General features: G+C 36.9%; 6 protein-coding genes and 7 pseudogenes across 6 annotated transcripts; all 13 read right to left on the bottom strand.

The window, feature by feature from the left end:
• Nucleotides 1-12,075: 12,075 nt before the first annotated feature.
• Nucleotides 12,076-13,347, bottom strand: LOC116105868 (annotated as a pseudogene).
• A 3,838-nt stretch (nucleotides 13,348-17,185) lies between these two features.
• Nucleotides 17,186-19,753, bottom strand: LOC116106085 (chalcone synthase 1-like). Its single transcript, XM_031392455.1, has 2 exons — nucleotides 19,510-19,753; nucleotides 17,186-18,137 (listed from the first exon to the last, which is right to left on the bottom strand). The coding sequence occupies exons 1-2, from the start codon at nucleotides 19,685-19,687 to the stop codon at nucleotides 17,314-17,316; spliced, it is 1,002 nt and encodes a 333-aa protein (XP_031248315.1). The 5' UTR covers nucleotides 19,688-19,753; the 3' UTR covers nucleotides 17,186-17,313.
• A 9,622-nt stretch (nucleotides 19,754-29,375) lies between these two features.
• On the bottom strand, nucleotides 29,376-31,204 carry LOC116106083 (chalcone synthase 1-like). The gene is made up of 2 exons (XM_031392450.1): nucleotides 30,975-31,204; nucleotides 29,376-30,401 (listed from the first exon to the last, which is right to left on the bottom strand). Exons 1-2 carry the CDS (start codon nucleotides 31,150-31,152, stop codon nucleotides 29,407-29,409), a joined length of 1,173 nt encoding a protein of 390 aa, XP_031248310.1. The 5' UTR covers nucleotides 31,153-31,204; the 3' UTR covers nucleotides 29,376-29,406.
• Nucleotides 31,205-33,788: 2,584 nt separating this feature from the next.
• On the bottom strand, nucleotides 33,789-36,869 carry LOC116106323 (annotated as a pseudogene).
• Nucleotides 36,870-39,868: 2,999 nt separating this feature from the next.
• Nucleotides 39,869-44,150, bottom strand: LOC116106318 (annotated as a pseudogene).
• A 19,826-nt stretch (nucleotides 44,151-63,976) lies between these two features.
• On the bottom strand, nucleotides 63,977-65,260 carry LOC116106907 (annotated as a pseudogene).
• Nucleotides 65,261-69,016: 3,756 nt separating this feature from the next.
• On the bottom strand, nucleotides 69,017-71,360 carry LOC116106917 (annotated as a pseudogene).
• A 9,330-nt stretch (nucleotides 71,361-80,690) lies between these two features.
• Nucleotides 80,691-87,925, bottom strand: LOC116106310 (annotated as a pseudogene).
• On the bottom strand, nucleotides 81,508-83,590 carry LOC116105708 (pentatricopeptide repeat-containing protein At3g42630-like). The gene is made up of 2 exons (XM_031392118.1): nucleotides 82,190-83,590; nucleotides 81,508-81,907 (listed from the first exon to the last, which is right to left on the bottom strand). The coding sequence occupies exon 1, from the start codon at nucleotides 83,585-83,587 to the stop codon at nucleotides 82,532-82,534; it is 1,056 nt and encodes a 351-aa protein (XP_031247978.1). The 5' UTR covers nucleotides 83,588-83,590; the 3' UTR covers nucleotides 81,508-81,907; nucleotides 82,190-82,531.
• A 2,540-nt stretch (nucleotides 87,926-90,465) lies between the features above and the next one.
• On the bottom strand, nucleotides 90,466-91,879 carry LOC116105700 (chalcone synthase 1-like). The gene is made up of 2 exons (XM_031392113.1): nucleotides 91,654-91,879; nucleotides 90,466-91,531 (listed from the first exon to the last, which is right to left on the bottom strand). Exons 1-2 carry the CDS (start codon nucleotides 91,829-91,831, stop codon nucleotides 90,537-90,539), a joined length of 1,173 nt encoding a protein of 390 aa, XP_031247973.1. The 5' UTR covers nucleotides 91,832-91,879; the 3' UTR covers nucleotides 90,466-90,536.
• A 23,205-nt stretch (nucleotides 91,880-115,084) lies between these two features.
• LOC116105690 lies at nucleotides 115,085-116,494 on the bottom strand (annotated as a pseudogene).
• A 3,453-nt stretch (nucleotides 116,495-119,947) lies between these two features.
• LOC116107510 (chalcone synthase 1-like) lies at nucleotides 119,948-121,859 on the bottom strand. Its single transcript, XM_031393782.1, has 2 exons — nucleotides 121,578-121,859; nucleotides 119,948-121,080 (listed from the first exon to the last, which is right to left on the bottom strand). Exons 1-2 carry the CDS (start codon nucleotides 121,753-121,755, stop codon nucleotides 120,086-120,088), a joined length of 1,173 nt encoding a protein of 390 aa, XP_031249642.1. The 5' UTR covers nucleotides 121,756-121,859; the 3' UTR covers nucleotides 119,948-120,085.
• An 8,888-nt stretch (nucleotides 121,860-130,747) lies between these two features.
• LOC116107518 (chalcone synthase 1-like) lies at nucleotides 130,748-132,173 on the bottom strand. Its single transcript, XM_031393793.1, has 2 exons — nucleotides 131,981-132,173; nucleotides 130,748-131,858 (listed from the first exon to the last, which is right to left on the bottom strand). The coding sequence occupies exons 1-2, from the start codon at nucleotides 132,156-132,158 to the stop codon at nucleotides 130,864-130,866; spliced, it is 1,173 nt and encodes a 390-aa protein (XP_031249653.1). The 5' UTR covers nucleotides 132,159-132,173; the 3' UTR covers nucleotides 130,748-130,863.
• Nucleotides 132,174-137,096: the final 4,923 nt, after the last annotated feature.

Raw genomic sequence — 137,096 nt, 5'->3', positions numbered from 1 at the left:
CATGAAATTAAATATAGGCAACAACCTTAGTAAATTTAATTACACTGTGAGATTACCAAAATACCTTTTTGTCCAAAAAGACAAAAATACTCCTTGCAGAAAATGATTCTTAAATTATTTTCTAAGTGTGTGACCCGTAGCCTCCTCATCATACCAGCAATGAGTAGTATCGCGATTAACACCAATTAATCGTCTCACTACACATAGACCAAGATTGGCCCCTAGCAAGGCATCATGGCCACTCGACAGATTCGAATTCAGCGAAATAGCTACCTATCAATGATATGGTTACTGTGCAATCAAATCATTTCATCAGTTGTTATCTCATCGAGATTGAGGTATAGAAATAATATCAATCTCAGTTATCCTTGATATCTTTGTATTCAGTTATTGGACCAATAACCAGAATAATAAATTAGATTAAGCAACAACTTAATCCCATTGTGGCCACATATTTAGTGTCATTACCATTTACTGAATTGCGCCGTGAGATAACTTCTCCTATACTCGGGAGTGATGAATCCTCTGTCGATCCACCATAGTCTTGATACACTCCTCGATGCAGCCAATCATTACCGTATTGATAGCTCTGATATAACTACATCAAACTAGTGTCAAATTACACCAATCGGTGCACAAGACGTTCCGGTGATCTCAAGTCTAAGGTTCACATGCACCACCATTCGTTAGAGGATTTGTTCCATAGACACTGAGGTTACCATCTATATGGAGTCCTTTGGTGGATTAGTCCAGTGAACTTGCCTATAGCAAGCACCTATGTGTTGCACTAGGTTGTCGGCAAACAACCTTGATAAGTGAAATCAGTCACTTCCTTTCGATAGAGTTGTTCAACACTATAATAGCCTTACCATATTATCTGTGCTCTTGGTTCAGGATAATATTGGGGCTACGGACATTTCTAGAATGGCCACGATATGTGATCACAGGGTTCTCACTATCAAGATTTGAAACACTTGATACCCTCGTCATGGTTCTATCATCCTAAGGACATATATCAATATATATAATTATGATTTACATGATATAGTAGATAATGACTTTTTATTGATTAATAAATATTATTACAAAGAGTCAATTCCACAATAATTGATTGGCTCTAGGGCACCTACTCCAACAATCTCTCACTTGCATTATAGCCAATCATTCATGCATTTAACATCAAATGACCCTAAGTGCCCATCATGCTTCTGCTTTAACAAAAGCTTCAACAGTGGGTTAGTAGATATTATGCAAATCTACACATTCTCTTTCTAATCGATCTCTTAGATCAGATTGAATCAACTACGTAAGTGTTTGGATTACTAGTGAGACTGTGATTCCTCAGCCACAACAATGGCTCCATTGTTATTGCAATAGAACTTTACTGGATCAGCAATGCTTGGAACCACATCAAGTTCAGTAATGAACTTCTTGATCCAAACCGCCTACACGGCTGCATTAAATAATGTGATATACTTAACATCAATTGTAGAATCCACTGCAGTACTTTGCTTCGAGCTCTTCCAGCTCACTACAGCTCTATTGAGACAAAAATACAAACCCAAATTGCGAACGATAATAATCTTTATCTGTTTGGAAAATAGCATTATTGTGTCCTCTTACAGTGAGCTTATCTTCCCTTCCATTATCTAAGAACATATCTTTAGTCATTTTTAGGTACTTAAGGATGTCCATTGACACTTATCCAGTGTCGCTCACTTGGATATGATTGACATCTTCTACAAGTGTTGAATGCACAAAAGACATCAATCTAAGTACATACTCACTTGGATCCGATTGATATCTACTACAAGTGTTTAATGCACATGAGATATCAGTTTGAGCATACAACATGGTAGTGCTCACTTAGATCTAATTGATATCCACTACTAGTGTTTAATGCACATGAGAAATCAATCCGAGCATACAACATGGCATTGCTCACTTGAATTTGATTGATATTCTCTACAAGTGCTTAATGCACATGAGACATCAATCTGAGCATACAAGATGGATCCAATTGTTGATGCATATGGGATCCTCTTCATTCTATCTATCTTATCATGTGGTTTAGGACACATATACTTAGAGAGATAGACGCCATATGCCATCAAAAGAAATCCCTTCTTGGATTCTTCCATATTGAATCTTTTCAGTACCTTGTCTATGTGCTTTGACTTAGGCTAAGCAACCTACCCGATCTATCACGATAGATCTTTATTCCAAAGATGTAGGTTGTTTCTCCTAAGTCCTTCATGGAGAAGCACTTGGATAACCAAGTCTTTACCCACTGCAAGTTCGGTATATCATTCCCGATCAGAAGTATTTCATCAACATACAACATTAGGAATGCCACCGCGCTCCCACTTACTTTCTTTTAAACATGTGCCTCATCTTCGTCGAATTCTTTTACGTCTTCATCGAAACGAATGTTCTAGCTCCTTAAAGCTTGCTTAAGACCATATATGGACCTCTGCAACTTGTATATCTTATTAGCTTGCTTATTAAGAATGAAACCATCGGGTTGTGCCATATACACATCCTTTTCAAGGTTTCCATTCAAGAAAACAGTTTTGACATCCATTTGTCAAATCTCATAGTCATTAGCTTGTCCATCGAGAATGAAACCATCGAGTTGTGTCATATACACATCCTCTTCAAGGTTTTCATTCAGGAAAGCCGTTTTGACATCCATTTGTCAAATTTCACTGTCATGATATACAGTAATTGCAAGCATAATTCGGATGGATTTAATCATGGCAATTGGCAAAAAAGTTTCTTCATAGTCAATACCATGAATTTTTTTGAAACCTTTAGGAACCAATCATGTCTTATAGGTATGCACCTTGCCATCCATGTTAGTCTTTTTCTTGAAGACCCATTTACACCCTATGGGTTTTACCCCTTCAGGTGAATCCACCAGAAACCATACTTAGTTCTGGTACATAGAGTCTATCTCAGATTTCATGGCTTTAAGTCATTTAACAGAATTTGGATCCGATACAGCATCATCATAGGTCCTGGATTCATTGTCATTGCAGACCAGTATGTCACCACGTTGGGTCATGAGAAAACCATATCTCGGGCTCATGATGTACTCTTCTAGACCTACGTAGCTCTTGTGTTACTTGAGGTGGTTCACTTTGATTCACAAATTATGGAGTAACTTCCTCACAATGTTCAACCACCTTTTGTCGCACATCTTTTTGTCATTCGTCTAGTGTATCTTGTGGTATTAGAACTGCATCGAATTCTACTTTTCTCTCACTAGCACTTCTTAGAAAATTCATTTTCTAAGAAGACACCAATACGAGTGACAAAAATTATGCGCTCTTCTAGATGATAGAAATAGTATCATTTGGTCTCCTCAGGATACCTCACAAATATACATTTGTAGGATTTCGGGCCTAGCTTGTCTGAAGTTAATTTCTTGACATAAGCTTCGCAACCCTAAATCCTTGTTTATATGGAGTTAGGCTTTTGCCCACTCCATTGTTCATATGGAGTCTTATCTACAGACTTTGATGGCACACGACTTAGTGTGTGAGTCGCAGTCTCTAAGGTAAAACCTCAGAATTATGTGGACAAATCATGAAAACTCATCATGGACCTAACCATTTCAAGTAGGGTCCTATTCCTCCTTTCAGACACACCATTATGCTGGGGTGTACATGGAGAGGTAAGTTTTGATACTATCCCACATTCCTTCAGGCATGTTTAACTCAACTTGCCATACTTGGCATAGTTGTTATTTTGAAAATATCTTTATTGTCTATCTTAAGAACATATTATTATGAAACAGTTCCATAAAGAATATTATTTATACTCAAGGACAACAATCCATTAGTAAAGTAATATTCTCACTTGTCCTAAGTGGACACAGAAAAATAATTTCTAGAAAATGAAGAAAGATCATAATAATACATAAGTTCCAATAAACAAGCCCTTAGGCAAAATCAGACGATAAGATCCTACAGCTAATGTAGATCACGTGCTATATTTCCAACTGATAAGTCCACCTCTCCCTCGGTGAGTAATATACTTTGCCGTAGTCCCTGGACATCAAAACAAATGTAAGTACCACATCTTGTGTCAATGACGCAAGATGTTGATAGGAGAAGTTAATCTCAAAAACGTACTTGATGAAGAAGTAACATTCTTCCTTTTTGCTAGGAAGGCCTTGCAATGTTTTCCCTAGTGGTTGGGATTCCCACAGTGAGGATAAACACCCTTCCTATCTATAACAGTTTCTTCCAACAACTTCTGAGCCCTTTCCTTCTCACTTGGGTTGGCTTCAAACAACGTCAACATTTCTGACATTTTTATGCTTGACTCAGTAGCCTTCAACATATCTAAGAGCTTAGAAAGAGTATTCTTCTTATCATCCTCAATGAAGTCATAGACAAATTGAGAGTGAAAATCTGGCAAAGACTGTAATATTAGGTCTATCGCTGAACCCTTATTAAGTTTGCATCCCAAAATCTCAAGCTTGTTCATATACTCGGTCAACTTGAGTATATGATCGCCAATTTTGGTACCTTCTTCCATCCTACATCTGAACAACGACCGAGACACCATATGCTTTTTATTTCTCTGAAGAAAATGAAGAATAGAAGCTAAGTCTATTTTCTAGCACTGCTGTTGTAGTAATGGTGTCATTGATGCAAGCATAATGTATCTTGTCATTTCTGCTTTTGCATAATGTGTATGCTTCACATATACATACCCAGTCTCATGGATAGAACTATCAACATGCTCTGGTGACAAAGCCTGCTCAATGGTGTATAATCTATCACTTGACTGAAGTATATTGTTTATACTTCTATACCAATCAATGAAATTCTCACCATTCTATTCGTTTCCCAGTTCGATGATTTTCGCAGTGATGATGGGATTATATTGCTCAAATTTTAAGTGAATCTACAAGTGCAGAATAAGTAACGGTTATTATAATGTTTACTATTATTATTTAATAAAGATTTTATTAAACAATCGCTCCCACTATTTTCCTCAAACCAATAGCCCTCACTATTAACTCAGGAAAACCCGTTGGCTTTCCTAGTGGACTGAGATCCCATCTAGCCCATTTCAAACATTTGCTTTGGCGAACAAGCCAAAATGGGTTGATTAGGTAGGCCAACAAACTTAATCCACACCAGTTGATAGCTCCCACTACCAACCTCAAATGTGAAGCAAGTCAATCACACAATCCAATGGCCTAGCCATCGTCCTTAAGTGTGATTCTCAGTATTAATAGAGTAGACACTACATGTCGCAACATACACACAACATGTGTGCTTCTCTACTATGCCTATGACATGCTTATCAACCTTCACTTTGGTGAACAAGCAAAACACGTCATTTTAAGTCGACCCATCACCATTAAGGAAAACTCCAATGAAATTTAACCTCCCACTGGTAGAAGTGTACCCTTCGCTTTGACGAACAAGGTTCCGACGAACAGTGGTTTGATTAAACCCATGGTGATGGAAGGCTTACACATGACTTAATATACTTTATTTGAGGGTTTTTATTTTACGTCTCACCATTCAACCTTAGCATGCATTCTAAGCAAAATATAAATGTGCCGATACATGCCCAACAAAAACTGTTTTCCTTGAGCCTAGAGGAATCAATGGGTCACCTAGGGGTCTTGTAATAAATATCTTGAGTCTTCAAGTACATTACAAAATACATCATACTAAATTTATAGTGAAATTAATTATACAGTAATTTTACATCAATAAATTTAGAAACCTCGATTTACATTCGAGGGGAATGAGATGAGAAGAGAATGTACATTGAGAAGGTAGGAGAAAGACCGGGCACACATACCCTATTTAAAAATTACAATTGTATATACCCAAAAATACTTTAAAACATTCACCATAGGTCCAAGGCTTATGTACCGGGCACCATGCAATTTTTACAACAAGAATTATTGCATACATTCAAAACAATCAATTTTGAATTGGGTGGGTTGATTTATAAAATTAGCCTCTTGAATTTGCAGAATTACGCATCGATATAACATTAAAAAACGCTATAGCAGCATTCACGCTGCGACTTGGTTTTTATCACGCCGCGGCACGCAGCAAGAACATGTTTGCGCCATGATGAATTTTTATTTCACCATGACGTAAAACTAGCAACTCGCGCTTTGACGACTCATTCGTACCGTGGCGTAGTTTTATTACGCAGCGGCACAATATCGCAATTTTACGATTTGGCGTGCTACTTTGTCATTTTAACGCCATGACGTAGTTTTATTATGTCGTGGCACAAATGAGTGTTGCATTTGACGACGCTTTCACGCTACGGTGAATTTTTATTTTGTTGCAGCTCAAATCACGTGGTTCCACGATCACGCTGCGTAATCATGACGTGGCAAATTTTTATTTTGCCGTGACCCAAATGTACGATTATAGTCGGTCGGCATTTTCACGCAATTACGTCATGGCAAAGTTTTATTTCGCTACAGTGTAATTACGCATTCCAACCTCATGAAACTCCACATCGTGGCACAGAAGAATTGTGTTGCGGCGCAAATCGAAGTTTCCAGAATACTGTTTATGCGCGTTTTACAAAAATTATCCAATGCGAATTCTTCAACAAATCTAACACAAGTATTAATCAATTTAAGCAATTTTAACAGATCAAAAAACCAAACATGCAATATCCAACAATCAATTCAGTTAATCAATCAAAATACTGTTAAAATATATACAATCAAGGCCTTAGGCTCTGATACCACTGTAAGTAAATCGATGGGTAGAAGCAATGGAAAATAAAAATTACTTCCCATCGATTACTCTGATTACCCCAAGATCAGGGTAAGATATGTATATATTTTACATGTTTAAATTGAAAAACAACAAAGATAACATCAATCCAGACAAAGATCAGAAATCTTATGCATGTTTGGATGCTCCTTCAAATGTCTCTGGATTTACTTTGCCACCGATTCATAGTAAAATCAAACGAATGATGATCCGCATGAAGACAATCTGAAGAACCAAATAGGGATTTGTTAGATCCACTAATTGGCTTCAAGAATCAAGCTTGAATCAAAGAAAAACTTTGATTCAATACCAAGGGAGAACGTGAGAGAAGGGAGAGAGGGCTACCTCTTTTTCAATAAAAAAATTCAATCAATTGAATGAATTTCTTTAACACACATGCACTTTTATAGTGCTAGTGCTAAAACCCTATTCCTCTGAGGAATAGGCAAGGGCTTCAACCCTAATCCACCCTTGTATCCAAACACCCTTCTTATGGTATTTTATTTTTGATTAATTATTATTATAATTAAAATCAATTAATATATTTATAAAATATATTAATATTTAATTGATAATAATAATTTATTTAAATATATGCATACATATATTTAAATATAATCTCACTAATTTAATTTTAACATGAAATTAAATATAGGAAACAATCTCAGCAAATTTAATTGCACTGTGAGATTACCAAAATATATTTTTGTCCAAAAAGATGAAAATACCCCTTGCATAAAATGATTCTTAAATTATCTTCTAAGTGTGTGACTTGTAGGCTCCTCATCATACCGGCAGTAAGTAGTATCGCGATTAACACAAATTAATCGTCTCACTACACATAGACCAAAATTGGCCCCTAGCAAGGCATCATGGCCACTCGATAGATTCGAATTCAGCGAAATAGCTACCTATCAACGATATGATTACTGTGCAATCAAATCATTTCATCATCTACTATCTCATCGAGATTGAGGTATAGAAATAGTATCAACCTCAGTTATCCTTGATATCTTTGTATTCAGTTTTTGGACCAATGACCGGAATAATAAATTAGATTGAGTAACAACTTAATCCCACTATGACCACATATTTAGTGTTATTGCCATTTACTGAATTGCGCCGTGAGATAACTTCTCCTATACTCGGGAGTGATGAATCTTTTGTCAATCCACCATAGTCTTGATACACTCCTCGATGCAGCCAATCACTACCGTATTGATAGTTCTGATAGAACTACGTGGGGCTAGTGTCAAACTACACCAATTGGTGCACAAGGCGCTCCGGTGATCTCAAGTCTAAGGATTACATGCATCACCATTCGTTAAAGGATTTGTTCCATAGACACTAGGGTTACCATCTATATGGAATCCTTTAGTGGGTCAGTCCAGTGAACTTGCCTATAGCAAGCACCCATGTGTTGCACCAGGTTTAGGCAAACAACCTTGACAAGTGAAATCAGTCACTGTCTTTCGACAGCGTCGTTCAACACTATGATAACCTTACCGTATTATCTGTGCTCTTGGTCAAGATAATACTAGGGCTATGGACATTTCTAGAATGGCCACCATATGTGATCATAGGGTTCTTACTATCAAGATTTAAAATACTTGATACCCTTGTCACGGTTCTACCATCCTAAGGATATGTATCAATATATATAACTATGATTTACATGATATAGTAGATAATGCATTTTTATTGATTAATAAACATTATTACAAAGAGTCAATTTCACAATAATTGATTGGCTGTAGGGCACCTGCTACTCCAACATTCTGGACAAGGCATCTGCCACAAGATTAGTGCTACCAGAGTAGTAATGGTTTTCAAAGTGTTGGGGATTTGTTAAACCACTTTGGTTTTGGATTACCCATTTTAACGTGTAGCGGAATATTACCAACTTGATTAAGAGATTTCCAGTTTTTATCCATAACAAACATAAGTGCAGAAAGTGAAGAACATAGCCATATACATTGGTTCGGCTAAATCCACCTTTAGCCTACATCCATGGGACCTTGTCCAGATCGAAACAATCCACTAAGTTAAAAACACATTACAAGATATAGTTCAAAGCTAATCTAAGTTACAGTAAAAAGAACTCCCTGTTCAACTTTACACTTAGCACCACACTTTGAATCCTTAATGTGTAGCAACTCCTTGGAGCTTCCTCTCGCTGGGAACACACCCGAAAACAGCTTGTAAACCGCCAAGATTCAAGCACCGACGCCACGCACCAACATCAACAAAGGAACACATTCCAGCAGTCATCAAATCTATGTTTGATATGGTGAGGTTTTAGCACAAAATGTAAAATGAACCTTGAACCTTAAGAGAAATAATACTCCGAGAAATTCAAAGTAAAATGAAATAAGAGATCAAAAGGTTAGATTAATTTACGTAAGAAAGAGTATTATATAATGAAGGATTTCTTGCTCAATAATACAATGCCACGTTAGCCGAAGAAGAGCTAACCCATGTTTGTCCAAATAAGGAAAGTATTCATTCTTTTGGTTTGGACCACAGAATAAATTGGGAAAGATAACTTTATACCCTAGGACCACTTAAGGACACATGTAAAAAAGGTCCTAAATATCAAGAGACAAAGATAAACACAATCTTTTTCTCTTTATCAGACATGCAACTCGTGTCGGGTTGCAAAGAGTCTGAAGCAAGAGTGTAAACACAGACCGTTGTGCACATACACTCGAGACGAAACGAGCCAAGACATATGTCTGACAAACTGTGGGCACTAAGAATTGATGTGCACACACACAACAGATGAGACAATAAACCTTCTCCCCCATTTGATCGTTGCCTCAACAGTTAGTTGACTGTTGCTTAATGGTCAATGGACCGTTGGCGCTTACCGTTAAGGCAACAATCCAATTTTTTTTTAATTTTTTTTAATTTCATTTTAACCCTTATATTTATTGTCAATTTCATATAAAATAAAGGGGTTATGGATATTTTTCAGGCAATTTGGGATTGGAGTTTTGGCCCGGGCCCTGGAGGAGGGCCTGGCCCTAGGACCAATCCCTCCTCCTTTGGCCTGGTCTAATTCTAGGCCTCGGCCTTATAGGACCGGTCCTTGGGAGCACCAATCCTATAACCAGTTTTTTGGGCCTGGGCCAAAATTCCCACCTCTATAATGATAACCTACATTTTCCTAAAAGGAAAACAATATCTCTTATAACTCCTATAGGTATCTTAGCACTAAGGAAAGTGGATATTGGTAGAATTAAGAGATAAATATGCTCTAGATCATATCCCAATCTAAAAGAGAAATAGTATATTTTATATACCTTACCTCAAGGACTCATTACCTAATCTGTATTCCTCGCCGATAGTGGAAATCAATTTAAAGACAATCGCTCAACAATAACCTATATAAGGAGGCATAAGCAATAAAATTCCTAAATTGAAAAGGTAGGAGACTCCAATTCATCCTATGCTATTGGCTCTTTTAATTTATTTTCTTTCCGTGTTTAAAACTTAGTAAAAACGTTATAATTTGCGTATAAAATACGTATTTATATATTTTATAAAAGCTACCGAATTATACGCGTATAATATGAATACCCGTATAATTCGTGAATTATTAGGAAAAAAAAAAATCCCTCAAAACGATGTCGTTTTAGTGGGGTTTGACACAAAATCACGAAGAAGAGAAAAGAGATTTTGTGTCAAATCCCCCAAAACGACGTCGTTTTAGTGGGGTTTGACACAAAATCTCTTTTCTCTTCTTCGTCGGTTCTGTAATGTAACTCTTTACTCTCTTCCGCGTTTTCAGCTTTTCTTCTCTAGTTGTGAGCTACCCGCGTCCTTTATGAATCTTAAGAAATTAGAAGTTGTGAGATGCGACGAAGAGACAGCCTATAACTGGGAACAATTCGAGGCCCTTCTGACAAATCTAAAGGTGAAGAAGTGAAAGAGGATCCCGACTTGAATTGGCTTCACAATTAACATTTCTGAGAAATTTTTTTTTTTTTCTTGTTATTCCATGCTTAAACAGTGAACATCGGTGAATTGTAAATTATTATGTTGGAATGATAGTAAAAATTATTATACAGAAAAAATACATGGAAAGTTTTGATGATACTCAGATGTTATGTCCATACTTGATGATAGATCTCAATGTAAGCACAGAAACCCAGAAGCAGAAACCGAAAAGAAAGAAAGAAAAAGTCAAAGAGAATTAAATAAAGTGAACGTTGGGTCCTTTGCTTCAAGGGTGGGACCGGGGGAGAGAATTTGTAAAAGAAAGAAAGAGAGAGATAATGTGAGTCAATTAAATTAATCTTAGATTAGAAGGAGAAGGTGAAGAACAATCAAAGTGTTAAAACTAAAATGATATTATCATATTTTTTAAAATATATTATTAATAATATATTGTATTAAATTTATATATATTTTTTTTTATATTCAAATTTTATAATCAGATTTTTATAAACATATTTTTTATCATTTGTCATATTATATCCATAAAATTCTCGTATTGTTTTTTTGTCATACTCGTATTTACTAATCACGGTTTAAAATTCCTAAATTTGTGTAAAAAAAAATTGAAAAATTGATGAGAGACTTCTTGTTCCAAGGATTCAATAAAGCGAACATTGTTTTCAGACCTAAAAATAAATGAGGGTTTGGAATTGGGACTGGTGTGAAAAAGAATTTGTCTTTTTGCTAAATAGTTATGGAGATTCCCTCTTAAAATAGATTCTTTATATCACGCGGTGATGAGGAGCAAAAATGTTATTCATAAAAATAAATAGGGTACTTTTATGGTTAAAATTCTTTCCTTAAAATGCTCTTGGAAAGTCATCTCAATGCAATATCCTAATATTGGAATGATCATGGGGATGGGAAGGACATTAGATTTGGGAAGATAAATGGATAGGAGAAGCCATTAGGGGTGGTGATAACCGATAAGTTTCCTCACCTTTATATGCTTTGTCCTAATATTTAAACTTTTCTATTATCTCTTGTATGGTATTCTCTACAAGTTCTCACTGCAAACCTTGAACTTCAGTTTCAAAAGGACTTTGAATGAAAGAGAAACAAGATTATTATAATTTTAAAATGTAACCAAAAGAAAAAATAAGAAAAACACAAAGGATGTATAATTAACCATGATTAAAAATAATTTATTCATAAATTGTATTCATTATTACTTTCACCACACAATACTTTTTGTTATTCCATCCATCTTTTTTCAGAAAAAGGTTAAATCAAAATAACTGGAAAAATAGAAAACTCAAGGATAACGAAAATTAAATCAAGATAAAGAATCTTAAGCGGTAGCAACACTGGGGAGGACGACTGTCTCAACAGTAAGTCCGGGCCCGATCCGAAGAGAACTCCCATTCAGACCTTCTCCTGTAGTCTTTAACCCATTTTCAATTGATTTCCTTCTCATTTCGTCCAAATAAACAAGACACAGGCGCTTGACATGTTACCATACTCGGAAAGCACATGTCTTGTGGCACCTACTTCTCTTCCTTAAGGCCCAATTTGATTTCAACTGGATCCAAAATTGCCGGACCACCGGGTGTGCAATCCAGAAAAGTGAGTTCCAATCTGAGATACCCAAAGGTTTGAATGCCTCAACCAAACTCTTCTCAATGTTCTTTGAAATAAGCCGGGAACATCTTTCAAAAGGTGAAATGTAAGCCCAACTTCACGAGAGGTCCATCATAGCCCCATCACTGTCAGGCAAAATTGTTTGAGCCGTAGAGACATTTTTCAAACATTGGCTTCTCAACTCCGGAACTGGATCAGAACCAACGATGACAGCAGCTGCACCATCACCAAACAAGGCTTGACCCACAAGACTGTCAAGGTGGGTGTCACTAGGACCACGGAAGTAACAGCAGTAATTTCTGAGCAGAACACAAGACACGGGCACCTTTGTTGTTCTCTGCTAAATCTTTGGCAAGGCGAAGACCGTGCCACCGGCGAAGCAACCTTGTTGGTACATCATGTAACGTTTAACAGACGGACGAAGGCCTAAGAGCTTGGTGAGTTGGTAGTCACACCAGGCATGTCACACCACTAGTGGTGCAAAACACCAAGTGGGTGATTTTGGATTTGGCTGACCCCATTCCTTAATAGCCTTGGTGGCGGCTTCTTTGCCTAGCTTTGGTACCTCAACCACCACCATATCTTGCCTGGCATCCAATGAAGGCGCCATGTATTCACAAACACGTGGTTTTCTTTCAAAATCTCCTCATTCAAGTACATGTATCGCTTCTTGATCATGGATTTTTCACCTGAAATATATGACAAAACAAAATCAATTGAAATAATGTTAGGGAATTTATTGTGTGTATGCAAACGTCCCAAACATACTAATAAGGAGATGATGGGTAAATGATGATGCTGATGACTTACACATGCGCTTGAATTTCTCTTTAAGCTCTGTCTTGTGCTCACTGTTGGTATACGGAAGTAATTCAGGATATGTGCTTTGATCACACAGTTGGAGAGTTGCGGTACCGATTGCCATGACAGTGGCCGGACCTTCGGCACGTTGAGCCTTGAGAACTTCGTCAACACTCACCATTTTTTTCTCTCACGTAAGCAAGGGAAAGGACAAAGTTTGTATTTGCTAAGGAAATAAAATGAGTGTTGAGTGGATTGTTGTTAGTTTGGTGAGTATTTATAGGAGGGAAGATGGCTTGGTAGCTGAATGTTAAGTGATATTTTATACAATAATTAAATCAATCACTATGCACTTGAGTTGGTGAATAACATTTGTTTAATGTGAAGAGTTCAGATTTTGATGAGATTCAACAAATATATTTGCAGGCTTGTGACTTATTCAAAGAAATACCAATATGAAAGAGGTAGATGATTGAAGGGTCAATTTAACCATAGATGCCATATGAGACCTAAAATTTAATTAACTAATTTCCCAAAATACTAGTTCAGATGATAGTTTAATTCAAAGATTGACTATTTGACTTTAATATATATGGGTAGGTAGTAATGAGTTTAGGATTTAAATTGTCTACATTCAATCGGTTGTGACTGATTTTGTTGGCTACCAACAACAATTTATTATTACTATTTTTTAAATTTTAATATTTTAAACTTATTTAAAAATAATAATTTATTAATTAAATTGATTAAAAGCGCAAGGTCAAATTAAGGATTTGATTAGACAGAATTTGTAGGTGCAGTCGTGTAGACTGTAGAGCCTAAAATTTTCAGGTCTTCATTTTTATTAATGAAAAAGAAAAACTAATTAGCAGCGGCAATTTGACCCGTAATTGCAAGAAGACAACGTGATCTTTTTATGTTCCTAAATAAAGCCATCATTTCATTGAAGATTCTTCATTCTTTAAAAAATTTGAGTTTCTGAAATATAATATTTAAAATTATTTTTTAAATAAAATAGAAATAAGTATATTTCAAATTTGCAGGATTTGCTGTTCCAACCGCTAAGGTTGTGGCGGTGGCTTCAGCAGGTTGACCATTTTTGCTCTAATGTTTAATACAAAGTCATTATTGTGGTGTTTTTATTTAACAAAGATATGAAATGGTTTTATGATATTTATAAGAAATAGATAAGATGTCATGCAATTGAATATTTCTATAAAAATATTAATTAACTGGTTTAGGGTAAGATCTATAAATCAATACTAGTTTGAGAACAGATTTATTTGATTGGAAGGTTGGTGGTACAACTGAGTTTAGAGCTGGTTTTTTGCACTTCTCTATTGTTAGAACTCAATAGAATACAACATGAATGGAAAAGAATTAGTTCTTCGAGGGAACTAGACCTCCTAAGAAGAGTGTTTTTAACAAAATCGTTCAATGCCTTTTTTTTATCGAAGTCTTGATTTATATAAACAAGAGTTACAACGTTAAAAAACAAACTTCTTACTATAAAGGAAAAAAAAATTATTATTGTTTAATTACATTATCACTTATCAAATATAAGATAATAGTCTAATTCAAAAGTTAAAAATTGAATTTGGTAATCAAGGATTTTTTAATCCCATCTAATCCCTATTAATTAGGGATTTTATTCTATCATAAACAATAAATAATAATTAATAATTAAATAAAATCCTGCAAAATATAATCTTCATTAAATCAATTCTATTTAATTTTAGCCATTTAGAATTCAAATATAGATCAAAATCTGATCTTTGGAAATAACCTTTTTGACCCCTTGCAATTTTCATAAAATTTACACTATAAAATTTCAAGTTATGGAAACTCTCACAAAAGCCCCAAAACTTTCAATTTTGTCAAACAGCCCCCTGGATGAATTAACAAGACAATTTTCCAGGGGCTGTGTGTTTTGGCCAAAAATCAACCTTCCCGATATTGGATTGAGCAAAAATTTCAACAACATGTTAGCAAAATTCAGGAAAAAAAATCATCCATAAATTTTAATTTTTATGGTTTTTATTTATCTAAATTTTTTATTTTGTTTTTTTTGTTTCCTAAATTTTTTTTAATCCTTTTTTTTTTTTAAATTTTTTTTTTTTTTGTTTTTTTTTCTTTTTTTGGTAATTTTTTTTTGTTTTTATTTTGTTTAATTAATTATTAAATTTTTTGTTATTTTTTTTTTTTTTTTTTTTTTTTTTTTTTTTTTTTTTTTTTTTTTTTTTTTTTTTTTTTTTATTTTTTTTTTGATATATATATACATGCATGTGTTATTTGTATCAAAAAAACAATTACACATATCATATATGAATATAAAAAACACGGAATACAAAATAAGACTGAGTAAGAAAAAGTTATAGACTGTTTTGATATTTCTTTCTCCTCGTTGAATCCTCAGAGTACCCCAAGTGTGGTACCTCTAAATCGATACATACAGGATCTCACGCTGATGGGAATTATCCCACTGCAATGGAATCAAAAATAACTTCTACCTTGGGACGGTAGAGAATATTGGTGGCTAGGGTTTTCTTATAATTTTTCTCTTTTAATCTTACGTATAATGAACCCTTAAGCCTCCTTTAAATAGCCACTCAATATTGGATTAGTAGGCTGTCCCTGAAATATCTTATTCTAGTTTATGTTATTCTCTGATTAATAAACTAATAACGAAACGTAGGCCCATTTGAGTGCTAACCTAATTTGAGTCCAAGTTCAATTATTAAACCCACTTATAAAGCCTCCTTATTTGGACCTAATTTCTAATTAATTAATCAACAATTTAATTAATTAATTTATCAAATTACAAAAAGTATAATTTTCTCAAACTCTTTGAAAATAGAATTCTTTCTAGAACAAGCTCGAGGATATGCGCAATTTAATTAAATATATATGACTTTAAGTAACGTAGAATAATCATTATTTTATTAATGATAAAACATTATAAAGTTTATATGTATAAATAAATATTGTCTTAAACCTTACATCTATCGTTAGTTTTAGAGCACATATACTAATTGAAAAGTCTAACTTATACGCTACTGTCCCCACCAGTTGGTGAATTTTGAAAGGTCCATAATATCTCGTTGAAAATTTCAGATTTCGCCTCCTTGATATGGATAGTTGGCGATAAGCTTGACATCATACACCTTTTTCATTCTAGATTGAGCCCACTGGACGCTTTCCTTGATCTCATTAATTGCTTTTCTCTTGCTAATTGCCTTGGTTGTCCTAGGAATATAGGTTAGAAGAGCGGGGGGGACTTCTACCATACAATATTTCAAAAGGACTTCGCTTAATTTTTGAGTGCCAACTAGTATTGTAACAATATTTCATTAATAATACTATGCTTATTCACGAGTTTTACTAACTGTCTTACTATCTTTGTTAAAATTACACATGGTATCTGTACTATGCATATAGTATCTGTACTATGCGTTATATTTACAAAGGATAGTAGAATAGTTAGTAAGATTACTCATATTTCATCCATGTGAGCCATTTGAACCACTGTTTTGGCCGACAGCTAGTAAAACAACATAGCTACATCTCTAAGGTTCTGTTGACCCCTCATTTTGTCCATCGTTTTGCGGGTGGTGGCTTAAGCTGAAGTTAAAGGATGTGCCATTCAACCTGATTAGTTCCTTCCAAAGCAAGCCTGTAAAAGTTGGATCTCATATTCCATGTAACTGAAAATTATTATCAAAGAATACTTTTGCAACTCTACAATGGTATATAAGATTTACGAGGAATTTTATAAATTAACCAAAAGAAAAGATAAAAACACATCGATTTTGATAAGTTAACCACGATTAAAATTGCAATTTCGTTATTATTCTCACCACTTTATTACTTCTTGATATTGTCATACATCTTTCAAGGGAACTAATATAAATCCAAATAACATGGAAAAACAGAAAAGTCAATGAAAATGAAAAATCAAATCAATAAATGAAATCTTTTAAGCAGTAGCAATACTGTGGAGAACGACTGTCTCAACAGTAAGTCCGGGCCCGAATCCAAAGAGAACTCCCCATTCAAGACCTTCTCCTGTGGTCTTTAATCCACTTTCAGTTGATTTCCTTCTCATTTCGTCCAAAATAAACAAGACACATGCGCTTGACATGTTACCTTACTCGGAAAGCACATGTCTTGTGGCACCTAACTTTTCTTCCTTAAGGCCCAATTTGATTTCAACTTGATCCAAAATTGCCGGACCACCAGGGTGTGCAATCCAGAAAAGTGAGTTCCAATCTGAGATACCCAAAGGCTTGAATGCCTCAACCAAACTCTTCTCAATGTTCTTTGAAATAAGCCCGGGAACATCTTTCAAAAGGTGAAATGTAAGCCCAACTTCACGGAGATGCCCATCAATAGCCCCATCGCTATCAGGCAAAATTGTTTGAGCCGTAGAGACTAATTCAAACAGGGGTTTCTCGACTCCAGGCATTGGGTCCGAGCCGACAATGACAGCAGCTGCACCATCGCCAAACAAGGCTTGACCCACAAGACTGTCAAGGTGGGTGTCACTAGGACCACGGAAAGTAACAGCAGTAATTTCGGAGCACACAACAAGGACACGAGCACCTTTGTTGTTCTCGGCCAAGTCTTTGGCAAGGCGAAGAACCGTGCCACCAGCAAAGCAGCCTTGTTGGTACATCATGTAACGTTTAACAGACGGACGAAGGCCTAAGAGCTTGGTGAGTTGGTAGTCAGCACCAGGCATGTCAACACCACTAGTGGTGCAAAACACCAAGTGGGTGATTTTGGATTTGGGCTGACCCCATTCTTTGATGGCTTTGGTGGCTGCTTCTTTGCCTAGCTTTGGGACCTCAACCACCACCATATCTTGCCTGGCATCCAATGATGGTGCCATGTATTCACAAACACTTGGGTTTTCTTTCAAAATCTCCTCAGTCAAGTACATGTATCGCTTCTTGATCATGGATTTTTCACCTGAAATATATGACAAAACAAGATCAATTGAAATGTATTGGATTCTAATTTTACTAGGTTGGTGTTATGCTGGTATCTGGAAAAGGTTAAAATAATTTTATATAAAGTAATAAGTGTAGCTGTATAGTTTCTGTCATCGTAAGTGGGCGACAATATTCTGTCCGTATGTTTTCAATTTGTTTTGAGCGAACATTGGGTTCAGGGCCGTCTCAAAAACATTTGTGACCCTAGATTATAGTTACTTTGGGGCCCTTTTAATAATATAAGCATATATTAAAAAAATTATTTCAAATTTATTTTTCTTCCTTTTTGAGAAGCAAAAATCACTAACTAAATTTTTATATTCAAATTTAGAAACCAAATCTTTTTCAATTGATAATATAGCCAAATTACCTAATCTTTCTTGTGAGGGTGAGAGGTGGACAGCGGGCTACCAGGGTTAGGTAAGTGAGGGGTTTTGGGGGAGGCTGAGGAGACGAAGATGGTAGTGTTGGGGAAGGTCAACGACATCGGATACGTGCCGAAAATGGTTGTCGCACGTGGTAAAAAATGAAAATGGGTTGCGAAAATTAGCAAAAATCGACCAAATTGGGGGTTGTCAAGGTTGGGAAAACGTTTCGGAAATGATTAAGTGATGAATCCGGTCAATTTTGATGAGAAAATTGACCGGAATCATCACTTTAACGCCAACAGCAACACTATGGCAATGTAGAGGGGTGAAAATGCAATGTTTTCATCATTTTAGGGATTGAATGGGTCTTTTGAAATTTTAGACATTTAAATAACTAGTTTAGTTAATTTAGGGGTGTGAATGGAAAATATGAAACATGGTTTTTTTGTAAATTTATATAAAAGAATTATAATGAATTCGGGCCTTTTCGGCTTTTTTGGGGTCCTTTGGACCGGTTTGGATAAAAAATTATAAACTTTTTTAGGCCTAATAGGATTTCCGTAAATATATTTAAAAAAATCTTAAAATAATTTTGAGCCAATTTTTTGGGCTTTTTTTTGGGAGGCCCTAGGCAGGTGCCTTACCTGCCTACCCCTTGGGCCGGCCCTGATTGGGTTAGATATGAGAATTATCCCTATCCAAAGTATATTAACCAAAAAAAAAAAAAAAAAAATCCTTTGCCTATTTTAGTAGATTCAACTACCTAGCTCATTTATATTATAATCTTCTCAAACAATTATTTCAGTGTATTTTGTTCTTTCTGGAAAAACTAATCATAAAATTGACCAAAAGAGATTAAAAAGGAGAGAGCCAAAAAAACCCTCAAAGATCTTATATCAATCTCTCTACTATATGCATGCAAACGTGCAAAAGCAAATTAATAAGGAAATGATGGAGAAATTATAAGGTCTGATGACTTACACATGCGTTTGAATTTCTCTTTAAGCTCTGTCTTGTGCTCACTATTGGTGATGCGGAAGTAATAATCAGCATAGGTGCTTTGATCAACACAGTTTGAAGGAGTTGCAGTTCCGATTGCCATGACGGTGGCCGGACCTTCCGCACGTTGAGCCTTGCGAACATCATCAACGCTCACCATTTTCACTTTCAGGTAAGCTAGGGAAAGGACTCAGTATTCTGTTAATTTGCTAAGGAAATTAATAAAAATGAGTGTTGTGCGTCAAATGCTGTTAATTTTGTGAGTATTTATAAGAAGGGGAGAAGGGTTGGTAGCTGAGTATTACGTAAAATTTCTCCAGTCTTGTTTGCCGTTCTCAAACTATTTTATATGTTAAGGTCATCAACGGCAACTGGATAAAAGACCTAGCAAAAGGCTTGTGACTTATCCCATTAAAATCCCAATATGAAACAGGTATATGATTCAAAGAATTGGTCAGACTCAGCCATAGATGTCAATTCCAAAATTGCATTAATTACAAGTAGTTCTTTCATAATATTAATTTATGGGTTTAAGAGAAGGTCTTCCTTGTTACAATTTGACTATTTGACTCGTAAGCAAGAAGACAACTGGATCATTTATTCATGTTTTTAAATAAACTAGTAGGATGAAGCATCACTTCATTGAAGATTCCACAGTGTATAAGAAATTTGAGTTCCTAAAATATTAATATTTTTTAGATAAAATAGTAATCTGCTGTTCCAACTGTGAAAGTTCTGGCATTGGCTTCGACAGGTTGACCTTTGAGGCATTGGCAGTGTCTTTGTGGATCTCTTTCATATATAGTTTTATATTTTAGGCTTTGTTTGTGATTGTTTTAAAATTAAATGTCATTTCTTTTATATTTTGGATTAAAAATATGTGCAGCCACATGCGCTCAATTGATTATTTTATAATATTTTTGAAGCTTTTCAAATATTGGTTGCTTCAAATTTTTGTAAGTATGTATATTTATTACGCTTATCACAATAAAGGTTGGACTGGAAACGCGTTTTTGACAGAAGAAAGGACAAGGACAGGCAGATAGTGAGTCGGGAACTGAAACGGCGTCTGATGGCGCCGTTTCAGCTTTGAAGAATGTGAATTATTCCAGAGAGACGCCCGATGGCTATGGTGAATGAAAGTGAAGAAATATGGCGGAAAAAAAAATGGAAAAATCAAAATAAATGAAAATTAGGGGAAAAGAAAAAGAATAAAAGGCTGGTGGAGCTGAATGATTTTAGTGACCGACAAGTGAACAAGGATGACTATCGTTTAGACAATTGCTGATATCATTTTGGCGACTGGTAACGAAGAATGATTGAATTTACTTACGTGATGGAGATTAAGGCCTTGTTTGGGGCTAATTGTTTTGTTCATTGTCGGATTAATTTCCCTGATACGATCTCCAGCACATTGACGGCAAATTGACGACGTGGTAGTCATATGGCATGTTGTATACATATTTTTTTATTTATTTTAATATTTTTTATTGCAATAATTTGTATAAAGATGTATGAATAGATAATGATAAAATCACATTAAGTTATTGTTGATGCAAAAATACACAAACTTGACTGATCCGATCGATCTTTGTCGGAATCAGAACTGATGTGTGCGTAACTAGCAATATGTAAATGAAAAATGTAGTAAAATGAATGGCAAGAAAGTTTTTAAAGTGGTTTGGCGAGTTGCACTCTTAAACCTATATCCACTGCCTTTGTATTTGCTGTGAGAGTTTACAATGACAATCCTAGAATAATTTGCTAACCCTTTTCTCATCATTGGAGGGGGTTTATGTACAGATTTCGTACAAAGGAAAGAGCAAAAATAAAGGGATTACAAATAAGTTTGAAATGCAACTCCGATATTCTTGCAAATGGGCACTATGATTGTGCAAAGATTGTTGTCGATCTTATCCTTTCCGAGATACTCGGGATCTGAAGTTATCTGTAAATTGGTTGAATAACTGTAAGGATTGGTCGTGACTCACTTGTGCTAGGTCGAGCTATAACTCGACGAGCTTATGTTGGGTCGGACAATTGGTAGAGTCGAGCTGATTCTGGATCGAGCTATGATCTCGCAATTCTCCAAGCTTGAAGGGAAAATCATACATAACAGTTACTTATACCAGTATAAGGTAAAAATACATAAAAAAAAAAATTATATCCAATTCTATAGAATGATCTAAACACTAATACCAACAATCAAAAACTTAATTTTACTATAGTTCCACAAAAGATTGCCAAGTCAAATATGTCTCATTGATTTTCATAAATTATTAATATAGTTTTAAATCTATAAAATATATAAAAAAAACCCATATATATATAAACACGAGCAAGGGTTTTTCAATTATTGCATCCATCCAGTTGTATCTTTGCCTTGTTAGTAAGATTGGTTCCTTTGGATTGAGGATGCTTAGACTTGGGAGGAACTTAACATGTGTCGAATTAGTGTTCTCTTGGCTCATTGCAGAGGCTAGGCGAGGTAGAGTGTCGGCCACTAAATTCTTCTCCCTTGGAATTTGATGAATTGTGCAGGATTTGAACTGTTGGATTTCACTTGCCGGAGATAGGATGTCATTATGTCCTCATTTGCTTGATATTCTTCGGTAATCTAGTGGATTACGAGCTGGGAGTCACTATAAATCTTGATGAACTCTGCCCCTATTTCCTTGGCGAGGCGAATCCCCGTGAGCAATGCCTCGTTCTCAGCCTCTTTGTTGGAGGCGGCAAACCTGAATCTGACTGCGACCTTGATCCGGTTTCTTTTGGGACTTTCGAGCAAGAGCCCAGCTCCTGCCCCCTTCTCATTTGATGACTCATCTATATACAAAGTCCACTGCCATAGACAGTCAAGCTTTGACTTCTACTGTTCGCTTTTCGCTGAGGTGCTTGCCCTTGGCGAGCTTACTTCTCCTTTTGGCTGATAGGAGAATTCTGAAATTAAGTTCGCTAATGCTTGGCCTTTTATTGCTATTCTTGGGATGTACTTGATATCATGCTGACTCATTTCCATCGTCCATTGGATCAATTTGCCCGATACTTCAGGCTTTTGCATTATCTTCCTCAATGGAAAGTTTGTCAACACATGTATGGACTGCACCTGAAAATAGGACCGTAGCTTCCTAGCGGCGATGACAAGTGCATAAGCGAGCTTCTCCATCTTGGGGTATCTTGTCTTTGTGTTGAGTAATCTCTTGCTCACATAATATATCATCTATTGCACTCTCCTTTCCTCACGTACCAGAGCCGTGTTGATCGCTAACTTAGATATTGATAAATATAGTAGCAGCGGCTCGCCCTGGACAGGCTTTGATAACAAAGGAGGTTGTCCCATATTTCTTCAATTCCTAGAAGACTTTCTCGCACTTCTCTGTCCACGTGAAACCCTTCTTCCCCTTTAGGGTCTCAAAGAATGGTAAGCACCTGTCTATGGCTCAAGAAACAAACCTGCTAAGTGCGGCCACGCGCCATATCAAGCTCTGAACCTGCCTTATGCTGGTTAGGCTTTCCATGTCTAGGAAAGCTTGGATCTTCTCTAGGTACTGATTGACCAGGAATCCCAAAAACTTTCCCGAGCTTACTCCAAAAGCACACTTTAGAGGATTCAGTTTCATTTTGTATTTTCTAAGGATGTCAAACATTTCCCCCAGGTGCACAATGTGACTTTCAGCGACCTTTGATTTGATGAGCATGTCATCGATGTACACCTCCATTGTCTTACCGATTTGTTTGGCAAACATCTTATTCACCAAACGCTGGTAAGTCACTCTAGCGTTCTTCAAGCCAAACGACATGACCCTAAACACCCATCGGTCAGTAATAAATGAGGTATGTTCTTCATCGGGCTGATACATCAGAATTTGGTTATATCCCGAGTATGAATCCATAAAGTTGAGTAGTATGTTCCTATCTGTCGCATCTACTAACTGGTCAATTTGGGACAGCAAAAAACTGTCTTTGGGACAAGCTTTATTTAAATTTGTGAAGTTGACACAAGTTTGCCACTTGCCATTCGACATTTTCACCAAGACTAGGTTGGCAAGCCAGTCTGGGTATTTCACTTCCCCGATGAAGTTGATGTTCAGACGTTTGTCAACTTCATCTTTGAGCGCTTTAGAGCGCTCTGCATCCATAGATCTTATCTTTTGTCAAATTGGTCGAGCTGTTGGGTCGATATTCAACCTATGACACATTACCTCAAAGCTGATCCCCACCATATCGCGTGTACCCATGCGAATATGTCGAGTTTTTTTTTTTTTAGAAATCCCACCAGACCGTTGGTCATTTCTCTAATCAGACTGCTACTAATCTTTAAAACACGAGTTAGGTCTTCCTTGTTGAAAGATATTTCTCGCAACTTTTCTGTTGGCCCTACTGCAGGCTCTTCTATATGGATACGAGGATCTAGTATCCTCGAGAGATCCGCATGCGGCTCAGACTCTACAATGACCATGGTTCTCGGGAGCGGCCATTTTTTGTGTAGCATTAATGGCCCAGTTGTAACATTCCCAAGATTCTTTTCTACAGCTTCTGATCGTCGCAACCCCGCTTGGAGTCGGGAACCTCATTGTTTGGCAATGCACTGAAGTGACTGCACTCAAATTATCTAGGATCGGTCTTCCGAGGATGACATTGTATATGGTCGGGCAGTCCACTGTTAAGAATTCTGCCATCACCATCATAACCTTTGGTTCTTCCCCCAAGGTCATGGGCAGGCTGATTGTTCCCTTAGGAACTAGGTTGTCCATGGTGAATCCATAGAGCGGCGATGGGTACACCCTTAAGTCTCTCTCTGTGAACCTCATTTCTTGGAAGGCTCCCAAGAAGATAATGTTCGTTGCACAGCCATTATCAACCATCACCCTTAGTACTTTGGCGTTGCCGATCATGGCTGTGATTACAATTGTATCATGATTGTGGCGAGAAGATTCTTCACACTTTGCCACTATGAATCCTATCACCTCGCTCTCTTGTAAGGGCCACTTCAACGACTTCTGTTCACAGCTTATTACTCGGGGGACGGAGTCTGTTCTAACCTCTCAAGCATATTGCTCGTGAGAGCGCCTTGAGTTCCCTGCTCTGTCGGGACCTTGTAAATCATGCCTACTAGGACTTCATTGTTGGCGTTGGTCGGGGCTTGCTAGATCTGGTTATTCTGCTCGTCAGTACTTTCGTGAGCTTGTGCCTCCTTAAAAAAATTCTTTTAAGGGACCCCTTCGGATCAGATCCTCGATGACATCTTTTAAAGCCCGACACTCATTAGTATTGTGTCGGATGTCTCGATGGTATCGATAATCTTTTTGTCGATCTATTCTACATAGGGCCCCACTCATTCTTTTTGGAGTGGGCAGTCTCTTAGCCTCAAGGGACACTTCATATATGTGAGCTATGTCGTATGTGAGGCGGTGTATTCTGCGTACCACAGAAAAATGTGCCTTTCCCCACGATTTTCTGTCTTCTACCACTTGTGGAACTTGTTCCGGTCCCGATCATTATGATCTTAGCCTCTTCGTTTATCTGATGGGCGATTTTGTTGCCTATTCGGGGCTTTTCGCAACAAACTTCTAGCTAGGGCAGCTAGTGAGCTTTCTACTCACTGATGCTTTGCAGCCATTTGGTAAAACTTTGCAAGGCTCACATGATCTTCACTTTGGAGCTCTTTCCACAGCTCCGTTTGCGGCCTTATGCCTGTGATTAGCAAAGTCTAGATTGACTCTTTGGGTGCATCCGCGACATTTGCTTGCTTTTTCTGGAACCTCGTTAAATATGAGGTCAGTGTTTCATCTCTTTCCTGATGAATGTTGCTCAAGTAGTTGAGCGGTATTGTAAACTGTCTCCTCGCATGAAATTGTTGTAGATATAGCGAGGAGAATTGTTGCCAAGAACTAATGGAGTTTGCCTTTAGTCTTTTGTACCACTTCTTGGCATCCCCAACCAATGTGACTGTAAAGTAGCAACACTTTGCTAAATTATAGACCTAGTGCAGTTCCATCAGGTCGTTAAAAGTGTTGAGGTGGTCTTTGGGATCTCCTTTCCAATCAAACTTACTTTTTGGTGCCTTGAATCCTTGGAGAAGTGGGGCTTGGTGAACTTCCTTTGTGAAGGGGGGGCTCACTATCTCTTCTGCTGCATTGTTCTGGCAGCCTCTTAGATCATCGAGCATCTTCTGTACCGATCTAAGTCTTCGTTGTGAGGATTGCCCTGGCTAGCTCTGTTAATCTTACCTTGAGCAAGTGAGTTTGCAAATTCGTTGCTTGCGAGCCCCTTCCGTTATGCACATTGATGTGTAAGGTTGAGTCATGATGGTTGGGTTGGTAGGTGTTATCAAGCTAGTCAGTGCACTGTTTACGACGTTGGTTATAATCGGAATGTCGGTCATTGCCAGATTGGCGTAAATGACTCGCCTCATGAGCTTGTGAGGTCTGAGCCTACCTTGGGCGTGGGTTAAAACCGGCACGCTAATGCTGGGGATACTGCCAGGTAGGTTAAGCGTTTTGTGGGCAACCATTACCATCATTTTCCCCCTTAGCTGTTTTCCTGGTCGCCTTCGGAGGTTAGTTTGCCTGCGGGACTTACACTCATGAGTGGGGTGTACTCTGTGACATTGGGGGTGTCGGTCGCCCCTCGATGTCAATGAACCAGACTGATCGTCGATTGAATTTTGACTTGTCGGGGTGATATTTGTGAAGCGTCGCTGGTCAAGGTCATATGAGTTGGTTACTGATTTCTCAGCTCAGTCATGTTTTGTTGCACTGTCTATGCAATCATTGTTTTGATTATTTCCACCAATTGGTCGTTCTCAGGATTTGTTGCCCCTATTCCCTGGTTATTTGTGGCCTGTTGAGTTGGCGGTACTGGTGGTCGACGCCCAACGACATCTTGTTGCACTTCTTGGTGGGTGGTTTCCATGTTGTCGTGGTTTTCGATGTTGGTTTTCGATCTTGCATGCACCATTGTGGGCTTGGAGTGATCGGGTTACTATGATTGCTTGCTGAAAATTCTGAGATTTTGGTGGAGGCTTTCCTTCTAGTGCCAAAATATTGATGCAAAAATACACTGACCTGAATGATCCGATCGACCTTTGTCGGGATTGAAACTAATGTGTGTGTGATTACGGATAACCAGCAATAGATAAATGGAAAATACAGTAAAATAAATGGCAAGAAAGTTTTTAAAGTGGTTCAGCGAGTTGCACTCTTAAGCCTATGTCCACTATTTTTGTATTTGCTGTGAGAGTTTACAATGACAATCCTAGAATAATTTGCTAACCCCTTTCTCAACATTGGAGGGGGTTTATATATAGATTTTGTACAAAGGAAAGAGCGAAAATAAAAGGATTACAAAAAAGTTTGAAATGCAACTCTAATATTATCGTGATTGGGCACTGTGCTTGCACAAAGACTGCTGTCGATCTGATCCTTTCCGAGATACTTGGGATCTGAAGTTATATGTGAATTGGTTGAACAACTGTAAGGATTGGTCGCGACTAGCTTGTGCTAGGCCGAGCTACAACTCGATGAGCTTATGTTGGGTCGGATAATTGGTAGAGTCAAGCTGATTCTAGATTGAGCTATAACCTCGCAGTTCTCCGAGCTTGAAGGAAAAATCACACACAACAGTTACTTATACCGGTATAAGGTAAAAATACATCAAACAAAATTATATGCAATTCTATAGAATGATCTAAACACTAATATCGACACTCAAAAATCAAAAACTTAATTTTGCTATAGTTCCACAAAAGATAGCCAAGTCAAATATGTCTCAATGATTTTCATAAATTACTAATATAGTTTTAAATCTATAAAATATATATATATATAAACACGAGCAAGGGTTTTTTAGTGTTTAAAAACCCGATCCAATCTGATCCGACCCGACGCGACCGATTGATCTAGTTCAACCGGGACCCGAGCCTTCTCTGGGTCGAGTTACAAATTTTCCTATTCATTAAAAACGTTAGAAATTAGGGCACCGATCCGTGACCAATTGAAGGCAAGAATGTTAGGGGTTTTGAAGAGTAAGTACCAATGAGTGGAATGGTGGCGATGGAGGTGATTTCCGGTGAATGTATCGACCAGAAATTGCAAAACTATGTCACTGGAAAAAGCCCGTTGTTGCTGATGATTGGAGAGACGAATGAGGGAGGCTGAGGGGAGTGTTTTTGTGGTGATGTGAAGTGTTGTAATTGCCGGAAACATGCTCAATTTGCTAACGCTGACGATGGTGTTTGGGGTGTTTTTGCAAGATTTCAAACTTATATGTACTTATAGAATTTTAAGGGGTATTTTTGTTAGATTTCAAACATTTAGACACCAATTTGACCCGCCAGTCAAATTAGTTAAACCTGTCAACCCACGACCCAACTACTTTATCGGGTTTTATCCTGGGTTGGTTTTTAAAACACTAGAGTTTTTAACATTTTTCTAAAATTATATTATATTCTTTGAGAGAATTATATATGTAAAGTTGTGACGTATTATTAGACGTAAATAGTCAGACGTCCCTACGTTATGCCTCTAATAATTCAGAATATGTGAGCGTTGCTTAAGAATTGTTGCACGAAATTAATTGTTTGGTGTTATTTCACAACAGAATCATTGACATAGAGAAACTTTGAAACTATACAACAAATATATAGAAATAGAACATGTATAGAGAAACTTTGAAACTATGTAAGTAAGATATAGGGTGAATAATGAATTATTATATGGCTGTGTTTGCTTACGTTTTTATTTTCACTTACTGGTTTTCATTTTCTCATGATTGATGGTTATCAGTTGTGTAGGTTGTGGGTTTTGTTATTTTCATTTATTCTTTTGTGTTTTCCAACAAATATGCTTAACACGATTTTAATTTCCAATTTTTAAAGTATTGTTTTTTTGACAAGCATATCAAACATATTTTCATTTTTTGAATATAATCGAAATAAATTATTTTAAACATTTTCAAAAAAGAAAAAATAAAAGCCAAATTAATAATAATAAAAAAAAACACATTATTAATGACTTGTTTGTTTTGGAATTAACTATTGAGTAATACTATTCAGCCCAAATACTTATTTTAAATTTTTTATCCCAAATGATATGCCATCATATATGCTTTCACATGTAATCAATTTATTTACATGCCACTTGAATATAAATTTTGGGATGACTTTTGACAAGAGTAGTATTACTGATTAACTATTACTGTTTATGTATTGTTTTATTTATCATCTAATGTTATTACATGGGTGTTTCATACAATGGCTGTAGTAAATTATAATGCATCAATTTACAATTCTAGTAACCTTGTCGCGCTGATGTGTGGGAAAAGTGAACCCCCTCAAGGTGATAAGTGAAGATGGATTGGAGAAGGTCAATGCTAACTAGGTGTGGAATGTAATTAGGCCATGTCAACACCTTTATATTTCAATCTGGAGGCCAATATTAATTGAGTAATACTGTTTAAATCTACATCTCAAATCATGTTTTATCTTATTTGAAAATTTTATGTTATTCACCAGCTCAACACTTCATTTAAATCTCAACACCATATGAAATTGCATATCAAAATTTTGAGATAATTTTGGGATGAATAATATAATTGATAATAATTTAGCACTACAATTCATTTGTCATAATTTTAAGGATACAAGGCAAGATCATAAAATTGTTTTAGTGTTTATTCCTTGAAATTAAAAATTAAGCTACCAATATATAGGTTTAAATTTTAACCAAAAGAAAGGAAAAAACACTGGCATTTTGATACCATGATGAAAATAATTCAGTCATTAAGATTACAATTTCATTATTGGTTTTAGTAGAGGGAAATAACATAGACAATAAAAAACTCAAGGATAACGAAAAATTAAATCAACAATAAAAATCTTTAAGCGGTTGCAACACTGTGGAGGACGACTGTCTCAACAGTAAGTCCGGGCCCGAATCCGAAGAGAACTCCCCATTCAAGACCTTCTCCTGTGGTCTTTAATCCACTTTCAGTTGATTTCCTTCTCATTTCGTCCAAAATAAACAAGACACAGGCGCTTGACATGTTACCGTACTCGGAAAGCACATGTCTTGTGGCACCTAACTTCTCTTCCTTAAGGCCCAATTTGATTTCAACTTGATCCAAAATTGCCGGACCACCAGGGTGTGCAATCCAGAAAAGTGAGTTCCAATCTGAGATACCCAAAGGTTTGAATGCCTCAACCAAACTCTTCTCAATGTTCTTTGAAATAAGCCCGGGAACATCTTTCAAAAGGTGAAATGTAAGCCCAACTTCACGAAGATGTCCATCAATAGCCCCATCACTGTCAGGCAAAATTGTTTGAGCCGTAGAGACTATTTCAAACATTGGCTTCTCAACTCCGGGAACTGGATCAGAACCAACGATGACAGCAGCTGCACCATCACCAAACAAGGCTTGACCCACAAGACTGTCAAGGTGGGTGTCACTAGGACCACGGAAAGTAACAGCAGTAATTTCTGAGCAGACAACAAGGACACGAGCACCTTTGTTGTTCTCTGCTAAATCTTTGGCAAGGCGAAGAACCGTGCCACCTGCTAAGCAACCTTGTTGGTACATCATGTAACGCTTAACAGAAGGACGAAGACCCAAGAGCTTGGTGAGCTGGTAGTCAGCACCAGGCATGTCAACACCACTGGTGGTGCAAAACACCAAGTGGGTGATTTTTGATTTGGGCTGACCCCATTCCTTAATAGCCTTGGTGGCTGCTTCTTTGCCTAGCTTTGGTACCTCGACCACCACCATATCTTGCCTGGCATCTAGTGAAGGTGCCATGTATTCGCAAACTTTTGGGTTTTCTTTCAAAATCTCCTCATTCAAGTACATGTATCGCTTCTTGATCATGGATTTTTCACCTGAAATATATGATAAAACAAGATCAATTGAGATAATTTTATGGAAATTATTGTACTCTCAATATCATCAAATGTGTAGCCGTTCATTTTCTGTCATAGTAAGGGGGTGACAAAAGAAGATCAATAAAAATATATTGCGTTTTAGTCTTATCAGGTTATAAATTTATGGAAATTGTTGTAGTCTCATTATCATGAGAGATCATCGTAAGTGTAGCTGTATATTCTTTTTCAACTAAGTGGGTGACAATAATCTGTACACATTTATTATATCCAAATGTTTTCACAGTAAACTCTAGAGTTTCAAGCGATGGGTTAGATATGACAGAAAAAGATTATTTTGCCTAGTTTAGTGGATCCAACAGTCTACCTCATTATTTCATTCCAATTATAATTCTTCTCAAATTATTATTTCCCAACAATCAATCTTCCTTCAATTATTTCCAAAAGAGACTTAAAAAAGAAAAAGAAACACCCTCAAAGATCTTGTATCAAACTCTCCACTATATTCACGCAGACGTAAGAAAGCAAACTAATAACAAGATGATGGATAAATTATGAAGTCTGATGACTTACACATGCGCTTGAATTTCTCTTTAAGCTCAGTCTTGTGCTCACTGTTGGTAATACGGAAGTAATAGTCAGGGTAAGTGCTTTGATCAACACAGTTGGGAGGAGTTGCTGTTCCGATAGCCATTACAGTGGCTGGACCTTCGGCACGTTGAGCCTTGAGAACTTCATCAACGGTCACCATTTTTCTCTTTCTCGTATTATATTTGCTAAGGAAATAAAATGAGTGTTTGTGTTGAATGCTGTTAGTTTGGTGAGTATTTATAAGAAGGGGAGAAGAGTTGGTAGCCGAGTATTACGTGATATTTTATCTCCAGTCTTGTTTGCCGTTTTGACACTATTTTAATTGAATGAAACATTTTTTTTTTTTTTTAATAAAGAATAATGAATTGTTGAATGACATTTGTTTGAACATTTCAGACTTCGATAAGATTCCAAGGATATATATATATATATATATATATATTCTTTTTCAATAAAAGAACAAGCACAAGTTTGGTGACTTATTCCAATAAAATCGCAAATGATAAAGAGGTAGATGTTTCAAGGGTGAATTTAAAGAATTAGTCAAACTCAACCTTATATATATGTCAGGTGAGACCTAAAATTTATTTAATTAGTAAACTAAATTCTAAAATTACATTAATTTCAGACTGGATTTCTTCGAGATGAGTATTTCATTCAAATTGGCTATTGACGGTAACGAAAAATTGGTTGGTAGTAAAGAGTTTGCGATTTAAATTGGTTACATTCAATGCACCTATTCTATCGTACTACATAAAAAATTATTTAGATTTTTTAAGATTAAAATGATTAATGGCTCCAGTCAACTTGCGGATTTGATTGGACTAAATTAGTCGGCATAGAGCCTACAAATTGGTTAGTTCTTTCATACTATTAATTTATGGGTTTAGGACAAGGTCTTCATTTCTAAATTGGCGATGATAATTTGACTCGTAACTACAAGAAGACAACGATATCTTTTTATGTTCCTAAATAAACTAGTTGGATGAAGCATAACTTCATTGAATATTCCCGGTGTATAAGAAATTTGGTGGATTTGCTGTCAGCTTCAGGAAGCATCATCAAATCAGAAATTATGGGTTAATTTCAGCACAGAAAAAAAATAATCAATAGCATCTACCAAATGCCTGTGCCTGGCGGAAAAAAAGGCCATTATTGCATAAGAAAGATCAGAAGGCAGGCAGGGTGAGTAGTCGGATTCAGTTTTCATCTCAAGTTAAAATCTCCGGGAGCTAGAGAAGTCATCTGTTTCCTACTGCGTTGTTTGTACTGGCTGAAGAACACTACACAAAGGTTCCTTGACTTTGACAATTCCTCCCGCACTGCCGATTATGGGGTTTTGTCTGATACGATTTAAATAAAGTTATACACTCTTGTAATGTTATGCTTAAAAACCATAAGTGCTGTAATCTTTCATAATAGATAAAACAAGAACATGTGGTGTGAAAGAACCTAAGGTCGCAAATATAACAGTATCATCAAAGAGATTATGCGAATGATGATGGGAACCAACATAATGCATTATTTCAAAAGGCTATAGAAATGAAAAGGGAACAGCATGGAAAAGTAGATGAAAACAAGAGATCTAACAAAGGAACTCTTTTCTTTACCAAAAGATAGTCCTATTCATCCTACTCATAACTATTCAATAAGGCAATGCATGGAAATAAAAGATAAGATCTTATTGAATGGGTATATTAAGAATTATCGGGCAACCTATTTGATAGTGTCTCAGGAATATAAAACACTTAATAAATAATGACTTATACACCAAGCAGTTTTCATTAAAAGTCTTCACAAAAAAAACTCAATTCCATAAATAATTTTTATATGCAAGAAAATTAATGATGCAACAAGGGGGGTGATATGTGTAAAGTTTCCAAGAACCGGTAAGGACTATGCGAGTGCAGGGCAAAAGCAGATTGGGGACAGTGCACTGATATGAGATTGGAATGTCAGGAGTCGCATATTGAAGATTTTTGTTAAGCATTACTTGATAGTGGAATGACTTAAAAAGCCGGTTTGATAGAAAATCACTTGATGTAAGTGTATGCACAAGATGAAATGCATTATGCTATGAATCACATATAGTGAAGCATGATGAGTTTCAAAGAGAGAATAGTCAGCGACAGACGGCGAGCAGTATGATATGATAGAATATGCCACCAGAATTGGGCAACTGGCCTCACCTCTAGCAATAGTCCACCAGCTGACGATAAAAAAATAATAACAAAACTGTTTATTAATGAGAGAAACAACACAAACTGTCTTCATTAGATGCGAAGTAAATCAGAACGAAAAATCCGTTTATCATATTCTAATAAAAAGCTAATTGAATGTGATTAAAAACAGCAAACAACCTTCACCAAAAGGATCAGATCCATCAAAACTACGTGAATCATTAATAAAATGGGCTTCGCTGCATTTCCCAAGAATCAATTTATTGAAGCAAAAGGAAAAAGAAGATAAGTGATACAATTATTGAATCGCCTAAGGTATTACCTTGGATAATATCACTGACTAAGGAAACAAAAAGAACAAACTATATAGATTTCACCACACAAAATCTCAAAACATGAACAGTCATGACAGTAATTGAAAATAAGAGCATGAAAGTTTATAGGTTTTTTACACACACCTTTGCGGTGCTAAATAGGGCCCCCATGCTTTGGGTTGAACTGGCACGCATATGAACCTAACAACTCTTGAAATTCACAGGACCCCATCAAAGGTGGGAGGAAAGAGTTTCCATTTATAAAACCTTATTATTTATTCGTTAAACAGAGTAAGAGAAATTCATATAGAACTTGTTATAGCAATTTTCAGTGACAAAACAAAAGCGTAACCACTGTCTTGAGACAAAGTAACAACATAACAAGTAATTTGTTTTGAAAGAGATAGAAAGCCAAAAACATCTGCAGAGACACGGAACAAAGATTCAAGAAATTTACAAAGAATAACCAAAAACCAGGAATTGAACTCTGCTTCCCCAAACAGGAAACTCACTGCTAAACAGAACCCATCGATTTAAAAAGTCAATTCCTTTCAAAACACAAGACAATAAAAACCAAAAGGCACCCACAACGCAGGAACCAACAAAAACAAGCAAAAATGGCAATTATCAAATCAGAAAAGCCAAAACCACGATAAGGGCAATCATTGTGTGTGAATTAACTCAAGAGTTTAAGACAATATTCCCCCGAGGTTACCAATACATTTTTCCCCTCAGGTATAAAATAACAAATTACCCCCTGACTAGAGTTTGCCGTTTTGGATATCGGTGTATTTTAACAGGCCAAAGGTAATTAAGTAATGCAGTTATATATTTGGTTAAAACCTCATCAGCCCATATTTCTTTATCCCACCGCACTCAACATACTATTTTCTTCTGCAAATTTGGTTTTCCAGTGAGTGTGGTGATGGCTGTTCGTGAAGCTGGTGTTTTTGGGTGTGGCTATGGTGCTGAACGTGCGGGACATGGCAGCATGGGTTGGGTATGGATGAAGGAATGCTATAGTCACGAGGTTGTGCTCGAATGATGTGGCAAATCCTACATTTATTTTATTATCAGTATATTCAATCAAAGGTCAGGATTTTACCACGTCATTCGGTGCACAGATTCGGTGCGTAACCTTCGAGGCGCTATCATTACGTTTATGGATTCGGTCCACTTTATTGGTTTAATTGGAAGATTGTAGGGTTTAAATAGTTCAATTCGCTAGCTGACCTATAAACGTTGAAAATCAAAACCGCACACTATTGTCAAGGGGGTATATTGTTATTTGATAGCTGAGCGGCGTGAAATTAATCAAGGAAACCTCAAGGGGAAGGTTTTAAATTCTTAAATAATGAACGGCTTAACAATTAACAGCTACAGTGGGCCAGTTGCCATTATAAGAAAGTGGTGTGTGAAAAAGAAAGAAAGACAAAGGTGACAGTGTAAAGGTTTCTCAATTTGGGGGGTTTAAAAAAATAGCCAATTGTAATATAATTACAAGTGAATGTATGTCACTGTTGAATGTTTTCTGTCTCGAATGTTATGATAGATTACAAATCTTCCGCGAAGTTCCAATTAATGGTGATTGATTGATATTAAGTGAAATATAACATGGTTATCTACAAAAGCAAAATCAATAATATGAATGAAAAAAATGGTTACCTGTAAGCAAACACAATAATACGGGCAGTTCATTTAAAGAAGTCAAAAATATTCAAATTGGGGACATAATAAGATTTAATACAATTTCACCACCTCAAAGGCTAAATTCTGGGACCAAAAAGATCAGAAAACTATCATATAAAACCTCAATTGTCTATTTGGGCTGTTAATCCAAAAAAAAAGCACAAAGGTAAATAATTCATTCAGTAAAAGAAAATTCATATACTTTCCCCACAGAATTACTTTTTGTTATTCCATACATCATTTGAGAGAAAAAATTATAGATTTAAAAATAACATGAAAAATAGAAAAAAGTCAAAAAAAAACAAATAAAGTGTAAGCGCGGTCGGAATACTGTGGAGGGGACAACTGTTCACTCAAAGTAAAGGCCAGGCCCGACTCCAAATAGAACTCCCATCTCGTGGCCCTGTCCTGTGGTCCTGAAACCATTGTTAAACTGATTTCTTCCTCATTTCACTCTATAATAAACACAAGACACATGCGCTTGACATGTACCATACTCGGGAAGCACATGTCTTGTGGCAGCTAAACTTCTTTCCTTGGGCCCAATTTGGTTCACTTGGTCCAAAATCTGGTTCGTCCACCAGGATGTGCAATCAGAAGAGGGAGTCCAGTCGAGATACCCAAAGGTTTGAATGCCTCAACTAAGTCTTCTCAATATTCTTTGAAGAAGCCCAGGAACATTCTTTCAAGGAGGTGAAATGTAAGACCAACTTCCCCCCCCCCCCCCCCCCCCCCCCGAGGATATGTAATCAATAGCCCCATCGCTGTCCAGGCAAAATTGTTGGGCTGTAGACATAATTCGAACATGGGTTCTCGACTCAAGCAGGGGTCGAACCACAATGACGCAAGGCTGCGACCATCACCAACAAGGCTTGACCTACAAGATTCAGGTGGGTGTCACTAGGACCACGGAAAGTCAGCAGTAATCTCTGAGCACACGACCTAAGACACGGGCGCCTTTGTTGTCTCAGCCAAGTCTTTGCAAGGGCGAAGACCGTGCCACCAGCAAGCACCCTTGTCGGTAAATATGTAACGCTTAAACGGAAGGACGAAGGCCTAAGAGCTGAGTCAGTTGGTAGTCGGTCCAGGCATGTCAACGCGCCTGGTGGTGCAGACACCAGTGGGTGATTTTTGGATTTGGGCTGACCCATTCTGTAAACGGCCTTAGTTGCTGTATTCTTTGACTAGCATTTGAGGCACCTCAACCACCACCCAAGACTCGTGCCTGGCAAAAACAATTATGGAAGGAGCCATGTATTCACAAACAACTAGGGTTCTCTTTCAAAATATCCTCAGTCAAGTACATGAATCGGTCTGATCAGAGATTTTCACCTGAAATATATGAAAAAGGAAGGATCAATGAAAGTTCTGAAAAACTTAGTTAATCAAATTTAGCAAAAGCGATTAAAAGGAAAAAAAAAAAAATAAAAAATGTGAAAATATGCATGCAACGTAGGAAAGAATATTAAGACGGAAATGGTAGATAACTCTAGCTCTGATAACTATAACAATGCGCTTGAACTTCTGGCTTTTTAAGCCGCAGTCTTGTGCTCACTGTTGGTAATACGAAAATCAAGTCAGGATAGGTGCTTGCTGTAAACTACAGTGGCTAGGGGTTGCCGTTCCGATAGCCATGTGGTGGCCGGACCTTCGGCACGTTGAGCCTTGAGGACTTCTTCAACGGCTGCTGCCATTTTTCTCTTTCACGTAAGCAAGGGAACGAACAGCAGTACTGAGGTGCTAAGGAAAGAAATGAGCTGTGTTGTGAGGGATCTTGCTGTTAGTGTGGTTGCGTATTAAAGGGGGAAGCTGGCGTGGTTTTAGGCGGTTGGTAGGTGAGTGTTTTATAAGGGGGAAGATGCTTGGTAGTGAAGATAAGTGATCTTTTTACATTAATAAATGAATCATTATCATTGAGTTGGTGCAATAACATTTGTCTTAATTTGAAGAATTCGATTCAACAAAATATTTTGCAGGCTTTAGACTTATTCAAATAAATACCCAATTTGAAAGAGGTGATGATTGGACGGGTCAATCATGGAATGGTCCCAGTATGCTCAACTAAGAGGGCCATTCGAGACCTAAACTTTAACATACTAAAATTCAAAAACTACATTAATTTCACGTGAATTTCTTCCTGCTTTATATCATTAAGATGTGGACATCAATACTAGAAAGTAATTAGTTCAACGATGATAGTTTTGTTTAAAGTTAGCCCTTGACTGTAATATATCATGGTAGGTAGTAAGAGTTGGAATTTAAATTGTCTACATACAAATCAACCGGTAGTGACTGATTTTTTTTTTCCACACATGCCTAAGCAGAAATTTTATTTGTATGAAGAGATTGTCTGGAAGCTTGGGTTAAGCTTACGCGCATCTCAACTTATCTTCTAAGACCCTGGAATACGACCGAGTAAAGCTCAATCTGGTTGTCTTTTATTAGGCAACCTAGGGGAACTTGAAGCAAGGACCTATGAGTAATATATCCAAGAGTCTCTATCGAATCACTCGATCACCCAGAGGTAGTTATAGTGAAGATTTTGGTAAGTTATCACCAACTAGTTTTTTCTTTCCAAAAATATTCTATAATGTACAAAAAAATATATTTAGATTTTTAAATGAGTTGCTTAAAAATCAATTAATTATTAAAATGATTAATGGGTGAGGTCAAAGGGGTAGGTGGATTAGTTCTTTTGTGTCTCAATAAAAAAGAAAAAATTGTATTGGCGTATGTTATAATTGGAGCTAGTATGCCAAAAGGAAGACTAAGGAAATGTATTCAAGGTTCCTAATAATAAACTTGTAGGATGGAAGCATCACTTCATCGCAGATTCCTCAAATTCTATAAGAATTGGAGTTTTACAAAAATTATATTAAAATGATTTTTTAAATAGTAATAGGAGAGGTATTTATAATTTGTAGGTATGCGTTTCCAACCCCAAGGTTGTGCATTGCATTCAGAGTAGGCTGCCCATTTTTATTTAACAAAAAGCATCAGATCGGTTCAGAATATATCTATAAAAATCTATGTGGATTTATTTTTTCTTAATTAATTAAACGGTTAGAGATCTTAATTGGTTGATTCAAAGATGGCGTTGATTTTTACACGAATGTGGATTCTTAGAGAATGATATATAGGTGTTTTTTAAAGCCTTATTTAGATTTCTTTCTCTGATTTTCTTTTTTCTATTATTTTTCAAATAAAAAAAGAAGTAAGGATTAAGACACTGCTACACCTACAAAAGTTTTTGGCAAAATTCAATGAAACAAAATGAAAAGGCTTGAGTGAATGTCAAAAAATTTTCGTATTATTGTATGAATAAATTTAAATGTATATATATATAATAAGTATAAAAATTAGATTTTCAGTTTTACTCTTGAGGTTAGCAGTTGTAATTACTCTTCTAAACGACATATTTTGAAATCCAAAAAAGTTAGACAAATCCAAAAATCTAGTTTTTCATAATCACTTTGAAAGTATTTGCTAAACACTCATTAAGGATTTGCTTAGAAACAAGTAATTATGGAAGAATTCGGACAACCCACTATGGCTAAATAAGTGAGAGGCTACAAAACACTCTAAAAATAGAGACTAATCGTGCAAGTAAAAACTAAATATACAAGTAGAAACACTCTAATATAGCTATGAAAATGAGAGAGAGTTAGGTTTAAGGTTGAAAATTTATCTTTTTAGGTGTAGATGAAAAATTTGGGAATAGGAACAAGGTTTTTGTCTGCACTTATTGAAATGGGGGAGTTTCAAAGGTCTTACACAAAGAAATTTATGTCATTCCTAATGGCCAATAAGAATAAACGCAAGGCCTATAAGAAATCCAATCAATTGGGACAGTTGTAAAAAGCCAAGTTGAGCATAAGAAAAATGCTACATAAAACCTAAAATCAAAGAAGAGATATCCGATCCTATCTGAATGTGTTAACATTAGAGTACAAAGAAAATTGTGTTTCTCCGATGATTTTATGCGACGCAAAACTTTACGTGAAATGCAGTGTCTTCTGATAATGGAATTTAATTGAAAAGCTTTAGGGGTCAAGGCAGACATTCTCAAGTCTAAAACAGAGCCCAATGTCCAAGTGGTACTGCAGACAGAAAGTTAACTGGATTCAACCATATGTGTTGTGTTTTTTTTCAGGGCCTTCCAAAAACAGACGATAGTGGGTTATATGATAGTTTTCAGACTCTTGTGGGGGGTTGAAATGTCAATTTTTCGACTTTTAGGAGGGGGAAATAATAGCCAATGATTGAAAATAATCATTCAATTAAATAACAATTTCATTATTACTTCTGGTATTGCCAGCATCTTTGAGTGAATTATGTTAATCCAAAATAAGATGGAAAATAGAAAAGTCAATACAATGCCAGTGTCAAGATAACAAATGGAATATTTAAGCGTATTAGCAAACGCTAATGTGAAGGAACGACTGTCTAAAGTTAAGGGCCTGTCCGAACCCGAAGAGAACACCCACTAAGACCCTCTCCTGGGTCTGAAACCATTTCAGTTGATTATTGACTTTCTCATTTGTATCATAATAAAATAAGCCAACATGCAGCTTGGACATGTTGCCATACCCAGAAAAGAACATGTCTTTGTGGCGCACGTAACTTGCTCCATAAGGGCCAAAATTTGGCTTCAACTTGGTCACAAAATTGCTGGTCCACCAGGAGGTGCGCATCACAAAGGTGAGTTCCATCTGCAGATTACCCAAAGGTTGATAATGCCCACGCAAACATTCTCAATGTTTTTTGAAATAAGCCAGGAAATGTTTCAAAGAAAGGTGAATGTAAGTCGTCAACTTCACGAAGATGTCCATCAATAGCACATCACTGTTCAGGCAAAACGTGTTGAGCCGTAGAGACTAATTCGGACATTGGCTTCTCAACTCCGGGAACTGGAATCAGAACCAACAATGGACAGCGGTGCCTCCATCACCAAACCAAGGCTTGACCCACAAGACTGTCAAGGGGGTGGCACTAGGACAACGGAAGATAACAAGCAGTAATTTCTGAGCAGGACGACAAGGACACGAGAACCGTGGTTGTTCGCAGCCAATCTTTGGCAAGGCGAAGAACCGTGGCCACAGCAAAGCACCCTTGTGGTACACATGTAACGCTTAACAGATGGACGAAGGCCTAAGAGCTTGGTGAGTGGTAGTCAGCTCCAGGCATGTCAACCACAATGGTGGTGCAAAAACACCAAGTGGGTGATTTTGGTTTGGCTGACCCATTCCGTAATAGCCTTGGTGGCGCTCTCTTTGCCTAGCTTTGGTACCTCAACCACCAGCCATATCGTGCCTGGCATCCAATGAAGGCGCCATTGTATTCACAACACTTGGGTTTCTTTCAAATCTCCTCATCAAGTACATGTATCCTTCTTGATCATGATTTTTCACACTGAACTATATGACAAAACAAAATCAATTGAAATAATGTTAGGGAGAATTTGTGTGTATGCAAACGTCCCAAAACATTTACTAAGTTAAGGAGAGATAGGTAAATTATGAGGTCTGAGACTTACACATGCGCTTGAATTTTCTCTTAAGCTCAGTCTTGTGCCACTGGTTGGTAGACGGAAGTAAAATCAGGATATAGTGGCTTGTGATCAACACAGTTGGGAGGATTGCCGGTACACGATGCCATGACAGTGCGCCGACCTTCAGCAACGTTGAGCTGAGAACTGATCGTCAACACACCATAGTTTTCTCTTTCACGTAAGCAAGGGAAAGCAGTGTATTTGCTAAGGAGTAAAGGGGTATGTTGGTGACGATGTTGTTGAGTTTGGTGAGTTATTATATAGGACCCGGAGAAGTGTTAGTTTTAGCTGGATTATGTTATTTTTTCAGTCTTTTTTTGCCCTTTATTAACAAACATTGTGCAAAGCACAAGCAACAAGCTCTCGACTTATGCAATAGATGATGAAGGGCCATTTATTGAATTTGGCAGTACTCACATGGACCACAGATGTACTACTTGACTAAATATTCCAAATTTAAGTGGAATTCTTGTTTCTTCATTTATTAAACTGGTTTAAAAACTATTAGTAAGATAATTTATTGATTCAAAAGAGTTGCATGACTTATAACGACAAACGAACGTATTATAATAAGTTGGGATTAAATGTGGCTAATAATTTTTTATATAATATTGTGGTTATATTAATTGACGAAAAAAAACAATATAAAGAGTCTTGTGCTATGTAAAAATTGGTTTATAATAATTGACTGTAATAGTTACACAAAACTAATATAAGATATTTTTAATATATTAGTATGTCACTCTATTAATTTGTATATAAGTATTATTTAAAAACGTATTTTTATCTTTGCTTTAAATTTAAATCAATTAGTTGCAAAAATTTACAGAAAACATAAAACATAAAAAGACTGTTGCCACATATAAATGCTCCATTGAGATCACTGGTAGGGAGATTAGGATATGATTTTGTGGCTATCAACAACTTAATTATAATTTTAAACTATTTATTTTAGAATAGAACTAACTAAAAGATTCATAGTTCAGGGTCAGATTAAGTATAGTTGAGGACCAAATTGCGTAGCGTCGAGCTTTAAAATTTCAAGTGAATTATTTCTTTCTTCATTTTTACATAAAAACTAGATAGTAATTGGTGGATGAACATTTGATCGAATGCAAGATGACAAACGAGAACGAGATCTTCAGTTGTTGTGGTTCCTAAATAAAACTAGTAGATGAAACTCACTTCATGTGAAATTTCCGTGTGTATAAGAAATTGTAGTTTCTAAATAGTATTTTAAATAAATAGTAAATATATTTTCAATTGGAGGGTGAAAATTTGTTGTGCCTAAACGCAGGTTGTGGCATTGAAGCTTTAGAGATGTTGACCATTTTTGCTCCAATGCTTGTACAAGTTGATGGTTACAGTTTATTGAACACGTGAAGACTTTGAATGGCTCATAAACTTTCTAAAAAAGACAAAAGAGGCATGCAATTGATATTTCTCCATAAAATACAAAGGATTCTCTGTCTTTCATCGATACTGTACTTAGCTGTTTATAACTACGTCAATAAACACAAACCATCACCCCAGCTTCTAAACCACACAAGATTTGCACAAACCATCAATTGACACAAGAAACAAGATGTTACCTAGTAGTTCATTATGCTAATTGGAGATACCTACCATCCACGTTGAGCTCCGGAAATGGAGAGCTCACGACCACTACTAAATTTCGAAACAATATCATACAATACAGAATCAAACAAACCGATATTAACTCCTCTCTATTCCCCACACAAGAACTCAAACCCGATAACTAACCTAAGAACTAGCTCCCTGGAATCCTCAAGCCACAAGTAAAACCACCCTCAGATTAACTAATAATTGGTAATCAATCTACCCAGTTACAATGATCTATAAGAAGTGAGAAAACATCATAGAACTCGAAAACCCGAATTAGAAGAGAAAAAAAGAAACCCCCAAAAGCCATGATCTCCAGCAAATGACTATATCCCCCTTTTTATACCGTGGGACACTTTTGACATGCCTCAATCGTGGATCTGTAGACACTTGGATGGACAGGATGCACAGCTTATCATCCAAACTCTGGCGTTTCACTTAACTGTAAAATGGCATCGTTTTCAGTCTTCTTCAACAATCTCCACCTTGACGACTTGAAAATAATCACAAGAGTGCAGTAGCTCTCTAACCATATCCTCATAGCTCTAGTTTATGTTTGATACTCATGGACAGTAGCTTCAAGCAGCGCTTGAATTTCGGTCTGCTTGTGATGATCTTGGCCCCAATCCGCGGAATTCACTTGACAGTGGGGACTTTCTTCAACTCAATTAACCTTTGCTGCAACAATCTCTCACAAGTGAAACCTCACTCTAATGTTGTGTCCTCTCGTGATATACTGGGTTTTACTTGATATTGTATAGAACTGCTACATCTGAGATTAAATTATAACCTTCCTTCAGTTATTTGTTTTGATATCACCCTCTGTCTAGCCACCAACCGCACTCCTTAAAAACAGATTCAGCAATGGCTATGTCCAGCCTGTTGATGAAGTTGCAACATGGGCTGCAACTTGATTCCAGACTATTGCAGTTTCCCCAGTTGTAAAATAGTAAGACGTTGTGGATTTTCTGGTGTCTGATCACCAGCAAAATTGTGAAATACAAACACACACAAGACAAGCACAGTATGTCTTACAATACTTTAACAACATTATTATGACTGTTAATGTATCTTAGAACCCATTAAAGGGCAGTCCACAATGTACATGCCAGGTTGCGACATGAACCTACTAAGAAGTGATTAGCCACAAGACAGATCAAGTCTAGTACTTCATCATTGCATTAAGTATTGAGCCAATCACATTTGAGTATAGGATATCATCATCTTTATCATTTAGATTTAGTTTAGGGCATCTGTTCTTTACTAGATGAAGTGATTGCCAAAGTGCATTTTGCAGATTTTGAGTTAACCATCCGCCAAATTTATTAACTAATTTCTGCAAATAAGCACCTTATCAGTTTTTAAGCCAGTATTTCCTATCTCTCTAGCTATCTCATCCTAATATTTTCTTGGCATTTCCCAAATCTTATAATGTCCTTTCCGAATTTAATTTCTTTTTAGATCGTTGTACCTAGGATTGGATCTACTGATTAACAAGCATATCATCAATATGCAGAAGATAAATGGGCAGCTTTTTTATCAGATGCAAAATAGATACAACTGTCATACTTGCTTTCTCTAAATCCCGGCCTAGGTTATTAAAGTTCAAACCTTGTTGTAGCACTGTCTGGGGGCTGTTTGAGGCCCATAAAGGGAACTTAGAAGCAAGCACATGGTCAGGAGCCCATAATGTCCATGACCAGGGAACTATGCAAGCAAGCCTGCCATGGTAGTTGACCCCTATGTCAGGATTGGGATATATAGGGCTAACTCTATAACTTTCCTCATCACAAATCTCCATGGAAAAAAGCTTAGGTATCATATAACTTGTTCTAACTTCTAGATTTGCGTGCAGCAATGGCTAACATTAATCTATGGTTTTGTATTTCACCACTACTGGAAAAACTCCTTGGAATTCTGTCCGTCTCTTGGGTGTGCCTTGGCAAACTAGCCTGGTCTTGTACCTCAGGTGGGTCAAATTAGAAATACTATCCTTCAATTGATAGAGCCACTTACAAACTTGGATCACTTACTGACTTGGTTCTGGGTACCAAGGTCAGGTTCTGTTACTCTAGGGCGAGTGCTCCTGCCTATTCATCTTCCCACTTTCTTTATCTTGGATTCATAGTTTCATCATAGTTTCAGGTTCTCTGTCTGCTGTGACCTCTGTACTTCTCAAGCCAAAGTAAAAAATCATTCAGCATTAAGAAAACCGCCAGGTGGCCTTACCTTTCTCTACTGGTTCGGTCCTGGCAAATTGGTACTTGTTGTGGAGGTCAGCGTTGGTTGGTGTTTTCAAAAGGTCTCCTCAAAGTGGTTTCTTTAACTGGTTGTCAGGTTCAGTTGAGATTCGGTGTTGGGTTTTCAGGTTATTTGGTGGAGTGAGGATCGATGTGTAAGTTGCTCACCGCAATTATGTACTTTCCGTGGGTAGGGTCCTGGTTTAGTGTTTTTTATGCTTCCTTATCAGTGGCAGATTCCTTTGCCAAGGGCATTCACACTCATTGAACACAACATCTCGGCTTCAATAATCTTTACCTCATGGAGCTCCCCTATCCCACAACTATATCCTTTTGTGCCTCTTGGTAACCTGAAATAAACTTGGTAACCTAGTTCAAGTTCTTCCTCCTACAATGTTGATAGGCAGCATACCCAAAAATCACTCAAAATGGCTTAAAGTCTCGTTCTTCTACAGACCAATTTCTTCGGGGACACTTCCATAATACTGTGATAGAAAGGCCTTCTATTCACAAGGGTAGCTTGATAATCTGATGCTGGGGCTAGGGTTCCCCCTAAAAGGTGTTGGAACCCCTGAGAGTAAACAAGATACACCTAAACTTTTTCTAGTAGTGGATCGGTTACGCTTTCAACTACTCCATTCTTTGGGGGGTCCTGGCTGACTGTTCTACTGTACTCCAAGATTCCTGATCTTTATAAAATGATCAAACTCAGTATTGCAGAATTCAAGACCCAATGGTCCAGTTCAAAGACGCTTTCTTTCTTTCTAATTGGTTTTTCTACGCAGGGTTTTTTCACAATCCTTAACTTGGTCAAAGCCTGGCCTTTGGTCTTGTACTGAGGAAATCGTAGAACCTTTTGCTGTGGTCATCAACAATGGATAAGAACGTACTGTTCTCCCACCATGGATTAGATTTTTCAGGTCCCAGATGTCAGATGTGTAGTACTCAAGATAGTTGTTGTGCTCGTAGTCCCTCGTTGAAAACTATCTGTGTTGTTTCTCAACACACAGTTTTCACAGAATTCTAGGTTGCTAATGGTGTCCTTCCCAAACCCCTGAGCTGCTAGAGTGTGCATACCTCTTTGACTCATGGTCCTAACCTAAGGTCCATTTTTCAGTTAGAGGTTTGTTTGGTGGGGCATCTAGAACAGTGCTGAACAAAATGGGGTGAGAATCACTACAGTATATACAAACCATTCTGTTTTCACCCTTTCGGACACCAGATGATTTCACGATCTAACACAGCGCCTATTGTAGCGTATAGGCTAACATCTGCCCATCTAAGTCTCCAAGGAGATAAGATTCCCTTCTTTAATATAAGGATTTACCTAACTTGGGTTAATGTTACAAGCTTTCCTCATTAGTGGTTCTAAGGATTACACTGACTATACCCTTCACTTTAACAGGCCGCTTCTTTCCCATAATCGACAGTTTTTGGTTCCTGAGATTCTAGTTCTGGAAACCAGTTTTTATGTGGGCTTCATATGTAAAGGAACACCTGAGTCTATGGACCGCATCTCTTGCAGTGATCAATGTATATGTCAAGACTCCGGCTCATCCCATTGGTTAATTACTACGAACGATTACTCTTAGTATTACCTGTTTATTTTTTCTTCAACCATTCAAAGCAGTGTTCTTTCTGATATTGACCGGGCGTTATTGCAAAAGAAACAAATCTTCATAGTTTTTGATTTTGTTTTATTATTCGCTCTCCCCTTCACTTGATTTCTTGTTTGTACGAATCCATCGTTGGTATTGATTCGTCTTTCCTGTTTGACTCGATTCAGGCTTCTCTTGTACAAATAGGTACCCCAGACTTTTCCTGAACCTTACAGCTCTAGTTCCGGTACTTTTAAGACAAGCAACCAATTAAATATAGACTACACTGTCCCTGAATACTGAGGCATCTCTTTTCAACTATATGAGTCTTCGATTAAGGAATATAATAGGATACTATAGACTACACTGGTGTCCCCTAATTCCTAATCAGTTTTCCTTAAGAATTAAAGTCATCTTCGCGGAAGGTTTCATCTGAGATACCTCAATTGACTTTAGAATTATCCTTTTGTATGAATAGAAGCATCCGCCTTGAAAAAAGTGAAGATTAGGTGCTCGACTGTAAAAGAACTAAAAGGTTTCGAGCTTTACCCCCATCAGGGTAGAGGATTTTTCTAGCCATCTACTTTTAGGAGTTGTCATGCAAGTCATCACTATGAGGTTGTTTACCTTCTCATTGATTTCATTTTCTTCTTCAGTTTATCTTCTGGCCATTGGTTTTTTTTGTGCTTCTCCAGGGCAACTTCTGCCTTGGTTGGTGACAGCCGTGCCTTCATTTTCTTTCAACTCCAAACATCTATCTTTCCATCATATTGACGTGTTTTAAACGTTGGTTCGACTATTTGTGTTTAAAAATTGAGTATGTTTCAAGAAAACCATACTCTGAAACCTTAGACCGAATTCGACAACTGATTCTTAAACAATTTGCTAAAACCTAACTGAATCTGTCAAAGGATTTTCTCAATAGTAAAATTTACCACTCGAACTGTAAAACTAGACTCAAGATCTGCTAAGCGGGAGACCTCATATTCGTAAAAGCCCCATATTCTAGACAAACCCTAATTTTCGAAGAACACTAAATCACCGAGTAATGCTCCAAATCGATGCCTATTGTCCTAATAGCTTGATACCAATGTTATTAACCAGTCACTAACACAAACACATCACAATATGCAAAAACCACCAATTGCACAAACCATCAACACAAGGAATCCAAAGTTTAGCGGGTTCGATTATCCTAAATTGTGGATAATCTACACCACGTTGACTCGAAAATGGGGAGCTCACGGCACTGTCTGTAGAAAAATATTATACAAAGTACATAATCAACAAACCCAAATTAACTCCATTCTATTCCCAACAAGAATCAACCGAAACCTAAGAACCTCTCCTGAATCCTCAAGCCACAAAGAGTAAACACCCACCCTCAGATTAACTAACAATTGCTAAATCAATCTCCCAAGTGATCCAAGGATCTCTTGAACGAAGTTGCAGAAAAACAATCAAGAATAAACCCGAGTAGAATGAGAAAAAACAACCACCAAAAGAAAATCTCACGCAAATAACTATTCCCCCTCTTTTTATATACCGTTGCCTTTGACAGCAGTTAGCCGTTGGATGCTTGACATCTTGGAGGGACAGGATGCGACAACTATTCGTCAAAACTCGCGTTTCACTTAACGTAAAATGACATCAGTTTTTAGTCTTCACTTCAACACTTAGCCATGATAATTTATTTGATTAAAAGATTGACTTCTGAGTTTCATGAGTTTTTTTTGGGATTATAATCTCTTTACATTAAGAGGCCAGTATCTTCTCTGAGTTTAGATTGGATAGGAACTCATGAACTAAAAGAATCAAATACGGCAAATGCGCTCCAAAACACACAACACTGCAATGGAAGAAGTTCATAAGTAAGACATAGATACTAGAAATAGTTGAAAATAGGAACAAAAAATCAAGAAAATTCAAGAGAAAAAGAAATAAGCCGGAAAAGATAGAGACTAGCAATTTTCAAGGTGGTGTACCTCCCACCAATATCCCAAAAACAAACTTCACCCTTTTCCATGGTTTTTGCCCCTTATATACACAATTGGTTCCCACACTAATATCCCTAAATCTTAGCACGTGATTATTCCGCTAACAAACTCTCCTACATCAAATCACTAAGCCACTTTCTCTTACTTCTTCATGTAAATCTTGTAATGAGATTAATATCCCCTTGAAGTGTCACCTGTCCACAAGTGAAATGAGGCCTGAAGGTTGAGCACTTCATACAATTCCCAATGTTGCTTCAAAGGAGGAAAAGACCTCATTGAATTGACCTCCTTAAAGCCATCTAAAAGTGCCGAACTGAGAGGATGGATTCCTGGTTGAACTAGAGTTTAAGTCTTTGGTGAGGAAGTTGGTAGAGGCTGGAGGAAGTGTAACTGCAAGCTGCGCTTGAGTTGGGAATGTGGAAACAGATGAATGCGGGCCAGTAGAGAAGATAACCAATATTTATAGCTACTGTCCATTTTTTTCCCAACACAAACAAAGGGTCCATAAAAATGGGGCTTAACTTTTCATTTAGTCTTTGGCCAAGGATTTGAATTTGTAAAGGCTAAAGTTTCAAAGTACATAAAATCTTGGTTGGAAACTGATGTCTCATTATCTAATCAGCATTTCCCTTTCATGTGGCCTTGAGCTATGCAAGAATTCTTTGAGCTCCTTCAGATGGAATTTCCTCTCCACATCTGCCGATATCAATCCTCTACCAAGGGAAGGTAGTCAGTAAACTTGAGCAAGATAGGTGATCTCTCCCATACAAGCTTTGAAAGGTGATCTTTAGTGGCCTATGGTAAGTAGTGTTTACCAGAATTTGGCCCAAGGAGCCATTTGGTTACTAGCCAAGGCTTGTGAGCTGCAAAAAACATCTCAAATAAGCTTCTAAGAATCATCTATTGACCACTTTCAATGGCCATGTTTGAGGTTGTTAGGATGAGCTGAATTTCATGTTGTTCTCGCTGACTTGAAGACTCGTACCAGACTTGATCATAAAAAATCTGTCTCGATCGGCATAGAAATTGATTGCGGATACCCATGCAGTTGAACAATTTCATTTAAAAAACTGCAGCGCACTTCCTTTTTAGCAAACGGCTGAGATAAGTAAATAAGTGGTTGTATTGTGGTAAATCTATCCAAGGGTAAACCACCACATAAAATCCATTGAGTTTCTCAAAACTTGGGTAGGATCGGGTAAGGGCTGTAGAAAGCCAATAGGTTTTGGGGCATAATGTTGTAGGTTGGCAGGTGGTACTTAGCTCACTTACAAACGTCCCGAACATCTTTTATGAAAAAATTCCCTTCCAAAAAGCATACCGCCACTTTTTTGTACGTCCTAAAGACCTCGAATAGTCCTCACTTCACGGTGCAATGGAACTCTTCAAGCAATTGTGTGATGACCCTTGAAGCACTTTAGGTTAGAGGACTAACCTATTATGTACAACAAGCATTCCTTTGCGAAAACCTATAATTGTGGTCTGCAGCTGGGGCTCAAATTTGTCGAGCAATATCGTCACCGGTCACAAAATATCCTCAAATACCGGTTTAGCGGTAAGTAGGGTCGCATCCATAGGAGCGAAATTTAACAACCTACCTGCAAATTTGAGCAGGCGAAATGAATTGGCAATTGAATACTTAAAGCTAAACAACCATGTAGAATAATAAAAGCTATCGACAATTGACACTAAGTGAAAATTTATAATAAAAATATTGCCGCTAAACGGTTTTTGTTTGAGTTCGAACACGAGACTCAACTCACCCAATTTTTCACCCTTACGTCCCCTAAACCTACAAGGCAAGGTAACATCCATGGAAATAGACTTTCGGGCACTACTAGGTTAATCCTATATGATCTTCTTCTCCCGATCACTTAAGTTTGATTGTGTTAAGATGATCCATGGAATGCCGACACACACTACAAGACAGTACCACTAGTTGTACATGATTACAAATACATTTGTCAACACGATCATCCATCACCAACTCACAATAAACGCAACAACAATAGAAATGAATAAATCCTGAACACACTCAATAACAATCGATCTGCATATATGTAAACAACAATATCTCATCATTTAATTATCTCAAACCACGTTCTATCATATCATTAAGTTCTATGAAGCATTTAATCACCAATGGAAAACTAGTATTCATCACAAATTTGCTCAAAACTACTAAGTATCAAAATCAAACATGAAACAAACACAATATACATTCGGGAAACACATACTACCAAATGATCCTACAACTCGGGCTCATTCAACTAGCTCGAGGCTGAGGAGGGAGAGCAGTGGAGTCAATCTCGATCTCGTCTACACTATAACAGACAACGGGAGCTCAACCGTCATGGTGGTGTCGACGAGGCTGGAGCGGTGGAAACGGAGCTGGTGGATAACGAAGATGAAGTAATCGACAGCGAGATGATGCGAAAAAAGGAGCGAAAAACAACCAACAGAACCCCAAATATGAACAGTCGTAAAATCATCGGAATACCTTAGTTTTTCAACGGGTCTTCTGGCAAATGGTGGCGGAAATGGGATTCGAATGGTACAATGGAAAGCTTAGATTATGGGGACGTTCGAATAGGTTCATGGAGAGATGGAAGGTTTTCGAAAAGTAAGTGAAATGCGGTTGGAAGCTGAAGAGGCAGGCGGCGGGGGAAGATAGAAATTTGCGGTGGTCTTTCACAGAGATGGGAGGTGTGAGGGTGTTGGAAGGTCGAAATATGGAGATTGGTGCTAAGGAAGGTTAATCGTCGCAGCAGAGATCACTAGAAAGTGGGCCCAACGACGGTTGGAAGATGAAACGTTGTCGACAAGCGCATGGAATCGCGGCGGTGAGTGTGGGATGGTGATGATTGGTGCAAAGGGAAGAGAAAACGTCGTCGGAGATCACACAAAAAAGGGAGAGGAAGAGTCCCCGCCGGCAGTGGGTACGTAGAATGGGTGAGCGCGCGTGTGCTGAATGCATTCACTTCCTTTTTAACAAAAAGTGGAAAATATCCCTTTGGTGCCTACATGATTGACAAGTAACAAAAATAACCCCTACAAATATGACAATTTACCCTATGAAGTTTACCTCTAAACACATAAATGAGACAAAATCCACTAATCAATAAAACCACAACCTAATATCAACCATAGCTTTCCAAAATCATTCCAAACATGTTAAATTCATAAGAAAATATAGGATGTGATTTTTCATGAATAAATTCAATTTTCTAATGCCCAATAGATTTCATTTTAATCGCACCATAGGGTCTCTTATCATCAAAATAGAGTCACTTTCATGACTCTAGCATGGGTCATAACAAATCTTGAATATAGATCCATATCTTAGGATCTTGTTGGGTTCACAGCTAAGTCATCATAATCCGTAAATTCAGTATTGGTATGGGCATTAAAGGTGACTCTTTCAATCTCTTGCTATGTAAGTACATTGATGGGTAGAAGCAACGGAAAAAAATTTTGCCATCAATTACTTTGATTCAAACCCAAGATCAGGGTCAGATATGTATATATTTTAAAGTTTCAATTGAAAAACAAACAAAGAAAATCACCAATCCAGACAAAGATCAGAAATTTTACGCACGGTTGGATGCTCTTCAAATGTCTCTGGATTTACTTTGCTACCGATTCATAGTAAAATGAACGAATGATGATTCGCAGAAGACATCTGAAGAACCAATAGGGATTGTTAGATCCACTAATGGCTCTAATCAACGCTTGAATCAAGAAAAACTTGATGTCAAAACCAAGGAGAACAGGAGAGAAGGGAGAGAGGGCTGCTCCTTTTTCAATAAAAAAGAATTCAATCAATGGACTGAATTCTTTACACACAGCCACTTTTTAAGCAAGTGTTAAAACCCTATTCCATAAGGATGGCAAGGCTCCAACCCTAATTCACCCTTGTATACACACCCTTCTATGGTATTTATTTTTAATTAATTATTATTGTAATTAAAATCAATTAATATATTTATTAAATATATTAATATTTAATTGATAATAATAATTAAATATAATCTCACTAATTTAATTCTAACATGAAATAAATATAGGCAACAACCTTAGTAAATTAATTACATGTGAGTACCAAAATACCTTTTGTCCAAAAAGACAAAAATACTCCTTGCAGAAAATGATTCTTAAATTATTTTCTAAGTGTGTGACCCGTAGCTCCTATCATACCAGCAATGAGTAGGATCGCGATAACACAATTAATGTCTCACTACAATAGACCAAGATTGGCCCTAGCAAGGCATCATGGCCACTCGACAGATTCGAATTCAGCGAAAGCTACCTATCAATGATATGGTACATGTGCAATCAAATAATTCATCAGTGTTATCTCATCGAGATTGAGGTATCGAATAATTCAATCTCAGTTATCCTGATATCTTTGTATCAGTTATGGACCAATAACCAGAATAAAAATAGATTAAGCAACAACTTAATCCCATTGTGGCCACATATTTAGTGTCATTACCATTACTGAATTGCGCGTGAGATAACTTCTTTCTACCGGAGTGATGAATCCTCTGTCGATCCCACCATAGTCTGATACCACTCCTCGATGCAGCCAATCATACCGTATTGATAGCTATGATATAACTACATCAAACTAGTGTCAAATTACACCAATCGGTGCACAAGACGTTCCGTGATCTCAAGTCTAAGGTTCACATGCACCACCATTCGTTAGAGGATTTTGTCCATAGACACTGAGGTTACCATCTATATGGGAGTCCTTTGGTGGATTAGTCCAGTGAACGTGCCTATAGCAAGCACTATGTGTTCACTAGGTTGTCGGCAAACAACCTTGATAAGTGAAATCAGTCACATTCTTTCGATTGAGTTGTTAACACTATAATAGCCTTACCATATCTGTGCTCTTGGTTCAGGATAAATTGGGGCTACGGACATTCTAGAAGGCCACGATATGTGATCACCAGGGTTCTCACTATCAGATTGAAACACTTGATACCCTCGTCATGGTTCTATCATCCTAAGGACATAATTCAATAATATTTATGGTTTACATGATTAGTAGAATAATGACTTTTATTGATTAATAAAAATATTAAAAAGAGTCAATTCCACAATATAATTGATTGGCTCTAGGGACCTACTCCAACAATTCTTCACTTGCATATAGCCAATCATTCATGCATTAACATCAAATGACCCTAGTGCCATCATGCTTCTGCTTTAACAAAAGCTCAAAAGTGGGTTAGTAGATATAGCAAATCTACACATTCTCTTTCTCATCGAATCTCTTAGATCAGATTGAATCAAACTCCGTAAGTGTTTGGATTACTAGTGAGACTGTGATTCTCAGCCACAACAATGGCCTCATTGTTATTGAATAGCACTTTACGGATCAGCAATGCTGGAACCACATCAAGTTCAGTAATGAACTTCTTGATCCAAACCGCCTACACGGCTGCATAAATAATGTGATATATACTTAATCATTGTAGAATCCACTGCAGTACTTATTTCGAGCCCACTCTTCCAGTCACTACAGCTCTATTGAGACAAAAAACAAACCAAAGAATTGCGAACGATAATAATCTTTATCTGTTTGGAAAAAGCATTATTGTGGCCTCTTACAGTGAGATCTTCCTTCCCATTATCAAGAACATATCTTTAGTCATTTTAGGTACTAAGGATGTCCATTGACACTTATCCAGTGTCGCTCACTTGGATATGATTGACATCTTCAAAGTGTGTGAATGCACAAAAGACACAATCTAGTACATACTCCTTGGATCCGATTGATATTACTACAAGTGGTAAGAATGCACATGATATCAGTTGAGCATACAACATGGTAGTGCTCACTTAGATCTAATTGATATCACTACTAGTGTTTAAGACACATGAGAAATCAATCCGAGCATACAACAGGCATTGTTCCTAGATTTGATTGAGATTCTCTACAAGTGCTTAATGCACATGAGACATCAATTGAGAATACAAGATGGATCCAATTGTTGATGCATATGGGATCCTCTTCGTTAATCTATCTTATCATGTGGTTTAGGACACAATAACTTAGAAGATAGACGTCCATTAGCCATCAAAGAAATCCCTTCTTGGGTGATCTTCCATATTGAATTTTTCAGTACCTTGTAATGTGCTTGACTTAGGCCAAGCAACCTACCGATCATCACGATAGATCTTTATTCCAAAGATGTGTTTTCCTAAGTCCTTCATGGAGAAGCACTTGGATAACCAAGTCTTACCCACTGCAAGTTCGGTATATCATTCCGATCAGAAGTATTACACCATACAACATTAGGAATGCCACCAGCGCTCCCACTTACTTTCTTTTAAACATGTGCCTCATCTTCGTCGAATTCTTTTACGCTTCATCGAAACGAATGTTCTAGCTCCTTAAAAGCTGCTTAAGACCAAATGGACCTCTGCAAAACTTGGATATCTATTAGCTGTTTAAGAATGAACAATCGGGTGTGCCATATACACATCCTTTCAAGGTTTCCATTCAAGAAAACAGTTTGACCATCATTGTGTCAAATCTCATAGTCATATAGCTTTGCCATCGAGAATGAAACCATCGAGTGTGGGGTTCATTAACATCCGTCTTCAGGTGTTCATTCAGAAAGCCGTTTTTGACATCCATTGGTCAAATTTCACTGTCATGATATACAGTAATTGGAAGCATAATTTTTGGAGTGATTAATCATGGCAATTGGCAAAAAAGTTTCTCATAGTCAATACCATGAATTTTTTGAAACCTAGGAACCAATCATGTCTATAGGTATGCACCTTGCCATCCATGTTTGTGTCTTTTCTTGAAGACCCATTTACACCCTATGGGTTTACCCCTTCAGGTGAATCCACCAGAAACCATACTTAGTTCGGTACATAGAGTCTATCCTCAGATATTCATGCGTAAGTCATTAACAGATTTGGATCCGATACAGCAGCATCATCAAGGTCTGGATTCATTGTCATGAGCAGACCAGTATGTCACCAGTTGGGTCATGAGAGAAACCTATCTCGGGCATGATGTACCTTATAGACTACTGAGCTTGTGGTTACTTGAGGTGGTTACATTTGATTCACCAATTATGGAGTAATCCTCACAAGGTCAACCAACCTTTTGTCGCACATCTTTTTGTCATGTCTAGTTGTATCTTGTGGTATTAGAACTGCTCGAATTATACTTTTCTCCTCACTAGCACTTCTTAGAAAATTCATTTTCTAGAAGACACCAATACGAGAGTGACAAAAATTATGCGCTCTTCGAGATGATAGAAATAGTTCATTTGGTTTCAGGATACCTCACAAATATACATTGTAGGATTTCGGGCCTAGCTTGTCTGAAGTTAAATTCTTGAAAGTGCGCAACCCAAAATCCTGTGTTATATGGATTAGGCTTTTGCCCACTCCATTGTTCATATGGAGTTTATCTACAGACTTTGATGGCACACGACCTTAGGTGGGAGTCGCAGTTCTAAGGTAAAACCTCAGAATGTATGTGGACAAATCATGAAAACTCATCCTGGACCTAACATTTCAAGTAGGTCCTATTCCTCCTTTCAGACACACATTATGCTGGGGTGTACATGGAGAGGTAAGTTTTGATACTACCCACATTCCTTCAGGCATGTTTAACTCAACTTGCCATACTTGCATAGTTGTTATTTTGAAAAAAATCTTTATTGTCATTAAGAAACAATTATTATGAAACAGTCCATAAGAATATTATTATACTCAGGACAACAATCCATTAGTAAAGTAATATTCTCACTTGTCCAAGTGGACACAGAAAATAATTTCTAGAAATAAGAAGAAAGATCATAATAATACATAAGTTCCAATAAAACAAGCCCTTAGGAAAATCAGACGATAAGATCCTACAGCTAATGTAGATCACGTGCATATTTCCAACTGAAAAGTCCACCTCTCCTCGGTGATAATATACTTTGCCGTAGTCCTGGACATCAAAAAAAATGTAAGTACCACATCTTGTGTCAATGACGCAAGAGTTAGATGTTGATAGAGAAGTTAATCTCAAAAACGTACTTGAGAAGAAGTAACATTCTCTTTTGCTAGGAAGCCGCAATGTTTTCCCTAGTGGTTGGGATTCCACAGTGAGGATAGGATAAACACCTTCCTATCTATACAGTTCTTTCTTCAACAACTTCTGAGCCCTTCTCTTCCACTTGGGTTGGCTTCAAACAACGTCAACATTTCTGACATTTTATGCCTTGACTCAGTAGCCTTCAACATATCTAAGAGCTTAGAAAGAGTATTCTTCTTATCTCCTCAATGAAGTCATAGACAAATTGAGAGTGAAATCTGGCAAGACTGTAATTAGGTCTATCGCTGAACCCTTATTCAAGTTGCATCCCAAATCTCAAGCTTGTTCATATACTCGGTCAACTTGAGTATATGACGCCAATTTGGTACCTTCTCCATCCTACATCTGAACAACGACGCGAGACACCATATGCTTTTATTTTCTCTGAAGAAAATGAAGAATAGAAGCCTAGTCTATTTTCTAGCACTGTGTGTAGTAATGGTGTCTGATGCAAGCATAATGTATCTTGTCATTTCTGCTTTTATAATGTGTATGCTCAACATATACTACCCGTCTCATGGATAGAACTATCAACATGCTTGGTGACAAAGCCTGCTCAATGGTGTATAATCTATCACTGACTGAAGTATATTGTTTATACTCTATACCTAATCAATGAAATCCACAATTCTATTGTTCCCAGTTCGAGTGATTTTTCGCCGTGACGGAGTTGAGATGGATTATTTGCTCAAATTTAAGTGAATCTACAAGTGCAGAATAGTAACGGTTATTTAATGTTTACTATTATTATTTATAAAGATTTTATTAAACAATCGCTCCCACTATTTCCTCAACCAATAGCCCTCACTATTAACTCAGGAAAAACCCGTTGGTTCCTAGTGGACTAGATCCATCTAGCCCATTTTAAAACATTTGCTTTGGCGAACAAGCCAAAATGGGTTGATAGGTAGGCCAACAAACTTAATCCACACCAGTTTGATAGCTCCACTACCAACCCAAATGTGAAGCAAGTCATCAACAATCAATGGTCTAGCATCGTCCTAAGATGTGATTACTCAGTATTATAGAGTAGACACACATGTCGCAAAATACACACAACATGTGTGCTTCTCTACTATGCTATGACATGCTTATCAACCTTCACTTGGTGAACAAGCAAAACACGTCATTTTAAGTCGACCATCACCATTAAGGAAAACTCCAATGAAATTTAACCTCCCACTGGTAGAAGTGTACCCTTCGCTTTGAGAACAAGGTTCCGACGAACAGTGGTTTGATTAAACCATGGTGATGGAAGGCTTACACATGACTTAATATACTTTATTGAGGGTTTTATTTTACGTCTCACCATTCAACCTTAGCATGCATTCTAAGCAAAATATAAATGTGCCGATACATGCCCAACAAAAACTGTTTTCCTTGAGCCTAGAGGAATCAATGGGTCACCTAGGGGTCTTGTAATAAATATCTGAGTCTTCAGTACATTACAAAATACATCATACTAAATTATAGTGAAATTAATTAACAGTAATTTTTACATCAATAAATTTAGAAACCTCGATACATTCGAGGGGAAGAGATGAGAAGAGAATGTACATTGAGAAGGTGAGAAAGACCGGGCAACATACCCTATTTAAAAAATTACAATGTATTACCAAAAATACTTTAAAAACAATCAAACATAGGTCCAAGGCTTATGTACGCCGGCACCATGCAATTTTACAACAAGAATTATTGCATACATTCAAAACAATCAATTTGAATTGGGTGGGTTGATTTATAAAATTAGCCCTTGAATTGCAGAATACGCATCGATATAAACATTAAAAAACGCTATAGCAGCATTCACGCTGCGACTTGGTTTTATCAAGCCGAGGGCCGCAGCAAGAACATGTTTGCGCCATGATGAATTTTTATTTCACCATGACGTAAAACTAGCAACTCGCGCTTTGAACGTCATTGTACCGTGGCGTTAGTTTTATTACGCAGACGGCACAATTATCGCAATTACGATTTGGCGTGCACTTTGTCATTTTAACGCTAGACGTAGTTTTATTATGTCGTGGCACAAAGGAGTGTTGCTTTGACGACGCTTTCACAGCTACGGTGAATTTTTATTTTGTTTGCAGCTCAAATCACGTGGTTCCACGATCACGCTGCGTAATCATGACGTGGCAAATTTTATTTTGCCGTGACCCAAATGTACGGATTATAGCGGTCGGCATTTTCACGCAATTACGTCATGGCAAAGTTTTATTTCGCTACATGTGTAATTACGCATTCCAACCTCATGAACTCACACGTGGCACAGAAGAATTGTGTTGCGGCGCAAATCGAAGTTTCCAGAATATGTTATGCGGGTGTTTACAAAATTATCCAATGCAGAATTCTTCAAACAAATCTAACACAAGTATTAATCAATTAAGCAATTTTAACAGTCAAAAAACCCAAACATGCAATATCCAACAATCAATTCAGTAATCAATCAAAATACTGTAAAATATATACAATCAAGGCCTTAGGCTCTGATACCACTGTAAGTAAATCGGGTGTAGAAGCAATGGAAATAAAAATTATTCCGATCGATTACTCTGATTACCCAGATCAGGGTAAGAATATGTATATATTTACATGTTTAAATGAAACAAAAACACAAAGATAACATCATCCAGACAAAGATCAAAATCGATGCATGTTTGGATGCTCCTTCAAATGTCTTGGATTTACTGTGCCACGATTCATAGTAAAATCACACGAATGATGATCCCATGAAGACAATCTGAAGAACCAAATAGGGATTGTGTAGATCCACTAATTGGCTTCAAGAATCAAGCTTGAATCAAAGAAAAACTTTGATTCAATACCAAGGGAGAACGTGAGAGAAGGGAGAGAGGGCTACCTCTTTTTCAATAAAAAAATTCAATCAATTGAATGTCTTAACACACATGCACTTTATAGTGCTAGTGCTAAAACCTATTCCTTGAGGAATAGGCAAGGGCCTAACCCTAATCCACACCCTTGTATCCAAACACCCTTCTTATGGTATTTTATTTTGATTAATTTATTATTATAATTAAAATCAATTATTATATTTATAAATTATTAATTTTAATTGATAATAAGAATTTATTTAAATATATGCATACATATATTTAAATAAATCTCACTAATTTAATTTTAACATGAAATTAATATAGGAAACAATCTCAGCAAATTATTGCACGTGAGATTACCAAAATATATTTTTGTCCAAAAAGATGAAAATACCCCTGCATAAAATGATTCTTAAATATCTTCTAAGTGTGGACTTGTAGGCTCCTCATCATACCGCAGTAAGTAGATCGCGATTAACACAAATTAATCGTCTCACTACACATAGACCAAAATTGGCCTAGCAAGGGCATCAGGCCACTCGATAGATTCGAATTCAGCGAAATAGCACCTATAACGATATGATACTGTGCAATCAAATCATTCATCATTACTATCATCATCGAGATTGAGGTATAGAAATAGTATCAACACTCAGTTATCCTTGATATCTTTGTTTCAGTTTTTGGACCAATGACCGGAATAATAAATGAGATGAGTAACAACTTAATCCACTAGCCACATATTTAGTGTTATTGCCATTATGAATTGCGCGCTGAGATAACTTCTCCTATACTGGGAGGGATGAATCTTTTGGTCAATCCACCAGAGTCTTGGATACACTCCTCGATGCAGCAATCACTACGTATTGATAGTTCTGATAGAACTACGTGGGGCTAGTGTCAAACTACACCAATTGGTGCACAAGGCGCTCCGGTGATCTCAAGTCTAAGGATTCATGCACACATTTCGTTAGGATTGTTCCATAGACACTAGGGTTACCATCTATATGGAATCCTTTAGTGGGTCAGTCCAGTGAACTTGCTATAGCAAGCACCCATGTGTTTGAACCAGGTTAGGAAACAACCTTGACAAGTGAAACGTCACTGTCTTTCGACAGCGTGTTCAACACTATGATAACCTTACCGTATTATCTGTGCTTGGTCAAGATAATACTAGGCTAGGACATTTCTAGATGGCCACCATATGTGATCATAGGGTTCTTACTATCAAGATTTAAAATACTTGATACCTTGTCACGGTTCTACCATCCTAAGGATATGTATCAATATATATAAACTATGATTTACATGATATCATGTAGATAATGCATTTTTTTGATTATAAACATTATTCAAAGAGTCAATTTCACAATAATTGTTGGCTGTAGGGCACGACTACTCCAACATTTGGACAAGGCATCTTGCCACAGATTAGTGACCAGAGAGTAAAGGTTTTCAAAGTTGTGGGTGTTGTTAAACCACTTGGTTTGGATTACCCATTTTAACGTGTAGCGGATATTACCAATTGATTAAGAGATTTCCAGTTTATCCATAACAAACATAAGTGCAGAAAGTGAAGAACATAGCCATATACATTGGTTCGGCTAAATCCACCTTTAGCCCTACATCCATGGGACCTTGTCCAGATCGAAACAATCACTAAGTTAAAAACACATTACAAATATGTGTCAAAGCTAATCTAAGTTACAGTAAAAAGAACTCCCTGTTCAACTTTACACTTAGCACCACACTTTGAATCCTTAATGTGCAGAACTCCTTGGAGCTTCCTCTCGCTGGGAAACACACCCGAAAACAGCTTGTAAACCGCCAAGATTCAAGCACCGACGCCGCACCAACATCAACAAAGGAAACCACATTCCAGCGTCAATCAATCTATGTTGATATGGGTGAGTTTTAGCACAAAATGTAAATGAACCTGAACCTTAAGAGAAATAATACTCCGAGAAATTCAAAGTAAAATGAAATAAGAGATCAAAAAAGTAGATTAATTTACGTAAGAAAGAGTATTTATAATGAAGGATTTTGCTCAATAATACAATCACGTTAGCCAAGAAGAGCTAACCATGTTTGTCCAAAATAAGGAAAGTATTCATTCTTTTGGTTTGGACCACAGAATAAATTGGGAAAGATAACTTTATACCTCGGACACTTAGGACACACAGTAAAAAAGGTCCTAAATATCAAGAGACAAAAGATAAACACAATCTTTTTCTCTTTATCAGACATGCCATCGTGTCGGGTTGCAAAGAGTCTGAAGAGAAAGAGTGTAAACACAGACCGTTGTGCATACACTCGAGACGAAACGAGCCAAGACATATGTTGACAAACTGTGGGCACTAAGAATTGATGTGCACACACACAACAGATGAGACAATAAACCTTCTCCCCCATTTGATCGTTGCCCAACAGTTAGTTGACTGTTGCTTAAGGTCAATGGACCGTTGGCGCTTACCGTTAAGGCAACAATCCAATTTTTTTTTAATTTTTTTTAATTTCTATTTAACCCTATATTTATTGTCAATTTATATAAATAAAGGGGTATGGATATTTTTCAGGCAATTTGGGATTGGAGTTTGGCCCCGGGCCCTGGAGGAGGGCTGGGCTAGGACCAATCCCTCTCCTTTGGCCTGGTCTAATTCTAGGCCTCGGCCTATAGGACGGTCCTGGGAGGGCACCAATCCTATAACCAGTTTTTTGGGCCTGGGCCAAAATTCCCCTCTATAATGATAACTACATTTTCCTAAAAGGAAAACAATATCTTCTTATAACTCCTATAGGATCTTAGCACTAAGGAAAGTGGATATGGTGAATTAGAGATAAATATGCTTCGATCATATCCAATCTAAAAGAGAAATAGTATATTTTATATTACCTTACCTCAAGGACTCACTTACCTAATCTGTATTCCTCGCCGATAGTGGAAATCAATTTAAAGACAATCGCTCAACAATAACTATATAAGGAGATAAGCAATAAAATTCCTAAATTGAAAAGGTAGGAGACTCCAATCTCTCTGCTATGGCTCTTTTAATTATTTTCTTTCCGTGTTTAAAACTTAGTAATAAACGTTATAATTTGCGGTATAAAATATTATATATTTTATAAAAGCTACCGAATTATACGCGTATAATATGAATACCCGTATAATTCGTGAAATATTAGGAAAAAAAAAAATCCCTCAAAACGATGTCTTTTTGTGGGGGTTTGACACAAATCACGAAGAAGAGAAAAGAGATTTTGTGTCAAATCCCCAAAACGACGTCGTTTAGTGGGGTTTGACACAAAATCTCTTTCTCTTCTTCGTCGGTTCTGTATGTAACTCTTTACTCTCTTCCGCGTTTCAGCTTTTCTTCTCTAGTTGTGAGCTACCCGGTCCTTTATGATCTTAAGAAATTAGAAGTTGTGAGATGCGACGAAGAGACAGCCTATAACTGGGAACAATTCGAGGCCCTTCTGACAATCTAAAGGTGAAGAAGTGAAAAGAGGATCCCGACTGAATTGTCTCACAATTAACATTTCTGAGAAATTTTTTTTTTTCTTGTTATTCCATGCTTAAACAGGAACATCGGTGAATTGTAAATTATATGTTGGAATGATAGTAAAATTAATATACAGAAAAAAATACATGGAAAGTTTTGATGATACTCAGATGTTATGTCCATACTTGAGATAGATCTCAATGTAAGCACAGAACCCAGAAGCAGAAACCGAAAGAAAGAAAGAAAAAGTCAAAGAGAATTAATAAAGTGAAACGTTGGGTCTTTGCTTCAAGGGTGGGACCGGGGGAGAGATTGGAAAGAAAGAAAGAGAGAGATAATGTGAGTCAATTAATTAATCTTAGATTAGAAGGAGAAGGTGAGAACAATCAAAGTGTTAAAACAAATGATTTATCATATTTTTTAAAATTTATTATAATAATATTATGTATTAAATTTATATATATTTTTTATATTCAAATTTTATAAGATTTTTATAAACATATTTTTTATCATTTGTCATATTTATCCATTAAAATCTGTATTGTTTTTTGTCATACTGTATTTACTAATCACGGTTTAAAATTCTAATTGTGTAAAAAAAAATTGAAAAATTGATGAGAGACTTCTTGTTCCAAGGATTCAATAAGCGAACATTGTTTTCAGACCTAAAAATAAATGAGGGTTTGGAATTGGGACTGGTGTGAAAAAGAATTTGTTTTTTGCTAAATAGTTATGGAGATCCCTCTTAAAATAGATTCTTTATATCACGCGTGATGAGGAGCAAAAATGTTATTCATAAAATAAATAGGGTACTTTTATGGTTAAATTCTTTCCTTAAAATGCTCTTGGAAAGTCATCTCAATGCAATATCCTAATATTGGAATGATCATGGGGATGGGAAGGACATTAGATTTGGAAGATAAATGGATAGGAGAAGCCATTAGGGGTGGTGATAACCGATAAGTTTCCCTCACCTTTATATGCTTTGTCCTAATATTTAAACTTTCTATTATCTCTTGTATGGTATTCCTCACAAGTTCTGCACTGCAAACCTTGAACTTCAGTTTCAAAAGGACTTGAAGAAAGAGAAACAAGATTATTATTAATTTTAAATGTAAACCAAAAGAAAAAAAAATAAAGAAAACACAAAGGATGTTCATTAATTAACCATGATTAAAAATAATTTATTCATTAAAATTGAATTCATTATTACTTTCACCACACAATTACTTTTTGTTATTCCATAAATCTTTTTTCAGAAAAAGGTTAAATCAAAAAAAACATGGGAAAATAGAAACTCAAGGATAACGAAAAATTAAATCAAGAATAAGAATCTTTAAGCGGTAGCAACACTGTGGAGGGACGACTGTCTCAACAGTAAGGCCGGGCCCGAATCCGAAGAAGAACTCCCCATTCAAGACCTTCTCCTGTAGTATCTTAACCCATTTTCAATTGATTCTTCTCATTTCGTCCAAAAAATAACAAGACAAGCGCTTGACATGTACCATACTCGGAAAGCACATGGTCTTGTGGCACCTAACTTCTCTTCCTTAAGGCCCAATTGATTTCACTTGATCCAAAATTGCCGGACCACCGGGGTGTGCAATCCAGAAAAGTGAGTTCCATCTGAGATACCCAAGGTTTGAATGCCTCAACAAAATTTCTCCAATGTTCTTTGAAATAAGCCCGGGAACATCTTTATAAAGGTGAATGTAAGCCCAACTTCACGAAGATGTCCATCAATAGCCACACTGTCAGGCAAAATTGTTTGAGCCGTAGAGACTATTTCAAAACATTGGCTTCTCAACGTGGAACGGATACGATCAGAAACCAACGAGACAGCAGCTGCACCATCACCAAACAAGGCTTGACCCACAAGACTGTCAAGGGGGTGTCACTAGGACCACGGAAAGTACAGCAGAGTATTTTCTGAGCAGACAAAAGGAACGGCACCTTTTGTTGTCTCTGCTAAATCTTTGGCAAGGCGAAGACCGTGCCACCGGCGAAGCAACCTTGTTGGTACATCATGTAACGTTAACAGGACGGACGAAGGTGGTAAAGCTTGTGAGTTGGTAGTCAGTACCAGGATGTCAACACCACTAGTGGTGCAAAACACCAAGTGGGTGGATTTTGGATTTGGCTGACCCCATTCCTTAATAGCCTTGGTGGCGGCTTCTTGCCTAGCTTGGTACCTCAACCACCACCATATCTTGCCTGGCATCATGAAGGGCCATGTATTCACAAACACTTGGGTTTTCTTTCAAAATCTCCTCATTCAAGTACATGTATCGCTTCTTGATCATGGATTTTACCTGAAATATATGACAAAACAAAATCAATTGAATAGTTAGTGAAATGTTATGGTGAATTGTGTTATTTAGTGTCCGTGCATCGCAACGTCCCAAACATTAATAAGAGATGATGGGTAAATGATGAGTCTGATGACCACACATGCGCTTGAATTTCTCTTTAAGCTTGTCTTGTGCTCACTGTTGGTATCGGAAGAATAATCAGGATATGTGCTTTGATCAACACAGTTGGGAGGAGTTGCGGTACCGATTGCCATGACAGTGCCGGACCTTCGGCACGTTGGCCTGAGAACTTCGTCAACACTCACCATTTTTCTCTTTCACGTAAGCAGGGAAAGGACAAAAGTTGTATTTGCTAAGAAATAAAATGAGTGTTGAGGGGATTGTTGTTAGTTTGTGGAGTATTATAGGAGGAGATGGCTTGGTAGGAATGTTAAGTGATATTTTATACAATAATTAATATCAATCAGCACTTGATGGTTGGTGAATAACATTTGTTTAATGTGAGAGTTCAGATTTGATGAGATTCAACAATATATTTGCAGGCTTGTGATTATTCAAAGAAATAACCAATATGAAGAGGGTAGATGATTGAAGGGTCAATTAACCATAGAGCCATTGAGAACCTAAAATTTAATTAAACTAATTCCCAAATACTAGTTCAGATGATATGTTTAATTCAAAGATTGACTATTTGACTTTAATATATGGGTAGGTAGTAATGGTTTAGGATTAAATTGTTTACAATTCAATCGGTTTGTGACTGATTTGTTGGCTCACCAACAAAAATTTATTATTACTATTTTTTAATTTTAATTTTTAAACTTATTTAAAATAATAATTTATTAATTAATTGATTAAAAGCGCAAGGTCAAATTAAGGATTTGATAGACAGAATTGTAGGTGCAGTCGTGTAGACTGTAAGAGCCTAAAATTTTCAGTTTCATTTTTATTAATGAAAAGAAAAACTAATTAGCAGCGGCAATTTGACGTAATGCAAGAAGACAACGTAGCTTTTTGTTCCTAAATAAAGCCATCATTTCATTGAAGATTCTTTCTTTAAAAAATTTGAGTTTCTGAAATTAATATTTAAATATTTTTTAATAAAAATAGAAATAAGTAATTCAAATTTGCAGGTGCTGTTCCAAAGCTAGGTGTGGCGGTGGCTAGCCGGTTGAACCATTTTTGCTCTATGTTATACAAAGTATTATTGTGTGTGTTTTTATTTACAAAGATATGAAATGGTTTTTGTTTTTAAGAAATAGATAAGATGTCATGCAATTGAATATTTCTATAAAAATATTATTAACTGTTAGGGTAAGACTCTATAAATCAAAACTAGTTGGAACACGATTTATTTGATTGGAAGGTTGGTGGTACAACGAGCACAGAGCGGTTTTTGCACTTCTCTATGTTAGACTCATGAATACAACATGATGGAAAAGAATTAGCTCCGAGGGAACTAGACTCCTAAGAAGAGTGTTTTAACAAATCGTTCAATGCCTTTTTTTATCGAAGTCTTGATATTATAAACAAGAGGTTACAACGTTTAAAAACAAACTTCTTTACTAAGGAAAAAAAAATATTATGTGTTAATTACATTATCACTTATCAAATATAAGAATAATAGTCTAATTCAAAAGTTAAAATTGAATTTGGTAATCAAGGATTTTTAATCCATCTAATCCCTATTAATTAGGGATTTTATCTATAATAAACAAAAATAATAATTATAATAAATAAAATCTGCAAATATAATCTTCATTAAATCAATTCTATGAATTTTAGCCATTAGAATCAAATATAGATCAAAATCTGATCTTTGGAAATAACCTTTTTGACCCTCTGCAATTTTCATAAAATTTACACTATAAAAATTTCAGTTATGGAACTCTCACAAAAGCCCCAAAACTTTCAATTTGTCAAACAGCCCCCTGGATGAATTAACAAGACAATTTTCAGGGGCTGTGTGTTTTGGCCAAAAATCAACCTTCCCGATATTGGATTGAGCAAAACAAATTTCAACAACATGTTAGCAAAATTCAGGAAAAAAAAATCATCCATAAATTTTAAACATAAGGGATCAAGTAACCAAAACACAGAACATGGTTCAGAGGATCCAAAAAGTCATTAAACCCTATAGCATTAAAACATCATTATCAATGGTCGATACCACTATTGGGAAACTTTGTGAGGATTCAACGAGGAGAAATAAATAGCAAAGCGTCGGTAACTTTTTCTTACTCACTCTTATTTTGTATTTGTTTTCTTTATATTCAGATATATATGTGGAATTGTTTTTGAATATATATACATGCATGTGTTATTTGTATCAAAAAAACAATTACACATATCATATATGAATATAAAAAAAAACGGAATACAAAATAAGAACTGAGTAAGAAAAAGTAAGACTGTTTTGATATTCTTTCTCCTGTTGAATCCTCAGAGTACCCCAAGTGTGGTACCTCTAAATCGATACATACAGGATCTCACGCTGATGGGAATTATCCCATGCAATGGAATCAAAAATAACTTCTACCGGGACGGTAGAGAATATTGGTGGCTAGGGTTTTCTTATAATTTTCTCTTTAATCTTACGTATAATGACCTTAAGCCTCCTTAAATAGCCACTCAATATGGATTAGTGCTGTCCGAAATATCTTATTCTAGTTTATGTTATTCTCTGATTAATAAACTAATAACGAAAGTAGGCCCATTTGAGTGCAACCTAATTTGAGTCCAAGTTCAATTATTAACACCTTATAAAGCCTCCTTATTTGGACCTAATTTCTAATTAATTAATCAACAATTTAATTAATTAATTTACAATTACAAAAAGTATATTTTCTCAAACCTTGAAAATAGAATTTTTCTAGAACAAGCTCGAGGATATGCGCAATTTAATTAAATATATATGACTTTAAGTAACGTAGAATAATCATTATTTTATTAATGATAAAACATATAAAGTTTATATGAAAATAAATATGTCTTAAACCTTACATCATCGTTAGTTTTAGAGCAACTATACTAATTGAAAAGTCTAACTTATACGCTACTGTCCCCACCAGTTGGTGAATTTTGAAGGTCCATAATATCTCTGTTGAAAATTCAGATTTGCCTCCTTGATAGGATAGGTGGCGATAAGCTTGACATCATACACCTTTTTCATTCAGATTGAGCCACTGGACGCTTTCCTTGATCTCATTAATTGCTTTTCTCTTGCTAATTGCCTTGGTTGTCTAGGAATATGGTTAGAAGAGCGGGGGGGACTTCTACATACATATTTTCAAAAGGACTTCGCTTAATTTTGGTGCCAACTAGTATTGTAACAATATTTCATTAATAATACTATGCTTATTCACGAGTTTTACTAACTGGTTACTATCTTGTTAAATTACACATGGTATTGTACTATGCATAGTATCTGTACTATGCGTTATATTTCAAAGGATAGTAGAATAGTTAGTAAGATTACTCATATTTCATCCATGTGAGCCATTTGAACCACTGTTTTGCCGACGCTAGTAAAACACATAGCTACATCTCTAGGTTCTGTTGACCCCTCATTTTGTCCATCGTTTTGGGGTGGTGGCTAAGTCTGAAGTTAAGGATGTGCCATTCAACCTGATTAGTTCCTCCAAAGAAGCCTGTAAAAGTTGGATCTCATATTCCATGTAACTGAAAATATTTCAAAGAATACTGCAACTTACATGGTATATAAGATTTACGAGGAATTTTATAATTAACCAAAAGAAAAGATTAAAAACACATCGATTTTGATAAGTAACCACGATTAAAATTGCAATTCGTTATTATTCTCACCATTATTAACTTCTTGATATTGTCATACATCTTCAAGGGAACTAATATAAATCCAAATAACATGGAAAAAACAGAAAAGTTCAATGAAAATGAAAAATCAAATCAATAAATGAAACTTTTAAGCGTAGCAATCATGTGGAGAACGACTGTCTCAACAGTAAGTCCGGGCCCGAATCCAAAGAGAACTCCCATCAAGACCTTCTCCTGTGGTCTTTAATCCACTTCAGTTGATTTCCTTCTCATTCGTCCAAAATAAACAAGACACATGCGCTTGACATGTTACCGTACGGAAAGCACATGTCTTGTGGCACCAACTTCTCTTCCTTAAGGCCCAATTGATTCAACTTGATCCAAATTGCCGGACCACCAGGGTGTGCAATCCAGAAAAGTGAGTTCAATCTGAGATACCCAAAGGCTTGAATGCCTCAACCAAACTCTTCTCAATGTTCTTTGAAATAAGCCCGGGAACATCTTTCAAAAGGTGAAATGTAAGCCCAACTTCACGGAGATGCCCATCAATAGCCCCATCGCTATCAGGCAAAAATGTGTGAGGTAGAGACTAATTCAAAAAGGGTTTCTCGACTCCAGGCTGGGTCGGAGCCGACTGACAGCAGCTGCACCATCGCCAAACAAAGGCTTGACCCACAGACTGTCAGGTGGGTGTCACTAGGACCACGGAAAGTAACAGCAGTAATTTCGGAGCACACAACAAGGACACGAGCACCTTTGTTGTTCTCGGCCAAGTCTTTGGCAAGGCGAAGAATGTGCCACCAGCAAGCAGCCTTGTGGTAAACATGTAACGTTTAAAGACGGACGAAGGCCTAAGAGCTTGGTGAGTTGGTAGTCAGCACCAGGCATGTCAACACCACTGTGGTGCAAAACAACAAGTGGGTGATTTTGGATGTGGCTGACCCCATTCTTGATGGCTTTGGTGGCTGCTTCTTTGCCTAGCTTTGGGACCTCAACCACCACCATATCTTGCCTGGCATCCAATGATGGTGCCATGTATTCACAAACACTTGGGTTTTCTCAAAATCTCCTCAGTCAAGTACATGTACGCTTCTTGATCATGGATTTTTCACCTGAAATATATGACAAAACAAGATCAATTGAATGTATTGGATTCTAATTTTACTAGGTTGGTGTATGCTGGTATCTGGAAAAGGTTAAAATAATTTTATTATAAAGTAATAAGTGTAGCGTATAGTTTCGTCATCGAAGTGGGCGACAATATTCTGTCCGTATGTTTTCAATTGTTTTGAGGAACATTGGGTTCAGGCCGTCTCAAAAACATTTGTGACCCTAGATTATAGTTACTTGGGGCCCTTTTAATATATAAGCATCTATATAAAAAAATTATTTCAAATTATTTTTCTTCCTTTTTGAGAAGCAAAAAATCACTAACTAAATTTTATATTCAAATTAGAAACCAAATCTTTTTCAATTGATAATATAGCCAAATTACCTAATCTTTCTGTGGGGTGAGAGGTGACAGCGGGCACCAGGGTTAGGTAAGGAGGGGTTTTGGGGAGGCTGAGGAGACGAAGATGGTAGTGTGGGGAGGTCAACGACATCGGATAAGTGCCGAAAATGGTTGTCGCACGTGGTAAAAAATGAAAATGGGTTGCGAAAATTAGCAAAAAATGACCAAATTGGGGGTTGTCAAGGTTGGAAAACGTTTCGGAAATGATTAAGTGATGAATCCGGACATTTTGTGAGAAAAATTGACCGGAATTCATCACTTTAACGCAACCGCAACACTATGGCAATGTAGAGGGGTGAAATGCAATGTTTTCATCATTTTAGGGATTGATAGGGTTTGAAATTTTAGACATTTAATAACTAGTTAGTTAATTTAGGGGGTGAATGGAAATATGAAACATGGTTTTTTTGTAATTTATATAAAAGAATTATAAGAATTCGGGCCTTTTCGGCTTTTTTGGGGTCTTTGGACCGGTTTGGATAAAAAAATTATAAACTTTTTTAGGCCTAATAGGATTTCGTAAATATATTTAAAAAAATCTTAAAATAATTTTGAGCAATTTTTTGGGCTTTTTTTTGGGAGGCTAGGCAGGTGCCTTACCTGCCTACCCCTTGGGCCGGCCCTGATTGGTTAGATATGAGAATATCCCTTCCAAAGTATATTAACCAAAAAAAAAAAAAAAAAAATCCTTTGCCTTTTTAGTAGATTCAAATACCTAGCTCATTATATTATAATTTCTCAACAATTATTTCCGTGTATTTTGTTTTTCTGGAAAAACTAACATAAAATTGACCAAAAGAGATTAAAAAGGAAGAGAGCCAAAAAAAACCTCAAAGATCTTATAACAATCTCTCTACATATATCATGCAAACGTGCAAAAGCAAATTAATAAGGAAATGATGGGAAATTATAAGGTCTGATGACTTAACATGCGTTTGAATTTCTCTTAAGCTCTGTCTTGTGCTCACTATGGTGATGCGGAAGTAATAATCAGCATAGGTGCTTTGATCAACACAGTTTGAAGGAGTTGCAGTTCCGATTGCCATGACGGTGGCGGACTTCCGCACGTTGAGCCTTGGAACATCATCAACGCTCACCATTTTCACTTTCAGGTAAGCTAGGGAAAGGCTCAGTATTTGTTAATTTGCTAAGGAAAATTAATAAAGGTGTTGTGCGTCAAATGCTGTTAATTTTGTGAGTATATAAGAAGGGGAGAAGGTGGTAGCGAGTATTACGTTAAATTTCTCCAGTCTTGTTTGCCGTTCTCAAACTATTTTATATGTTAAGGTCATCAACGGCAACTGGATAAAAGACCTAGCAAAAGCTTGTGACTATCCCATTAAAATCCCAATATGAAACAGGTATATGATTCAAGAATTGGTCAGACTCAGCCATAGATGTCAATTCCAAAATTGCTTAATTACAAGTAGTTTTCATAATATTAATTTATGGGTTAAGAGAAAGTCTTCCGTTGACAATTTGACTATTTGACTCGTAAGCAAGAAGACAACTGGCATTTATTCATGTTTTAAATAAATAATAGTAGGATGAAGCATCACTTCATTGAAGATTCCACAGTGTATAAGAAATTGAGTTCCTAAAATATTAATATTTTTTAGATAAAATAGTAATCTGCTGTTCCAACTGTGAAAGTTTGGCATTGGCTTCGACAGGTTGACCTTGAGGCATTGGCAGTGTCTTTGTGGATCTTTCATATATGTTTTATATTTTGGCTTTGTTTGGATTGTTTTAAAATTAAATGTCATTTCTTTTATATTTTGGATTAAAATAGTGCAGCCACATGCGCTCAATTGATTATTTATAATATTTTGAAGCTTTTCAATATTGGTTGCTTCAAATTTGTAAGTTGGATATTTATACGCTTATCACAATAAAGGTTGGACTGGAAACCGTTTTTGACAGAAAAAGGACAAGGACAGGCAGATAGTGAGGCGGAACTGAAACGGCGTCTGATGGCGCCGTTTCAGCTGGAAGAATGTGAATTATTCCGAGAGACGCCCGATGGCTATGGTGAATGAAAGTGAGAAGAAATATGGCGGAAAAAAAAAAATGGAAAAAACAAATAAATGAAAATTAGGGGGAAAGAAAAAGAAAAAGGTGGTGGAGCTGAATGATTTTAGTGGACCGACAAGTGAACCAAGGATGACTATCGTTTAGACAATTGCTGAATCATTTTGGCGACTGGTAACGAAGAATGATTGAATTACTTAAGTGATGGGTAAGGCCTTGTTGGGGCTAATTGTTTTGTTCATTGTCGGATTAATTCCGTGTACGATCTCCAGCACATTGACGGCAAGTGACGACGTGGTAGTCATATGGCATGTTGTTATACATATTTTTTTATTATTTTAATTTTTATTGCAATAATTTGTATAAGATGTATGAATAGATAATGTAAATCACATTAAGTTATTGTTGATGCAAAAAATACACAAACTTGACTGATCCGATCGATCTTTGTCGGAATCAGAACTGATGTGTGCGTAACTAGCAATATGTAAATGAAAAATTGTAGTAAAATGAATGGACAAGAAAGTTTTTAAAGTGGTTTGGGGGTTGCACTCTTAAACCTATATCCACTGCCTTGGTTTATTTGCTGTGAGAGTTTACACGACAAATCTGAAATTTGCTAACCCTTTTCATCTTGGGGAGGGTTTATGTACAGATTTCGTACCAGGAAAGAGCAAATTGGATACAAATAATTTGTAAATGCAACTCCGATATTCTTGCAAATGGGCACTATGATGTGCAAAGATTGTTGTCGATTTATCCTTTCCGAGATACGGGATCTGAAGTTATCTGTAAATGGTTGAAATACTGTAAGGATTGGTCGTGACTCATTGTGCTAGGTCGAGCATAACTCGACGAGCTATGTTGGGTCGGACAATTGGTAGAGTCGAGCTGATTCTGGATCGAGCTATGATCTCGCAATTCTCCAGCTTGAAGGGAAATCATACATAACAGGTTTATACCAGTATAAGGTAAAAATACAAAAAAAAAAATTATATCCAATTCTATAGAATGACTAAACACTAATACCAACAATCAAAAACTTATTTTACTATGTTCCACAAAAGATTGACAGTCAATAAATGTGCTCATTGATTTTATAAAATTATTAATATAGTTTAATCTATAAAATATATAAAAAAAACCCATATATATATAAAACACGAGCAAGGGTTTTTCAATTATTGCCATATCCAGTTATCTTTGCCTTGTTAGTAAGATTGGTTCCTTGGGATTGAGGATGCTTAGACTGGGAGGAACTTAACATGTGTCGAATTAGGTTCTCTTGGCTCATAGAGAGGTAGGCGAGTAGGTAGAGAGTGTCGGCCACTAAATTCTTCTCCCTTGGAATTTGATGAATTGTGCAGAGATTTGAATGTTGGATTTCACTTGCCGGAGATAGGATGTCATTATGTCCTCATTTGCTTGATATTTTCGGTAATCTAGTGGATTAGAGCTGGGAGTCACCTCTAAATCTTGATGAAACTCTGCCCCATATTTCTTGGCGAGGCGAATCCCCGTGGCAATGCCTCGTTTTCAGCCTCTTGTTGGAGGCGGCAAACCGAATCTGACTGCGACCTTGATCCGGTTTCTTTTGGGACTTTCGAGCAAGAGCCCAGCTCCTGCCCCCTTCTCATTGATGACTCATCTATATACAAAGTCCACTGCCCTAGACAGTCAAGCTTTGACTTCTACGTTGCTTTGCTGAGGTGCTTGCCTTGGCGAGCTTACTTCTCCTTTTGGCTGTAGGAGAATTTGAAATTAAGTTCGCTAATTGTTGGCCTTTATTGCTATTCCTGGGATGTACTTGATATTCATGCTGACTCATTTCCATCGTCCATTGGATCAATTTGCCGATACTTCAGGCTTTTGCATTATCTCTCAATGGAAAGTTTGTCAACACATGTATGGACTGCAATGAAAATAGGACCGTAGCTTCCTAGCGGCGATGACAGTGCATAAGCGAGCTTCTCCATCTTGGGTATCTTGTCTTTGTGTTGAGTAATCTCTTGCCACATAATATATCATCTATGCACTCATCCTTTCCTCACGTACCAGAGCGCGTTTGATCGCTAACTTAGATATTGATAAATATAGTAGCAGCGGTCGCCCTGGACAGGCTTTGATAACAAAGGAGGTTGTCCCATATTCTTCAATTCCTAGAAGACTTTCTCGCACTCGCTTCCACCGTGAAACCCTTCTTCCCCTTTAGGGTCTCAAAGAATGGTAAGCACTGTCTATGGCTCAAGAAACAAAACTGCTAGTGCGGGCCACGGCGCACATCAAGCTCTGAACCTGCCTTATGCTGGTTAGGCTTTCCATGTCTAGAAAGCTTGGATCTTCTCTAGGTACTGATTGACCAGATCCCAAAAACTTTCCCGAGCTTACTCAAAAGCACACTTTAGAGGATTCAGTTTCATTTGTGATTTTCTAAGGATGAAACATTTCCCCCAGGTGCACAATGTGACTTCAGCGACCTTTGATTTGATGAGCATGTCATCGATGTACACTCATTGTCTTACCGTTTGTTTGGCAAACATCTTATTCACCAAACGCTGGTAAGTCTCTAGCGTTCTTCAAGCCAAACGACATGACCTAAACACCCATCGGTCAGTAATAAATGAGGTATGTTCTTCATCGGCTGATACATCAGGAATTTGGTTATATCCCGAGTATGAATCCATAAAGTTGAGTAGTATGTTCCTATCTGTCGCATCTACTAACTGGTCAATTTGGGACAGCAAAAACTGGCTTTGGGACAAGCTTATTTAAATTTGTGAAGTTGACACAAGTTTGCCACTTGCCATTCGACCATTTTCACAAGACTAGGTTGGAAGCCAGTCTGGGTATTTCACTTCCCCGATGAAGTTGAGTTCAGACGTTTGTCAACTTCATCTTTGAGCGCTTTAGAGCGCTTGCATCCATAGATCTTATCTTTTGTCAAATTGGTCGAGCGTGTGGGTCGCTATCAACCTATGAACATACCTCAAAGCTGATCCCACCATATCGCGTGTACCCGCGATATGTCGAGTTTTTTTTTTTTTTAGAAATCCCACCAGACCGTTGGTCATTTCTAATCAGACTGCTACTAACTTTAAAACACGAGGTAGGTCTTCCTTGTTGAAAGAATTTCTCGCAACTTTCTGTTGCGCCTATGCAGGCTCTTCTATTGGATACGAGGATTAGTATCCTCGAGAGATCCGCATGCGGCTCAGACTCTACCATGACACTGGTTGGGAGCGGCCATTTTTTGTGTAGCATTAATGGCCCAGTTGGAACATTCCAAGATCTTTTCTACAGCTTCTGATCGTCGCAACCCCTTTGAGTCGGGAACCTCATTGTTTGGCAATGCACTGAAGTGTCGCACTCAAATTATCTAGGATCGGTCTTCCGAGGATGACATTGTATATGGTCGGGCAGTCACTGTTAAGAATTCTGCCATCCCCATCATAACCTTTGGTTCTTCCCCAAGGTCATGGGCAGGTGATTGTTCCTAGGAATAGGTTGTCCATGGTGAATCCATAGAGCGGCGATGGGTACACCCTTAAGTTTCTCTCTGGAACTCATTTCTGGAAGGCTCCCAAGGAGATAATGTTCGTTGCACAGCCATTATCACACCATCACCCTTAGTACTTTGGCGTTGCCGATCATGGCTGTGATTACAATTGTATCATGATTGTGGCGAGAGATTCTTCACACTTTGCCATATGAATCCTATCACCTCGTCTCTTGTAAGGGCCACTTCAACGACTTCTGGTCACAGCTTATTACCGGGGGACGGAGTCTGTTCTAACCTCAAGCATATGCTCGTGAGAGCGCCTTGAGTTCCCTGCTCTGTCGGGACCTGTAAATCATGCCTACTAGGACTCATTGTTGGCGTTTTGGTCGGGGCTTGCTAGATCTGGTTATTCTGCTCGTCAGTACCTTCGTGAGCTTGTGCCTCCTAAAAAAATTCTTTTAAGGACCCCTTCTGGAGACAGATCCTCGATGACATCTTTAAAGCCGACACTCATTTATTGTTCGGATGTCTCGATGGTATCATAATCTTTTTTGTCTGATCTATTTAAGGGCCCCACATTCTTTTTGGAGTGGGCAGTCTCTTAGCCTCAAGGGACACTTCATATATGTGAGCTATGTCGTATGTGAGGCGGTGTATTCTGCTACCACAGAAAAAGTGCCTTTCCCACGATTTTCTGTCTTTACCACTTGTGGAACTTGTTCCGTCCGATCATTATGATCTTAGCCTCTTCGTTTATGATGGGCGATTTTGTGCCTATTCGGGGCTTTTCGCAACAAACTTCTAGCTAGGGCAGCTAGGAGCTTTCTACTCATGATGCTTTGCAGCCATTTGGTAAAACTTTGCAAGGCTCACATGATCTTCACTTTGGAGCTCTTTCCACAGCTCCGTTGCGGCCTTATGCCTGTGATTAGCAAAGTAGTGATTGATCTTTGGGTGCATCCGCGACATTTGCTTGCTTTTTCTGGAACTCGTTAAATAGAGGTCAGTGTTCACCTTTCTGAGAATGTTGCTCAAGTAGTGTGAGCGGTATTGTAAACTGTCTCCTCGCATGAATGTTGTGAGATATAGCGAGGAGAATTGTTGCCAAGAACCAATGGAGTTTGCCTTAGTCTTTTGTACCACTTCTTGGCATCCAACCAATGTGACGGTAAAGTAGCAACACTTTGCTAAATTATAGACTGCTGTGCAGTTCCATCAGGTCGTTAAAAGTGTTGAGGTGGTCTTTGGGATCTCCTTTCCACATCAAACTTACTTTTTGGTGCCTTGAATCCTTGGAGAAGTGGGCTTGGTGAACTTCCTTTGTGAAGGGGGGGCTCACTATTCTTCGTGCATTGTTTGGCAGCCTCTTAGATCATCGAGCATCTTCTGTACCGATCTAAGTCTTCGTTTGTGAGGATTGCCCTGGCTAGCTCTGTTAATCTACACTTGAGCAAGTGAGTTTGCAAATTCGTTGCTTGCGAGCCCCTTCGTTATGCACATTGTGTGTAAGGGTGAGTCATGAGGTTGGGTTGGTAGGTGCTATCAAGCTAGTCGTGCACGTTTACGACGTTGGTTATAATCGAATGTCGGTCATTGCAGATTGGCCGTAATGACTCGCCTCATGAGTTGTGAGGTCTGAGCCTACCTTGGCGTGGGTTAAAACCCGCACGCTAATCGGGGTACTGCCAGGTAGGTTTAAGCGTTTTGTGGGCACCATTACCATCATTTTCCCCCTTAGCTGTTTTCCTGGGTCGCCTGGAGGTTAGTTTGCCTGCGGACTTTACTCATGAGTGGGGTGTACTCTGTGACATGGGGGTGTCGGTCGCCCCTCGATGTCAATGAACCAGACCTGATCGTCGATGAATTTTGACTTGTCGGGGGTGATATTGTGAAGCGTCGCTGGTCAAGGTCATATGAGTTGGTTACTGATTTCTCAGCTCAGTCATGTTTTGAGCATGTCTAGCAATCTATGTTTTGATTATTTCCACCAATTGGTCGTTCTCAGGATTTTGCCCCTATTCCTGTTATTTGTGGCGGTTGAGTTGGCGGTATGGTGGTCGACGCCCAACGACATTGTTGCACTTCTGGTGGGTGGTTTCCATGTTGTGTGTTTTCGATGTGGTTTCGATCTTGCATGCACCATTGTGGGTTGGAGTGATCGGGTTACTATGATTGCTTGCGAAAATTCTGAGATTTTGGTGGAGGCTTCCTTCTAGTGCCAAAATTTGATGCAAAAATACACTCTGTGATGATCCGATCGCCTTTGTCGGATTGAAACTAATGTGTGTGTGATTACGGATAACCAACATAGATAAATGGAAAATACGTAAAATAAATGGCAAGAAAGTTTTTAAAGGGGTTCAGCGAGTTGCACTCTTAGCTATGTCCACTATTTTTGTATTTGCTGTGAGAGTTTACAATGACAGTCCAGAATAATTTGCTAACCCCTTTCTCAACGATTGGAGGGGGTTTTATATAGATTTTGTACAAAGGAAAGAGCGAAAAATAAAAGGATTACAAAAAAGTTTGAAATGCAACTCTAATATTATCGTGATGGGCACTGTGCTTGCACAAAGACTGCTGGCGATCTGATCCTTTCCGAGATACTTGGGATCTGAAGTTATATGTGAATGGTTAACAACAGTAAGGATTGGTCGCGACTAGTGTGCTAGGCCGAGCTACACTCGATGAGCTTATGTGGGTCGGATAATTGGTAGAGTCAAGATGATTCTAGATTGAGCTATAACCTCGCAGTTCTCCGAGCTTGAAGGAAAAATACACACACAACAGTTACTTATACGGTATAAGGTAAAATACAATCAAACAAAATATATGCAATTCTATAGAATGATCTAAACACTAATATGACACTCAAAAATCAAAAACTTAATTTGCTATAGTTCCACAAAGATAGCCAAGTCAAATATGTCTCAATGATTTTCATAAATTACTAATATAGTTTTAAATCTATAAAAATAATATATATTATATAAACACAGAGCAAGGGTTTTTCGTGTTTAAAAACCCGATCAATCTGATCCGACCGACCGAGACGATTGTCTAGTTCAACCGGGACCGAGCTTCTCTGGGTCGAGTTACAAATTTTCCTATTCATTAAAAACGTTAGAAATTAGGGCGATCCGTGAACCAATTGAAGGCAAGAATGTTAGGGGTTTGAAGAGTAAGTACCAATGAGTGGAATGGTGGCGATGGAGGTGATTCGGTGAATGGATCGACCAGAAATTGCAAAACTATGTCACTGGAAAAAGCCCGTTGTTGCTGATGATTGGAGAGACGAATGAGTGGAGGCTGAGGGGAGTGTTTTTGTGGTGATGTGAAGTGTTGTAATTGCCGGAAACATGCTCAATTTGCTAAACGCTGACGATGGTGTTTGGGGTGGTTTGCAAGATTTCAAACTTATATGGACTTATAGAATTTTAAGGGGTATTTTTGTTAGATTTCAAACATTTAGACACCAATTTGACCCGCCAGTCAATAGTTAAACCGTGTCACCCACGACCCACTACTTTATCGGGTTTTATCCGGGTTGGTTTTTAAAACACTAGAGTTTTAAAATTTTTCTAAAATTATATATATTCTTGACGAATTATATATGTAAAGTTGTGACGTATTTTAGACGTAAATAGTCAGACGTCCCTACGTTAGCCTCTAATAATTCAGAATATGTGAGCGTTGCTTAAGAATTGTTGCACGAAATTAATGTTTGGTGTTATTCACAACAGAATCATGACATAGAGAAACTTGAAACTATACAAGAAAGATATAGAACATGTAAGAGAAACTTTGAACTATGTAAGTAATATAGGGTGAATAATGAATTATAATGGCTGTGTTTGCTTACGTTTTATTTCACTACTGGTTTAATTTCTCATGATTGATGGTTATCAGTTGTGTAGGTTGTGGGTTTTGTGTATTTTCATTTATTTTTGTGTTTTCCAACAAAATGCTTAACACGATTTTAATTTCCAATTTTAAAAGTATTGTTTTTTTGACAAGCATATCAAACATATTTTCATTTTTTGATATAATCGAAATAAATTTTTTAAACATTTTCAAGAAAGAAAAAATAAAAGCCAAAATTAATAATAATAAAAAAACACATTATTAATGACTTGTTTGTTTTGGAATTAACTATTGAGTGTATACTATTCAGCCCCAAATTTTTTTTAAATTTTTTATCCCAAATATATGCATCATATATGCTTTCACATGTAATCAATTTATTTAAGCCACTTGAATATAAATTTGGGATGACGTTTTGACAAGAGTAGTATTCTGATTAAATATACTGTTTATGTATTGTTTTATTATCATCTAATGTTATTACAGGGTGTTTCATACAATGGCTGTAGTTAAATTATAATGCATCAATTTACAATTCTAGTAACCTTGTCGCGCTGATGTGTGGGAAAGTGAACCCCCTCAAGGTGATAAGTGAAGATGGATTGGAGAGGTCAATGCTAACTAGGTGTGGAATGTAATTAGGCCATGTCAAACACATTCGTTATATTTCATCTGGAGGCCAATATTAATTGAGTAATACTGTTTAAATCTACATCTCAAATCATGTTTTATCTTATTTGAAAATTTTAGTTATTCACCAATCAACACGTCATTTAAATCTCAACACCATATGAAATTGCATATCAAATTTTGAGATAATTTTGGGATGAATAATATAATGATAATAATTTAGCACTACAATTCATTGTCATATTTTAAGGATACAAGGCAAGATCATAAATTGTTTTAGTGTTTATTCCTTGAAATAAAATTAAGCTACCAATATATAGGTTTAAATTTAACCAAAGAAAGGAAAAAACACTGGCATTTTGATCATGATGAAAATAATTCAGTCATTAAGATTCTTTCATTTGGTTTAGTAGAGGGAAATAACATAGACAATAAAAAAATCCAAGGATAAACGAAAAATTAAATCAACAATAAAATCTTTAAGCGTTGCAACACTGTGGAGGACGACTGTCTCAACAGTAAGTCCGGGCCCGAATCCGAAGAGGAACTCCCATTCAAGACCTTCTCCTGTGGTCTTTAATTCACTTTCAGTTGATTTCCTTCTCATCTTCGTCCACAAATATGCACCAATCAAATTTAAATAATTCCAATTTTAATAAAAAAAAAAACAAACGACACCTAAATATCTTATGTCAGGTAAGGCTGGGGTACATTTAAAGTGTTCAAGCCCGGGCCCGGAGAAAAGTCTGTTCATTTTAATACCCGGGCCGGATCAAGCCTATCCGGGTTGAATGAAATAGGGGTGTTACTTGATATATGAGGGCGGGAATTGATTTTATCGGGTTAGTTTACTGCACTGGAGGGGTAGTTGTCAGGTGGGTTACGTAAGATTTTTATGGAGTGTTCTCATAACTTTCCAGAGGGTCAACACTAATTTTAGAAAATAGCGGGCCCAGGCACTGGCCTGGGTATAAATCCAACCGGGCCAGGCCCGGGCTGGGCCGGGATTTTACATTCACATTCCCTTCCCAAGTGTAGGCATTTTCTTTTACTCGAACTTGTGATTAATTATTTTCAAATGGGAAATTGAAAGTTGGAAGCTCCATAAGATTAGGACCTTGGAAACTAGTGGTTTAATTGTTTATTCATGACCGCTTTGTATTTTCCAAAGCATACCAAAATCACCAATATAATAAAGTTGCCAATAAGGTCAAAAAGAATAGTTGAAAGATACAATACACATCTGCATTTATGCCTTTAAGTATCCTGCATAAATTTATAGTAACGGTATACATATAGTGTGGCCTTGTTTATCATAAAACTTTCCACCTACAATCTCAACACTTCCAATTTTCCAGGAAGGGTGATAGGGGAAACCTTTCTCTATTTTCGATTCCATTAAACCAAAATCTAAAATTTCATTGCATCCCCATATATGTATGCACCAAAAACAAAATGGAGATGAAACATTATTTGTACATGCTACTTGGATGTCGTTGATCATCAGTATATCACAAGACTGACTTTGGAGGTAAGTACAATAGCCTCTTCGATGAATCCATTTCTTATTACACAGCTGATCCTTTTAAGCTAGCAGCTGCAGACTTGGAGACAACTCCAGACCTGGAAAATGAAACCAGTATATTCAAATATATTACTCTAACCATCACGTTCCCAAGTTATCCTTATGACTAATACATGATAGATTGTAACTATTGGCTTTGTTGCAGCTTACAAACTTTCTATAAGCATGCGAATGGATTTCAAACAAACAAGCAGTCTAATGGATTGGAACACAGCATTTGGCAAGCCAGGAAAAAGTTCTACGCAGTCAACCATTTCATTTCAGCCAGCAGGAAATTCATATGACAGATTATAAGCAACAGGGTTGTGCATCTTTCTAACCTTTATATGAAAATGCAGTTTCCTTCGTCATTCATTGAGTCTCCATGATGTAGCTTTAGCTTATTTTTCTAGCAAAGAATGCAGAGCTATCAAAGAATCTGGGGATAAGATGAATTGCTGGAATTGTTTTGGGCCCTAGGAAAAGAATGAGTATTCTCCAATATGCTAAAAAAGACGATGACAGTATATATCAGCGCAACACCTACTGACCTATACCACTGCCGGAAATTCCCATCCTTGCCATATATCTCTGATCCCAAAGTTCAATTACTTAGCTAGTGAGCACAGTTCTCTTTCCTAAACAGACAGAATATTTCCTCAAGACAGACAGCAAGCAACAGGTCAGTAATTCCAAAATATCTGGTTTCTCCGGAATTGTTTCTTGAGATATACTGCAATTAGTTTTCTGTAAGTCCATTTTCTCTGCCTACTAAACTCCATAAAGGCCTCCGAGCTTGAGTGGAAGTCCCCTTTACCGAAAACTTCAAAAACTAATGGATCTGTCAATACTATTGGAGGATTATCCAAATTCATTTTACTGAAAGCGAAATCCAAATTTCTTCCTAGTCTTTTATCCAAGTAAGCATCAACAATACAACCATAAGTCACTAGATCAGGAACAACATTTTCATGTTTCATATGCTCTAGGCTAAGATGGAGATCCCAGAACAAAGACATTTTTGAGAAGGCCACAGCTCTTATATTAAATGTAGTGAGATCAGGATGAAAACCAGCTTCTAACATGCTCAGAAATTCTCTTTGCAAGCTTTTCATTTTAAAATTGGCAGCATATGATAACAATAGATAGTTCCAAAGAAGATTTCCCACATCTTTCCTTCGAAGACCAACATCCTTCAAGAACATACCTAATCCGTAAAACTTTTTCTCCTTCAGATATGCAAATGACACTGCCCTGATTCCTTCTTTATCTATGAGATGTCTAGAACTTTTAAGAAAGCCATAAGCACTCTCCATCTGTGTTAATGACCCAAAAGTGCTATAATATTTAATCAAGGCATTTCCAGTGGTAGAATCCACTGGGAAACCCCTTGACACCATTTCCTTCAATGTGTTTTCCATTAGCTCAAGCTGTCCTTGATTCCCGAAGCAAGAGATACCGCATGAATATGCCTGAGGCAATAAGTTGAAATTTCTTGAACTTAATTGATCCAAAATTTTTATTATCTCATCATATCGTCCCATCCTTCCATAAGCATTCATCAAATCAGAAATTATGTTAATTGTCAGCACAAAAGAACTATTCAATAGCATCTCCCAAATCGCCTGTGCCTGGGGAAAAAGGCCATTATCTGCATAAGAAAGCATCAAAGCAGGCAGGGTGGAGTTGTCGGATTCAGTTTTCATCTCAAGTAAAATCTCCTGAGCTAGATGAGTCATCTCTTTCCGTACTTATGTGTTGTACTGTGTAGACAATCCAACAAGGTATCCAGACTTTGACAATTCCTCCCTGCCTCCGATATGGGTTTTCTGTACGAGTTAAGAAAAAGTTATTACCTCTGTAATGTATGCTTAAAAACCATTAATTGCTGAAATTCTCATAATAGATAAAAAACAAGAACATGTTGTGTGAAGAACAAGTAGGTCCAATATAAATTATCATCAAAGAGATATGATGAATGATGATGGAACAAACATAATGCATATTCAACAAGGCTATAGACATGAAAAGGGAACAGATTAAAAAGTAGCTGAAACAAGTGATCTACACAAGGGAATCACTATCTCAATAAGGGAATGGACATGGAAAAATAACAGATAAAGATATCTATTGAATTGGTAGTATTAAAATACTCGGAACCTATTTGATGTGTTCAGAATAAAACACATTAAATTGCTATATCAAGCAGTTTCAATAAAGTCTTCACAAAAAACTCCATTTCCATAAATTAAATTTTATATGCATTAAAAATTAACGAGCACAAGGGGTGATATGTGTAAATGTTTCACAATGAAAGGTAAGACTATGCCAGAGTGCGAGGGCAACAGATTGACAGTTGCATAGAAGGAGATGGTAGTAGGGACGCATATGAAGGTGTTAAATCTAGATAATAGTGAATGGACTAAAATAACCAACCGGTTTGACTAGAAAATCACTGATGTAAGTGTTATGCACAAGATGAATGCATTATGCCTATGAATCACATATAATGAGCATGATGAGTTTCAGAGAGAATAGTCTAGCGACAGACTCGAGCAGTAATCCTGCGAAATGCAAACCAGACATGGCAACTGGCTCACCTCTAGAATAGTAGCCATGAAGAATAAAAATATAACAAAACTTTATTAAGAGCATAAACACCAAAACTCGTACTTGCATGAGACGAGTAAATCAGAATAAACCAGTTATCATTTCTAAAGTAATTAGAATGTGTACTAAACAGCAACAACTTCACCAAAATGCTCAGACCATTCAAAACTACTGAATCATTATAAAATTGCTTCTATGCATTCCAAAAGCATCAATTTATATGAAGCAAACGGATAAGAGATTAAGTGTACAATATCGAATCTAAGGTGTACCTGATAATATCACGATAAGAATACAAAAGAAACAACATATAGAGATTTCACCACACAAAATTCTCAAACCATAAAACAGTCATGACAACGTATGAATAAGGCATGAAAGTTATGGTTTTTACACACCTTTGCCCGGTCTAAAGCCCGCTTTGGGTTGACTTGGCAGCAATGAACCTACAACTCTTGAAATTCAAAGAACCCATCAAGGGAGGAGGAGTGTTCCATTTTAATCTTATATTTATTCGTTAAACAGAGTAAGGGAAATTCAAATAGACACAATTTATAGACAAATTTTTCAGTGGACAAAATGCTAACACTGTCTTGAGCAAAGTACAAACATAACAAGTAATTGTTTTGAAAGATATAGAAGCCAAAAAATGCGAGAGACACGGAACAAAGATTAAGAATTTACAAAAGGAAATCACCAAAACCAGGAATGAACTCTGCTTCCCAAACAGAAAATCACTGCTAAAACAGAAACCCTCGATTAAAAAATCAAATCTTTCAAACCCAAGCAATAAAAACCAAAATACCCACAAAAGCAGAAAACAACAAAAAAAGCACAAAATGGCAATATCAATCAAGAAGCAAAACCCAGATAAGGGCAAATCATTGGTGTTGTGAATTAAAGCAAGAGTGTAAGACAATATTCCCCCGGTTAACGTAAACATTTTTCCCTCAGGGTATAAAAAATAACAAATTACCCCTGACTAGAGTTTGCACGTTTTGGTATCGGTGTTTTATTTAAAAGGCCCAAAGGTAATTAAGTAATGCAGTATATAATTTGTTTAAAACCATACCCAGTCCCATCTTCTTTATCCCACCCACTCACATACTATTTCTTCTGCAAATTTTTGGTTTTCACTGATGTGGTGTGGCTGTTGTGAGAGCTGGTGTTTGGGGTGGCTAATGGTAGTGCGAGGTGCGACATAGAGCATGGGTTGTGTTATGGAGAAGAGCAATGTATAGTCACGAAGGTTGTGCATCGAGGAGTGTGGACAAAATCCTGAACATTTTATATTATCAGTAATATCCAATCAAGGTCAGGATTTTAAAAACGTCATTCGGGCACGAGTCGGTGCGTAACTTCGATGGCTCTATCATTTCAGGTTAGGACGGTAACTTACTGGTTTAAATTGGAAGATGTGGGTTAAATTAGTCAATTCGCTAGCTGCATAGTCAAACGTTGGAAAATCAAACCGACACCATATGGTCAGGGGTATATTGTTATTTCTGATAGCTGAGGGTTGAAATTATCAAGGAAACTCAAGGGGAATGGTTTAATTCTTAAATGAACGGTCTTAACAATGACAGCTACATGGGCCAGTGCCATTATAAGGAAGTGGGGTGAAAAAAGAAAAAGACAAAGTGACAGTGTAAAGGTCTCAAGTTTGGGGGGTTTAAAAATGCCCATTGTAATAAATACAAGTGAATTATGTCCCTTATGAATGTTTTCTGCTCGATGCTTATGATAACTTTACAATCTTTCCGCGAAGTCCAATTAATGGTGATTTGATATTAAGAATATAAAATGGTTATCTACAAAGCAAACACAATAATGATTGAAAAAATGGTTATCTATGTAAGCAAACATCAATAATCGGGGAAAGTTCATTGAAGAAGTCAAAAAATATCAACTTAGGGGACATTAATAAGAATATACAATTTCACCCCCTCAAAGTCTAAAAATTCTGGGACCAAAAAGATTCAGAAAACTATCATATAAAACCTCAATTGTCATTTTGGCTGTTAATCCAAAAAAAAAAAAGCACAAAGGGAAAAACAATAACTTCATTCACGTAAAATAGAAATTCATTATTACTTTCACAAGAATACTTTTGTTATTCCATAACATTTGAGGAAAAATATAAAGTAAAAATAACATGGAAAAATAGAAAAAGTCAAAAAAACAAATAAAGTCTTTAAGCGGTAGGACTGTGGAGGACAACTGTCTCAACAGTAAGGCCAGGCCCGAATCCAAATAGAACTCCCACTCAAGGCCTGTCCTGTGGTCTTGAAACATTTTCAACTGATTCTTCCTCATTTCATCCATAATAAACAAGACACATGCGCTGACCTGTTACATACTCGGAAAGCACATGTCTTGTGGCAGCTAACTTCTCTTCCTTGAGGCCCAATTTGGCTTCAACTGGTCCAAAATTGCTGGTCCCCAGGATGTGCAATCCAGAAGAGGGAGTTCCATCTGAGATACCAAAGGTTTGAAGTGCTCAACTAGCTCTCTCAATATTTTGAAATAAGCCCAGGCACATCTTTCAAGAGGTGAAATGTAAGCCCAACTTCACGAAGATGTCTCAATAGCCCATCGCTGTCAGGCAAAATTGTTTGGGTGTAGACTAATTCGAACATGGGCTTCTCGACTCCAGGCAGGGGGTCAGAACCAAATGACAGCAGCGCACATCACCAAACAAGGCTGACATCAAGACTATCAAGGTGGGTGGTCACTAGGACCACGGAAAGTAACAGCAGTAATCTCTGAGCACACGACAAGACACGAGCGCCTTTGTTGTTCTCAGCCAAGTCTTTGGCAAGGCGAGAAACGTGCCACCAGCAAAGCACCCTGTTGTACATCATGAACGCTAACGGAAGGACGAAGGCTAAGAGCTGGTAGTTGGTAGTCGGCTCCAGGATGTCAACGCCACTGGGGGTGCAGAAACACAAGTGGGTGATTTTGGATTTGGGCTGAACCATTCTTTTATGGCCTTAGTGGCTGCTTCTTTGCCTAGCTTTGGCCACTCAACCACCACCATATCGGCTGGCATCTATGGAAGGAGCATGTATTACAAACAACTAGGGTTCTCTTCAAACTCATCAGTAAGTACATGATCGCTTCTTGATCATAGATTTTTCACTGAAATATATGAAAAAAGAAGATCAATTGAAAGTTCTGAAAACTATATCAAATTTATCAAAAGCGTTAAAAGGAAAAAAAATGCTGAAGATTGCATGCAACGTAGGAAAGCATATTAGAAGGAAATGTAGATAATAAGCTCTGATCACTTACACATGCGCTTGAACTCTCTCTTTAGCTCAGTCTTGTGTCACTGTTGGTAATACGAAAATAATGTCAGGATAGGTGCTTTGATCAACACAGTTGGCAGGGGTTTCCGTTCCGATGCCATGATGGTGGCCGGACCTTCGGCAGTTGAGCCTTGAGGACTCTTCAACGCTCACCATTTTTCTTTCACGTAAGGAAGGAAAGAACAGAGTACTGTATGCTGAAGGAAAAATGAGTGTTGTGTGGATTGCTGTTAGTTTGGTGAGTATTTATAGGGGGAAAGTGCTTGGTAGTGGAGTTAGGTGAGGTGTTATTTAAGGGGGAGATGGCTTGGTAGCTGAATATTAAGATATTTTATACATAATTAAATGAATCATATGCACTTGAGTTGTGAATAACATTTGTTTAATTGAAGAATTCAGATTCAACAATATATTTGCAGGCTTATGACTTATTCAAATAAATACCAATTTGAAAGAGGTGGATGATTGAAGGGTCCATTCAGGAATTGGTCAGACTCAACCACAGATGCCATTTGAGACCTAAAATTAACCTACTAATTCCAAACTACATAATTTCAACGTGAATTTCTTCCTCTTTATTAATTAAGATGGGTACATAATAATAGAAAGATACTAGTCAAGATGATAATTTGATTTAAAGATTAGCATTGACTGTAATATAATGGGTAGGTAGTAATGAGTTTGGAATTTAAATTGTCTACTACAATACACCGGTAGTGAATGATTTTTTTTTTTAAATTTTATTTTATGATTGAGATTGTCGGAGTCTCGGGAAGCTTACGGCATCTCAAATATCTTCTAAGACCCTGAACTACGACGAGTAAAGCTCAATGGTGGTCTTTATTAGCAACTAGGAGGAACTTGAACTCAGGACCTCTGAGTAATATATCCAGAGTCTATCGAATCACTCGCTCACCCGAGGTGTTATAGTGATATTGTGTAGCTATCAACTATTTTTTTTTAAAAATTATTATTATATGTTAATAAAAAATATTTAGATATTTTAAACTTTTGTTTAAAAATAATATTAATTAAACTGATTATGGTTGAGGAAGTGGTAGGTGGATTAGTTCTTTTTTATCAATAAAAAAGAAAAATAGTATTGGCGATGGTAATTTGACTAGTAATTGCAAGAAGACAAGGAGATCTTATTCAAGTTCCTAATTAAATAAACTTGTAGGATGAAGCATCACTTCATCGCAGATTCCTCAATCTATAAGAAATTTGAGTTTTCAAAAATATTATATTTAAAATTATTTTTTAAATATAATAGTAGATATATTTCTAATTTGTAGGATTTGCTGTTCCAACCTCCAAGGTTGTGCATTGGCTTCAGTAGGTTGACCATTTTTATTTAACAAAAACATCAGATCGGTTCTATAATATATCTATAAAAATATATGTGGATTTATTTTTTCTTAATATTAATTAACTGGTTAGAGATCTTAATTTGTTTGATTCAAAGATTGGCGATTGATTTTACACGAATGTGGGATCTAAAGAATGAATATATAGGTGTTTTTTAAAGCCTTATTTAGATTCTTTCTATGATTTTCTTTTTTCCTATTAATTTTTCAAATTAAAAAAACGAAGTAAAGATTAAGAACAATGCTACACCTACAAAGTTTTTTGGCAAAATTCAATGACACAAAATGAAAGGCTGAGTTGAATTTCAAAAATTTTCGTATTATTTTATTAATCTAATTTTAAATTTATATATATATATATAAAAAAAAAATTAGATTTTCAGTTTTACTCTTGAGGTATTTTTGTAATTTACTCTTCTAAAAGCATATTTTGAATCCAAAAAGTTAGAAAATCTTCAATAATCTATTTTATTCATAATCACTTTTGAAATGTATTTGCTAAACACTGCATTAGGTATTTGCTTAAGAAACAAGTAATTATGGAGAAATTTACGACAACCCAAACTAGGGCTAAATAAGTGAGAGGCTACAAAACGCGAATTGGAATTAGAAACAAGTCTTAGCCAAAATGAAATCAAGGTAGAGAATAATCTTCAAGTAACTAAATTATCAAGTAGAAACACTCTAAAATAGCTATGAAAATGAGAGAGAGTTAAAAGTTTAAGGATTGAAAAATTTATCTTTTTAGGTTTAGATTGAAAAATTTGGGAATAGGAAAAAGGTTTTTTGTCTGCACTTATTGACATGGGGGAGTTCAAGGTCTACAAAGAATTATCATTCCTAATGGCAATAAGAAAAACGCAAAGGCTCTAAGAAATCCATATTCAAGTGGGACAGTTGATAAAAAAGCCAAGTTTGAGCATAAGCAAAAATCTACTAAAACCTCAAATCAAAGAAGGATATCCGATCCTACTCTGAATCTGTTAACATTAGAGTACAAGAAAATTGTTGTTTCCTGATGATTTTTATTTCGACCCAAAACTTTACGCTGAAATGCAGTGTCTTTCTTGATAATTGAATTTAATTGAAAAGCTTTAGGTGAAAGTCAGACATTTCTCAAGTCTAACAGAGTCAATGTCCAATTTAACTGCCAAAACAGACGATAGTGGGTATATATGATAGTTTTCAGACTCTGTGGGGGTTGAAATGTCAATTTTTGAACTTTTAGGGGGTGAAAGTTATAGCTAATGATTGAAAATAATTCATTCATTAAAATAGCAATTTCATTATTACTTCTTGATATTGCCATACATCTTTTAGTGAAATTATGTAAATCCAAATAATATGGAAAAATAGAAAAGTCAATGACAATGCAAAAATCAAATCAACAAATGAAATCTTTAAGCGGTAGCAACGCTGTGAAGGACGACTGTCTCAACAGTAAGTCCAGGCCCGAACCCGAAGAGAACACCCCACTCAAGACCCTCTCCCGTGGTCTTGAAACTATTTTCAGTTGATTTCTTTCTCATTTCATCCATAATAAACAAGACACATGCACTTGACATGTTGCCATATTCAGAAAGAACATGTCTTGTGGCACGTAACTTCTCTTCCTTAAGGCCCAATTTGGCTTCAACTTGGTCCAAGATTGCCGGTCCACCAGGGTGTGCAATCCAGAAAATTGAGTTCCAATCTGAGATACCCAATGGTTGGAATGCCTCAACCAAACTCTTCTCAATGTTTTTTGAAATAAGCCCGGGAACATCTTTCAGAAGGTGAAATGTAAGTCCAACTTCACGAAGATGTCCATCAATAGCCCCATCACTGTCAGGCAAAATTGTTTGAGCCGTAGAGACTAATTCGAACATTGGCTTCTCAACTCCGGGAACTGGATCAGAACCAACAATGACAGCAGCTGCACCATCACCAAACAAGGCTTGACCCACAAGACTGTCAAGGTGGGTGTCACTAGGACCACGGAAAGTAACAGCAGTAATTTCTGAGCAGACGACAAGGACACGAGCACCTTTGTTGTTCTCAGCCAAGTCTTTGGCAAGGCGAAGAACCGTGCCACCAGCAAAGCACCCTTGTTGGTACATCATGTAACGCTTAACAGATGGACGAAGGCCTAAGAGCTTGGTGAGTTGGTAGTCAGCTCCAGGCATGTCAACACCACTGGTGGTGCAAAACACCAAGTGGGTGATTTTGGATTTGGGCTGACCCCATTCCTTAATAGCCTTGGTGGCTGCTTCTTTGCCTAGCTTTGGTACCTCAACCACCACCATATCTTGCCTGGCATCCAATGAAGGCGCCATGTATTCACAAACACTTGGGTTTTCTTTCAAAATCTCCTCATTCAAGTACATGTATCGCTTCTTGATCATGGATTTTTCACCTGAAATATATGACAAAACAAAATCAATTGAAATAATGTTAGGGAAATTATTGTGTGTATGCAAACGTCCCAAACATACTAATAAGGAGATGATAGGTAAATTATGAGGTCTGATGACTTACACATGCGCTTGAATTTCTCTTTAAGCTCAGTCTTGTGCTCACTGTTGGTAATACGGAAGTAATAATCAGGATATGTGCTTTGATCAACACAGTTGGGAGGAGTTGCGGTACCGATTGCCATGACAGTGGCCGGACCTTCAGCACGTTGAGCCTTGAGAACTTCGTCAACACTCACCATTTTTCTCTTTCACGTAAGCAAGGGAAAGTATTGTATTTGCTAAGGAAGTAAAATGGGTGTTGTGACGAATGTTGTTAGTTTGGTGAGTATTTATAAGGACGGGAGAGGGTTAGGTTAGCTGAGCATTATGGATTTTTTCCAGTCTTTTTTGCCGCTTTAATTAAATCAAACATTGTGCAAAGCACAAGCACAAGGCTTCTGACTTATTCCAATAGATGATTGAAGGGCCATTTATTGAATTGGGCAGACTCAACCACTGACCACAGATGTATATACTTGACTAAATTCCAAAAATTTAAGTGGAATTCTTGTTTCTTCATATTAATTAACTGGTTTAAACTATTAGAGATGATAATTTATTTGATTCAAAGATTGCTATTGACTATAACGACAATAAGAACGTATAATAAGTTTGGGATTCAAATTGGCTACATTACCGTATAATAATTTATTATATAATATTGTGTTATATTGAATTGACGAAAAAACAATATAAAGATTTGTGCTATGTAAAAAATTGTGTTATAATAATTGGACTGTATATTACACAAAACTAATATAAGATATTTAATATATTAGTATGTCATCTAATTAATTTTTATATAAGTATTTATTTAAAAACTTAATTTATATCTTTGACTTTAAATTTAAATCAATTGTTGAAAAAATTAACAAAAACATAAAAATAAAAAGACTGTTGCCAATGTAAATCTCCATTGAGATCAATCTGTAGGGATTAGTGAATGATTTTGGTGGCTATTAACAACTTATTATAATTATTAAACTATTATTTTAGAAATAATGAATTAACTAAAATGATTAATAGCTCAGGGTCAAATTAAGTATTTGATTGGACCAAATTGGTAGGCGTAGAGCTTAAAATTTACAAGTGAATTATTTCTTTCTTATTTTTATAATAAAAACTAGATAGTAATTGGTGATGACAATTTGACTCGTAATTGCAAGATGACAACGAGAACGAGATCTTTTAAGTTTTATGTTCCTAAATAAACTAGTAGGATGAAACATCACTTCATTGAATATTTCCCTGTGTATAAGAAATTTGAGTTTCTAAAATATTATTTTTAAATAAAATAGTAAATATATTTCAAATTTGGAGGATTTGTTGTGCTAAACGCCAAGGTTGTGGCATTGAAGCTTTAGCAGGTTGACCATTTTGCTCCAATGTTTGATACAAGTTGTTGTGACGTTTTTATTGAACAAAGACATTGAATTGGCTCTATAAAATTTCTAAGAAAGAAAAAAGAGGCCATGCAATTGAATATTTCTCCAAAAATACAAATGGATTTCTTCTTTAATCGATACTAGTACTTAGTGTTATAACTAGTCAATAAACACAAACACATCACCAGATTCTACAACCACACAGATTTGCACAAACCATCAATTACACAAGAACACAAGATTTACCGTAGTTCGATTATCCTAATTGGATAATCTACATCCACGTTGAGCTCCGGAAATGGAGAGCTCACGACACTACTAATTAGAACAATATCAATACAATACAGAATCAAACAAACCAGATTAACTCCTCTCTATTCCCACACAAGAATCAACCCGTAACTAACCTAAGAACTCTCACCTGGAATCCTCAAGCCACAAGAGTAAAACCACCCTCAGATTAACTAACAATTGCTAATCAATCTACCCAAGTTACAATGATTCTTAAATAAGTGCAGAAAACTAATCAAGAACTGATAACCCGATTAGAAGAGAAAAAAAACCCCAAAAGCAGATCTCACGCAAATGAACTATTCCCACTCTTCTATACCATTGACCCTTTGACATGTCTCAGCCGTTGGATCTGGATAGCTTGGATGGACAGGATGCACAGCTTATTCAGTCCAAAACTCTGCGTTTCACTTAACTGTAAAATGGCATCGTTTTCAGTCTTCACTTCAACAATCTCCACCTTGAAGACTTGAAAAATAATCAGTAGTGCAGTAGACTCTAACCATATCCCTCATAGTTCTAGTTTATGTTGAATTACTCCATGGATAACAGCTTCAAGCAGTGCTTGAATTTTGCTGGTGTGATGATCTTGGTCCCCATATCGGCTGGATTTTCTTCAGTGGGGACTTTCTTCAGCTCAATTAATCCTTGGGCTACCACATCTCTCACAAAGTGAAACTTCACGTTTACATGTTTGGTCCTCTCGTGATAGACTGAGTTCTTACTTAGATGTATAACACTCTGGCTATCTGAGTAAATTGTAACCTTCCCTTCAGTTAGGTTTGCTTCTGACATCATCATTTGTAGCCACACAACCTCCTTAAACACATCAACAATGGCTATGTACTCAGCCTATGTTGATGAAAGTGTAACTATGGGCTGCAACTGTGATTTCCAGCATATGCAGTTTCCACCAAGTGTAAAATAGTAAGTCGTTGTGGATTTTCTGGTGTCTTTATCACCTGCAAAATTTGAATCTACAAACCCAACAAGATCAAGCATATTATTGTTCTTACAATACTTTAAACCAACATTTAATGAACTGTTAATGTATCTTAGAACCCATTTAAGGGCAGCCCAATGTACATTGCCAGGGTTGGACATGAACCTACTAAGAAGTGATATAGCAAAAGACAGATCAAGTCTAGTACTTATCATTGCATACATTATGGAGCCAATCACATTTGAGTATAGGATATCATTCATCTTTATCATCTTAGATTTAGTTTTAGGGCACTGTTCTTTACTAAGCATGAAGTGATTTGCCAAAGGCATTGTGACAGATTTTGAGTTAACCATGCCAAATTTATTAACTAATTTCTGCAAATAAGCACCCTGATCAAGTTTTAAGCAGTTATTCTTCCTATCTCTAGCTATCATCATCCCTAATATTTTCTTGGCATTTCCCAAATCTTTCATGTCAAATTCTGAATTTAATTTCTTTTTCAGATCTTGTATCCTAGGCTTGGATCTACTGATTAACAACATATCATCAACCTATAGCAGAAGATAAATGGGCAGATTTTTATCTAGATCAAAATAGAAGCAACTGTCATACTTGATTCTCCTAAATCCCAGGCCTATTATAAGGGTGTCAAACCTTTTGCACCATTGTTTGGGGGCCTGTTTGAGGCCATAAAGGGACTTATGAAGCAAGCATACATGGTCAAGAGCCCTAATGTCAATGAATCCTATAGGCTGACTCATATAAATTTCCTCATCCAAATTTCCATGCAGAAAAGCAGTAGTTACATTTAATTGTTCTAATTCTAGATTCTGGTTGCAGCAATGGCTAACATTAATCTAATGGTTTTGTATTTCACCACCGGGGAAAAGACTTCATTGAAGTCTATTCCTTTTCTTTGGGTGTAGCCTTTGGCAACTAGCTTGGCTTTGTACCTAGGTGGGTCAGAATTAGAAATACCATCCTTAAGTTTATAGAGCCACTTACATTGGATTAGCTTCTGATCTTTGGGTTTGGGTACCAAGGTCGAGGTTCTGTTTACCTCTAGGGAGTGCATCTCTGCCCTTATTGCTGCTTCCCACTTTTCTTTATCTTTGGATTTCATAGTTTCATCATATGTTTCAGGTTTTGTCCTCTGGACCTCTGTACTTGCAAGCAAAGCAGAAAAAATTTGTTTAGCATAAGAATAACGTGCAGGTGGCCTTACCTCTCTCCTAGCTCTGTCCCTGGCCAGTTGGTACTATTGGAGGTCAGTTGGTTGGTGTTCAAGGGTCTCCTTAGTGGTTTCTTCTGTTGGTTGTTCAGGTTCAGTTTCAGATTCTGTTTGGGTTTTAGTTTCAGTTTGGGTGGAGTGAGACTGATGTGTAAGTTGCTCCACCTCAATTAATGTACTTCCAGTTGGGTCAGGGTCTGGTTCAATGTTTTTGATGCTTCCTTGATCAATGCCAGATCCCTTGCAAGGGAATTCACACTCATTGAACACAACATCTCGGCTTACAATAATCTTTACCCCTGGAGTCTCCCTATCCCACAATCTATACCCTTTTGTGCCTTCTTGGTAACCTAGAAATATGCACTTGGTAGACCTAGGTTCAAGTTTTCCTCCTATAGTGTGTGCATAGGCAGCACACCCAAAAATCCTCAAATGGTTTAAGTCTGGTCTTCTATCAGAACAGATTTCTTCGGGATACTTTTCATTAATAGCAGTAGAAGGACTTCTATTCACAAGGTAGGCTGTGGTGGCTAGGGCTTCCCCCCATAAAGTGTTGGTAACCCTAAAGTAAACAAGAGACACCTAACTTTTTCTAGTAAGGTATGGTTCATCCTTTCAACCATTCCATTCTGTTGGGGGGATCCTAGCTACTGTTCTATGTCTTAAGATTCCATGATCTTTACAAAAATTATCAAACTCAGTATTGCAGAATTCAAGACCATTGTCAGTTCAAAGAGCCTTTACTTTCTTTCCCAATTGGTTTTCTACCAGTGTTTTCCAATCCCTAAACTTGGTCAAAGCCTGGTCTTTGGTTTTTAGAGGAAAATCCAGACCTTTCTGCTATGGTCATCAACAATGGGTAAGAAATAGCCGTTCCCACCATGGGATTTAATTTTTTCAGGTCCCTAAAGGTCAGAGTGTAAGTACTCAAGGCAGTTTGTGGCTAGATGTGTCCCATTTGAAAAACTTAATCTATGTTGTTTTCCTAACACACAGTTTTCACAGAATTCTAGGTTGCTAATGGTGTCCATCCCAAACACTCCCTGACTACTAAGGATGTGCATACCCTTCTGACTCATGTGTCCTAACCTAAGGTGCCATTTTTCAGTTACGGTTTGTTTGGTGGGTGATAGAACAGTGCTGAAGTATTTTGGGTGAGAATCACCACATAATATATACAAACCATTTCTTTTTTCACCTTTAGGAACCAGATTCTGATTTTTATACACATACAAGCACCCATTGTTAGCTTTATAGGAACATCCAACCTCATCTAAGGTCCTTAAGGAGATAAGATTCCTTTTTAAATCAGGGATGTACCTAACCTTGGTTAATGTTACAAGCTTCCCATTATTGAGTCTAAGAGTTACACTGCCTATACCCTTCACTTTACAAGCCTGATTGTTTCCCATATAGACAGTTTCTGGTTCCTGAGATTTTAGATTCTGGAACCAGTTTTTATGTGGGCTCATATGAAAGGAACAGCCTGAGTCTAGCACCCATTCCTTAGCAGTGTCAGATGTTGATACTGTCAAGACCTCAGGCTCATCCCATTGGTTATTACTCTCAGCTAGATTACTCTCAGTATTACCCTATTTATTTTTCTTCAACCATTCAAAGCAGTTTTTCTTGATATGACCGGACTTATTGCAAAAGAAACATTTCCTAGTTTCTGATTTTGTTTTATTATTCCCCTTCCCCTTCCCCTTTTTCTTGTTTTTAGATCCATGTTGGTACTGATTAGTCTTTCTTGTTTGACTCGATTTAGGCCTACTTTTTACAAACAGGTTACTCCCAGACCTTTTCTAAACCTTAAGCTCTAGTTCCCTAGCTTCAAGAGCAGCAACAATTAAATCTAGACTAGGCACTGTCCCTAAATACTGAAGCGCATTCTTTACAACTATATAGTCTTCGGTTAAATAATTTAATAGGATCATAGCTAAACTGGTGTCCTCTAGTTCCTGATCAGTTCCTTTAAGAATTAAAGTCATCTTCAGGAATTCATCTAGATTATCCTCAATTGATTTAGAATTATCCATTTTGTATGAAAATAAAGCACCCTTAAAAAATGAAAGATTAGGTGCTGACTGTAAAGAATAAGATGTTTCGAGTTTACCTTATAGGGCTAGAGGAGTTTCTAGCCCATCTAACTTTTGCAGGACGTTGTCTGACAGATTCATCACTATGAGGTTGTACGCTTCCTCATTGATTTCATCTTTCTTCTTCAGTTTATCTTCTAGCCATTTGGTTTCGTCTTTCTCTAAGGCAATTCCCACCTTGTCGTGGGTAAGTAGTGCCTTCATTTTCTTTTTCCAACTCCCAAAATCTATCTTTCCATCATATTGAGTGATTTCTAAACGTGTCATTGACATTTTGTGTTTAAACAATTGACTATGTTTCAAGAAACCCTAATTGAAACCCTAGACCGAATTGATAATGTGATTCTTGAACAATTTGCTAAAACCTAGACCTGAATCTTTAGAGGATTTTCTCAATTAGTGAAATTTACTACTCGAATCTGTAAACTAGGACTTAAGATTGCTAAGAGACACCTCAATTTGTAAAAGCCCCAAATTCTAGACAAACCCTAATTTTTCAGAAACCCTAAATCACCGAGTAATCTCCAAATCGATCAAGCCTATTGTCTAATAGCTCTTATACCACTGTTATAACCAGTCAATAAACACAAACACATCACTAGATTCAACAACCACACAGATTTGCACAAACCATCAACACAAGAACACAAGATTTACCGTGGTTCGATTATCCTAATTGGATAATCTACATCCACGTTGAGCTCCGAAAATGGAGAGCTCACAACACTACTAATTAGAACAATATCAACACAGTAAAGAATCAAACAAACCAGATTAACTCCTCTCTATTCCCACACAAGAATCAACCCGTAACTAACCTAAGAACTCTCATCTGGAATCCTCAAGCCACAAGAGTAAAACCACCCTCAGATTAACTAACAATTGCTAATCAATCTACCCAAGTTACAATGATTCTTAAAGCAGTGCAGAAAACTAATCAAGAACTGATAACCCGATTAGAAGAGAAAAAAAACCCCAAAANTGAATAAATTCATAATTTTCTTAATTGCCTCAATATGATTTCATTTTAATCGCACATAGGGTCTTTTTATCATCAAAATAGAGTCACTTTCATGACTCTAGCATGGGTCAAATAACAAATCTTGAATGATGATCCATATCTTAGGATCTTGTTGGGTTTCAACAGCTAAGTCATCATAATCTGTAAATTCAAGTATTGGTATGGCATTAAAGTCGACTCCTTCATCTCTTCTATGTAAGTAAATTGATGGGTAGAAGCAACGGAAAATAAAAATTATTTGCCATCAATTACTCTGATAAACCCAAGATTAGGGTCAGATATGTATATATTTTATAAGTTTAAATTGAAAAACAACAAAGATAACATCAATCCAGACAAAGATCAGAAATTTTACGCACGTTTGGATGCTCCTTCAAATATCTCTGGATTTACTTCGCTACCGATTCATAGTAAAATCGAACGAACGATGATCCACATGAAGATAATCTAAAGAACCAAATAGGGATTTGTTAGATCCACTAACTGGCTTCAAGAATCAAGCTTGAATCAAAGAAAAACTTTGCTTCAAAACCAAGGGAGAACATGAGAGAAGGGAGAGAGGGTTGCCTCTTTTTCAATAAAAAGAATTCAATCAATTGAATGAATTTCTTTAACATACATGCACGTTTATAATGCAAGTGCTAAACCCCTATTCCTATAAGGAATAGGCAAGGGTTCCAACCCTAATCCACCCTTATATCCAAACACCCTTCTTATGGTATTTTATTTTTAATTAATTATTATTGTAATTAAAATCAATTAATATATTTATAAAATATATTAATATTTAATTGATAATAATAATTTATTTAAATATATGCGTACATATATCTAAATATAATCTCACTAATTTAATTTTAACATGAAATTAAATATAGGCAACAACCTCAGCAAATTTAATTGCACTGTGAGATTACCAAAATATTTTTTTGTCCAAAAAGACGAAAACATCCCTTGCACAAAATCATTCTTATATTATCTTCTAAGTGTGTGACCTGTAGCCTTCTCATCATACCAGCAGTGAGTAGTATCGCGATTAACACCAATTAATCGTCTCACTACACATAGACCAAGATTAGCCCCTAGCAAGGCATCATGGCCACTCGATAGATTCGGATTCAGCGAAATAGCTACCTATCAACGATATGGTTACTATGCAATCAAATCATTTTATTAGCTGTTATCTCATCGAGATTGAGGTATAGAAATAGTATCAACATCAATTATCCTTGATATCTTTGTATTCAGTTACTGGACTAATGACCAGAATAATAAATTAGATTGAGCAACAACTTAATCCCACTATGGCCACATATTTAGTGTCATTACCATTTATTGAATTGCGCCATGAGATAACTTCTCCTATACTCGAGAGTGATAAATCATCTGCCGATCCACCATAGTCTTGATACACTCCTTGATGCAGCCAATCACTACCATATTGATAGCTCTGATAGAACTACATCAGACTAGTGTTAAACTACACCAATCGGTGCATAAGATGTTCCGGTGATCTCAAGTCTAAGGATCACATGCACCACCATTCGTTAAAGGATTTGTTCCACAGACACTAAGGTTACCATCTATATGGAATCCTTTGGTGGGTCAGTCTAGTGAACTTGCCTATAACAAGCACCCATGTGTTGCACCAGGTTGTCGGCAAACAACCTTGATAAGTGAAATCAGTCACTGCCTTTCGACAAAGTCGTTCAACACTATGATAGCCTTACCATATTATCTGTGCCCTTGATTAGGATAATATTGGAGCTACGGACATTTCTAGAATGGCCACGATATGTGATCATAGGGTTCTCACTATCAAGATTTGAAACACTTGATACCCTCGTCATGGTTCTACCATCCTAAAGACATATATCAATACGTATAATTATGATTTACATGATATAGTAGATAATGACTTTTTATTGATTAATAAATATTATTACAAAGAGTCAATTCCACGATAATTGATTGGCTCTAGGGCACCTACTCCAACAATCTCTCACTTGCACTATAGCCAATCATTCATGTATTTAACATCAAATGACCCTAAGTGCCCATCATGCTTCTGCTTTAACAAAAGCTTCAATAGTGGGCTAGCAGATATTATGCAAATCTACACATTCTCTTTCTGATTGATCTCTTAGATCAGATTGAATCAACTACGTAAGTGTTTGGATTACTAGTGAGATTGTGATTCCTTAGCCACAACAATGGCTCCATTGTTATCGCAGCAGAACTTTACTGGATCAACAATGCTTGGAACCACATCAAGTTTAGTAATGAACTTCTTGATCCGAACCGCCTACAGGGCTGCATTAAATAATGTGATATACTTAACATCAATTGTAGAATCCACTACAGTACTTTGCTTCGAGCTCTTCCAGCTACTACAGCTCTATTGAGACAAAAATACAAACCCAATTTGCGAATGATAATCATCTTTATCTGTTTGGAAAATAGCATCATTATGTCCTCTTACAGTGAGCTTATCTTTGCTTCCATTATCTAAGAACATATCTTTAGTCATTTTCAGGTACTTAAGGATGCCCATTGACACTTATCCAGTGTCGCTCACTTGGATATGATTGACATCTTCTACAAGTGTTGAATGCACATAAGACATCAATCTGAGTACATACTCACTTGGATACGATTGATATCTACTACAAGTGTTTAATGCACATGAGATATCAGTTTGAGCATACATCATGGTCTTGCTCACTTAGATCCAATTGATATCCACTACTAGTGCTTAATGCACATGAGAAATCAATACGAGCATACAACATGACATTGCTCACTTGAATTCGATTGATATCCACTACAAGTGCTTAATGCACATGAGACATTAATCTGAGCATACAAGATGGATCCAATTGTTGATGCATATGGCATCCTCTTCATTCTATGTCCCTTATCATGTGGTTTAGGACACATATACTTAGAGAGATAGATGCCATATGCTATCAAAAGAAATCCCTTTCTTGGATTCTTCCATATTAAATATTTTCAGTACCTTGTCTATGTGCTTTGACTTAGGCTAAGCAACCTACCCGATCTATCACGATAGATCTTTATTCCAAAGATGTAGGTTGTTTCTCCTAAGTCTTTGATGGAGAAGCACTTGGATAACCAAGTCTTTACCGACTGCAAGTTCAGTATATCATTCCCGATCAGAAGTATGTCATCAACATACAACATTAGGAATGCCACTGCACTCCCACTTACTTTCTTTTAAACACATGCCTCATCTTCGTGCTTGATAAAATCGAATTCTTTTACGGCTTCATCGAAACGAATGTTTTAGCTCCTTGAAGCTTGCTTGAGACCATATATGGACCTCTGCAACTTGCATATCTTATTAGCTTGCTTATTAAGAACGAAACCATCGGCTTGTGCCATATACAAATCCTTTTCAAGGTTTCCATTCAAGAAAATAGTTTTGACATCCATTTGCCAAATCTCATAGTCATTAGCTTGTCCATCGAGAATGAAACCATATACACATCCTCTTCAAGGTTTCCATTCAGGAAAGCCGTTTTGACATCCATTTGCCAAATTTAACTGTCATGATATATAGTAATTGCAAGCATAATCTGGATGGATTTAATCATGGCAACTAGCAAAAAGGTTTCTTCATAGTCAATACCATGAATTTGTTTGAAACTTTTGGAACCAATCATGTCTTATAGGTATGCACCTTGCCATCCATGTTAGTCTTTTTCTTGAAGACCCATTTACACCTTATGGGTTTTACCCCTTTAGGTGAATCCACCAGAAACCATACTTAGTTCTGGTACATGGAGTCCATCTCAGATTTCATGGCTTCAAGCCATTTAACGAAATTTGGATCCGATACAACATCATCATAGGTCCTGGATTCGTTGTCATTGCAGACCAGTATGTCACCACGCTGGGTCATGAGAAAACCATATCTCGGGCTCATGACGTACTCTTCCAGACCTATGTAGCTCTTGTGTTACTTGAGGTGGTTCACTTTGATTCACAAATTGTGGAGTAACCTCCTCACGATGTTCAACCACCTTTTGTCGCACATCTTTCTGTCAGTAGTCTAGTGTATCTTGTGGTATTAGAATTGCATCGAATTCTACTTTTCTCTAACTAGTACTTCTTAGAAAATTCATTTTCTAAGAAAACACCAGTACGAGCGACAAAAATCATGTGCTCTTCTGGATGATAGAAATAGTACCATTTGGTCTCCTCAAGATACCTCACAAATATACATTTGTAGGATTTCAGGCCTAGCTTGTCCGAAGTTAATTTCTTGACATAAGCTTCGCAACCCCAAATCCTTGTTTATATGGAGTTGGGCTTTTGCCCACTCCATTGTTCATATGGAGTCTTATCTACAGACCTTGATGGCACACGATTTAGTGTGTGAGTCGCAGTCTCCAGGGTATAACCCCAGAATTATGTGGGCAAATCATAAAAACTCATCATGGACCTAACCATTTCAAGTAGGGTCCTATTCCTCCTTTCAGACACACCATTATGCTGGGGTGTACATGGAGAGGTGAGTTTTGATACTATTCCACATTCCTTCAGGCATGTTTAACTCAACTTGCCATACTTGGCATATTTGTTATTTTGAAAATATCTTTATTGTCTATCTTAAGAACATATTATTATGAAACAGTTCTATAAAGAATATTATTTATACTCAAGGACAACAATCCATTAGTAAAGCAATATTCTCACTTGTCCTAAGTGGACGCAGAAAATAATTTCTAGAAAATGAAGAAAGATCATAATAATACATAAGTTCCAAGAAACAAGCCCTTAGGCAAAATCAGACGATAAGATCCTACAGCTAATGTAGATCACGTCCTATATTTCCAACTGATAGGTCCACCTCTCCCTCGATGAGCAATCTACTTTGCCGTAGTCCCTGGACATCATAACAAATGTAAGTACCACATCTTGTGTCAATGACGCAAGATGTTGATGGGAGAAGTTAATCTCAAAAACGTACTTGACGAAGAAGTAACATTCTTCCTTTTTGCTAGGAAGGCCTTGCAATGTTTTCTCTAGTGGTTGGGATTCCCACAGTGAGGATAAACACCCTTCCTATCTATAACAGTTTCTTCCAACGACTTTTGAGCCTTTTCCTTCTCACTTGAGTTGGCTTCAAACAACGTCAACGTTTCTAACATTTTCATGCCTGACTTAGTAGCCTTCAACATATCTAGGAGCTCAGAAAGAGAATTTTTCTTATCATCCTCAATGAAGTCATAGACAAAATAAGAGTGAAAATCTGGCAAAGACTGTAATATTAGGTCTATCGCTAAACCCTTATTAAGTTTGCATCCCAAAATCTCAAGCTTGTTCATATACTCGGTCAACTTGAGTAAATGATCGCCAATTTTGGTACCTTCTTCCATCCAGCATCTGAAAAATGACCGAGACACCATATGCTTCTTATTTCTCTGATGAAAATGAAGAATAGAAGCTAAGTCCATTTTCTAGCACTGCTATTGTAGTAATGGTGTCATTGATGCAAGCACAATGTATCTTGTCATTTCTGCTTTTGCATAATGTGTATACTTCACATATGTATACCTAGTCTCATGGATAGAACTATCAGCATGCTCTGGTGACAAAGTCTGCTCAATGGTGTATAATCTATCACTTGACTGAAGTATATTGTTTATACTTTTATACCAATCAAAGAAATTCTCACCATTCTATTCGTTTCCCAATTCGATGATTTTCGCAGTGATGATGGGATCATATTGCTCAATTTTTAAGTGAATCTACAAGTGCAGAATAAGTAATGGTTATTATAATGTTTACTATTATTATTTAATAAAGATTTTATTAAACAATCGCTCCCACTATTTTCCTCAAGCCGATAGCCCTCACTATTAACTCGGGAAAACCTGTTGGCTTTCCTAGTGGACTGAGATCCCATCTAGCCCATTTCAAACCTTTGCTTTGGTGAACAAGCCAAAATGGGTTGATTAGGTAGGCTAACAAACTTAATCCACACCAGTTGATAGTTCCCATTACCAACCTCAAATGTGAAGCAAGCCAACAAGCCAATCACACAATCCAATGGCCTAGCCATCGTCCTTAAGTGTGATTCTCAGTATTAATTGGGTAGAAACTAAATTTTGCCACGTACACACAACATGTGTACTTCTCTACTATGCCTATGACATGCTTATTAACCTTCATTTTGGCGAACAAGCAAAACACGTCATTTTAAGTCGACTTATCACCATTAAGGAAAACTCCAATGAAATTTAACCTCCCACTGGTAGAAGTGTACCATTCGCTTTGGCAAACAAGGTTCCGACGAACAGTGGTTTTATTAAACCCATGGTGATGGAAGGCTTACACATGACTTAATATACTTTATTTGAGGGTTTTTATTTTACATCTCACCATTCAACCTTAGCATGCATTCTAAGCAAAATATAAATGTGCCGATACATGCCCAACAAAAACTGATTTCCTTGAGCCTAGAGGAATCAGTGGGTCACCTAGGGGTCTTGTAATAAATATCTTGAGTCTTCAAGTATGATTGCCGCATTCTTGCTCCGTCTTCAAGTACATTACAAAATACAACATACTAAATTTATAGTGAAATTAATTATACAATAATTTTACATCAATAAATTTAGAAACCTCGATTTACATTCGAGGGGAATGAGATGAGAAGAAAATGTACATTGAGAAGGTAGGAGAAAGACCGGGCACACAGACCCTATTTAAAAATTACAATTGTATATACCCAAAAATACTTTAAAACATTCACCATAGGTCCAAGGCTCATGTACCGGGCACCATGCAATTTTTACAACAAGAATTATTGCATACATTCAAAACAATCAATTTTGAATTGGGTGGGTTGATTTATAAAATTACCCTCTTAAATTTTCAGAATTACGCATCAATATAGCATTAAAAAACGCTATAGCAGCATTCACGCTGCGACTTGGTTTTTATCACGCCGCGACACGCAGCAAGAACATGTTTGCGCCATGACGAAGTTTTATTTCACCATGACGTAAAACTAGCAACTCGCGCTTTGATGACTCATTTGTACCGTGGCATAGGTTTATTACGCAGTGGCACAACAATGCAATTTTACGATTTGGCATGCTACTTTGTCGTTTTAATGCCATGACGTAGTTTTATTATGCCGTGGCACAAATGTGCGTTGCATTTGACAACGCTTTCACGCTACGGTGAATTTTTATTTTGCCGCAGCTCAAATCATGTGGTTCCACGATCATGCTGCGTAATCACGCCGCGACGAAGTTTTATTTTGCCGTGACCCAAATGTACGATTACATTCGGTCAGCATTTTCATGCAATTACGCCATGGCAAAGTTTTATTTTGCTACAGTGTAATTACGCATTCCAACCTCATGAAATTCCACATCGCGGCACAGAAGAATTGTGCTGCGGTGCAAATCGCAGTTTCTAAAATACTGTTTATGCACATATTACAAAAACGATCCAATGCGAATTCTTCAACAAATCTAACACATGTATTAGTCAATTTAAGCAATTTTAACAGATCAAAAAACCAAACATGCAATATCCAACAATCAATTCAGTTAATCAATCAAAATACTGTTAAAATATATACAATCAAGGCCCTAGGCTCTGATACCACTGTAAGTAAATCGATGGGTAGAAGCAATGGAAAATAAAAATTACTTCCAATCGATTACTCTGATTACCCCAAGATCAGGGTCAGATATGTATATATTTTACATGTTTAAATTGAAAAACAACAAAGATAACATCAATCCAGACAAAGATCAGAAATCTTACGCATGTTTGGATGCTCCTTCAAATGTCTTTGGATTTACTTCGCTACCGATTCATAGTTAAATTGAACGAATGATGATCCACATGAAGACAATCTGAAGAACCAAATAGGGATTTGTTAGATCCACTAATTGGCTTCAAGAATCAAGCTTGAATCAAAGAAAACTTTGATTCAAAACCAAGGAAGAACATGAGAGAAGGGAGAGAGGGCTACCTCTTTTTCAATAAAAAGAATTCAATCAATTGAATGAATTTCTTTAACACACATGCACTTTTATAGTGCTAGTGCTAAAACCCTATTCCCCTAAGGAATAGGCAAGGGCTTCAACCCTAATCCACCCTTGTATCCAAACACCCTTCTTATGGTATTTTATTTTTAACTAATTATTATTATAATTAAAATCAATTAATATTTTTATAAAATATATTAATATTTAATTGATAATAATAATTTATTTAAATATATGCGTACATATATTTAAATATGATCTCACTAATTTAATTTTAACATGAAATTAAATATAGGCAACAACCTCAGCAAATTTAATTGTACTGTGAGATTACTAAAATACATTTTTGTCCAAAAAGATGAAAATACCCCTTGCACAAAATGATTCTTAAATTATCTTCAAAGTGTGTGACCCGTAGGCTCCTCATCATACTGGTAGTGAGTAGTATCGCGATTAATACAAATTAATCATCTCACTACACATAGACCAAGATTGGCCCCTAGCAAGGCATCATGGCCACTCGATAGATTTAGATTCAGCGAAATAGCTACCTATCAACGATATGGTTACTGTGCAATCAAATCATTTCATCATCTACTATCTCATCGAGATTGAGGTATAGAAATAGTATCAACCTCAGTTATCCTTGATATCTTGGTATTCAGTTACTGGACCAATGACTGGAATAATAAATTAGATAGAGTAACAATTTAATCCCACTATGGCCACATATTTAGTGTCATTGCCATTTACTGAATTGCACCGTGAGATAACTTCTCCTATACTCAGGAGTGATGAATCCTTTGTCGATCCACCATAGTCTTGATACACTCCTCGATGCAGCCAATCATTACCGTATTGATAGCTCTGATAGAACTACGTAGGGCTAGTGTCAAACTACACCAATTGGTGCACAAGGCGCTCTAGTGATCTCAAGTCTAAGGATTACATGCACCACCATTCATTAAAGGATTTGTTCCATAGACACTAGAGTTATCATCTATATGGAATCCTTTGGTGGGTCAGTCCAGTGAACTTGCCTAGAGCAAGCGCCCATGTGTTGCACCAGGTTTAGGCAAACAATCTTGACAAGTGAGATCAGTCATTGTCTTTCGACAGGGTCATTCAACACTATGATAGCCTTACCGTATTATCTGTGCTCTTGGTCAGGATAATACTAGGGCTATGGAAATTTCTAGAATGACCACCATATGTGATCATAGGGTTCTCACTATCAAGATTTAAAATACTTGATACCCTTGTCACGATTCTACCATCCTAAGGACATGTATCAATACATATAACTATGATTTACATGATATAGTAGATAATGCATTTTTATTGATTAATAAACATTATTACAAAGAGTCAATTCCACAATAATTGATTGGCTCTAGGGCACCTGCTACTCCAACATTCTGGACAAGGCATCCGCCACAAGATTAGTGCTACTAGAGTAGTAATGGATTTCAAAGTGTTGGGGATTTGTTAAACCACTTTGGTTTTGGATTACCCATTTTAATGTGTAGCGGAATATTACCAAGTTGATTAAGAGATTTCCAGTTTTTATCCATAACAAACATAAGTGCAGAAAGTGAAGAACATAGCCATATACATTGGTTCGGCTAAATCCACTTTTAGCCTACATTCATGGGACCTTGTCCAGATCGAAGCAATCCACTAAGTTAAAAACACATTGCAAGATATAGTTCAAAGCTGATCTAAGTTACAGTAAAAAGAACTCCCTGTTCAACTTTACACTTAGCACCACACTTTGAATCCTTAATGTGTGGCAACTCCTTGGAGCTTCCTCTCACTGGGAACACACCCGAAAACAGCTTGTAAACCGCCAAGATTCAAGCACCGACGCCACGCACCAGCATCAGCAAAGGAACACATTCCAGCAGTCATCAAATCTTGTTTGATATGGTGAGGTTTTAGCACAAAATGGAAAATGAACCTTGAACCTTAAGAGAAATAATACTCTAAGAAATTCAGAGTAAAATGAAATAAGAGATGAAAAGGTTAGATTAATTTACGTAAGAAAGAGTATTATATAATGAAGGATTTCTCGCTCAACAATACAATGCCACATCAGCCAAAGAAGAGCTAACCCATGTTTGTCCAAATAAGGAAAGTATTCATTCTTTTGGTTTGGACCACAAAACAAATTGGGAAAGATAACTTTATACCCTAGGACCACTTAAGGACACATGTAAAAAAGGTCCTAAATATCAAGAGACAAAGATAAACACAATCTTTTTCTCTTTATCAGACATGCAACTCGTGTTGGGTTGCAAAGAGTCTGAAGCGAGAGTGTAAGCACAGACCGTTGTGCACACACACTCGAGACGAAACGAGCCAAGATATATGTCTGACAAACTGTGGGCACTAAGAATTGATGTGCACACACACAATAGATGAGACAATAAACCTTCTCCCCCATTTGATCGTTGCCTCAACAGTTAGTTGACTGTTGCTTGATGGTCAATGGACCGTTGGCGCTGACCGTTGAGGCAACAATCCAATTTCTTTCTTTCTTTCTTTCTTTCTTTCTTTTAATTTCATTTTAACCCTTATAGTTATTGTCAATTTCATATAAAATAAGGGGGTTATGGATATTTTTCAGGCAATTTGGGATAGGAGTTTTGGCTCGGGCCCTAAATGAGGGCATGGCCCTAGGACCAGTCCCTCCTCCTTGGGCCTGGTTTGATTCTAGGCCTCGGCCTTATAGGACCGGTCCTTGGGAGCACCAATCCTATAACCGGTTTTTTGGGCCTGGGCCAAAATTCCCACCTCTATAATGATAACCTACATTTTCCTAAAAGGAAAACAATATCTCTTATAACTCCTATAGGTATCTTAGCACCAAGGAAAGTGATATTAGTAGAATTAAGAGATAAATATGCTCTAGATCATATCCCAATCTAAAAGAGAAATAATATATCTTATATACCTTACCTCAAAGACTCATTACCTAATCTGTATTCCTCGCCAATAGAGGAAATCAATTTAAAGACAATCGCTCAACATTAACCTATATAAGGAGGCATAAGCAATAAAATTCCTAAATTGAAAAGGTAGGAGACTCCAATTCATCCTATGCTATTGGCTCTTTTAATTTATTTTCTTTCTGTGTTTAAAACCTAATTAGTAAAAATGTGTTTTATACGCGAATTATAAGGCTAGCTGTATAATTTGCATATAAAATACGTATTTACATATTTTATAAAAGCTATCGAATTATACGTGTATAATATGAATACCTATATAATTAACGAATTATTGAGGAAAAAAAGCACCCCAAAACGACGTCGTTTTAGTGGGGTTTGACACAAAATCACTTCTCTTCTTCGTCGGTTCTGTAACTCTCTACTCTCTTCCGCGTTTTCAGCTTTTCTTCTCTAGTTGTGACCTACGCGTGTCCTTTATGAATCTTAAGAAATTAGAAGTTGTGAGATGCGACGAAGAGACAGCCTATAACTGGGAACAATTCGAGGCCCTTCTGACAAATCTAAAGGTGAAGAGGTGAAAGAGGATCCCGACTTGAATTGACTTCACAATTAACATTTTTGAGAATTTGTTTTTTTCTTGTTATTCCATGCTTAAACAGTGAACATTGGTGAATTGTAAATTATTATGTTGGAATGATAGTAAAAATTATTATACAGAAAAAATACATGGAAAGTTTTGATGATACTCAGATGTTATGGCCATGCTTGATGATAGATCTCAATGTAAGCACAGAAACCCAGAAGCAGAAACCAAAAAGAAAGAAAGAAAAAGTCAAAGAGAATTAAATAAAGTGAAAGTTGGGTCCTTTGCTTCAAGGGTGGGATCGTGGGAGAGAATTTGTAAAAGAAAGAAAGAGAGATAATGTGAGTCAATTAAATTAATATTACAATATTATATATACATTATTTCCATACAATATTTCTCATACAATATTATATAGTAAAATGTGATTAGATAAAAGTTTAATTTTAACTTTAAATTAGTCAATCATATCTTGTCACATAATATTGTATGAAAAATATTATATGAAAATAATGTATGTGTAGTATTACTCAAATTAATATTAGATTAGAAGGAGAAGGTGAAGAACAATGCAAAGTGTTAAAACTATATCAATATTGTCATATTTTTTAAAATATATTATTAATAATATATTATATTAAATCCGTATATATTTGTATCACATTTTTTTATATTTAAATTTTATAAACGAATTTTTATAAACATATTTTTCAATATTTACCATATTATACTCATAAAATTTTCGTATCATTTTTTTATCGTACCCATATTTACTAACTAAGGTTTAAAATTCCTAAATTGGTGTAAAAAAAAAATTGAAAAATTGATGAGAGACTTCTTGTTGGAAGGATTCAATAAAGCGAACATTGTTTTCAGACCTAAAAATAAATGAGGGTTTGGAATTGGGAATGGTGTGAAAAAGAATTGGTCTTTTTGCTAAATAGTTATGGAGATTCCCTCTTAAAATAGGTTCTTTATGTCTAGAGGTGGAACAAATGGGCCGGGTTAGGTGGGTCAACCCTAACCCAGCCCATAATGAAGAGGGTTCAACCCGGCCTGCCATGCCAGCAACTCCCGGGTGGGCTGGGTTGCAAAATGGCAACCCGACGACCCGTGGGTTGCTATTTTGTCCTCTCTGCAGGAGGACCGCCAACCCGACAGGTTGCATGCAGGTTGGGCCACTGGGTTGGCTGTTGCCAACGGCCAACCCGTTGGGTTGACCTGCGGGTTGGCCGAAAAAAAATTTAAAAAAAAATGTAAAATTAATTTATTTTTTTAAATTACCCTTTTACTCTTGAAATATAGCTGTTTTATAGCCGTTGGAGGGGTCTTTTTCGTCATTTTATTTCCCCATTTTTTTTCTATAAATTGGCTTTAAACTCTCATATTTTTCTCACAACTCAAATTCTCTCATTCTCTCATATTCTCTAATCTCTATTCTCGCAATTATTCATTTATTCTCTTAATCTTTTTGTTATAAATTTGCTCTTATTTTAATTTTTATTAGTTTTTGTAATTTGCAATTCATATTTCCAATTTTCCAAATTCCAATTTCTAATTTCCAAATTCCAATTCTCTTTCTTTAATTTTTATTTCTTCTACATCAATTTTTTTTTTCAACTACAATGGATAGATATTTCTCTCCCATCAATTTCAATGATGAAGAAAACTATTATCCTAGTCCTAGTCCTAGTCCCGCTGATTTTACTATGAATACAAGAGAGTCAAATAGTCCCGCTGTCCCAATCCCAGTCTCAGAATCCGATACACCTCAAAATATGCCGTCGATTCCAACAGCTCCCGGTGGTTCTAGTAGTCGTCCTCGTAATCATCGTCCTCGTACAACTCCATCTCAAGTTGAGACAGGTTCATCAACTGCCGTCGAAACCGAAGACAGGCACACATCAGACGTTTGGGCGCATTTTGACAAGTTTTACGAGACAGAAAATGGCATTCAAGTCAAGAAAGCAAGATGCAAATATTGTGGAAATGTTTATAAAGCTGATTCAGGTAATGGTGTAATGGTACTAGTACTTTAAAAAAGCTGCTAATAAACATATTAATCAACATGGAAATAGAGAAAGCAATCAAACTCAAATAACTAATATGGGTACTACTTGGCGTTATAATTCTGATGTATATAGGGAATAGTTAGTTTTATATATTGCTGCAGCTGATTAACCTATTAATATAGTAGAAGATAAATATTTTGAAAGATTTATTCAAAATTCATTTTTTCTAGGATTTAAAAGTTATTCTAAAACTGCAACTAGAAATGATTTAATAAAATTGTTTAGAAAAATGAAATTAGAATTGAAAGATAAATTTCATACTTGTCATATTATGTGGCTCTAACTGCCAATATTTGGAGTGGTAGAGGTAAACAAGATTATATTTATGTAACTAGTCATTATTTTGATAATGAATTTAAATTAAATAAATCTTTATAGGATTTAGATTAATGGATGTGGATCATAGGTGTTAGAAATCTATAATAAAATTGTTGAAGTTTTAGAAGATTATGATATTATTGATAAAGTGATAAGTTTAACTTTAGATAATGCAGTTCTAATGTAAAGTTTAGATTTTTTTCAAATTAATTTCCTTTATATAACAATTTGAAGTTTTTCACCAACTTGTGCATGTCATGTTATTAATTTAATTGTGAAAAGGTAGAAAAACAATTAAACAAAATATTGATAGAATTAGGGAATCTTTAGCCTGGATTGCTGGTAGTAATAAAAAAAATGCGGAATTTCAAGAAGCTTGTTATAAATCAAATAGTCTCCTAGAACTTTTGCATTAGATATGCCTGTTAGATAGAATAGTACTTATTTAATGCTTGTTCATTGTTTCCTTATGCTAATATAATTAGTTATTTTGTAGCAAATAATAGGGTCCTCTTATTTGTTAGAAATGATTGGAAGATAGCTAAAGTATTTCATTCTTTTCACAAATGTTTTTACCAATCCACTTTACACAACTTTCTGGTGTGTATTATCCTACTAGTCTATCGGTAATACATACAATTAATAAAACTTCCGAGTTATTTACAAAAAACAAAGACAATAAAATTTACTGCACCAATAAAAGCAATGGAAATTTTTTTTTTTTTTTGAAATATTGGGAACCCATTCCTTTTCTTTATTGTTTAGGTGCTATATTTGATCCTAGAATTAATTAGCACGTTTAGAAAATGGTTTTACAATTTAAGTGAAAATTTACAAACCGAATCATATGTCAATCAAATAGGAGAGGTAAAAAATAGTATTTTCGAAGTATATTTCAATATGAAAATAGGTATGGGAACCCGCAGTCGCAAAGAGGCGAAATATCCAGAGAAGCTGTATCAGAAGAAGCAACAAATAAGAACTTATACTCTTGGAATGCACTGAATAGGCCGAAGAGGACCCGAATCCGAAGCACAACCTCCTCTTCAGAAGCACCAACAACAACAACAACTAATATATGTCCTCCATGGAGTCGTAGAGTAATGAACTTCACAATATTTGGCAACCCCCGAATGTTTCCAGCAGGTCACTTTGATATCTTAGAGTATTGGAGAGCCAGAAAATATTTTCCATTATTATCAAGACTTGCCTTGGATGTTTTCACTGTTCCTGTCTCAATCGTCTCATCCGAACAAACATTTAGTGCAAGTGGAAGGATTTTAAATGAAAGGAGGACTAAATTTGCTCCAAAAATGATTGAAGTCCTCACATGTCTTCGAGATGGGAACGATCGCCGCATCAAGATCAATACAGGTTTATCGATAATACTTTAGTAAAATCATTTCAATTTTGTAATATAGATATACAGATGAGGGAGGCCTAGTGAACCCCCCAAATTAGTTGTTTTGTAAAATGTAATTTGTAAATTAATTGTCAATTATTGCACTCTTTTTTCTTTACAAAGTTTTTCTCCCATTGGGTTTTTCTTGGTGAGGTTTTTAAACGAGGCAATAATTGTTGTAATTCTTATTTTATTTTTCGATAAAGATTAAGTCTAATTTTTCTTATATTACAATTTTATTGTATTAAAATTGAATTAATATTTGAAATGTTAACAAAAAAAAAAAAATTGAATTGCATTGAATTATTGATATTTGAAAAGTTAACTAAAAACAATTATATTATAATTTTTATTTGAAAAGTTAAATTAAAAAAACAAAAAAAATAAAAAAATCGGGCTAACCCCCCGGACCGCCGCCTAACCAAGCGGTTAGGGTTGGCGGGCCGAGCTGGGCCAGCCATTTTCTCCAAAATGGTGGCCTAACCCGGCCTGCCTTTGTTGGCGGGCGGGTTAGGCCCGGCCAGCCAAACTTCATAACCCGCCGCAGGCCAGGCTAGATAGTGTACTTTTCCACCTTTATTTATGTCACGCGGTGATGAGGAGCAAATATGTTATTTATAAAAATAAATGGGGTACTTTTTGGTTAAAATTCTTTCCTTAAAATGCTCTTGGAAAGTCATCTCAATGCAATATCCTAATATTGGAATGATCATGGGGATGGGAATGACATTAGATTTGGGAAGATAAATGGATAGGAGAAGCCATTAGGGGTGATAACCGATAAGTTTCCTCACCTTTATATGCTTTGTCCTAATATTTAAACTTTTCTGTTATCTCTTGTATGGTTCTCTCTACAAGTTCTGCACTGCAAGCCTTGAACTTCAGTTTCAAAAGGACTTTGAATGAAAGAGAAACAAGATTATGATTAATTTCAAAATGTAACCAAAAGAAAAAATAGAAAACTACAAAGGATGTTCATTAATTAACCATGATTAAAAATAATTTATTCATTAAAATTGTAATTTCATTATTACTTTCACCACACAATTACTTTTTGTAATTTCATACATCTTTTTTCAGAAAAAAAGTTAAATCAAAATAACATGGAAAAATAGAAAGGTCAAGGTCAATGAAAAATTAATAAACAATAGAAATCTTAAGCGGTAGCAACGCTGTGGAGGACGATGTCTCAACAGTAAGTCCAGGCCCGAATCCGAAGAGAACTCCCCATTCAAGACCTTCTCCTGTGGTCTTCAATCCATTTTCAGTTGATTTCCTTCTCATTTCATCCAAATAAAAACAAGACACAGCGCTTGACATGTTACCATACTCGGAAAGCACATGTCTTGTGGCACCTAACTTCTCTTCCTTAAGGCCCAATTTGATTTCAACTTGATCCAATATTGCCGGACCACCAGGGTGTGCAATCCAGAAAAGTGAGTTCCAATCTGAGATACCCAAAGGTTTGAATGCCTCAACCAAACTCTTCTCAATGTTCTTTGAAATAACCCGGGAACATCTTTCAAAAGGTGAAATGAAGCCCAACTTCACGAAGATGTCCATCAATAGCCCCATCACTGTCAGGCAAAATTGTTTGAGCCGTAGAGACTATTTCAAACATTGGCTTCTCAACTCCGACTGGATCAGAACCAACGATGACAGCAGCTGCACCATCACCAAACAGGCTTGACCCACAAGACTGTCAAGGGTGTCACTAGGACCACGGAAAGTAACAGCGTAATTTCTGAGCAGACAACAAGGACACGAGCACCTTTGTTGTTCCTGCTAAATCTTTGGCAAGGCGAAGAACCGTGCCACCGGCGAAGCAACCTTGTTGGTACATCATGTAACGCTTAACAGAAGGACGAAGACCCAAGAGCTTGGTGAGTTGGTAGTCAGAGACCAGGCATGTCAATACCACTGGTGGTGCAAAACACCAAGTGGGTGATTTTGGATTTGGGCTGACCCCATTCCTTAATAGCCTTGGTGGCTGCTTCTTTGCCTAGCTTTGGTACCCAACCACCACCATATCTTGCCTGGCATCCAATGAAGGCGCCATGTATTCACAAACACTTGGGTTTTCTTTCAAAATCTCTCATCAAGTACATGTATCGCTTCTTGATCATGGATTTTTCACCTGAAGTATATGACAAAACAAAATCAATTGAAATAATGTTAGGGAAATTATTGTGTGTATGCAAACGTCCCAAACATACTAATAAGGAGATGATGGGTAAATTATGAGGTCTGATGACTTACACATGCGCTTGAATTTCTCTTTAAGCTCAGTCTTGTGCTCACTGTTGGTAATACGGAAGTAATAATCAGGATGTGCTTTGATCAACACAGTTGAGGAGTTGCGGTACCGATTGCCATGACAGTGGCCGGACCTTCGGCACGTTGAGCCTGGAGAACTTCGTCAACACTCACCATTTTTCTCTTTCACGTAAGCAAGGGAAAGGACAAAGTATTGTATTTAAGGAAATAAAATGGTGTTGAGTGGATTGTTGTTAGTTTGTGGAGTATTATAGGAGGGAAGATGGCTTGGTAGCTGAATGTTAAGTGATATTTTATACAATAATTAAATCAATCACGATGCACTTGAGTTGGTGAATACATTTGTTTAATGTAAAGAGTTCAGATTTTGATGAGATTCAAACATATATTTGCGGCTTGTGACTTATTCAAAGAAATACCAATATGAAAGAGGTGATGATTGAAGGTCAATTTAAACATAGATGCCATATGAGACCTAAAATTTAATTAACTAAATTCCCAAATACTCGGTTCAGATGATAGTTTAAATCAAAGATTGACTATTTGACTTCAATTTATATATGGGTAGGTAGTAATGAGTTTAAGATTTAAACTGTCTACATTCAATCGGTTGTGACTGATTTTGTTGGCTACCAACAACAATTTATTATTAATATTTTTAAATTTTAATATTTTAAACTTATTTTTAAAATAAATTATTAATTAAATTGATTAAAAGCGCAAGGTCAAATTAAGGATTTGATTAGACGAATTTGTAGGTGCGGTCTTGTAGAGCCTAAAATTTTCGGTCTTCTTTTTTATTAATGAAAAAGAAAAACTAATTAGCAGCGGAATTTGACCCGTAATTGCAAGAAACAACGTGATCTTTTTATGTTCCTAAATAAACTAGTAGGAGGAAGCATCATTTCATTGAAGATCTTCGTTCTTTAAAAAATTTGAGTTTCTGAAATATAATATTTAAAATTATTTTTTAAATAAAATAGAAATAAGTATATTTCAAATTTGCAGGATTTGCCGTTCCAACCGCTAAGGTTGTGGCGTGGCTTCAGCAGGTTGACCATTTTTGCTCTAATGTTTAATACAAATTCATTATTGTGATGTTTTTATTTAACAAAGATATGAAATGGTTTTATGATATTATAAAAATAGATAAGATGTCATGCAATTGAATATTTCTATAAAAATATTAATTAACTGTTTAGGGTAAGATCTATAATCAATCTAGTTTGAGAACAGGTTTATTTGATTGGAAGGTTGGTGGTACAACTGAGTTTAGACCTGGTTTTTTGCACTTCTCTATTGTTAGAACTCAATAGAATACAACACGAACGGAAAAGAATTAGTTCTTTGAGGGAACTAGACCTCCTAAAAGAGTGTTTTAAACAAAATCGTCAATGCCTTTTATAATCAAGTCTTGATTTATATAAACAAGATTACAACGTTTAAAAAAAACTCTTCTTACTATAAAAAAAAAAAAAAAAAAGTTATTATTGTTTATTTCCATTTCACTTATCAAATATAAGATAATAGTGTAATTCAAAAGTTAAAAATTGAATTTGGTAATCAAGGATTTTTTAATCCCATCTAATCCCTATTAATTAGGGATTTTATTCTATCATAAACAATAAATAATAAATAAATAAAATCCTAATTTCATGCAAAATGTAATCTTCATTAAATCAATTCTATTTAATTTTAGCTATTTAGAATTCAAATATAGATCAAAATCTGATCTTTGGAAATTAGCTTTTTGACCCCTTGGAATTTTCATAAAATTTACACTACAAAATTTCAAGTTATGGAAACCTTTCAAAAGCCCCAAAACTTTCAATTTTGTCAAACAGCCCCCTAGATGAATTAACAAGACAATTCTCAAGGGGCTGTGTGTTTTGGCCAAAAATCAACCTTCCCGATATTGGATTGAGCAAAAATTTCATCAACATGTTAGCAAAATTCAGGAAAAAAAATCATCCATAAATTTTAACATTAAGGGCATCAAGAAACCAAAACACGGAACATGGTTACAGAGGATCCCAAAACGTCATTAAACCCTTATTAGCATTAAAACATCATAATCATTGGCTTTGATACCACTATTGGGAAACTTTGTGAGGATTCAACTAGGAGAAATAAATAACAAAAGCGTCGGTAACTTTTTCTTACTCACTCTTATTTTGTATCTCGTGTTCTTTATATTCATATATGATATGTGAAATTGTTTTTTTGATATATATATACATGCATGTGTTATTTGTATCAAAAAAACAATTACACATATCATATATGAATATAAAAAACACGGAATACAAAATAAGAGTGAGTAAGAAAAAGTTACAGACTCTTTTGCTATTTCTTTCTCCTCGTTGAATCCTTAGAGTACCCCAAGTATGGTACCTCTAGATCGATACACACAAGATCTCTCACTGATGGGAATTATCCCACTACAATGGAATCAAGAATAACTTCTATCTTGGGATGGTAGAGAATATTTGTGGTTAGGGTTTTCTTATAATTTTTCTCTTTTAATCTTATTAATAATGAACCCTTAAGCCTCCTTTAAATAGCCACTCAATATTGGATTAGTAGGTTATCCTAACATATCTTAGTCCAGTTTGTGTTATTCTCTGATTAATAAAGTAATAGAGAAACGTAGGCCCACTTGAGTGCTAACCTAATTTGAGTCCAAGTTCAATTATTAAACCCACTTATAAAGCCTCCTTATTTAGACCTAATTTTTAATTAATTAATTGATCAACAATTAATTAATTTATCCAATTACAAAAAAACACCATTTTTTCAAACTCTTTGAAAATAAAATCCTTTCAAAAACAAGCTTAAGGATATATACAACTTAATTAAATATAAATGATTTAAAATAGTATAGAATAATCATCATTTTATTAATGATAAAACATGATAAAGTTTACATAAATAAATATTACCTTAAACCTTACCTCTACATTGGTTTTAGAGCCCATCCACTAAACTTTACATCTATCATTGAGTTTAGAACACATACAATAATTGGGAAGTCCAACTTATGCGCTACTGTCCCCACCAGTTGGTGAGTCTTGAAAGGTCCATAATAGCTCGTTTAGCTCGTTGCAAGTTTCAGATTTTGTCAGATTTTGCCTCCTCGTTATGGATAGTTGCCGATAAGCTTGCCATCATACACCTTTTTCATTCTAGATTGAGCCCACTGGACGCTTTCCTTGATCTCATTAATTACTTTTCTCTTGCTAATTGCCTTGGTTGTCCTAGGAATATAGGTTAGAAGAGTGGGGGGGACTTCTACCATACAACATTTCAAAAGGACTTCGTTTAATTGTTGAGTGCCAACTAGTATTGTAACAATACTTCATCCATGTGCGCAATTGGAACCACTATTTTGCCCGAGAGCTAGTAAAAAAACATAGTTACATCTCTAAGGTTCTGTTGACACCTCACTTTGTCTATTGGTTTGCGGGTGGTGGCTTAAGCTGAAGTTGAAGGATGTGCAATTCAACCTGATTAGTTCCTTCCAAAGCAAGCCTGTAAAAGTTGGATCTCATATTCCATGCAACTGAAAATTATTATCAAAGAATACTTTTGCAACTCTACAATGGTATATAAGATTTACGAGGAATTTTATAAATTAACCAAAAAGAAAAGATAAAAACATTGTAGTTTTGATAAGTTAACCACGATTAAAATTGTAATTTCGTTATTATTCTCACCACTTTATTACTTCTTGATATTGTCATACATCTTTGAAGGGAAATAATATAAATCCAAATAACATGGAAAAAACAGAAAAGTCAATGAAAATGAAAAATCGAATCAATAAATGAAATCTTTTAAGCAGTAGCAACACTGTGGAGGACGACTGTCTCAACAGTAAGTCCAGGTCCGAATCCAAAGAGAACTCCCCATTCAAGACCTTCTCCTGTAGTCTTTAATCCACTTTCAGTTGATTTCCTTCTCATTTCGTCCAAAATAAACAAGACACAGGCGCTTGACATGTTACCGTACTCGGAAAGCACATGTCTTGTGGCACCTAACTTCTCTTCCTTAAGGCCCAATTTGATTTCAACTTGATCCAAAATTGCCGGACCGCCAGGGTGTGCAATCCAGAAAAGTGAGTTCCAATCTGAGATACCCAGAGGCTTGAATGCCTCAACCAAACTCTTCTCAATGTTCTTTGAAATAAGCCCGGGAACATCTTTCAAAAGGTGAAATGTAAGCCCAACTTCACGGAGATGCCCATCAATAGCCCCATCGCTATCAGGCAAAATTGTTTGAGCCGTAGAGACTAATTCAAACAGGGGTTTCTCGACTCCAGGCACTGGGTCGGAGCCGACAATGACAGCAGCTGCACCATCGCCAAACAAGGCTTGACCCACAAGACTGTCAAGGTGGGTGTCACTAGGACCACGGAAAGTAACAGCAGTAATTTCGGAGCACACAACAAGGACACGAGCACCTTTGTTGTTCTCGGCCAAGTCTTTGGCAAGGCGAAGAACCGTGCCACCAGCAAAGCAGCCTTGTTGGTACATCATGTAACGTTTAACAGACGGACGAAGGCCTAAGAGCTTGGTGAGTTGGTAGTCAGCACCAGGCATGTCAACACCACTAGTGGTGCAAAACACCAAGTGGGTGATTTTGGATTTGGGCTGACCCCATTCTTTGATGGCCTTGGTGGCTGCTTCTTTGCCTAGCTTTGGGACCTCAACCACCACCATATCTTGCCTGGCATCCAATGATGGTGCCATGTATTCACAAACACTTGGGTTTTCTTTCAAAATCTCCTCGGTCAAGTACATGTATCGCTTCTTGATCATGGATTTTTCACCTGAAATATATGACAAAACAAGATCAATTGAAATGTATGAATTCTAATTTTACTAGGTTGGTGTTATGCTGGTATCTGGAAAAGGTTAAAATAATTTTATATAAAGTAATAAGTGTAGCTGTATAGTTTGTGTCATCGTAAGTGGGTGACAATAATCTGTCCATATGTTTTCAATTTGTTTTGAGCGAACATTGGGTTAGATATGAGAATTATCCCCTATCCAAAGTACGTTAACCCAAAAAAAAAAAAATCCTTTGCCTATTTTAGTAGATTCAACTACCTAGCTCATTTATATTATAATCTTCTCAAACAATTATTTAAGTGTATTTTGTTCTTTCTCGAAAACTAATCATAAAATTGACCAAAAGAGATTAAAGAGGAGAGAGCCAAAAAAACCCTCAAAGATCTAATATCAATCTCTCTACTATATGCATGCAAACGTGCAAAAGCAAATTAATAAGGAAATGATGGAGAAATTATAAGGTCTGATGACTTACACATGCGTTTGAATTTCTCTTTAAGCTCGGTCTTGTGCTCACTATTGGTGATGCGGAAGTAATAATCAGCATAGGTGCTTTGATCAACACAGTTTGAAGGAGTTGCAGTTCCGATTGCTATGACGGTGGCCGGACCTTCCGCACGTTGAGCCTTGCGAACATCATCAACGCTAACCATTTTCACTTTCAGGTAAGCTAGGGAAAGGACTCAGTATTCTATTAATTTGCTAAGGAAATTAATAAAAATGAGTGTTGTGTGTCAAATGCTGTTAATTTTGTGAGTATTTATAAGAAGGGGAGAAGGGTTGGTAGCTGAGTATTACGTAATATTTCTCCAGTCTTGTTTGCCGTTCTCAAACTATTTTATATGTTGAGGTCATCAACGGCAACTGGATAAGACCTAGCAAAAGGCTTGTGACTTATCCCATTAAAATCCCAATATGAAACAGGTATATGATTCAAAGAATTGGTCAGACTCAGCCATAGATGTCAATTCCAAAATTGCATTAATTAGATGTGGTTCTTTCATACTATTAATTTATGGGTTTAAGAGAAGGCATTCCTTGTTATAATTTGACTATTTGACTCGTAAGCAAGAAGACAACTAGATCATTTATTCATGTTTTTAAATAAACTAGTAGGATGAAGCATCACTTCATTGAAGATTCCAGAGTGTATTAGAAATTTGAGTTCCTAAAATATTAATATTTTTTAGATAAAATAGTAATTTGCTGTTCCAACCGTGAAAGTTCTGGCATTGGCTTCGACAGGTTGACCTTTGAGGAATTGGCAGTGTCTTTGTGGATCTCTCGTCCATGATGTACTTATCTCAATCTCCTCTTTCATATATAGTTTTATATTTTAGGCTTTGTTTGTGATTGTTTTAAAATTAAATGTCATTTCTTTTATATTTTGGATTAAAAATATGTGCAGCCACATGCGCTCAATTGATTATTTTATAATATTTTTGAAGCTTTTCAAATATTGGTTGCTTCAAATTTTTGTAAGTATGTATATTTATTACGCTTATTTATTAAATGAGTGTGATCACAATAAAGGTTGGACTGGAAACGCGTTTTTGACAGAAGAAAGGACAAGGACAGACAGATAGTGCGTCGGGAACTGAAACGGCGTCTGATGGCGCCGTTTCAGCTTTGAAGGATGTGAATTATTCCAGAGAGACGCCCGCTGGCTATGGTGAATGAAAGTGAAGACATATGGCGGAAAAAAAAAATGGAAAAATCAAAATAAATGAAAATTAGGGGAAAAGAAAAAGAATAAAAGGCTGGTGGAGCTGAATGATTTTAGTGACCGACAAGTGAACAAGGATGACTATCGTTTAGACAATTGCTGATATCATTTTGGCGACTGGTAACGGAGAATGATTGAATTTACTTACGTGATGGAGATGAAGGCCTTGTTTGGGGCTAATTGTTTTGTTTATTGTCGGATTAATTTCTCTAAATAGTTTATGTGGATACGATCTCCAGTACACTGACGGCAAATTGACGACGTGGTAGTCATATGGCATGTTGTATACATATTTTATTTATTTATTTTAATATTTTTTATTGCAATAATTTGTATAAAGATGTATGAATAGATAATGATAAAATCACATTAAGTTATTGTTGATGCAAAAATACACAAACTTAAGTGATCCGATTGACCTTTGTCGGAATCAGAACTGATGTGTGCGTGATTAGGGGTAACTAGCAATATGTAAATAAAAAATGTAGTAAAATGAATGGCAAGAGAGTTTTTAAAGTGGTTTGTCGAGTTGCACTCTTAAGCCTACGTCTACTGTTTTTATATTTGTTGTGAGAGTTTACAATGACAGTCCTAGAATAATTTGCTAACCCCTTTCTCATCATTGGAGGGGGTTTATATACAGATTTCGTACAAAGGAAAGAGCAAAAATAAAGGGATTACGAATAAGTTTGAAATGCAACTCCGATATTCTCGCGAATGGGCACTATGATTGTGCAAAGACTATTGTCAATCTGATCCTTTCCGAGATAATCGGGATCTGAAGTTATCTGTAAATTGGTTGAATAACTGTAAGGATTGGTTATGACTCGCTTGTGCTAGGTCGAGCTACAATTCGACGAGCTTATGTTGGGTCGGACAATCGGTAGAGTCGAGCTGATTCTGGATCGAGCTATAATCTCACAATTCTCCAAGCTTGAAGGGAAAATCATACATAACAGTTACTTATACCGGTATAAGGTAAAAATACATCAAAAAAAAATTATATCCAATTCTATAGAATGATCTAAACACTAATACCGACAATCAAAAACTTAATTTTACTATAGTTCCACAAAAGATTGCCAAGTCAAATATGTCTCATTGATTTTCATAAATTATTAATATAGTTTTAAATCTATAAAATATATATAAAAAAACCCTTATATATATAAACACGAGCAAGGGTTTTTCAATTATTGCATCCATCCAGTTATATCTTTGCCTTGTTAGTAAGATTGGTTCCTTTGGAGTGAGGATGCTTGGACTTGGGAGGAACTTAACATGTGTCGAATTAGTCTTCTCTTGGCTGATTGCAGAGGCTGGGCGAGGTAGAGTGTCGACCACAAAATTCTTCTCCCTTGGAATTTGATGAATTGTGCAAGATTTGAACTGTTGATTTCACTTGCCGGAGATGGGATGTCATTCTGTCCTCATTTGCTTGATATTCCTCGGTAATCTAGTGGACTACAAGCTGGGAGTCACTATAAATCTTGATGGACTCTGCCCCTATTTCCCTGGCGAGGAGAATCCCCGCGAGCAATGCCTCGTTCTCAGCCTCTTGTTGGAGGCGGCAAACCTGAATCTGACTGCGACCCTGATCGGGTTTCCTTTAGGACTTTTGAGCAAGAGCCCACCTCCTGCCCCCTTCTCATTTGATGACTCATCTATATACAGAATCCACTGCCATAGACCGTCAAGCTTTGACTTCTACTGTTCGCTTTTCGCTGAGGCGCTTGCCCTTGGTGAGCTTACTTCTCCTTTTGGCTAATAGGAGAATTCTGAAATTAAGTTCGCTAAAGCTTGACCTTTTATTGCTATTCTCGGGATGTACTTGATATCATGCTGACTCATTTCCATCGTCCATTGGATCAATTTGCCCGATGCTTCGGGCTTTTGCATTATCTTCCTCAATGGAAAGTTTGTCAACACATGTATGGAGTGCACCTGAAAATAGGACCGTAGCTTCCTAGCGGCGATGACAAGTGCATAGGCGAGCTTCTCCATCTTGGGGTATCTTGTCTCTATGTTGAGTAATCTCTTGCTCACATAATATATCGTCCATTGCACTCTCCCTTCCTCACGTACCAGAGCCATGTTGATCGCTAACTTAGATATTGATAAATATAGTAGCAGCGGCTCGCCCTGGACAGGCTTTGATAACAAAGGAGGTTGTCCCATATTTCTTCAATTCCTATATGGCTTTCTCGCACTTCTCTGTCCAGTTGAAACACTTCTTCCCCTTCAGGGTCTCAAAGAATGGTAAGCACCTGTTCATGGCTCAAGAAATAAACCTGATAAGTGTGGCCACGCGCCATATCAAGCTCTAAACCTACCTTATGTTGGTTAGGCTTTCCATGTCTAGGAAAGCTTGGATCTTCTCTAGGTACTGATTGACCACGAATCCCAAAAGCTTTCCCGAGCTTACTCTAAAAGCACACTTCAAAGGATTCAGTTTCATTTTGTATTTTCTAAGGATGTCAAACATTTCCCCCACGTGCACAATGTGATTTTCAGCGACCTTTGATTTGATGAGCATGTCATCGATGTACACCATTGTCTTACTGATTTGTTTGGCGAACATCTTATTAACCAAACGCTGGTAAGTCGCTCTAGCGTTCTTCAAGCCAAACGGCATGACCCTATAACACTCCTCGGTCAGTAATAAATGAGGTATGTTCTTCATCGGACTGATACATCAAAATTTCGTTATATCCCGAGTATGAATCCATAAAGTTGAGTAGTATGTTCCCATCTGTCGCATCTACTAACTGGTCAATTTGGGACAGCAGAAAGCTGTCTTTGGAATAAGCTTTATTTAAATTTGTGAAGTTGACACAAGTTTGCCACTTGCCATTCGACTTTTTCACCAAGACTAGGTTGGCGAGCCAGTCTAGGTATTTCACTTCCCTGATGAAGTTGATGTTCAGAAGTTTGTCAACTTCATCTTTGAGCGCTTTAGAGTGCTCTACATCTATAGATCTTATCTTTTGTCAGATTGGTCGAGCTGTTGGGTTGATATTCAACCTATGACACATTACCTCAAAGCTGATCCCCACCATATCGCGTGTACCCATGCGAATACGTCGAGTTTTTTTTTTTTTTTAGAAATCCCACCAAATCGTTGGCCATTTCTCTAATCAGACTGCTGCCAATCTTTAAAACACGAGTTGGGTCTTCCTTGTTGATAGATATTTCTCGCAACTTTTCTATTGGCTCTACTGCAGGCTCTTCTCTATGGATACAAGGATCTAGTATCCTCGAGAGATCCGCATGCGGGTCGGACTCTACAATGACCATGGTTCTCAGGAACGACCATTTTAGTGTAGCATTAATGGCCCAGTTGTAACATTCCCAAGATTCTTTTCTACAGCTTCTGATTGTCTCAATCCCGCCTGGAATCGGGAACCTCATTGCTTGGCAATGCACTGAAGTGATTGCACTCAAATTATCTAGGATCGGTCTTCCAAGGATGACATTGTATGTGGTCGGGCAGTCCACCATTAAGAATTCTGCCATCACCATCATGACCTTTGGTTCTTCCCCCAAGGTCATGGGTAGGCTGATTGTTCCCTTAGGAACTAGGTTGTCCATGGTGAATCCATAGAGCGGCGATGGGCACGCCCTTAAGTCTCTCTGTGAACCTCATTTCTTGGAAGGCTCCCAAGAAGATAATGTTCGTTGCACTGCCATTATCGACCATCACCCTTAGTACTTTGGCGTTGCTGATCATGGCTGTGATTACAATTGTATCATGATTGTGGCGAGGAGATTCTTCACACTTTACCACTGTGAATCCTATCATCTCGGTCTCTTGTAAGGGCCACTTCAACTACTTCTGTTCACGGCTCATTACTCAGGGGACTGAGTCTGTTCTAACCTCTCAAGCATACTGCTTGTGAGAGCACCTTGAGTTCCCTACTCTGTCGGGACCTTGTAGATCATGCCTACTAGGACTTCATTATTGGCGTTGGTCGGGGCTTGCTAGATCTAGTTATTCTACTCGCCAGTACTTTCGTGAGCTTGTGCCTCCTTAAAAAATTCTTTTAAGTGACCCATTCGGATCAGATCCTCGATGACATCTTTTAAAGCCCGACACTCATTAGTGTTGTGTCGGATGTCTCGATGGTATCGACAATCTTTTTGTCGATCTATTCTACATGGGGCCCCACTCATTCTTTTTGGAGTGGGCAGTCTCTTAGCCTCAAGGGACACTTCATATATGTGAGCTATGTCATGTGTGAGGGGGTGTATTCTGCTTACCGCAGAAAAGGGTGCCTTTCCCCACAATTTTCTGTCTTCTGCCACTTGTGGAGCTTGTTCCGGTCCCGTCATTACGATCTTAGCCTCTTCGTTTATCTGATGGGCGATTTTGTTGCCTATTTGGGACTTTTTGCGACAAACTTCTGGCTAAGGCAGCTAGTGAGCTTTCTACTTGCTGATGCTTTGCAGCCATTTGGTAGAACTTTGCAAGGCTCACATGATCTTCACTTTGGAGCTCTTTCCACAGCTCCATTTGCGGCCTTATGCCTGTTATTAACAAAGTCTGGATTGACTCTTTGGGTGCATCCGCGACCTTTGCTTGCTTTTTCGGGAACCTCGTTAAATACGAGGTCAGTGTTTCGTCTCTTTCCTCATGAATGTTGCTCAAGTAGCTGAGCAGTATTGTAAACTGTCTCCTCGCATGAAATTGTTGTAGATACAGCGAGGAGAATTTTTGCCAAGAACTAATGGAGTTTGCCTTTAGTTTTTTGTACCACTTCTTGGCATCCCCAACCAATGTGACCGCAAAGTAGCAACACTTTGCTAAATTATAGACCTGGTGCAGTTCCATCAGGTCGTTAAAAGTGTTGAGGTGGTCTTTGGGATCTCTTTTCCCATCAAACTTACTTTTTGGTGCCTTGAATCCTTGGAGAAGTGGGGCTTGGCGAACTTCCTTTGTGAAGGGGGGGCTCACTATCTCTTCTGCCACATTATTCTGGCAGCCTCTTAGATCATCGAGCATCTTTTGTACCCGATCTAAGTCTTCGTTGTGAGGATTGCCCTGGCTAACTCTGTTAAGTCTTACCTTGAGCAAGTGAGTTTGCAAATCCGTTGCTTACGAGCCCCTTCAGTTATGCACATTGATGTGCAAGGTTGAGTCATGATGGTTGGGTTGGTAGGTGCTATCATGCTAGTCAGTGCGCTGCTTATGATGTTGGTTATAATCGGAATGTCGGTCATTGCCAGATTGGCGCAAATGACTTGCCTCGTGAGCTTGCGAGGTCTGAGCCTACCTTGGGCGTGGGTTAAAACCAGCACGCTAACGCTAGGGATATTAGCAGGCAGGTTGAGCGTTTTGTGGGTGACCATTACCATCATTTTCCCCCTTAGCTGTTTTCCTGGTCGCCTTTCGAGGTTAGTTTGCCCGTGGGACTTACACTCGTGAGCGGGGTGTACTTTGTGACGTTGGGGGCGTCGGTCGCCCCTCGATGTCGATGAACCAGACCGGTCGTCGACTGAATTTTGACTTGTCGGGGTGATATTTGTGAAGCATCACTGGTCAAGGTCATATGAGTTGGTTACTGATTTCTCAGCTTAGTCATGTTTTGTTGCACCGCCTATGCAATCATTGTTTTGATTATTTCCAACAATTGGTCGTTCTCGGGATTTGTTGCCCTTACTCCCTGGTTATTTGTGGCCTGTTGAGTTGGCGGTACTGGTGGTCGACGCCCAGCGACATCTTGTTGCACTTCCTGGTGGGTGGTTTCTATATTGTCGTGGTTTTCGATGGTGGTTTTCAATCTTGCACGCACCACTGTGGGCTTGGAGTGATGGGGTTACTATGATTACTTGCCGAAAATTCTGAGATTTTGGTGGAAGCCTTCCTTCTAGTGCCAAAATATTGATGCAAAAATACACTGACTTGAATGATCCGATCGACCTTTGTTAGGATCGAAACTAATGTGTGTGTGATTAAGGATAACCAGCAATAGGTAACTGGAAAATATAGTAAAATAAATGGCAAGAAAGTTTTTAAAGTGGTTCGACGAGTTGCACTCTTAAGCCTACGTCCACTATTTTTGTATTTGCTGTGAGAGTTTACAATGACAGTCCTAGAATAATTTGCTAACCCCTTTCTCAACATTGGACGGGGTTTATATATAGATTTTGTACAAAGGAAAGAGTGAAAATAAAAGGATTACAAAAAAGTTTGAAATGTAACTCTAATATTATCGTGGTTGGGCACTGTGCTTGCGCAAAGATTGATGTCGATTTGATCCTTTCCGAGATACTTGGGATCTGAAGTTATCTGTGAATTGGTTGAACAACTGTAAGGATTGGTCGTGACTAGCTTGTGCTAGGCTGAGCTACAACTCAACGAGCTTATGCTAGGTCGGATAATCGGTAGAGTCGAGCTAATTCTGGATTGAGCTATAACCTCGCAGTTCTCCGAGCTTGAAGGAAAAATCACACACAACAGTTACTTATACCGGTATAAGGTAAAAATACATCAAACAAAATTATATGCAATTCTATAGAATGATCTAAACACTAATATCGACACTCAAAAATCAAAAAATTAATTTTGCTATAGTTCCACAAAAGATAGCCAAGTCAAATATGTCTCAATGATTTTCATAAATTACTAATATAGTTTTAAATTTATAAAATATGAAAAAACCCAAATATATATATAAACAAAAGCAAGGGTTTTTCAGTGTTTAAAACCCCGATCCGATCCGATCCGATCCGACCCAACCCGATCGATTGATCTGGTTCAACCGGGACCCGAGCCTTCTCTAGGTCGAGTTACAAATTTTTCTATTCATTGAAAACCTTAGAAATTAGGGCATCGATCCGTGAACAATTGAAGGCAAGAATGTTAGGGGTTTTGAAGAGTGGAATGGAATGGTGGCGATGGAGGTGATTTCCGGTGAATGAATCGACCTAATATTGCAAAATTATGTCACTGGAAAAAGCCCGTTGTTGCTGATGATTGGAGAGCTGAATGAGGGAGGTGTGAGATGGGTTTTGGTTAGGAGGCTAAGGGGAGTGTTTTTGTGGTGATGTGAAGTGTTGTAATTGCCGGAAACATGCTCAATTTGCTAACGCTGATGATGGTGTTTGGGGTGTTTTTGCAAGATTTCAAACTTATATGGACTTATAGAATTTTACAGGATATTTTTGTTAGATTTCAAACATTTAGACACCAATTTGACCCGCCAGTCAAACTAGTTAAACCGGCCAACCCACGACCCGACCACTTTATTGGGTTTTACCCTGGGTTGGTTTTTAAAACACTAGAGTTTTTAACATTTTTCTAAAATTATATTATATTCTTTGAGAGAATTATATATGTAAAGTTGTGACGTATTATTAGACGTAAATAGTCAGACGTCCCTACGTTATGCCTCTAATAATTCAGAATATGTGAGCGTTGCTTAAGAATTGTTGCACGAAATTAATTGTTTGGTGTTATTTCACAACAGAATCATTGACATAGAGAAACTTTGAAACTATACAAGAAAGATATAGAAGTAGAACATGTATAGAGAAACTTTGAAACTATGTAAGTAAGATATAGGGTGAATAATGAATTATTATATGGCTGTGTTTGCTTACGTTTTTATTTTCACTTACATCTCAAATCATGTTTTATCTTATTTGAAAATTTTATGTTATTCACCAACTCAACACTTCATTTAAATCTCAACACCATATGAAATTGCACATCAAAATTTTGAGATAATTTTGGGATGAATAATATAATTGATAATAATTTAGCACTACGATTCATTTGTCATAATTTTAAGGATACAAGGCAAGATCATAAAATTGTTTTAGTGTTTATTCCTTGAAATTAAAAATTAAGCTACCAATATATAAGTTTAAATTTTAACCAAAAGAAAAGAAAAAACATTGGCATTTTGATACCATGATGAAAATAATTCAGCCATTAAGATTACAATTTCATTATTGGTTTTAGCAGAGGGAAATAACATAGGCAATAAAAAACCTCAAGGATAACGAAAAAATAAATAAACAATAAAAATCTTTAAGCGGTTGCAACACTATGGAGGACGACTGTCTCAACAGTAAGTCCGGGCCCGAATCCGAAGAGAACTCCCCATTCAAGACCTTCTCCTGTGGTCTTTAATCCATTTTCAGTTGATTTCCTTCTCATTTCGTCCAAAATAAACAAGACACAGGCGCTTGACATGTTACCGTACTCGGAAAGCACATGTCTTGTGGCACCTAACTTCTCTTCCTTAAGGCCCAATTTGATTTCAACTTGATCCAAAATTGCCGGACCACCAGGGTGTGCAATCCAGAAAAGTGAGTTCCAATCTGAGATACCCAAAGGTTTGAATGCCTCAACCAAACTCTTCTCAATGTTCTTTGAAATAAGCCCGGGAACATCTTTCAAAAGGTGAAATGTAAGCCCAACTTCACGAAGATGTCCATCAATAGCCCCATCACTGTCAGGCAAAATTGTTTGAGCCGTAGAGACTATTTCAAACATTGGCTTCTCAACTCCGGGAACTGGATCAGAACCAACGATGACAGCAGCTGCACCATCACCAAACAAGGCTTGACCCACAAGACTGTCAAGGTGGGTGTCACTAGGACCACGGAAAGTAACAGCAGTAATTTCTGAGCAGACAACAAGGACACGAGCACCTTTGTTGTTCTCTGCTAAATCTTTGGCAAGGCGAAGAACCGTGCCACCGGCGAAGCAACCTTGTTGGTACATCATGTAACGCTTAACAGAAGGACGAAGACCCAAGAGCTTGGTGAGTTGGTAGTCAGCACCAGGCATGTCAACACCACTGGTGGTGCAAAACACCAAGTGGGTGATTTTGGATTTGGGCTGACCCCATTCCTTAATAGCCTTGGTGGCTGCTTCTTTGCCTAGCTTTGGTACCTCAACCACCACCATATCTTGCCTGGCATCCAATGAAGGCGCCATGTATTCACAAACACTTGGGTTTTCTTTCAAAATCTCCTCATTCAAGTACATGTATCGCTTCTTGATCATGGATTTTTCACCTGAAATATATGACAAAACAAAATCAATTGAAATAATTTTGGGGAAATTATTGTGTGTATGCAAACGTCCGAAACATACTAATAAGGAGATGATGGGTAAATTATGAGGTCTGATGACTTACACATGCGCTTGAATTTCTCTTTAAGCTCAGTCTTGTGCTCACTGTTGGTAATACGGAAGTAATAATCAGGATATGTGCTTTGATCAACACAATTGGGAGGAGTTGCGGTACCGATTGCCATGACAGTGGCCGGACCTTCAGCACGTTGAGCCTTGAGAACTTCGTCAACACTCACCATTTTTCTCTTTCACGTAAGCAAGGGAAAGGACAGAGTATTGTATTTGCTAAGGAAAAAAAATAAGTGTTGAGTGGATTGTTGTTAGTTTGGTGAGTATTTATAGGAGGGAAGATGGCTTGGTAGCTGAATGTTAAGTGATATTTTATACAATAATTAAATCAATCACTATGCACTTGAGTTGGTGAATAACATTTGTTTAATGTGAAGAGTTCAGATTTTGATGAGATTCAACAAATATATTTGCAGGCTTGTGACTTATTCAAAGAAATACCAATATGAAAGAGGTAGATGATTGAAGGGTCAATTTAACCATAGATGCCATATGAGACCTAAAATTTAATTTACTAATTTCCCAAAATACTAGTTCAGATGATAGTTTAAATCAAAGATTGACTGTTTGACTTTCATATATATGGGTAGGTTGTAATGAGTTTAGGATTTAAATTGTCTACATTCAATCGGTTGTGACTGATTTTGTTGGCTACCAACAACAATTTATCATTACTATTTTTAAAATTTTAATATTTTAAACTTATTTTTAAAAAAATAATTTATTAATTAAATTGATTAAAAGCGCAAGGTCAAATTAAGGATTTGATTAGACAGAATTTGTAGGTGCAGTCGTGTAGAGCCTAAAATTTTCAGGTCTTCTTTTTTATTAATGAAAAAGAAAAACAAACTAGCAGCGGCCATTTGACCCGTAATTGCAAGAAGACAACGTGAACTTTTTGTTGACTAATGTGTCAAAAGCTTACAACTGTAATTTGAACAACTTTGGCTACAATTGTAATACTATGTGGTTTTACTCTTTCATTACTCGGCTAAAGTAACTTTACTATTTCAGTGCTATTTTACTCTTTCATTACAGATTCATATATAGCGATATTGCTGTATTTATTCATTTTTAATGAAAAACAGTCTCTACAGATCGTCTGCTCTAAATTCACTCTCTCAAATTTCATCTTCTCATTTGTTCTTTATTATTTTCACATGGTATCAGAGCATTGACTAGCATCAATGGCGAAAGATTCTGGCGAAAATTCTAGCTCTTCTTCCTTGCTTAACAGTTTCGAAGAGATGTTGAGAGATTCTGTTCAGCGTTCCACCTCAACTCAAGCATCAAGCTTGCAAGTTATAATTCCGAAACTTACACGCAATAATTACTAGTTTTGGAGCTCACAAGTCTTGTTTAAGGTTGGATCACATGAACTTGAGGATCATTTGCTTGGTAAACTTCAATGTCCCTCTCCTCTTTTACTGTCTAATTCTGAAATTGATGGTGACCTAGGTCAACTTAGAGATGATCTTAAAACTAGTTCTGATTCTATTAGTGATAAGTTGAATCCTGCGTATGTTATGTGGAAACGTACTGATAAATTCCTTGTAAGCTGGCTTCTGGCTTCTATATCTGAGAGTATGTTTGGAGTTGTGTCTAAGTGTCGTTACTCTTCAGAAATTTGGAGTGCTCTTGCAAACGAGTTTATAAGTGATTCCAAAGCAAGAGCATTACTCCTTAAAAACTTTTTACAGACAACATACAAGTGTAATTTGAGTATTGCAGATTACATAAAGAAAATGAAAGAAATAGCTGAGAGCTTATTTGCTAGTGGATTGGTTGTCTCTTATGAAGATCTCTTACACTATGTCTTAGACGGTCTAGGGCCTGAATATGATGCAGCAGTGGTGAACCTTACCTCTAGGCTTGAATCGAAGGTTGATAATATTACATTGCAAGAGGCTCAGTTTTTATTGCAAAAGTATGAGATTAGGTTGGAAAAATTTAACTCCACTGATTTGTATAATAGCTCTGCCAATTTAGCATCTGTTAGCAATCCTAGAGTACTTAGTGATGTGACTAATGCAACTTTCCCAGTTAATTCACATTCCAATGCTAAACCTCCTCCTATTCCACATCCTTCTGTTTTTCCCTCACTCATCTCATTAGGAAATCCACACTATCAGCAACAGTATGTTGTTCCAGCAACTGAGAATTATAGTACCAGCTCTATGCAACAATCTTTTCCTGTGTTTAACTCCAGACCTGCTGGTTTTCAATCACATGGAAGAGGTAGAGGTAGAAGCTTTGGCAAAAATAGACTAATATGTCAAGTTTGTAACAAGGCTAGTCACTCGGTTGTCCAGTGCTATCATCGTTTCAATTCAGCCTATAATGGTGCTTACAATGGTGGTTTTAATGGAACTCAACAGCAAACTCACAATGGTTATGGTCCATCACCACAAATGTCTCATGTTCAGTAGCCTTTCCTTGTCTATGGTTCATCCACTGCACATGGATCCTCAGTACCAATGACCAATCCTCAGCAGCATTGCTCTAATACCTATATTACTACTAGTCCAAACACTACTCATCCAAGACCTCAATAATTTACCAACAACAATTTGCAAAATCCAGCCTTTCCACAACCTCAGTTTCCACAACCTCGGTCTGAATATGTCCCACCTTCCTCTCTTGGTGTTCCTAGTCAACAGATGACAGGAACCAATCAAGCTTTTCTTGTTGCCACCGGTACAAGGTCTTTTATTCAAAACAATAATGGAATTGCTGGCTTATACTTACAACATAATTCCCCAACCATGCCCTCTGCTCTTGCCACTTCTTTCACTCCATCTGATCCTGTGTGGTACATGGATTCAGGTGCCACTGATCATGTTGCCACAGATTTAAGCCACCTGAGTGTCAGTAAGAGTTATGATGGTGTAAGTCAGCTTCAAGTAGGTAATGGTGCGTATCTTCCTATTTTACATACTGGCCATACTTCTTTGCCTAGTACTCTTCATTCTAAATGTTTATATCTTAAAAACATTTTCTGTGTACCTTCCATTACTAAGAATCTCTTTAGCATTTCCAAATTTACTGCTGATAATGATGTTGTTGTAGAGTTTAATGGTGATTGTTGTTATGTTAAGGACAGGTTGACCAAAGCAACATTACTGCAAGGGGAACTCAAGGGAGGCCTGTACCAGTTGAATATTCCTTTGCCCAATTCCTTCTGTCCACAATCATCTTTAATGTGTCCTGCTGTGTCTCAGTCCTGTCCTGTTATGTCCAGTAGTCATAATGTAGTGTCTCGCTCATGTGAAGGTATGTTTCGCTCTTGTTCAAATGTGTGCAACTCTAGTGTTCAAAATATTGTTGCTTTACATTATGATCTGTCTCGGTCTGTGCTTAATGATACTATCCTTTGTAACACCTTCTCTATTAATACAAATAATAATCCTTGTTTTCCTAATGCAATTTTTCCTGCTATGAGTGAAATAGTGCCTATCAATTTTGTTGCTACTTGTTTCACTGCTGATAAAGTTGATACTGATTTTATGACATGGCATAAACGTTTAGGACACCCTCATTCCCTCATTTTGCAGAAAATCATTGCAACTTTACCTAAGAATGTTTTACTTAAGTCTAAAACATTGTCTAGTTCTCCATCTAATTTTTGTGATGCATGTCAGTTAGGAAAATTACATCTTACTAGTTTTCCGTCATCCACATCTCAAGCTACTGCACCACTTGAACTAATTCACAGTGATGTATGGGGTCTTGCCCCTTTACCTTCCTCTGAAGGTTTTAGATATTATGTTCAATTCTTGGATGACTATAGTAGATATACATGGCTTTTTCCACTAAGGACTAAAACTGAAGTTAAATCAGTCTTTATAAAGTTTCACACTCTTGCTGAGAGACAGTTTGGTCACAAAGTTAAATGTTTACAGCCTGATCAAGGAGGAGAGTACATTGCATTGCATTCTTATCTCACTGACTTAGGCATTAAATTCAGACATTCTTGTTCCCATATACACCAACAAAATGGTAGATGTGAAAGAAAACATAGGCACATAGTAGAGACAGGTTTAACCTTGCTTGCTCATGCATCTATGCCTCTTCAGTTTTGGTGGTTAACCTTTGAAACTGCAATTTTTCTCATCAATAGAATGCCTATAGTTACTCTAGCTTATTTGTCTCCTTATCAGCAGTTATTCAAGGTTCAACCAGTTTATGAGTCTTTGAAAGTGTTTGGGTGTTCATGCTTTCCTTTTCTTAGACCTTTTAATAAACACAAATTTCAGTTTCATTCTACAAAATGTGTGTTTGTAGGCTATAGTTTGGTTCATAAGGGGTATAAGTGTTTGAAACCAGATGGAAAAATCATTATTACTCCTTGTGTCAAATTCAATGAGTTTGAATTCCCTTTTTCACAAGGCAGTACTCTCTCCACTACCATTTCTCAGTCTTCCTCTAAGTCTCCTATTTCTTCTGCCCATAGAAAATCTTTTCCTTTTATTCTCTCTTCCTTTTCTACCTCTTCAACAGGTCAGGCTCCTATTCCCTTTGCAGTGCCAAGCTCATTACAATAGTCTACTAATAGCACTTCAGCATCAGACCAATTTTGTCTTGTTCACATCACTCCTACGCCAGATATTAGTTCTATCAGCCTTAGCACATCATCCACATCTTCTCCTAGTACCTCTTTCAGTCCCAATTCTCTACACTCCCTTACTACTCAACCTTTAGAACAAGCATCTCTTAACATTTCTTCTCTCCCTGTCATACCATCAACATCAGTTTTACCACCTTACTTACTTGAGGTTGATCTTACATTATCAAAATTCTCTGAAGCTTCACAGCCTACCCTGCCACCTCAGCCAGCCATTACTAATAACCATCCTATGGTGACAAGAGCCAAAGCAGCTGCTGTATCTTTTCCTTCCACTGTTCTACTTATAGAATAGAATATTACTGAACCAGAACCAGAACCTGCCACAATGTTTGAGGCTTTAGCTAATCCTAAATGGAAAGAGGTAATGCAATTTGAATTTGATGCTTTGGTGCACAATCAAACCTGGACATTAGTTCCCCCTTCTTCTGATGTAAATGTGGTGGGGAACAAGTGGGTTTTTAGAACAAAATTCAATGCTGAT

Source organism: Pistacia vera, unplaced genomic scaffold, assembly GCF_008641045.1.
Source record: "Pistacia vera cultivar Batoury unplaced genomic scaffold, PisVer_v2 Contig117, whole genome shotgun sequence".
NCBI lineage: Eukaryota > Viridiplantae > Streptophyta > Magnoliopsida > Sapindales > Anacardiaceae > Pistacia > Pistacia vera.
The sequence above is the reverse complement of the archived record's forward strand: the minus strand, read 5'-3'. Positions and strand labels throughout refer to the sequence as shown.

Coding starts and splice junctions, on each gene's coding strand:
- LOC116106085 (XM_031392455.1), bottom strand. CDS start 19,687: ATGGTGAGCGTTGATGATGTTCGCAAGGCTCAACGTGCGGAAGGTCCG. Junction 18,138..19,509: donor AGAGAAATTCAAACGCATGT/GTAAGTCATCAG, acceptor CATATATTTCAG/GTGAAAAATCCATGATCAAG.
- LOC116106083 (XM_031392450.1), bottom strand. CDS start 31,152: ATGGTGACCGTTGATGAAGTTCTCAAGGCTCAACGTGCCGAAGGTCCA. Junction 30,402..30,974: donor AGAGAAATTCAAGCGCATGT/GTAAGTCATCAG, acceptor CATATATTTCAG/GTGAAAAATCCATGATCAAG.
- LOC116105708 (XM_031392118.1), bottom strand. CDS start 83,587: ATGACTCATCTAGCTCAGGAGATTTTACTTGAGATGAAAACTGAATCC.
- LOC116105700 (XM_031392113.1), bottom strand. CDS start 91,831: ATGGTGAGTGTTGACGAAGTTCTCAAGGCTCAACGTGCTGAAGGTCCG. Junction 91,532..91,653: donor AGAGAAATTCAAGCGCATGT/GTAAGTCATCAG, acceptor CATATATTTCAG/GTGAAAAATCCATGATCAAG.
- LOC116107510 (XM_031393782.1), bottom strand. CDS start 121,755: ATGGTTAGCGTTGATGATGTTCGCAAGGCTCAACGTGCGGAAGGTCCG. Junction 121,081..121,577: donor AGAGAAATTCAAACGCATGT/GTAAGTCATCAG, acceptor CATATATTTCAG/GTGAAAAATCCATGATCAAG.
- LOC116107518 (XM_031393793.1), bottom strand. CDS start 132,158: ATGGTGAGTGTTGACGAAGTTCTCAAGGCTCAACGTGCTGAAGGTCCG. Junction 131,859..131,980: donor AGAGAAATTCAAGCGCATGT/GTAAGTCATCAG, acceptor CATATATTTCAG/GTGAAAAATCCATGATCAAG.